Below are 144179 nucleotides of genomic sequence, written 5' to 3'. Positions count from 1 at the left end.
TCCACATACCATAGTTGGATTAAGTTCCTAACCTCTTATTCCCTCATAAATGGAATTAAATCTCAAAACAGGGATCCTTTCAGACACACTTAACTAATATCAGAGCCCACATCTTCCTCTTTTTTGTTTTTAGGTTACATGTGCTCCCCTGAAGCCATGACAGAGAATGAAGAGTGTGATCATCCTGACAGTCCTTATTAAAAGCAGTTAGTCCTCTGGAATTCAAGCTGGAGATTACCTACCTCCTGTTATGGGCTGATTTGAAAATGAGCCCATATTTACCCAATTTTGTTCAGATACCTCACCCCATGTGAAATTCCCCCCCCAACAAACACACATTTAAGCCCACTCACATAGAAGCTAACACCTCCACCCCCACCTAATTGCCCCCTGACCATAATATCCTTGCTCTATGGGACTAATGCAAGATTGTTTTTCTGAGAATGCTTGGTTCTCTGTACTTTCAGCCCTGGCTGGAAAAGAAAGCTTTTATCTTCACTTTCAAAGGACCCAGAGAATTATTTGGAAATTTGGGAATAGGACCTTAACATTCCCAGCATATGCCTAGCTTTGTACCTAAAGCTAAGGAGTCTTTTGTCAGCTGGTAAAAGAGAAGGAAAGTGACTTTAGACAACCAACAGTATCTATTATATGATTATTCTAGAAAATTTAAGTTGATTGCACAATGTCACAAGGCTATTAGTTGACAGATCCCTGACTGCAACCAAATCTTTTGACTCAGCACTCAGGGCTTTTTCACTACTGAGTGGACTGTAAGTCCACAGTTGATTTTGTTTTGGGTTGTTTGTTTAGCAGCATAAACACACTAGAATAGAGTTTCAGAGTAAAAATGGAGAAGGGGACGGGGATGGATTGAGGGAGTAGACACACTAAAATCTCTAACATGTTAAGTATCATTTGTCTCTTAAGACCTTTGAACTTTTTCAGCCCCATCCTAAATGTCTGTGCAGAACTGAAAATACTGTTGGATTTCAGTTCTCCTGTTATAAAAATGAACAATTAAGCCACGTAATTTCAATAGCTTCTTGGCCTTACCAGTATCCCAACTAAACTAGTGATGTATTGTCACTTTATACAATCAACAAATTCATATTCCTAATCCATAGAACTCCATGGGATTTACTCATGCGTTTTATTTATTTATGTATTCATACTAAGGTTAAACCCAGAGGTACTCCACCACTGAGTCACATATTCATAGTCCTTTTTTTTAAATTTTTCCCTTTGAGATAGAGACTTGTGGAGTTGCTTAGATTCTAAGTTACTGAGGCTGGTCTGGAACTTGCAATCCTCCTGCCTCAATCTCCTGAGTCGTTGGTATTCCAGACATGCAACACTGTGCTTGGTCCTCCAGGGAGTTTAATATTTATGAAAAAATGCATTGCAGCATCAGTATAAGCAAATTATTAAAGAACTTATCTTTCAAATATCACAGCATCATTAGAACTTGCAATCTAGACAGACACATGGATATAAAGAGAGAATAGACACCCCCTCCTGGCTAATTTCACACCATATTGTGACCCCTTGTTTTGGGATTGACTTTATCTATGTGAAGGAGATAGTCTAGAAAAGTGGACAGATCACTTTTCTGTAACACTCAGACTGGTCCCAGTGTTACTTCTGCCTCTAACTTGGCCAGTGGCCTTGACAAGACACATAATCACTCATGATTTCTGTTTTTTTTTTCTTGTAGGAAAAAAAGCATTAACTGTATCTTCCTTGTTAAACTGTGGTGAAGATAATATATGAGTTTTTTTGTGTAATAAATGCACATGGCTATCATTTATTAAGTGGTAAGTATGGCTTTTAATAATGCATTATATTTCTTACATCTGTATTTGCTCTGTCCTCCAGCAGCTTAGTTTTACTTATTAATCACATCTAATGAATATCTCTAACAAATTGGAGAACAACAACAACAACAAAAAGAACAATTTATTTCCATATTGTTTTTATCCCATAAATTTCTGGCTGCACAATAATTAATACCTAATATATACTAAATTAATAAATAAAATTATTGCTTTCTGTGAACCCCAAATACTAAAACCTTAAAAATCTATGGGTCTCACTGAATATGGTGGCACACACCTATAATCCCAGCAGTTCCTGAGGCTGAGGCAGAAGGATCACTAGTTCAAAGCCTGTCTCAGAAAAGGTGAGGCACTGAACAACTCAGAGACACCCTGTCTCTAAATAATATACAAAATACTTCTGGAGTATGGCTCAGTAGTCAAGTGCCCCTGAGTTCAATCCCCAGTACCAAAAAAACAAAAAAAGAAAAGAAAGAAAAAAAAATCTATGGGTCTTAAAATCATGGATTCTGAATTAATGAATCAGTGTAACCTAATAAATAAAAATCCCTAAAAAAAACTCTTGCTTTCTATTAATGCTTAAATATAAAGTAATAATTATTCAAATTATTATTTCAAGGACTTATTCAATCTGTAATGACCCTAGGCTTCTTGATGTAAGAGTTGAAGCAGTCAGCCAATGTAAACCTTCATTAAAGTTTTAGTAGAAAGTGATAGGTTAAGCCAAGAAATGTTACATTCTTTGGTGTGAAAATAAGAGGTAATACATTAATGTGGATAAGACTTTTGCCTTTTATGCTAGGAGAATAAAGCATATTTTTATTGAATTTACTGCTTATAATCCACTGATGTTTACATCAGCTCAACTTCCCTCCCCAAACAGAACTTTGTTTCAAGGGCTCAGAGATTTGTGTCTCCAGTTCAATTTTCTCTAAGGAAGATACACGAAGTACACATTTGCATGAGGCTGTCACACTAGACTAAGGGAAAGAAACTGAAGGCCATCTGAGCGGGAACAATGGGCTTCATTTACTGCTTTGTTCTGGTAGGCTATCGGTGGTATTCAATCACCAAAGAACACAATCTAATTTTCTATTCCAGTCCTGAGGGCACACTTGGTATTAAATGAAAATAGTAAACTGCATATAGAAAGCATTCAATAAACCGTGGGTAATGTCTCATCTAATCTTTGGATGAGTCCTATCAAGGTAGGCATTATTATTCTTGTTGTGCAGATAACGAAATGAAGACTCGTACACGTTAACTGAATTTGGCATCAAACAGACCTGGATTAGAGTCACAGCTTCACTGCTTTTCAACACTTTATCCTTGGTTAAGCTGCTCTTTCCACTGCACACAATATGTCCATCCTTCCCTCCAAGAGTGAGTGTCAGTGAAATTCATATTTAATGGGCCTTCTATATCTGTGATCTGATCTTTATTCTCTGACTGTGCAGGCTGCATGCTGATCAGTTCTTCCCTGTCTTGCTGTGAGGCCCCTCTTGCTCTCACTTTCTTAGAACCAGGGAATTTAGTGCATTGTTTTGCTTAGGCATGGCTAAAACTCATGAGCCAGGGAAGCGTTCCAACTTTTCATAAATGATTTGTCCTTTTGATAAAACTTCAACTGATATTTCAGAAAAAATTAAAGGGGATCTAGAAGTACAGGGCACCTTGGGTAGATCAAAGCCCAATATCACAGAAAATTTTCCTCAGTCTTTTCAGATCATTGCCCTAAATAATGAATCTGAAGTTTCCTGATGTCTTTTCTGCCATGAAGTTTAAATTAGATGTGGCATCCCTTGGGTACCAATCAAAAGAGTTCTAATGACAGTGTAAAAATATTGAAAGAAGCTAAACAAGATTCTTTTACTTAAATATACATAACTATACATATATACTCACTTCACTTCATTGAAATGAAAAGGAAAAGAGCTAACTTCAATGCTAATATCATTCTCTCACTGTTTGACTTTATATATAAATGCCAATAATTCTGAGGTTTTGTAAGATGGATATTTATAATTACTGTGGATTTCATTAGCTAAAAAAGCCAGCATTAGAAGGTAAAAATTAGATTTTAATGAACAATTCTTTGGAAGGATGTCATGAATTGGTATCTGGAGGATATAATCATGACTTAAAAGTCAAGTAGATTAAATGAGTCTAGGAAGAGATGAGATAGAATAAAGATTAAAATAACTACAATGACAGGCCTCTTTTGAACCCACTCTTTCCACCCCCTGGGGGAAAATGGGGTGGGAAAAAAAAGAATTAAGAAAGAATAATAAATGTGTGCTTTAAAAATGTAATTTGTCTTTTAATGCCTTGCAGTTGATGGGGTAAATTTGGTTTGACAATTTTTACAATTGTGATTTAACATGGTAAATTAAAGGCTTTGGCAGCACATAAATAGATTTGCAGTGATTGGTGATGAAATTCAATGGCCTTCCATGGGTTATTGTCCAAACTCTGCCTTGTCAGACTTCATGAATCCAGCACCATCTCAGGAGAGGTTAATGGCCAGGATAAATTGAGGATATGGGTTTCCAATGCAGCTTGAGAAGAGATCTGCTGCTGCTGATAGAAATGATAACATGTAATATTGCTATCTTAGGTAAATGAATGAAGCAGTTTTCCATGCCCTGCTCTGTGCTAAACAACCTATATACATAAAACATATTTACTTGAAGAGATGAATTAGTCAGGAGCCTGAAGAGTCAGCACTAAGGAGAACCTCACCTCAGTACTGGTTTATTTCTGTTAGGCAACTGCACATTGTGTCCAAACAGCTTTATGCTAGTTCATCTTGAGACTGCATGAATATATTTAAGATAGCAATAAATATTTTTAAAGTAAGGAAAATAATAACTTCCATCAACTTAGTGGTAATCATTGAGCATGACTATTTGATTTCAAAAGCTACCATTTGTAAGTTTGAAATCATTTTAATAACTAAACAGTATTGTGCTTGCTATAGATCACAAAGACCTTGTGTTCCTCCTGTAGAGAAGCAAGAATTATAATTCAATCTAGGTAGTAGTCTAGTAATTTTCCACTCACACTCATGGTCATCCATAATCTCTTCCCCTTCTACTAAAATTTATCTTCCTTTCTAGAGTCTGAAATATCTCTATCTCCTACGACTTTTATATTATAAATGAAACAAGGAAAGAGCATTTTATGGTTCTCTCTTTGATTGTTCACAATTCTGTTATGGGGGCACCAAGAGTAAATCATTCCAAAAACCTATCTTTCTGAGTTGTTTGAAATATTTGGGCCCTTCTGGAAACTTGATGTTTGTTTGGTGTTACTGTTTTTATGAGAGTAAAAGTTTTTGTGTATGAGTGTGTGTGAGTGTGTGTGAGCACACACATGCATGTATGCACACAGAGTTAGGGATTTCATATAGTTAACAATAGGGAATATCAGAGAACACATTAATAGACACTCATAGCCATCAGATATCTTTCCATCTTCTTCTTTCTCTGTCCTCTACAAACCCTAATTACAGAATAACTAAACTATCCTTTAAATTTCCTTCTTTCCTTCTATCTGCTAAAGTGTTCTCTCTCCCACCACAACGTTTCTGCTTCTAATGATCCTTAGTGCCTTCATCTCTGTTGAAATCTGAAATATTTTTAGAATTAAGCTTAAATGCCATCACATTTGTGAAGACATCCATTAACATGCTAATTAACACTCCCCCTCCAAGACCAGAAACCTTAGAGACATTCTATGGAGCTCCATCACATGTTGTGAAGTTTCTGTGGTCACGCATTTTCTCTTGAAAAACAAAGCTCTTGACTTAGATATCTTTACCTTTATCACTGCTTGTTTAAGACAAGCATCTTGAACATATTCAATAAATGCTATTAAATGATTTGTGCCTTACAATAACATTTAAGTCTTACACAGAATTTTCATGAGACCTCATTTTAAAAGTGATTCCCAAAAAAATTTTAAAAAGAAACAAAAAAGATTTCTATAAATAAGAGGAATTATTACTTGAATCTGTTTACCCTAGGGTTAAATGCAAACACTTTCTAGCCAGGTTACAGGGTTCAAATCTCAGTTCTGCTGCTAACTCTGAGATCTATGGGAATGGTATTTCATTTCCCTTTTCCTCAATTTCTTTCTCTTTAAAGAGGATTTGATTAAATAATAGTCATTATCAGTACCTATCTTCTAGGGTAATTAAGAGGCTTAAATATGTTTATATGCAAACAAATTTGATACCCAGGTAGCAAATGGTGGATGTTATGTAAGTTAACAGATGTATTGAACTTTGCTAGACATATGAAAGATTTCAAACTGGCATCCACAGGCTGAACATGTTCTGTAGGGATGCTGTGTCCCAACCTCACACTCGGCGTGCACAACACTTTTCAATCTGTTGTAAACATTTAAAGGGAATATTTTTCATTTTTAGAGTTTTAGATTCTCTGAGGAAAAAAAAGTAATTAAAGGAGTGGTTAACACCAAGACTTCTGTGTTGTAAAGGGGTTAAAAAATAGTTGAAAGCTAGTAACACCTGCCACACTTAGACAGGATATGTGTCCTCCAGAATTCTAGAATCCACAGTTGCTTGCTGTCTCCCTGATCAAAGCCTCAATGCCATATGCCATTCCTCACATCATACCTCATCTAAAACACTCATCTGAGCTATCTCCCCCACACATCTAAGCACTGGATTTAGAAGACTCTGAAATTAAAAAGAAAATAATTCATGAATATATGACTGATGACTTACCCACAGGAAAATAATACTACCTGAATATTAATGATAACTACTACAAATGACTCAGATCTTGGCCACTCCTACCAGCCAGCACTTACTGAGTATGCATTAATTACCAGGCACCATAGTAGATGCATTAATTATCTCTACTATTAATGAGAAACTTGCAATGTAAATATTATCAATGTATTTATTTTACAAGTGAAGAAACAAAGACTCAGTGAAATAAAACTACTTGCCCAAGGTCAGAGATGATGTCAGCAACAAACTCCAGTACTATCAGGGTCCAAACCCAAGGCTTTCCCACTATATTGAACTTGTCAATCTTTCTGGCTTGCTTCTCTCACACAATACCTATCCACATACTAAGGGAAACTGAAAGACGACAGTTTTAACTGTATTTTACATACCACAGCCAGATTCCTAAAATAGAAAATGACAAAGGTAAATAAATGCTTGATTTAGACGTGTACTGTCTTTTCAAAGCTCAAGTGTTGAAGGCTTGATCACCAATGCAGCAACGTATTGACTAGGGGCTTCTGGAAACTGATTAGGTCATGAGGCTTCTAACCTCATCTGTGGATTAATCCACTTGCTGGATTACTAATTGGAATGCACTATTGGGAGGTGATAAAAGGTGTAGGAGTTGGAATCTAGTTGGAGGAAATAGGTCATCAGGGACATGCCGTGGAAGGCTGTTTCTTGTGCCTAACCCCTCACCCATAAAGGCAGTAGCTTTCCTTTCCATGTTCTTCAGCCATGATGTCTTCCCTCATCTTGGGGCCAGAGCAATGAAGCTGGCCAATCAAGGAGTGGCACCTCTGAAACCATGAGCCAAGGTAAACCTTTCCTCCATGAAGTGTTATTGTCAGGTAGTTTCATCACAGTGACAAAAAGATGACAAAGGCAATAAGCATACAGCTCAGATGAATGCAGTCATTGTTCCACTATTAGAAATATTATGAGACAATAATTCAGAAGAAAAATCTTGCCACTATCAGTACTAGAGGCACTCAGTGGAATCTTCTGAAGTGAGACAAAAGCCTTTATAGATATAATTTTCCAATTACTGATGTTCAGCTCTATTTCAGAAAATATGAAAAACTTACATTTTGAAAGCATAACAACTCCTTTCTAATGAGGCAGAGAATGAGTGGATTTCCATTAACATTACAAAAACAAGGGAAAACTCACTATATATATTCAGGGAATTAAGTATCTGTTATTCATTCTCATTAGGAGATACAGCACAGCTTCATTATTTTACTAAGAATAATTTTGCAGTTGCTTATTAATTTTTGTTTATCATTTTTTGAGCTCCTTAGATCTAAAACTAGTCTTGTTTTGCTGAATCATTTATAACAGTACTGGAAATTATATTTTCTGCTATCTGTTAGAAAGGGAGGATCCATTTTGCAAATCCTAATTATCTTTTCTGATTTTCAAAGAAGCATTCAATCTCATACTTCAGTTTCAGAATAAATTAATTTGGATTCCCTAAAATTCAGTCTTTTCTCTCTCTTTCTCTGGGAAAAAAATAAGAAAGCAAGTCATACATGACTATATGAATTGTCATGCCACTTCTCAAATTATGTTTTACCAAGTAGTAATATTCTAAGAGGCAATATTAAAAATGTAGAATTGACATAATGCTTAGGTGAAAAAATTTGAAATATTGAAGAGAAATCTCTTTAAGACCAAATCTTACAAGATCCTCAACTAAACCTAAAGAGGTTATGAGCTCTAAAATGCTCATGGAAATCCCACCACAGTATTGCTATAGAGGTTTACTGAAATTATTTATAAGAAAATGAGCTTTGTCACAGAAAAAGGGCCAAAACATATCTCAAAAAATTTTGTATTTGTTCTGATTTCCACCACTGCTAAGCTCCAAGTAAGCATAAAAGTGGAAAGAGAGTGGTATTAATTCTAGTAAATAAACATGTAGGGGAAGGATTTCTTGATCACTATTGAAATTACACTGAGCTGCCATTTTAAGAAAAATAAACACATAACCAAGATCTGGGCTCTATTGGATTTCACCTTAACCTTATTCAGATTTACTGACTCCTTCTACAGTAACTGAAGATATCATAGAAACATGGCTTCCTTTACTATAGTGTGAGATTAGTAATTACTCTAAGTAAAGAATAATCAAGCTCAACTATTTTAATAGTGAACTGGGACTATGCTGTTTTATACCTGTATGTACAAAACAATTTATCACTTATATAGCACCAGCTCCCTTGAATATGTCAACACATCGATCCGGCTTTCCTTCTCCTACAAGTTCTCAATCTTCTTTACATGAGCAAAGAGCCACTTTCTAAAGGAAGCAAACACCCTAATATATTCATGCTATTATTGTTCCTGGAAAAGATCCAGGGCCTCAATAAGGCAGTGATTGGAAATGCACAAAGTATTTTAATATCCTAATTATTTTGATTTAACTTCCTGTAATAGTTTAAATTGATACTGAATTTATTTAGAACCCATTAGAGGGTTTTTTTCCCTACCAGATCATAAACACAGACTGAACTTGATCTCAGACAAAATTAATTATTCATATTTCAAATTGCTGATACACTTTTCCAAAGACCTGCCACCTCCTTCTACATTCAGGCTTTTATTTTAATTTCCTCTCCAGTTTAGGAAAGTAATTACCAGCAATGTATATGTCATTCTGGAGAGCACTGAGGCTTTCTACCCACTGATCTGAACACAAAACAGAACCACAGAGCTATAGGGAGAGAGGCTGGTAGGTATTATCCACTCGGTGGCAGGATCATAGCTGCACAGTGAAAAGGATGAGAAGTCACAAGAACAATCTGTCCTGTGGTAACAACAGGAGATCCACAGATCCACATGTTACCTGGTCTCAGGCTCTCCAGATAACTCCAGGCTGTGTCTTCAGAGAACACATGTGCTTCTATGGAAATTAACCCTCACCTTTCAGTCACTTTGATGAGTTCAAATGCTTGTTTTCAAAAACGGTGCATTTTTAACTCAATGGGAACATTGGGTGTTCCAACTTGCTAGTAACCCACTGAGGCAAAATAAGAACTTCTGGGTTCTTAGGTTCTCCGACATGAGTAGGCATAGACAGTCACCTCTACAGTGAATCAACAACCATCGCATGGCACACATGGTACCACACATTTGTGTACATTAATCCACTGGAAGTCACAGACACTCCTGTGAAGCAAGTTCTACTCCTGTCTTCATTTTACAAAATAAAAAAATGAATTGAAAAATTAAAAAGGTAAAGAAACTCTCCCCAAACCCAACAGTAGTAAATAATACCAAGACATGTGTTTACCTCTTAATGTTAATTGTCCAGTGTAATTAGCCACCATCAGGATGCCTCTGACCCAGTGGCACAGATGCATTTAGTTATTCATCCAACACATACAGCAAGGTACCTTTTCACAGACCCTGGTGTGGGCTACTGGCTGTAAAATACCATGATGGTTAAGATATGGGCCTCAGGTTTAAGCTCCTAATGTAGGAAGGCACTTAACAAATGTGTATATTTTTATATAATAAAAGTGACAATTTTGCCATTTTTTTAAATTCAAATAGGAAACACCTAAGGAATTTAATAGGAAAAAAAAATATCAAGGTGTGCCCCTAGAAGGACCCCATGGAATGTAGAAAACATGAGGCCCCATGTGTTTCTGTCACTAACCTTACTATTACCTTGTCAAAATCTTTGCCTCTCATTTCAGATTCCCCATCTTTGAAGAGGAGGATAGACTATAACATCAAAAACAAAAATAAGGGCTGGGGTTGTAACTTGTAGAGTGCTCACCTTGCATGTGGAGGGCACTGGGTTTGATCCTCAGCACCACCTAAAAATAAAGTGAAGGTGTTTTGTCCATCTACAACTAAAAAAAATAAAAATAAAATGTACCAATGACACATAATATTTAATGATATCATTAATTATTAAAATAATATCATCTTTAATTTCTAGTTGTCTCTAATCTTGGTCCTCTGAACAGTATAAGAATTACTTTTCAGTAAAACTGATCTGTTGGTTTTGTTTCTTGTTGAAGAGCATTTTCATAGGAAGACTCTTTCCCTCGTTTCCCCCTTCAAGACAAGTTCTTCTTAGACTCAAAAGTGCTGCGTACATAACAAGTGTAATGAGAAGTATCAAGAGGGAAACACCCAGAGTCTTAATAAACTCCTTCTCAATGTAGAAATTTTAAATCTTTATCTGTGTTCCTTATTTGCTTATTGACATAAGTGAGTTTCATTTTTATTTATTCACTTATTTATTTATTGGGGGAGCATATCAGGGATTAAATTGAGGGGCACTGAACCACTGAGTCACATTCTAAGACCTACTTTGTGTTTTATTTAGAGACTGGGTCTCATTGAGTTACTTAGCCCCTCAAAATTGCTGAGGCTGGCTTTGAACTCGCGATCCTCCTGCCTCAGCCTCCTGAGCAGTTGGGACTACAGGCACGCACCACTGTACCTGGCTGATTTTTTATTTTTGACAGCTCCTCTTTTGAAATTTTTTTCCATAAATGGCTTTCTAATTCAGTTTTGGTAAGTGTTGTTACCCAGAGCCTAGGACAGAAGAAAGGATTCAATAGGAGAATGATTCAAGAGGCTTATTTTTCTTCTGTTTTAGTCGTAGTGACAGATGAAGAGGAGGTCCATAATAATCCTACCCCAATATAGGATGTAATTGATTTATCTGCTTCTGTGTCAGTGGATGCCAAACACCTGCTGAACTCTGTGGCAGCATATCACCTGCATGTCAGTGGTGTGTCTCAATAGATGAGATCTGGCATGAAGTACCAGCTTCCTATTCCATGGGACACTGTCATTCCCCCATATGTCCACCAGTGATGGGCCCTTCTCTGTCATCCTCATCTACCCAAATAGCAAATGATCCATGGTCCACTGATAGGCCTTCTATTTTGGACCTCCTTTGGTGAAAGTTTGGCTTTTTAATTAAAATTATTACAACAATTATCTTCTGGCTTCCAATATATCATAGCTGTGTGAGTTTGGACTAGTTATTCAAAACTTACCAAAATATAGCCCACTATGAGAATTGGCACAGAACAGTTCTTGACACATAAGAAGTAAGCAAGAAACATCAACAAGGCTAACACTCTGTAATACTCAGAGTCTTAATAAATTCATTCTGTATGTAGAAATTTAAAATTTTTGTCTGCATTCCTTGTTTGCTTATTCACATAAATGCATTCTATTTTTTACAGCTTCTCTTTTGGAATTGTTCTTATACATGGCTTTCTAATTCAGTTTTGGAGATAAGAATGCAGAGTGATTTATTCTTGCCATTTTCATCACACCTATCAAGATGCATTTATACAATGAGTGCTCATTAATATTTGTCATGTAAATAAATAAACAAATGGATGAGCTACTTGTCTTTTGGAGAATGGCCTCTTAACTGCATGTCCTCTGAATATCTCACTTGTTTGTTCTCCTGTTCCCCATAAGAGTCTGATATTTGTATCATCTTGCAGCCTGCAGACAGCTCCTTTTCTTTTTGTATTCTGCTTCATGCACTAGGCAGTCAGCATTCTACTCTCCACACCAATAAGAAAGGGCAAAACCCACCATGCAATGCTGAAGGCAGATAAGACTCCGTGATACACAGGACAACTAGGAGTCTGGACAGCTAGTTGATTGACAAGAGAACACAATAAAACTTCAAAAGCAGTTTGAGATCATGTATGCAAAAATGTACTCCCCAAACATTTAAGACATCCTTTCTAGAGGGAACAAACTAACATCTCTTTGGATGCAGACTTTATCCCTGTTATATGAGAGGAATGTCATGGGAGGTCCTGTCTGAAGAGTGCAAGCAGAAAGTACCAGGCTCTTATCAGTAAATGTCATTTTGGGTAAACAACTTCTTGGTGCACCTGTTTCCTTCATGCAAAGGGGAAGAAACCAGATATCCTCCTAGATTTATCTCCAATATACAGTTTTGTTAATAAAGACCGTGTAATACATAGAATAATACATAGCATAATTAAACATACAGTCATGAAGAAGAAATAGTAGTTAAAAATACAAGCATTTTGAAGTCTGATTCAGTAAAATAAAATCCCCTTTTAATGAAATAGCCTCATAGAATTTAGCCACGAATCAACATTTTCAAAGATAACCATTTGATTTGGGATCAGAATGTGGACATAGAGGAGCAGAAATTCAGTCCCTCAGAGCACATGTCAGAGATGTGTTGGACATGAACACAAAGCTCAGGTAGACATCACAGGATTTTTCTTTAAAGAATTTGACTTAAAGCACATGATGCTATTAAAGTACACACTTTGTTTATTTCAATATTTTTAAGGAGTTTGACCAAGTGAAAGAAACTCTGTGTCCTTATAGGTTATGAAAATAGGCTGATTGTTTTTCCTGTTTTCTGTTGAAGGAGATGTGAATTGAAAGTATGGGGATCTGAATTTAATAAATTCCTTTAGTCAAAGTCTGGAAACTTAAAATCTTTCTTAAGAAATTGTGTTAGAAACAATCTAAAAATTCCTTATCACTGTGTCTCACCCACAGTCCAGTTGGGCCAGGAAGGGGAGTAGGTTGCAGACAGACCAAAGAAAGTACCTGGAGATAGCATGGGAGACATAGGATTTATTGAGGAAAGTTCACAGGAGATTTATTGAGAAAAGTAACATCAATGATCCAAGATGGACTGACAGCACCTCTGTCCCTCACAGTGCTTTGTCAAGCAGGGTCTCCTGTCCCTCATGATGTTAAGTCCAGTGGTGGCTAGCTGTATGATTCACATATCCTTCCCACAGTGCCCTCAGTTCTGTGGGAACATCCCCACTCACACAGGTTTTGTGTTTTAGGCTGCAGAAGCAGTGACATCATCAGCATCAGCTTACTTAGCTGTCATGAGCCACATCCCAAGAGGCAACTATCATAGTGTGCATGCAAGAAAACAGCTTTCTACATGTAATGTTAACTTGCCCTGGCTACCAATGTGCATAGCACAGAGACAGTGCCCTTGAGGATAATATGTATCTGAACTTTCTGGCCCTTAATTTGGGTAGGATTTTTTGGGAACCCAAAAGAGACATTTAGGGACATGACATTTTCCTGTCCCTCTTTTCTTTAGGGGCCATAAACACTGCTACATACACACACACACACACACACAGGTACACACACACACACACACACACACACACACACACACACACACCATATCCAGTGTCAATGCCTGTCCTGGAAGAGCAGATATAGAGGAGAGGGGAGGAGAAGAGAAGGAGGTAGAGGAAGCTGTGTGCCATTTGTAACTATTTTCCAACAACCTACAAATGTTCCAAGTTACTTGGCAGTGTGCTGCACATAAAATTAAATCTGAAGTGTTAATTTGGCATAATTTTTTATTCATAACATCAATTCTCAACATTAATCTTGACGTGTTCAATTATTTTTTTAAGATTTCCAACTGGAACTGAAAAATTACTTGACAAAGTAGTGTTTGGTGAGAAGTGTGACAGAGTCCCTGCTTCTGGCTAAAGGGGAGCAGTGTTCCCTCCCCCCGCCCAGGGTACATGAGAGATGTTTTCTGCTGGGCCTGAAGGCCAGTTCTTATCCCTGTGCCATTGGCCCTAGAGAGTTGATAAATAGTACTTATTTCCTACTCGTGACCTAGCTGGTAAGCTCATAAATCACATAAAACTCCCTGAAATCTATTTGAGCTTCCTCTTGATAAACCATCGGGTAAGACACTTGCCAGAGGTCAGGGGATCAGCTAAGAAATCTGGGCTCCACTCCTAACCCATTAGCCACTCAGTTACCTACTCTTTGAGGTTCACAGTCATTTTAATCATCAAAACAGGCCAGAGGCATGTTCATCAATGAAGGAGGTGTGTGTGTGTGTGTGTGTGTGTGTGTGTGTGTGTGTGTGTGTGTGTATACATAAGCCTGTAGCTATGATCAGAAACCAGGTTTGTTTGTTCTTGTAGCAGGGATAGAGTAAGGAAGGTAGAGAAGACTGGCCAGGTAACATAACTCTGAAAACCAGAGAGCCTAAAGATAATGAAACCAACATGTGTCCAAAGGTTGCATCCTCCTCCCACAAAATTCACCTTTAGTATATTTACATATCTGTTTGCTCTGTATATTATTAATTAAAATGTCTACTTATATCTCTTTGTTGTCAACAAAGTAGTCACCTTAAGCCTTGTCTTAAAAAGGATCAGCTGTGAAATTATAGAATTTATGTTCTGCTAATATATTTTGTAATGTACACAAAAACAGAATTATTAAAAGTTTTTTTTAATATGTATGGCATTTGAAATCGTGTATTTGTCATCACTATTTGTATAACACAGTTTGCAAAACTAAGATTCACCGTTAAGTGAGTTAAATCAAACCAAGTCCTTGCTGAGAATGTTCTTCCTGTTTTATATTCTTCTCAGACAAAACCAAGCACTGTTGGGTGGTGTTGCAAGTTTCAGACTTGTGAGGGAAACGACTTCAATATATAGGAGACCCATAGAGTACTTTTGTTAACAAAAAACTAGCAGCTTTTTGACTGGAAAGGAATAGCCAACACTGAATAATGTTATCAGTTAATTGTTTTAGGCTACTGCAGGAACTGAACTTCACCAAAGACCTTTTCCCTGAAGAATGAGAGAGACCAAAAGTTTTCAAGAATATTGCAAACAGATCTTGGAACAAAATAAGGTTGTGAAGGACTTTCTAATAAATCATGCGCTAATAAATTTATTTAATTAATTGTAAGACATATCGCTTTGGCCTGCTGATACAGAACTTTCTCAGGATTAAAGGTATGGCAAAAAGGATGAAGCCTGACCTTATACTTGGTTATCCGATGCATGTATATATAGAGGACTGTGTCTCTCATGGTCTGAGGGTGCTCCTCCACTCTGGTGATTCACTCTGCTAATTGTACTGTGCTGGAAGGGGGATCAAAGTCCTAAGCTCAAAATACATACCCCATAGCCACATTCCAATTCCCACCTCCTCCAACCACACCCTACCACTTCAATTAATCCCAGCGGGGATTAATTCGCTGATTGGGTTAAGACTCTTACAACCCAATCATTTCTCCTCTGAACCTTCTTACATTGTCCCACACGTGAACTTTTGGGGACACCTCACATCCAAAACATAACAATCTCTAACGTCTTTTATTTTGTAATTGAATTTTGTTTTGCTTTGGTTTTTAAAATCATCTTTATGGCTTTAAAATTTATTGAGAGATACAATAGTTCAAAGTATATAAAACATAAACTACACAATAAAATTCACCCATTCAAGCACAAGAGCAGTCGATTAGGCACTTGTGAAACCAGTCAAGATTCAGAAAGTTTCCATCATTTCATCTTCCACCAGTCACATCCGTCTCCAAATTCCAGGCAGTCATGGTCTGTTTCTCTTTTGTCTCCAGTGACTAGTTTTATCTTTTAAAAATTTTCTGCCAATGGAATTATATACTAGGTATCCTTTAATGTCTGGTTTCTTACACTCAACATAATATTTTTGATATTCATCCATGGTATTATTAATATTCTGAGGTAGTGCTAAGTAGACATCTCTTGAATTAATGCATTATCTTTTGCTTTTTGATTCACCTACTGGTGGACATTTATTTGTTTCCCTTTTGGGGATTATATTGAACCACATTTATATACAAGTTTTTGAGAAGAAGTTGGATTTTTATTTTCTTTTGTGAAAAAAACTAAAAATGGAATTCTTGAATTACGTGATAATATGTATGTTAATTCCCCAAGAAACTAACAAGATGTTGTGCCATTTTACATTCTAACCATGCTTTAGAAAAAGGCCTGTTCTTCTTTTTTGCCAGCACCTGGAATTTGTCAGTTTCTTAAATTTGACCATTCTATGAACAGATGACTGTTTCACCGTGATTTAAATTTGCATTTTTTTGAGGATTAATACGCATTTTTGCCATGTGTTTGCTATCCTCCCCTGTGTCTTCTGTTAGAGAATATGTTTTAAATCATTTTTCATTTAATTATTGTCTGAAGGTCGAGAGTTCTTTATATACTTTGGATATGAGTCCTTAACCAGTTTAGGAGTCCTAAATTCTCCAGCTATAATTGTGGATTTTCTATTTGTCAGTTTGCTTTTCTGACATTTTGCTTCATTTATCAGAAGCTCTGTAATTAGACATATAAACCTTTAGGAGTTTCACCTTCCAGATCAATTGAACTCTTTATCATTAAAAAAAAAATGTGTCCTTGATCCCTGGAAATATTGCTTTTTCTAAAGTCCACTTCATTTGTATTAATAAAGCTGCCCTGGTTTTCATGGTATATATATCCTTTTACACATTTTGTCTTTATTTCCATGTGTATTTATATTTTAAGTGGTTAGGTATAGACAGCATGTAGATATTGTCCTCTTATGTAGTCTGAAAAATCTAGGCTTTACATTGGGATGTCTCCATAATTTAAGTTCAAATTTTAAAAATAGGAATAAATTTAAATCTACAGCCTGTTATTCCTTTCCTATCATGCTGTGTAAGCTCTCCCTGCCTTTTCTTGTCTCTTGTTGGATCAACTTGCTCCACTTCATTTTTATCTTATCTATTAGTCAGTGGTTGCTTTAGGGTTCATAATAGGTATCCAAAGGACAAAATCATGTAAGGCTTACACAATTCTTTCATTTTATTCTTTGTGTTATTCTTATCATACTTTTTATCTACATATCTTTTAAACCCCAGCAAAATTTTTATTTTTGCATTGAGCAGTTTATTTTCTTTTAAAGAAAAGACACTTAAAACTGAAAAACCAGTGTTTTTCATATTTTCCATTGATAGTTGTCTTCACTTACTCATGTTAATCCAAGTGTTACTCTCCTGTCACTTCCTTCCTCTTGAAGAGCTTTAAAAATATTCCCTATAGTAAAAATCTGCTGGCACAACTTTTTTCTCAGTGTTTGTTGTCTGAAAAAACTTCCATTTCACCTTAATTTTTGAAGGTATTTTTTTTCCTGGGCATAAAATTCTAGATTGTCAAAATTTCCGCTCCCCCCCACCTCCATGCACGTAAAAGTGTTTGCTCTATCATCTTCTGGCTTGCATAGTTGATGATAAGACTTCTTTTAAGTAATATTTTCCTTGTTCCTCTGCACCTGATATATTCTTCTTTCCTGTGGTAATTCTTACCTTTGTTCCTCAGCATTTGATGTGCCTTTAATCTCTTAGTGCTTCTACAACATTTTTCCTTTGCCACTGGTTCCCATGCATTTGATTATGATGTGCCTTTGTGTGGCTTTCTATTAAGTCTGTGTTCACAGTTTTCATGACACTTAGAAAAAACATGGTCATTATTTCTTCAAATGTTTTTCCTGCCTCTCCCCACCCTGCTTTTTCTGGGATAAATTATATGTGTATTAGACCAAGCCATTTTGTTCTAGAAGTCCCTGAGTCAATGATATGCTTCCATTAGTCAGTCTCTCTCTCTCTCTCTCTCTCTCTCTCTCTCTCTCTCTCAAGTCACAGTAAATGTTCTACAGTGATTTCAAATCTTCTGTTCATTTTATACAGGATTTATATAATCAGATGTTATATATCTTTATTTTACTGTATTGGTTCTTTTATCTGTCTTTCCTTTTTCTTTGAAAATGTTTACATCCCTAAAAGCTGCATTAACATCCTCCCATGCTGGTTTTGTTATCTGTGTCATTTCTGGTTCTGGTTTGAATGGTTGATCTTTTTCTTGGTTGAAGAATACAGTTGCTTGCCAGCCTCTTGCCCTGTCTGACCAAAGCTTAATATTGTGAACATTACATTGTTGAGTATCTAGATTTCTGCTGTCTTTCTTTAAAGACCGCTGGGCTTTGTTCTGTCAGGCAGGTCAGTTACCAGTGGATCAGTGTGATCTTCTTGTTTTGTGTTTTAAAGCTTTTTGTAGGTGAGTCTAAAGGCAGAGTAACCTTCACTCTGGGAGAGTTGGGGCTCACATCTGAAGTGTGCAATTTCTGGAGAGTTTACTAATTGCTCTAGAAAGTCCTAGAGGACACTCCCTGTGCCTGGCTAAAACTTGCACCTCTCTGTAAGCTTTATGTCTAGTTCAGCTTTCTGCTTTGTGGTCTGTATTTTGTTCACCCTTATGGACAGACTTGTAGAGCTTTCTTCTACATTTCTTTCTCTTTTCTGGAGTTCTGACCCACATTTCCTGATGTCTCTGTCTCCTTGAACTTGGTCTCTGTCTCCTTCATTCAGCAAGATCACCGGGCTCTGTTTGTTTTTCCCTTCCCTCTATCCATGGTTCAAAGTGTCCCTGAGAAGAGGCCTAGAAATTACAGTACTTACCTCATTTATTTCCCTTCTCTCAGGCATCATATTTCAGCACTTCCTAGTGTTCAGGGGCTGAATATAGTCATTTAATATATTTTACTCAGTTTTATAGTTATTAATAATGGTTCCTTATACTTCATTATTGTCAAGAGTAGAAGGAAGTCCCATATCTCCCATCTGTATTTTAAATTTTGATAAAGTATACTATGGCTCAGTATGTTCCTAAGAAAGCTTGAATTTTCAACTTTCTGAATCTCATGTGAAGCACTGGATTTTGCATTTATGCAATGCCAAATACCTAATAAGCCATTGTCATTTTCTTTCACAAATCTATGGAGAAGTTTTATTGTTAAGGGATGAAGAGGACAGGTAAGTTAATCCTTGCATGACGTCTGAGTGACCTCCTGCAAAATTCAATTGTTTTATTAACAGCTTATATTTCAATACCTGCAATGGTGGATAGCTCAGTTCTTTCCAAGGATTCTCATCTTATGATAAGACAGCCCTGTTACATAGTACTTTCTTTAAATTAAACTAAATTTTTTTCTTCTTGTGACTGGAATCATTGAGAATTTATTTATTTTGAATAATGTACATCCTATTTACTTCAAAATCAGATTTGAAGCAGTTTATATGCACAGCGGTCACTTTTATGCACAGCATAAAGCTCTCAAGTCCCCTAGGTGTATACCCTCATTCAAATTAAGCATCTCTGGTCTCTCAATTATTTCTTGTATAATGTAACTTGATATGTTCTAGACATTTCTGCTGCTCTTTTTTTTTTATCTATACCTTGTGGAATTTTATAATGTTTTCATTTATTTAAGTATTATGCATATTACTTATTGTCCACAAATGTTCCTCTAGCATTTGTTGTAGAGAGAGAGATAACTCCCTATAATAATTTAAAAGAATGTGCAAAATCTATAACAAGAGGTAAACAAATAAAAACCACAATGAAACTTCATCTCATATTCATTAGGTTGATTTCCATCAAAAATACAGGAAATGAGTGTCCATGAGGATGTGGAAAAATTATGATCATAATTCTACACTTGAATGCTGTTGGTGGGAATGCAAAGTGGTGCAGCTTTTGTGGAAAACAATATGGAGGTTTCTCAAAAGAAATTAAAAAGAGAATCATGTGATCCAAGAATCTTACTTTTGTTTCTATACACAAAAGAATTGAAAACAAGATCTCAAAAAGATATCTATATACCCATTTCACATTTTGAAACCCTAGTCCTCAATGTGTTATTATTTGTATATTATATTTGTATATTATAGGGTCTTTAGGAGATAATTAGGTTTTGATGAGGTCATATGTTCGGACTCCCGTGATGGAATTAATGTTCTTATATGAAAACAATGGAGTTATCCCACCACCACTTCTCTCTCTTCTCTTCTCTTCTCTTCTCTTCTCTTCTCTTCTCTTCTCTCTCTCTCTCTCTCTCTCTCTCTCTCTCTCTCTCTCTCTCTTTCTCTGCATGTGAGAATATCCAAGGAAAAAGGCATCACCAATTGAGCATTGCCGGGACATAGCAATACTGGTACCCTGATCTTGGATTCCAGCATCCTAAACTGTGAGAAAATTTTTTCAGCCACTTGATCCTTGTGTTTTGTTATAGCTGCACAAGCTCACTAATATATCCATATTGGTTGTAGCATAATTACTAATGGTAAGACATAAATGCAATCTAAATGTATGTGAATGGAGAAATAAAATATGATCTATGGATACAATGGAATATTATTCAGCTTTGCTTTTAAGTGAAACCTCAAGAAATAATTGCTAAGTGAAATAAGCCAATCACTAAAATATAAATACTGTCTGATTGCACTTATATGAGGTATCTAAAGTCATCAAACTCTTAGAGTAGAACAGTGATTTTCAGGACTGACAGGAGAGGGATAAGGGAAGTTGTTCAATGAGTATAGTGTTTTGGTTTTGCAAGATAAAAAAATTCTTGAAACTTACTGTACAGTGCTGTGCATATGGATAACAATACTATACTTCACACTTCCATTTAAGTTGTATATTTTCTCACAATTTAAAAATACAATGGACATATTAATAAAGACAATTGAAATAGTAAGCAAATCTTAGGTCTTATCTAAGAATTATGAGGAAGTTTTCATTCTGTTGATATCATTGTTGTACTTTCCTACCAACAAATATGTCTTAAATCTAATTTTTCCCAGAGCTCTGCAGAGTGGGAGGGGTGGAGGAGATAGTGAGGACCATAACAGGGCTCTAGAAATGATAGTATAATTTAGCCATCAGACTGAGGCAGCTGGATATGCAGAACCAAAATCATAAACTCTTCTTTTGCCACAAGAGTGGCCATGGATTTAGACATTTTTTACATTGGTTCAAAATTAACACCTTGACTTAAACTTGGAAGCTGACCAAGAGCCAGTATAAATTAAAAAGTTAATGTACTGGACTTGAGGACAGCCAACTGGCTCTAGAAGAAGCCGCACATGAGATTCAGCAAAAGAATGCTTCCATGTTATTCCCAAAGTGAGCCATACCTTGGGAGGCTGATGTTGCTGTCCCAAGCCAAAATGTCACCGAGAATGACCAAATATGATCTCCATGCATCTGTAGTCATATGGGAGGATGCTGTTCATCATACTCATACAAAGTCCTTTCTTCCTCACCTAAGAGTGTCTGCATTTCATTTTGGGAAATTATCAAACCTGGAGTATCTGTTTGGCGTGGTAACAACCCACACTTATACTTGTCTTGACCCTGTCATTCAGATAATTTTTTCCTCCAGGCTACAGAGATGGATTTATGGATTTAAGAATCTGAGCCCAGCTTAATAGACTAACATTTTCTGTAATTACTAAGAAACATACACTGCTGCCACCAGTTACTGAGCTGAAAGAAGATGAGGTTCTGGAAACCCTTCTAAACAATCAATAGAGTCAGTTTCCAGTTGACACATTTTTGAACCCCTAAATATGGATGTGCTGACACATTCTCTTTGTGTCTAAATTGGTTTGAATTGGTACTTTTTAACTTACTTCAGAAAAACATATCAAATAAAGTTATAACAAGTTAAATAATTTCATACATCACACCCCTTAGGCTATAAGTTTATATCTCATGTCCTCACCTGGTTTGTAAATTTCCTGAGGGTGTATTATTGTTTTTTTCTCATGTAAATGAAATTCTGAGTGTGTGTTTTTTAAAAGATAAGTATTAAGTTTTTCTCTTGTATAAAAACCAACACCCAACCCAAAACACACTCAGACACACCATTCTTTAGACATCTCTGTAGCTCTTATGTACTCTCTCTCTCTCTCTCTCTCTCTCTCTCTCTCTCTCTCTTTCTCTCTCTCTCTCTCTCTCTCTCTTTGGTCATTTAGTTCTTTTTTATTATTTTTTTCTATTAGTTGTTCATGATAATACAATGATCTTGACATATCATACATTTGAATCTAATGGGGTATAATTTCTCGTATGTACTCTCTTTCTGCCAAAAACCATCTCTGTCCTAAACATTGTCTTCTATATCATGGATCCAGGAAGTCTTAGCATGATATTATAGTTAGATCTAGAATGTCCCTCAAAAGCTCATGTGTTAAAAGCCTGATTCATAATGTAGCAAGGTTCAGAGATGGGGTTTTAGGCAATGATTAGGGAAATGACTTCATCAGTGGATCAACCCATTAGCTGGATTAACCCACTGACAGTAGAATATACTACTGATTGATAACTATAAGCAGTGGGGTGGGTATATAGGAAGTAGGTCACTGGGTTGCTGGGGGCATGGTCTTAAGGACTCTATTGGTCCTGTCCCTTTCCTCCCTCTCCCCCAGCCCTCTCTCACTCCCTTTCTCCTTCCTGGCTACCATGCAGATTTTCTTTGTCATGACCTTCCATTACGATGTTGCCTGCTGCCTTGGACCCAGCCAGCTATAGACTGCATTCTCTGAAAGCATGAGTCAAATTAAATCTTTCCTAACCCAAGTTGTTCTTGTCAGGTATTTTGGCTACTGAGATGAAAAATAGACTAATAAATATGAATATGCCAAGTCTAACATTCTTTAAATTTTGTGGATTTTTCCATTAAGTGCTTTAAAAGTTTAAGATTAGCATAATTTGTTTTCTTGCACATATGGGAATAAGTACGAATTGATATGCTGGTATTTTAAGGTCCAAAGGAAAGAAGGCCATGAGCCAGTCTATTGTTCAGCCCGCACATGAGTTTTCCTAGGTTGTTCTCACGTATTCTATGCAGAGCAAATGACGTGACAATTGTCTTAGATAATAAATTTACTAAAGCAACATGACTGGGGGTGGGAGTGGGAGTAGGAACATGCCTGGTCTTATCTGAGTCCAGTGCTGTCAGAGTGTCTAATGGCAACCTCGGGTTTGAATCACCACTGATTAGCTGTATGGTATTGAGTATATTATGCCATCTCCCTGTAACTTGGCTTACTCTTATGTAAAATACAATTATAACTGTTGTCATTGGGTAATTGTGTGGATGAAGTAATCCAATACATATTAAGCATTTGAAATTCCATGCAGAGTAAATTCTAAGAAATACCAGCTTTATACTATGGAGAAACAGAAGGGTAAGTAAAGACTCTTTTCATAGGGAAAGAAAATCTCCCTAAATAATAGATAGATAAAATAAACAAAACAACAACCAAATTATGCTCAGTTCTTCCAAAATATTCTACCCTCTTCTCTCTCTCTCTCTCTCACAGGCTATAGAAAAGCAAAGAAATTATGAAAAAAATGAGCAAGAAAAGTATCTCTATAACCTCTTCATACATCTTACCTCGCTGCTAAGAACTCCAAAGTTGATGCTCCAGATAGGGAACATCTTTTCATGTCTACTCGGACATACCATGCTTATTTTTCTCTGCCGATAAAAGACTGGAAAAGTCATTATTGGTAAAAACCATACCATTTTTCTCATTGCTCTGGTAACAAAATTGTGTGTACCAGAAGCTTAAGAAAATCACCTACTCTTTCCTTTCAATTTAAGTGTCAGTGACTGGAGGGCAGATAGAAAAAAAAGGGCAGTCCATTGGGAGAGAATTGCTCCTCTATCAGTGTCACGTCCATGTTTGCCAACATAGTAGGAAAGAGCCTGTGCCAGCTTGGACCCTTACCTGGCTCAGTCTTGGGAACTGATGGGTACTTCATTGAAGTGGATCTTGGCTCATGCTCTGAGAACTCCCCACAAAAAAATCAATCTTTGCCCTTTCCCAAGTTGATACCGTCAGCAGGCCTGCCTCTTTTCTTTGGCCCTCAAACTTGACCTTTCTTCTTTTGCTGTCTCACTATTTATTTTCAGAGCCAGCAAATGCATTTCCATTTCTCCACTGTACCATTTTTTCCAGAGAAACCATTTAAATAATTAAGATAGAAGGTAAGGTTTCTTTAGGAGAGAACACAGTAGCGTTCAAACTTTAGTTAAAAACGAACCACTTATTCTATAAAACATGACAAAATGTCTGCCAAGTATTCCGGAAAACATATCATATCCTAACATAAGAAAAACATTGTTAGGGACACATGATGCATGGGTTTGGACTTGGAGTATCACCCCCAAAGCTCATGTGCTGAAGGGTTGTCCCTCCAATACAGCAATGATCAGAGGAGGAGCTTGATTGGATCTTGAGAATTCTGACCTCATTAGTGGATTAATCCATTGAGATATGCATAACTGAATGTATCATTGGGAGGTGGTTTAAATTCTAAGAGGTGGAACCCTAGTTGGAGGGAATGGGTCACTGAGGGTATACCTATGAGGTCATGTCCCCAGCCTCCCTCCACCCCCACTTCTTTCCCTCTCTTTCTTTCTCTCTCTTTTATGTATGGCTGCCATAAGCTCAGAATCTTTCCTCCACCACATCCTTCTGCCATGATGTCCCCGCCTTGACGCAACCCTAAAAACAGTGGTGTCTACTAAGCATGGTCTGAAATCTCTGAAACTGTGATCCAAAATAAACCTGTTCTTCTCTAGGTTAATTTTATCAGGTAATTTGTCACAGTGATGGAGAGCTGACTACCACACAGGAGGTATCCAGTTCAAATCCCAACTCTGCTCGTGGCTCGTCATGGAGACTTGCAAGATGGAACGAGTTTCCTTCAGCTTCAAACTTCTGGTTTATAAAATAAGAATTTATTAGGACCAACGGAGATGAGTGTTTTGCTGACCAAAGTGTTAGCATGTGAAAGACCTTTGATTTTCCAGGAAAGTGATTATTTTCTTTTCCTCCTCACCCCACCTATTTTCTCATTAGTAAAACAGACATTAATTTACCTGAGAATAAATTTAATTCTCTTCACATCTTGCATTTCATCCTAGGATTCTCTTAAACTCCTAAATGAATTATTTTAAAATTTGCACACATCATTTCACATGTCTTGCCATAAAGTTCAATGGGTTTTTAAAAATGTGTAATGTTATATATCTACAACTACAGAATAGCTTCACTGCCCTATTCAACCTTCCTTCTCCTTCCTCAGAAGTCTTTGCAGCCAGTTTTTCATGAAAATAAAATCAGCTACTAGAAATATTTTTTTGTGCAGATTCTAAATCATAATTAAAGTACTGAAGAGTGTGCTTGTTTAACATATAATAAAACTATATGAAGCTTTGTAAAAATTGAAAAAAAAACTGTCTTCTAAATGGCAGTGTGATCTCATGGACCCTCTAGGAATTAGATGATTCTAATTGACTTGAGTTTGAGTCTTTGATTGACACTAGCTGCATAGCAGACAGACTGTAAAATACACACAATAGTTCATACATCTGACACAGTGCTCTCATATAATTTCCTTCCCTTGAACGCTATCGAGATCTGTGACTTGCTTCTCACCAACCGAAGATTACAAAGTGATGGTTTGTCATGATTACTTAACATTTTATGTGTCTCTATCTTGCTAACACTGGTCTTAGAGACTTTCTTTGCAAACTTGATAAAGTAAGTGACCATATTGTCAAACCCACATGGCAAGGAAATGCAGCCAAGTCAACAGGGACTTCAGGCCTGTGGGAGCTGAGGATAGCCTCTAGCTAACTGCCAGTAAGAAGCCAAGGTCCTTAGTTCTACAATTGAAGAAAGGAAGTTCTGCTAACAATCTGAATTTAGGGGTGGATCCTTCCCCAGTTCTCAACCTAACCCTGGCCATTACTTTGATTACAGCCTGGAGAGAGATTAAGCAGAGAATCCAATTAACCATATCCAGATTCCTGACCGATGGAAACTGTAAATACACTTTTCATTATAATCAGTCCTTGTACTTTATTGGTTCACTCATTAATTAATGAGTTAAATAAAATATTTGGCACTTGTTAATTTGATGTTGTATTCATATGGATTTTCCAATGAAACAGAGCCAATAGGACATGTATAGAAGACTTATTATATGGAATTGGCTTACACAATTACGGAGACTGGAGTGAGTATTCAAAATCTGCAGTCTGGGCCAGTAGCTGGAAACCTAAGAGACCCAGTGGTGTAATTCCTGTCTGGCGGCAGTCTGCTGAGAATTTCATCTTGCTTTTTTTTTTTCCTGAGAATTCTATTTTTCTTCTATTTAGACTTCAACTGATTGGATTGATCCTGACTACATTATGGAGAAGCATTCACTTACTCCAAGTTCACTGATCCAGCATCAATTTCATCTAACCATTTTCTTCCTCAAGTTGACACATAAAATTCAGCATGATAGATGTTTATATGAGACTCAGGAATTTTAAGTAAATTGTCTCTTAACTAGAGGTATAAGAAGTGCTAGCAGCCATGAAGTATTATAAGTTCAAAGGACTTTGCTGAAATATAAGAGTCAGGTGCAACCTGTGGAAAACTTGGAGAACATACAAAGAAGAGGCGCTAGTGAGTGCAGAGGCTAGGTTTAGAAGTTTCTCTTCATAGAGAAAAAAAGAAACAAGGAAGAGGCCAGTATGGATGGCACAGTGAGGACACAGGAGGGAGGAGAGAGAGTTCAGGTCAAAGCAGTAATGAGGAGTTAGATTACAGACCATGGAAAGGGGATCAGAATTTAACTTGAGCAAAATGACAAACTATTCCATGGAACAGACATAACATGAATTAACTTTGCAATGTTTCTTCATTGCTGTTCCTTCAATTAAAATAGACCTAAAGAGTAAAAATATAGGCTTGATTTCAGACATGTTTCAGATGCTGTCTGAACTGATATTCAAAGCACTTAAGTGAATTGTCCATCATTATAAAACTCACAAGCAGAGGAGTCAGATGTAATTCTGTTTCCCCTGACCCACATGCTGATATTCAGGTAGCTCTGCCCCTTCCATGATCTATAAGCATCTCTAGGTCTTTATTTGGTGATTTATAGACATGATTACTAGGACCATAATTTTTAATTCTCAGCAAGACCAATCAAATTAGTCAATAAAGGAAAAGATCCGAGTCTTTTCTATTTTGTGAGCTCCAGACTAGTATTTGTATGCATGGAGAAAGCTACTTCTACCTTCTACTCATGCTCTTTTGCTTAAAAATGTCAGCTTGTTCATTCTCCCAGATTTCAATCTCCTCAGTAATATAAAGAAACATGTTTTTTTTTTTTTTCTTTCTGTTCCTCCAGTCAGAAGAGTTCAGAAATATTTCCCTGGATGATGCCATTACAATATTCAATAGCAGCTCCCTGGAGAGATAGGATAATTCAAAATCTTAAATAAGATATTCAATTTGAGATTAGTTAAGTGGTTATTTGGCTGAAAGGGATTTGACAAATAAGAAACACTTTTATATCTTCAGGTAAAGAAAATATTCAGTTGGATTTAATTAGCAGTGGGGTTTTTCTGGCACCTCTCCATTAAGAACTTTCAAGCATTGGAAGGATAATTAAAATTTCTGCAGGTTAATAATCACAATAAAGTTTCATTTTAAGAAATGAAGATTCAAAACTGAAGTGCAAAAATTTCAGTGTGCGATTCCCGAGTGTATTTCCTCAGGGATCATGTTTAATATACAGACTGTAGTCATGCATTTTATTAACAGTTGTGGTCTTGATCAATTTGCTTTAAAATCACACAGCTTTCAAGTCTAGTAATTTTAGGCTTCAAAGAACATACATCATGAATAAATGTTGGCAATTACTTTCTTCAAAACTCCCAAATAAGCACATTATACTCTGGCACAGACAAGACTCACAGGTAAAGAGAGTCCTTGTCTTTGAATATTTTATAGGAACAATTATCTTCGTTGTATTTGTGGGAGATGGTGGCTCAGCACCAAGGAGAGCAGTGACCCCAAAATCAAAATGATGAGGAGATATGCCAGTCTTCCAGTGGGGTAAGAGCCTGGTAATTAATTTTTTTTCCCTATAAAATTCCATTCTATATATTTTGAATGTGGTAATTTCTGATTCTCCTTCACCTTTGTCTTTTTTATTCTAGTTTTTACTCCTGGTGTGGAAGCAGGCTTTAAGCATGATGAATCAAAATTCTGTTGAGATAGGGTAGATACTAAGAAGAAAGAGTCTTGTTTATTTTTGAGATATTCCATCCATGATGAATGTGAGGGTTCAATACAAAAGATTTATACTGGGAAAATGTATGTGAGATAAGGTCTTTCCTTAGGGGAAGAATGATAGAAAGAGGGAGAGAAACTAAAGGAAAAGTGAACCCAAGTGACCAGGTGAACAGCTCATGGCAGTGAAACAGAAAACAGAAAAACATTTCCGTCTGTCCTCTGGACATGATGAGGATTCCTAGATGTTTCCTGAGATGTATCATGCCTTTCCACACTTACAGAGCATAAGTTAATGTTTATTTCTAAGAATTTCCAAAAGAGTGCCTTACATTGTATACACACACACAAACACACACACACACACACACACACACACATGTGTATGTATGTATATACATACATACATATATGATTTTAGAATTTTATGTATGTGTGTGTTTAGAATGTTATGTGGCAGTTATTAAATCATCGGTACTCTAAAACTGGCCGTGGTGGAAGTATTTACATCAAAGCATTAATATCTCCACTCATCCACCAAAACCTACCCACATGGAGGGCCATTTGTTAACGCTTTGCAGTGCACCATTTTTCCACTCCCTGCCCACCTCCACACCATGTGGTTGTCCTTATTCCCCATCCAACTCTGTCACCCAGACAGCATGATTCCCCAACCACAGCTATTACCACACCATGCACACCCTTCCTGATCTCTCAAAGCATTGACTGAAATTTGATTCTGATTGTCTACATTAGTATTACTTCTTGGGCCCCTTACAACTCTTAACTGTCTCCTTGGTCTGTTTCTTTCCCTGAAATACAGCCATTTATCAAGACTCTGAACAAAACCTTCATTCTTTCTCCTTTGGACATTCATTCATTGTCTGGTTTACATTATTGCCCAATTCTTGTTTTCCAGACTCACAGTTAAGTTCTTGGTTAGTCTTTCAACAGCCTGGTAAGTGCTGACCATGACATCACAAGCTCAATCTTTCCTGAAACAAACAAAATGTCTTTTCATCTCTCACCAGCATATCTTCAGACTTCTTCATTATGGCCATGATAGTATTATCTGCCAATCTAATCACATCAGATGATCACAAATAATTTATACATAATAAAATTTGAAAAATTCTTAACATCTGATTTGTTGTCTTGCTATAATCTACCTTCATAGTGTATTTCATGTATTATCTCTAACATCCTTTCTGTCACCATACAACTTTAGGTAAAGTCTAGCCGTTTGGTCTTCTTGACCATGGCACTAGATTTATAATTTGTTTTCCTGCCCCAAATACCTTCTGGAATTGGATACATATGTAAAGTAGAACATTCTTAAAATATTCTGAGGCTAAGTCATCTGTGTTGGTTTTAATTCAGGTTCTTAATTTTTTTGCTATCTTTCCCTTCAATAGGTGGAGCGCAATAACTGACCTCTGCCCCTTGAATATAGATTGAACTTAGGGACCCACTTTTAAGTAAATAGGCTGAAGCAGAAGTGACAGTGTGTGGCTTCAGAAACTAAGTCATTAAAAGTACCAAACTCCCTTCTTAATCATTTTCTCTTGGAATGCTCTTGGAGAAGCTGGCCTCTAATGACCTGAAGAAATTTAAGCAACCTATAGAGACCCATGTGATGAGAAGCTAAGGATTCCTGTGAAAGTCATGATATTGAGCTATCCTGATACCTTCTCATATGGCTATATTCAGAGCCAACATCTTGACTGCAGCCTCACGAGGACTGCCGAGTTGGGACTGCCTTGCTGATTCACTCTTTAATTCTTATCTCTTAGAGAGTGTATAAGTAAATGTTTCTTTTAGGCTGCAAAATTCGGGGGCAATGTTTCATACAGCAATAGATATTAATGCACCACTCATCCTAGACCCTACTCTAAAGTAAACTTCAGAAATAATAAAGAAAAAGATAGTAATGTTTTTATGGTGATTACAGAGACTTTTTTCTGCAAACTCATTTCAAACTATCTTCCTTAAGAAAATGAAGATATGAGTGATTCTTTTATGTACAGCAGAAGGATACACACACACACACACACACACACACACACACACACATCTTTAGAATGCCAGCAGAGATAAAAAAAATAGGCTTCACATCATCTGGTATTCTATTAATGAGACACTGGAATAATGACTGGGGTTGGTCAGGAGTATTACTGTCTTTTTCTTCTGTTGAGTTGTTGATTTGGTGCCTGTTCTTTTTTTTTTTAATACTTTAAATGTAACTTTTTTTTGAATTTTTAATATTTATTTATTTTTTTAGTTTTCAGCAGACACAACATCTTTGTTTGTATGTGGTGTTGAGGATCAAACCCGGGCCACACGCATGCCAGGCGAGCGCGCTACCACTTGAGCCACATCCCCAGCCCCTTGGTGCCTGTTCTTTCAGAGTTGCTGCTTTCAAAAGTGCACTGTTGAAATGACCACTGCCCTGACTCCTATGTGGTCATGATGCTTTGTTTTATTACTCTCAACTTCCCTCATATTTAAAAAAAAGAAACTATATTTTATGGATCACTTGTCAACAAAATTTTCTCTTTAATAATTTTCTTCCTTTTTTCTTTGTTTTTGTTTTTAGGTTTTAAATCTTTATTCTCCACCTCTTTTTCCTCTTTGTTCTTAAGTGCTATTCTATACACTTTTGCTCTGAGATGAATATTTTAATCCATTTTTGGTTGCTATAACAAAATAAGTAAGACCAGGTAACATATAAAGAAAAAAAGGTTTATTAAACTTATGATTCTGGAGGCTGGGAAGCCCAAGAGCATGGTGCCAACATCTGATGGGGACTTCTTTCTTTATAATAACATGGTAAAGCCATAACAAGGCGTTGCTTTAATGACCTCATTCAAACTATTTACTTTCCAAAGGCCCCAGTTCCAAATTCCATTAATGTATGCATTTTGGGATAAAGTTTCCAACAAATTAACTTTGAGGGAACATATTCAAACTATAGCAATGTACTTATGCAAAAACTGTTATGATTTTTAATTTTAGTGAACAAATGATAGTATTTCTGTACTGTGTATTATTAGCTGCTGTAACAAAGGAAGAATTTTGGTTTCTGCCTGGAGTTCTTGGGTTGATGATGGGGCATCTCTAGGACTGTTACACACTGTTCATTGAAACCATGTGAATTTTTCCACATAATATATTAGGGACTATTCTTATTTAACACTTGCATGGGAACAGAATCATCAGGTATAAGTGAACCTTAGGGACATTACATGTTCATGGTGTTCTAGACCATGAATTTTATGGTTGTTATTGTCCCCATGTTCTTGGATTGTTTTCTATTCATTCCACGCATTCTTGGCAGTGTTCTGCATAAATAAAAGACAGCATCACAGAGAAAATAACTAAGACTAGCAATTTGTATGGGAAAGAGGATTTGATCTGGTTACATGTGGTTTCTCTGCTATCTATTTGCTATGTGTCCTTGAAAAAACAGCAAAATCTTCTTCAAAGGAGGTGATTGGCCAAGTTGATGGTTGAAGAGGATGCATGATACTTCATACTCAGTGCTCAAGATCTACTTAGTGGATTATTTCTAATTTTCCTTCAAGCTCTAGAATTCCAGGATTCAAGTCAAGCAATTTTCCCAGGGTTGACTCTTAAGAGAGATTTGCCCTGAGCTCTGAAAATGTATAGTCATGCCGAAATACTTTCTGCCTCCTCTTCCCAGGAGAGCATGGCAGTTCCACTCTGAAATTATGCAGAGTGCGCCACTGTAATATGCTCAATAAGCCACCTTGGCATTGCTTTTGCTTTGTTCCTAGAAACTGCCAACTGCATATGCTACCAGGGAACTCACATCCACATATGCACAGAACAAACAAACCTGCTGGTTTCAAGAAAATTTTGTTTGCCAAGGAGTTTAAGGTGGGTTGGTTACATGTTACCCCACTGTATTACTTGTCCCCTAAAACTACACAGAGCTAGGAGCCAAGTCGGTGTTGGAAAGAGGGAAAGTATGAAGAATGTGGAGGGAAAGAAAATACAGACAAAATCTAATTGAACCTTATAATAAATTGGCAGTTACTATATTTATGTGGCTGCTTCTTTATGTCAAAGAAGCTCTGAGAACAGCAGATAATTGATCCCCAGAGGGTTTAGAGAAAATGGAGTCCATGGTGTCCAGAACATCCTTTAGGCAAGGATGAAGGGGCTGTTAGGAGTCCCCAGGTCCCTCTTTCAATCTGGGAGAAGTTGAGATGCTTTCAAAGGTATGTCTAATGTACCTGAGATCAGCTCTTAAATCTCATTTACTGAATCTCAGCTATTCTCTTGTCTTTACCACAAGACTCAAATGTGAGCACTTGTCTCAGTTTTTGCTGAGACTCCAAATCTCCATTATATTCTGATGTGAACCACTTGAACCCTGATGCCATGATTTGTTTGCACCATTCCCTGTCCTGGAGAATCAGCCAGCCCTTCACTACCTATCCACCCCAGGTTACTCTGCCAGGTCTTATTACAGGGACCCATTATTGTGGACTTGCAGGGATCAGCAAAAATTGGGCCATCATCCTGACTTCTGGCATAATCACTGATTACAATCTTGAGCTAACTTGCCTTTGGCTTGGGGTCTAGCACAATCTAAATTTTCTACCCCTCTTTGGATACTGGATTAAATTCAAGAAACAGCCTCTTAGCAGGGTTCATCCTGCCTTACCACCTTCTCAGTCTGCTATCTTATCCCTTCCCACTTAAGTTCAGGGTGCTTCCTGACTCAGTAGAACACCCCAAACTAGCTTCTCCTATTTGTAATGATAGAATGAGTTCTTGTGAGTTAAAAAACAAACAAGCAAGAGAAATGTACTTCTTCTAATGTACTTATTTATAATAGAGCCACAAGGCCTCATTCTGAGCTTTTACAAGAAAATTTCTACTTTATGAGAAGTGCAGAAGGAAGATCTTGCCCCACAATGAGGTCACTGAAGAGAAGCCTCATGCATGAAAATGGGAATTACATGTAGGGTTCTTATCTGTAACAGTTCAAGCAATGTCTAAATATATATGGAGTTATATACATACATGTCTGTATGTATATGATATGTATATATTATATATATTTCATATGTATATATTGTATGGGTATTCATATATAGATAGGTAGGTAGATAGATAGCTTATATAAGCTGTATAAGCTGCTAGGTCTCAGATTATTTAGTGTCACTATTTGGAAAACACTCCATCTCCACTTATTTACTGAAGTTAGCAAATATCAGTCCTTTCCTTTGAGGGAGCTTAGATGCTCCACCTATCAAGTATATCATGTTAAATAAGGTCAAACAGAGTAAGTCTTTATTTGTGTATCTCAACAGCAAGGGCGGAGATGGGATTTGCTATATGCTTTCAGAAGAATGATACTGTTTTCCTTGTGTAAACTCTGAAAACTACATATGGAATAAAACTGCATGAACATGCAATTCTCTTGTTTTGAATCATCTCTTATTTGTGGCTGACCCATAGGTGGACTGGTAGAATGGAAAGAGAAGTGGGTACATCCATAAGTTGAAATTCTGATATTGCTACTTTACTTGTTATGAGATCTTAGATGAGTGAATTAATTTTTCCAGACTGATGTTTCCACATTAGTAAATGAACATAATCACCTTAAAACATTTGCATACTTTAAATCTTTTATTCCCTTATTTCTGATAACATATTACAAGTACCATATGACACCAACTTTAACTTTCCTTCCTTATAGCTGATTGCCCCAACTTATATAAAACCCTTCACATCCTCCTATCCCACAGTCCCTACCTTCATTGGGTAATGTTTGCATAAATTTGGGAGACAAAAATGAAGAAATATATGTGGCACATTTGTAAATGCATTTAGGGATTATAAATGATACCCTCAATTGATCCAATAGCTTTCTGATTTGTCTGCCATATTAAAAATAAAAAAATACTACGTTCCCTTTTGTATTTATTGGAAGTAATGTCTGAATATTTATATGGGGTAATTCTATCTCATGCTAATTATTTTTTGTGCTTACTAGTTTAACACACACACACACACACACACACACACACACACACACACAGAGAGTGAGTGAAAGAGAGAGATTTTTATCAACTTATGCCAACCCTCCTTGTCTGGATGCCCAGAGGTTTTGATTCCGAAATTCCCCAGGGACATCTATTAAATCTAAAACAGAAGAGAAGCTCTAAATAGCAAGAAGGAAGAATCGAATCGTTTCTGGGCATTCTTTCAGACAGAAACTTGGCCATGCATGTCACTAAGGACAACTGTGTCTGCCTTTGAGCTGCCTAAAATGTAGCACACTGAAGACTTTGAAAAACAGTCCACAGCTCTCTCATTTAATCCATCACACAACTGAGCTTTTATAGGAAACAAATCCTTTGGGGTTTCTGAGCTTTGTGAGTGTGATCACTAGTGAGTCTTTTCAGTTCTCTGAGCTTTACCTTCATCAAATGTAAAAGAAGGAAAACTTTCCTTTCTAGGAAACTTGTGTGGATTAAAAAAGATAATGAGTGAACAATGTCACATAAATGTTAAAAATAATTGTAGCTGCTTTCCTATGTCCATTATCCTGAATGTTTTCCATCCAGGACTTCCTGTTCTTCACTACACTTTTGGTTTATTTATATATTTTAGGTTCATGTAACTTTTAACTCTTAGCTTGGGAATTTCAATCTTAGTAGCCTTTGGCCCTTCAGACCTGGTGGTCATAGAGGCTCACCTGTTTGGACCTGGACTTTGCACTGTAAAGTCTGGTTGACTTACCTATTGATGGTGAGAATTGCTTCCTGGCTGTGGCCAGTGAGAACTTCCTATCCTTGGTTCTTCGGCATGCACTTGGCTACACCAGTCCCAGCCATTTGTCAAGTGTGTGTGTGTGTGTGTGTGTGTGTGTGTGTGTGAGGTAGTGCTTGTTAGTGTCACTACTAAATCAGATTGTCTTCCTTCTTGTGGCTGAAAGGTGGTAAGGGAAGCAATGAGCTCCTGGAGAGGCAGGTAACAAGATGGTACAGTAGTTCAAAGGGAGAGTGTTGTCCTCCAGCAGCTTCCACCCATCTCTCCTGGGAAGGACTTTTCTGCCTACATGTCCCCTCCCCACCTCAGTCTGCTGCACACCATGAATACTAAAGAAACACAAAATCCTCCAAGAGTTAACACACAGTCTATGAAATAGGTCTACAACCTTTAATAGCACATCTTTTGTTTGTTTATGGTACATAAATAACTACTGATACTTCCTTAATTGTTTAAATCCAAGTTTGTGTATGTGCATATATTTAAATCATGCAAAAATATGCAAATATACATATTTATTTTTATGCTGAAAATTTGTATTAATCACATACATGTATGTATCTCTGTGTGGGTATGTACGTGTGTATGATTCATATACACATGGGTAGCATAATTACAGTTTAAAAATGTTAAAACATTTGAAAATTCATATATTAAATTGTAGGCACCATAAAAGCAAAATAATATTTTCATCTCAATATGAATTTAAATTGATAAAAATGAGAAAAAAATATATTTTTATCTAAGAAATTATTCTTACTTTATTAAAAGAATCTATATACTGTTGGCAGTAATGAATTTTTCTATACACTTCATATTTATTTATAAATAATTACACAATTCTAATAGAAAATAAAACTTTATGCTTACTTCACAATATATTTCTTGTAAATTTTATTTAGCATTTTTATTTAGCATTTTGAGCATGCAATAAATGTATGTTCATTTTAGAAAATCTTAGAAAGTATGCCCAAAAATGATGAAAAAAATTAAAATATTCAGTTTTATAAGTTAGAAATAACCACTGTTGTTAATATTTAGTCTTTCTGTTTGTACATGTCCATACATATATATTTTACTTTCAGTATTTGGGATGGAACCCAGAACCTTGCACATGATAGACAAGTGCTCTATTACAGAGCTATTCCTCAGTCCTATATTTCTGTAAAAAGTTATCATACCATGTAAGGCTTTAAATTCTATTATTAACATCAATTTTTATCCTATGTCATTAAATATTTCTTAGAAAAAGTACTTTAAGAGAAAGTTTCTGTTATGAGTACATGTATATACATGTATATATACATAAATGTGTGTGTGTCTGTATTTCCTACTAACTACTAAGCTTATGCATACTATTCATTGAATTCTTATGCATCCACCAGCTGTTATTAATACTTACATATGCATGATTTTATAAATACACATATATATGCATATATTGAAATGTTAGTATGGTCATGTAGCATTTTTATTCTCATCTAGAAGCTTATACTTTAAAAATTTCACAACCTTCTTTTGTTTTTCTTTTCTTCTTCCTTTTCTGACTTTTTTTTCACTACTGGGAATTGAATCCAGAGCTACCGTACCATTGAGGTATATCCTCATCCCTTATCATTTTTTACTTTGAGACAGGGTCTTACTAAGTTACTGAGACTGTACCCCAGCTTCTTATCCTCCTATCTCAGCCTCCTGAGTCCTGGAGATTACAGGTTTGTGTAACCATGCCTGACTGTCTACTTCTTGTTGAATACCTTACAAATTTCTTTTCCACACCATCTTCTGTAAAGAGGCATTCTGGCCACACTTTGACATTCCATGGAGCCACAGTGAAGTTCCCAAATAGGAGTTGCTGGGGAGGTGGGAACTGTGCACTGCTTCCAGGTCTATAGAGGTGAATAGGGAGGCTGGCCACACACCAAAGACCTCAGGCAGAGGCGATGAGGAATATAATGGAGATTGATGGCGTGATTTTCTTTTCCTTTCCCACTGCTGTGAAGACGTTTTTTCTTCTACAGTATATCCAAATTACTTTTCAACTACACTCTGCATTAGTTTGTTCTGCTATGAAGTATTTTTTGAATATGTAAATTTGTTCCAATATAACTGATGTATTAGGGGAGAGTTTGAAGATAATACAAGGGTTGTATGAGCTTGTGTATAACTGCATGAATGAGAAATACCATGGTTGGATATGAGGTGTCCCTCAAAATCTTACCTGTGAGACAGCGCAAGAAGGTTTAGAGGTAGGATGTTTGGATTATGAGAGCCTTAACCCAATCAGTGAATTATTCCCCTGATAGGGATTAACTGAGTAGTGTCTTTAGGCTGGAGGTAGGGTGTGGCTGGAGGAGGTGGGTCCCTGGGGGCAGGCCTTCAGGATAATTATCTGGTGAGCTGAGTGTAGTCCCTCTCTTTCTCCTTTCTGATCATCATTTTCTTAGCCAATTTCCTCTTCCAAATCCTTCTGTCATGACATTCACACTCATAATTCAAGCTCTGAGGAATACAATCACCATCTATGGATTGAGACCTCTGAAACCATTAGCCCTTAAATAAACATTTCCTCCTCTAATTGTTCTTGTCAGGTCTTTTGGTCACAGCAGTGTAAAAGCTGACCAAAACACCAGCTATGTAAAAATACACAGAACACACACACACACACCCTACAACTTTGACCAGCAGCCCTGTCCTCCCTGAGTGTTACTCCACACTGATCACATTTAGTGTTATAAACTTCTGTGTAATTACAGGTAACTTTCTTTGCTTCATTTCACAATAACTCATAAGCTGGAAGCATTTGAATGACCATTCTTTCAAGCAAACTGCATGCCTTCTTCAAGATAAGTGTTTTGTTCATGTGTACTTGTTAACAATTTAATGTGTGTAAAAGGGATACCATTTTAATTAGGCTTGTACCTCTTTTCAGTGTGTCCCTGGACACATTATCCTGAGATGTGAAAGAGGTTTTATGTTCCTAGGCTTTGTGGTGTTTTACTTGTGCCATTTTTGCATAGTGAGGGGATCTTTCAGAATACCATGTCACATCATATCACAGAACAACTGATTATATATACCACCCTCTGGGAAAAAACCTCTGCATGTGCAATGTGAGAGAATTTTCCCTGAATCTCAGGAGCATTTGTGAGTTTTGTTTAGATTCAAAATCGTTTTTTTCTGGGTCAGGTGGTTTTGAGGCTGACTTGAAACACTTTGGAACTGTTCACATGTCTTCAAATTGCTGGTTCTTGTTCTGTGTTAAGATCAGGGACAGGTTGGTCCTTAACATCAAGACATTTGAGCTTCTGAGGTCCAAATCTTTCACTCCCATCCTGGGCCTCAATCACTCTGTTGCCTATACTGTTTTATTTTCACATTATAATAATGTGAAATTATCTAATGAGTGTTGTTTATGACATACCAAATTACCTCATTCTTGTTAGAATGTGCTTCCCGAAGGCAGATATTTTAACTGCCTTGATAGTAGTTGTGTCATCTCCACCTCTAGCAGTATACGCCACATACAGATCAATAATTATCTTTATTCTGTAAACCACAGATTCTTGTCCATGTATTTAACACTAAAATGTATAATAGCCATTTCCTTGCAGGTGTTCATCTGGAATTATTTTGGGATTTCCCCCACCATGCAAACATCAGCCCAAAAATGCATTTTCAAAATCCTATTAGCTCCTCAGGAAGTAGGTAAACAAATTATATAACAATCTAGAAATCGAACTTGGACCTTTGATTTTTTATTCCACTTTCTAGCTAATTCCCCCCCCCCTTTTTTTCTAAAGTGTAATTATTTCACTTAAATTACTGTCTAAGAATAGCTCGTCGAATCCTACAGCTTGCATGGTAACAGAGAGGAAGGGCAGGAGGTGTTGGTTCTTGACAAACAGCAATTGGACATGTAATTAGAGGTGCAAGCTGGGTTAGGTTTGACCCACGATGCCACCTCCGAGATCGTGTCTAAATAAAATGGACTTGCTCACAACACTAAGCTGAAAATCAAGGGTTGAGTTTCATCAAACATTTATCTAGTGCCCCTTAATGGCAATGTCCACAGCTGAATGCTGAAGGAATGGAATAAATCAAATGAAATAAAATAAAAATGATCCTCTTTAAAATTAGCAAAGACTTCAGAAAAAAAAGGAGTAACATGCCACACATAAACATAATGCTAAATTCTAACAATGTGGGAAAAAAATCATAGAGCACGAAGCTCTCCCTGTGTAAAGACTCCCTTTGGGCTGGGGGAGATTTGCGGATTCCACACAGGCTGAATTTGAAGGGAGTCTGTGCCAGTCACCTGCCCGTATTCGCACAGGTCGACTTCCCACCCACACTTGCTCTGGCTATTTCAGTAAATGACATTTCCCAGGTTTCATTGACTGTCGGCTTTTGGCCAGGTGTGGGCAGTGAAGAGGATTGGCCAGGAAGAACCAGAGCAAAGACAAACTGCCTTTGCCCTCTCCTCCCCTTGGCCAACCATCACTGCCCTGCCCCCTGGTCCTGTCAGATGCATCTGCTGTGACTTTGGCTTCCATGTGTCAGTACTGGCTCCAAGGCTCTCATCATGCCTGGTATTTCCAGACCAGGGAAATTAGAGATGTCCTCATTAGGCTAATCTCAGCATAGCCTTCTCTGCTCCTAACTGGCATCTCAGCTCTTCCATTATTCAAGTAACAAATTCCCTGTATTAAATCCCCTTTGTGTGAAATACCTAGGCAGGCTTTCTGTTCTTGTGGCTAACCTCTGACTGACATAGGAGATAATCTGCTTCTGATGGGGCACAGATTGGCCTGAAGAGCAATGCAGGGTGAGAGGCATCAGTCTGTGGAAAAGGAAAAAACTAAAGGCAGCCATAAAATTAAAAAAAAGGAAATTCCCATGCATACTGAGACTGCACTGAAGACACCACAACCTTCTGACTCCAGTACTATTGGGGGAGTGCTGAGGAAGGTTTTGTGCCTGCACAAATGTTTTGACCTAAGGAACAGATGGTCCCCAAAGAGTGACAGATCCAGTCAACTTCTTTGTTTTCCACTAACTTTGAATCATTTATTTGGAACTCTTGGGAATGACTCACCCACTCAAAACACCACAATAGTAAGGGGTCTTCTTCCTCCAAATTATACACATGGAGGCAGTGAATCTTCTGTGTTAAAGTGGTTTGCTCAAGGTCACACAGCTGGTAGAGACAGAAGGGAACTATTCCAGGTCCTAGAACTATTCTAGGTTTCTTTCTACCATCTGAGCCTCTAGCGCATCTTCCAAGTCTCAGTTAATTACATGTAGTTTGGTCCTTCAGTAACTACAAGGTTGCGAATAAATCTGAATGGGTTTGCTCCCTGTTAATTTGTAACTTTGAATTGATAACAACTATAATGTTATTCCTTTCAATGTAACCAGGGTGGAAGGATGCTGAAATGGAATAATGCAATGTAATGAAGTGACAGGTATTGTACACTCAACTAAAATATAGGTACAATTTAGATTGGAAAATATATTCTACTTTGTTAGTTTAAAAAAAATATAAAAAACCTTGAGCCTGTGGTGTTAACGATATTGTTTTGTAATTAGCCATTATGAAATCTTGTAAATGCATAACTTTTTGACTAAATACAGAGTTTTGGGATAAAAATAAACATCTCCAGGCAAAGACTTTAGAGACATTATCTGTTTAATAAATATGAATGTTAAAGCAAGAAACAAGAGCAATTATACATTACACTACATAGTATTTAACAAAAAAAATACATCAAAAAAAGTCATTTTGAAATTAGAAGTAGTTCCAATACAATAAGAAAACTTTCTTTTTTTTTTTTAATTTGCTTCCTATAAAAAAAAAGTTGGCAAATGAGGGATTTCAATGCTCAGTTGGAATCCTGGAAAACACAGAACAGCTGCCAAGCACCACATTGCTCTCAAAGTTGCTGTTTGGAACTTCAGATAAAAAGCAAAGCCAACCTCTGCATTTTGGATAGTGGATCCAATTAGGAATAAGGCAAGAGAGAAAATGTTGGTTGGGTAGTTCAGGGTAGAACATGCACAGTTTGCCTTCTGGGGTTTTAGAAAATGTTGCAGTTTTGTATTTTTAGCTTGCCCTGAATCTTACCTTCCACACACATCCCTCTCCACACTCCTCTGGCCTTATGCCCACCAAACTCCTCATTGTGTTTGCACCTGGTATTAGTGAGTAGGTAGGCACTTGGGTCCCTCCCATTTGTAGGCTGACATCATTGCCTTGTCTTTGGGCTTGAGCTGGAATGGGCTGTTCTGGTGGTTCTCCAACTTGAGCATGCATCATGATCACCTGGATGGCTTGTTGGACTGATTGGTGGGACTATTCCATCCAGAGAGAGAGAGCAACACTATTCATCCCCTAGAGTTTCTGACTCAGTAGCTCCGGGGTATAGACCCAGAATTAGCATTTCTAACAAGTTACAGGTTATGCTGATACTACTAGCCTGAGTACCACACTTTGAGAACCAGGAGCCACAGTCATAGGAACAATGAGGTCCCCTCTGAGCAGTACCTTGCCTCAGTAATCACCTACAGGTGGGAGGGAGCTTTGAGGAGAGGCACATGAGGACACTGGAGATGCTGAATCTATATCTGACCACCTTTGGTCACTCTCCAAAATGCCAAGCATCTCATGTCTGCCTCTATTTTAAATTAGGGCCCCTTCTTCCCTATGACTTTTCACTCATTTATTTCACCGACAAATAATTTTCAGAATACTACTCTAGGCAAGGCACTGTGCTAGATTAAGAGTATATACCCCTTTTAACAATTTTCTAATTAAAATGAATTGAACTGCAACTCTGAGAACTCCCTGTGCTGGTGTGAGTGAGCCTCATTTGGTTTCTAAACACTTGGGTTTTCCAGATGAAATTTGGGAGGCTCCAACTGAAGAGAATCATTGAGGATGTTTTCTATGAGATAGGAAGCCTGGCAGATTGGGAATCAATCAAGTTTTACTAAAAGGTGGCTGCCCCCAGGCACAGCCCATTGCCCAGATTCACATGCGGCCTCCTCAACCATGACACCTTTTACATGGTTAACTTCTGGCAGCAGCTTGCTACTCTCGCCCTACCTAAGCTACATTAGGGCAGGAGTCATTGGGATCTTTAGGATATCCTCATCATCACCAGGACCCTGTTATACCCTGTTGGTGGCTTGGGGACTCAGCCAAGAAGGACAGTAGGTTCTCTGGATGGTTTATCATAATGATTTCTCCCACCTTTCAAATGGGCTTTGTCCAGTTCAAGTACTGAGGGGGCTCCAGTAGTGGATGGACTTTTGTTCCCTTCTCTGGTCCTTCTTTCATGATCACCCTGGGAAAACTGGGGATATCTAAACGCTTTCAGGATTTAAGGACTGTGAGGATTTCTTTTGCTTTGTTGGAGGCCTTACTCCTCCCGTGTATACTGAGTTATTTTTCCTTTACTGATACCGTGATGCTCAAAAGATTAGAGACCACACGTGAAATCACCAGGATCACCCTAAGTAATCAAAATCTCATCCTAATGTAAGATAAGACCTAATTTTCTCAGACTTTTTGACATTCTTAAACATTAAGTCCATTAACCTGCTTCTCCTTCTGGTTAAATCAGTGTTTATTTCACAAGTGTTTTTATTCTGTTGTGAGAAAGGAAGTATGTGGTAACAGCAACTATCACAGGAAGACATACCCTGTAATACAGTCACATGTTCAAAACATTTCTCACAAGAAGCTTCCAGAATCTGAATGCACGAGATGTTTGTTAATGTGCAAGAACACCACTACTCAGTTGTGCACTTTCTTTTCCAAAGAATATGGCCAGGTTTGACTGCTTTGCATATATCAACTCTTTCACATTACATGTTTCCAGGTGGGAAAAGGCAAGGATATTGGGAAAAGGCAGGTTCTAGAGGAAGAGACAAAGGGTACATGAAACTGAAACCTGCTGGGCAGGATGCAGCCGGAGCAGTGGGCACAGAAGCTGGCATGCTTGGGAGTGTAAAAAACAAACAGAGATCTGAGACTTGCAAGTGGTGGGGTCAGGGTTTGCAGAGCCTAGGCCAGTATTTAGGAGACATCAGGGGTGATGTCCAAAATCTAGCAACGTGTTTGTGAAGAAAAAGTTGGAACAGTTGAAGGATAACTTGGGGATTGAAAGGAAGGGATTCAAAGACATGGACGGATCATGGGTACACAGGGATGGCAAATAAATGGGAAGGCAAGACAGAGGATAACTACTAGAAAAAAATTCCACCTTCTACTTCAGTTGGGATGGGAGTAGGGAAAGCTGCAAGGAGAAAAGCTGAACAAGAAACAAAGGTCCGTTTCTGACGTGCTTTGCTTCCCTGCCTCTCTTTTTGTCCTAGTGTACCTGCACGCATGATCTTCAACTTGCATCTTTGTCCCTGTGGCCACAGAGAATTGAGAGAAAGCAGCTTTGTGGCCTCTGCTGACCAACAAAGCTACCACTGCTAACTTAGAAGGGGGAAACGACAGTAAGGACAGTGGGACAGAAAAATGGCTCAGGGTTTCCCTGTGCATGTCTTTGTGTCTTATGAAAAGGCCCGGGATGGCTAATCCACCCCTCGGCCAGGAGTGCTAAAATAGCTGTTAAATCTAGAGCCAAGAATATTTCCAAAAATACATGCAGATTTCCTTGGCCTATATATGTTATGAATTTTCTACAAACAAGACCGATCAGAAAAAAAAGAAGAAAGGGGGAGGGGAGTGTTTTCCATTAAAATAGAGCACCTGTACACTGCCCCTCCAAACATGTCCTCAAGGTATTGTCCACATGCACAGGCTTAAAGCTAAAAACCCTTGTTGTCTGTGTCAGAAGAATTAAAAGTCCTGGTGCAATGAGTGTTTGTTTTTGTTTGTTTGGATTTTGACTGTTTTTATTTTTATTTTTTGTTTTGATTTGTTTTTGTTTTTGTTTTTTTGTTTTTGTTTTTTTACTGGCGTCCTCCATTAAAACATTTACATAGGTAGGGATTTCTTTTGTGCTTTAATTCTCAGCAACTATGGAAATACTTCCTGGCAAAAATAGGAAACAGAACAACAGAGGAAAGAAAAGAAACATAAAGTTAGTGGTCATGAAGGATGATGCACTGGACAAGAGCGAAATTCTTTCCTGATCAGCAGGTCGCCTGTAGCCTTTGGGGTTTTTCCTTAAATTGTAAATTGTGCCCCAGCAGATCCCCGCTTTGGCATTGAAGGTGGAGTGGCATGTCTTGCTCTTTGCAATCAGAGAGATGAGTCACCAGGTTGAGTAGAAGGGGAGGGAGGGGAGGGTAAATCTACTCTCCTAAGAGAAAACGTGTAACACTTACTCATTTAATGACACTGGAAATGGAAAAGTGTCAGAGAATTTGCAATGTGGTGTGACATGTTCCTGGAGAAGGAGGAATTGCTACTTTAATAAAGTAAGCAGCCACTGTGCCATATACCCTGTGGAAATGATACTGAGAAGCAAATGACCCCAAAAATGCAGCATCTTAGATGCTTTGTAAGTAAACAGACAGGGTGGGGGGGTATGAATTTATTAGCATATGTCCCCCGTAAAAGAAAATGCATGGTGAAAACCGGATACCAGATGTGGCTGCAGGTGTTATTACCACCTACAACAGGAGCCAGTCATTGTATTTGAATTCCCCCTGAATGTCTCCACAGACCTGTCCCTTATCCATGTAAAAGAGAGGGTTCTGTTTCTGTTTACATGCTCATTTTTCCCCTAAAATAAAAGATTTAAAATCTTATGTAAAAGCCTTCTAGACAGTTTGGCGTTATGACATTAGAGTGAAGTGCCAACACTTATGTAATAATTTATTCTTCCAGGTCAGTAATGCAGGATCTAGATGTGAACATTTACAGCTTCAACTCCTGAGGCCAACAGACAAGAGGAACCCAGGAAAGAAATGGATCAGCAATGGTGGCTCCATGGATTTGTCTAACTTCCTGGAAACTTTCTTCTGCAATAAATAGTAGGACTCAGCAACTGAGCTTCAGACATGCTATACCTAGCTGCTTATCTCCCATGCTTACTTCACAGGTTGAGAGAGGTTACTGAAATGTGAAGTCCATTTTAAGGTATCTGATATGAGACAGTTGGGAAAAAAAAGGCATTTGTTGATTTTCTCTGTAATAATCTAATCCTGTAACTGGGCTCTCTTAGGATCCTCTCTCCCAAACTTTGTGTCTCTTGTCCTCAAGTTCTCAGGAACCAGTTTCTAGATAATTGCTACATAAAAAAATCTCTGGATGGTCACACTTGTCACTCTTATTATGTTCCTTCTTTGGTGGTACTCTTTGCCCTCCACAGGGTTGTCTATAGTTGGGCTGCCATGTTTTGCTCTGGTCCACTACACCTCGACCCCAACCCCTTGCCAGCCCTCAAGTCCACCGTCCCCAACCTCTGAGACCTCTCCTTCTTATATATTGCTCATAAACATTTGAAGCCCAGTGTTTTAGGGAGGGTTTTTGCAAAGGGGGAATTAATTAATGAGAGAGGGGAAAAAACTAAATAGAAGCAAGAAAGAGGCATCTTAGCTGTTTCTCTCAGGGAGTGTTAGAACAGAAGGAAGTGGTTATGTGAAGCCAGAAAGCAGTTAGAGGGAGAGTCAGACATTGGTTACAGAGGCTGAACAACTGATGACTACTGGGAATCATTTACCTACGAGCTGTGATTCTACCTTCTCATCTCTTAGCTGGCCAGGTCTTCTTAGTTCAGTCTGAGGGATATTGGGCCTGTTTTCAGTGTGACTGACTGGACTGATCATCTCTTGTTCTTTTTCATTATGCATCTGGGCATAAACATTAATCCCCAGGATCTTCCTAAAACATTAACAGAAACCATCACTGCTGTGCAAGGGAGAAGCACAACACTGCCATGTGTGCTTCGGAACCTGTCAGAAAGAGGGAGGGGGAAGAGGTAGGGGAGACCTGGATGGAGGGACACGCACCTTTTAAACTTGTAGATGACGAACACGGCCAGCCCCACAAACACCACCGAGAGCAGCATCAACATGGCGGATCCACTGTGGGTTGGAGTAAGGTCCACCAGTGGGGCTGTGGGAGGAAACAAGGAATCATCATAAGCAGAGACTCAGGCAGGTAAGACTCCATGAGAGACTCACACAGTTCACACACAGGCTTGGTGAGTGCCAGAAAGCCACATGGGAGGAACATACAAAGTACAAATCATACAGCTTATACATGTATGCACCTGAGCCTGTTCTAGCCCCCAGATGCTCCAATTGGCCTGACCAAGTACTGGAGCAATGAAGAGCAAAGACCCTGGAGCCAGACTGTAAGGATTCCAGCCATGCTCCACGACCTGCTAGCTGTAGAATCTTGGGCAAGTTACTCCATCTTAATGTGTTTCTGTGGTTAGAGGAGATGAATGGTCTATTCCTCTGTGGTCACAAAGATTAAATGAGTTAATGTACCTTATTATTAAGAACTCTATAAGGTTTGCTTTTATTTCTACAGCTGCTACTATTATTATTAATTAATACATGTCCTCCTTGAGTTAATGTTGGGATAATATCCTGATAAACTCATGGATAATACCATTGAAAATACAAGTCAAAATACATCTCGTAACTTGAACCTACCAAACATCACAACTTAGCTCAGCCTACCTTAAACTTGCACAAAACACTTACATTATCTTATGGTAGGGAAAAAAAATTATCTAACACAGATTCATCCCTGAGAGAAACAGCTAAGATGCCTCTTTCTTGCTTCTATTTAGTTTATTCCCCTTTCTCATTAATTAATTCCCCCTTTGCAAAACCCTACCTAAAACACTGGGCTTCAAATGTTTATGAGCAATATACAAGAAGGAGAGGTCTCAGAGCCTGGGGATGGTGGACTGGAGGGCTGGCAAGAGTTTGGGGAATAAGGTGTAGTGGACCAGATCAAAACATTCAACTATAGACCACCCTGTGGAGGGCAAGTCTGTGTTAGATGATTTTATATAACTTACTAAATACTGTACTGAAAGTTAAAAACTGAACACTGGTATGGGTAAAGCTCTTAAGTCCAACCATTTTAAGTCAGGGACCATCCATATTTATAATAATATAATGCTAATTGTTATTAAATTTTCCAATATTCTATATGCAAGCTTTTCCCACTAAGCAAAGCAGATAACCAGTAAAACCACCAATAGGAATATTTTTTTGTGAATTACCCAATCTCTTTTGCTCCTATTCTAGCAGTTGTAAGGACCAGAACTGGAAAGTGATGGTGCATGTTATATTTTTTGTGCACAACAAGGTGTGGAAAGCTAAGTGAATATTTTTCAAGGGCAGTCACTCTGATGCTGGGGAAGGTGTGACATGCAGAGGGCTCCATGACTTCATGAAGTCCTGACAACAAGCCCCTGTCCTTCAAATGCAGTGATTTCTCCTCCCAAAAATATAGCTTCTGCGAACACTAGTCTTCTCAAGTTTTCCCTGAAAGGGCACGCACACATGCAGTGTTGGAAAGCATCTCTCCTGACCTCCAAATCTTCTTCCACCTCAGGGTGAAACCTGTTGTACTTGTAATGACTTTGTTTACAATAAATTTCAACCCTCTCAAGAACTGACATTCTGCAAATCTGGCACAGCTCCAGCCTGAGCAACAATCCACATGAACCTCGTGGAAGCCAGCATGTTGACCTTTACCTTCCATCAATTTAAGCAGAATCTGATGCCCAGAAATGCAGGTGACCTTTAAGCACCATTTTCGGTGGCTTGTTTCTGTTGAGAGCCGAGAGGTCAACATTCTGGTCATCAAGGTAAAAACGTTCAAGAATAAGTGACTGCAATATTAATGGTCTCAGTAGAGACCCTCGGCTGCTTCTGTACTGTCTGGTTTTTATAAGATTACATCACTGTCACTCAGTGGCCACCACTAGAAAGTATAATTCATGTCACCACCCAGTTCAGTGTAAAACGAAAGCCAAGCCTTCTTCTTTCTCTTAGTGAGTTTAGTAGTATTGGCTCACTGAATATAAGGAAGCTCCCTGCTCTTTTCTCTTCCTCTAAGTCAAGCAGCACTTAATTAAGCTGTGAAATAGCTGTGTTGGCGTGTGTGAGAAGATGGGTGCAGCCCTATTCGTGTGGAACACCCAAGGAAAATTCGCTTTCCATGTGAAATAAGAAAATAAAGCCTCAGTGCCATCAGCCAAGTCCAGGAACACTTCAGAATTAGCACTACGGTTGGTGGGATATCATCAGGCAGGAGAATACCTTCCATTTATCATGGACAAAATCTCCATTGATTTTCACTAATGAAATGGGGACAATGATCCTTATTGTGTAGATAAGAACAGAGAAGTTCTCCTTGGTTCCTGTCACTCCAAAGACTTGGAACTAATAAACAGAAGCACACATACTTGAATCCAAGTCATCACAGATACACATACACACACATGCTATATACTCAGGCTGCTGGGAGATAATTAGAAATTTAAAAAGATATTTATGAATATGGGCATTGGGACTAAAACTATATAGTACAGGAAGAAATAACAAGTGACAAGCTAAAATTTTGTTTTAAAAGGAACAGTTAGAATCCTAGATCATACACTTTTAAACGTAGATGGCATGTATACATATGCATTAATGTTTGTGGGTGTGTGCATGTGTGTGTGTGTGTGGCTGTGTGTATGTAGAGAGAGAGAATAGAGAAATTAATCCTAATGTACTCATTGTTTAAGTCTCAGCAGCCATCAACTGACAGCCAATCTTATTTTCTCTTCACCACCATCTAATCTCCACAGTCTCAACCACTGGATTATTTTGAAGCAGCTTCTATCATACAATTTCATCATCTGCAAATCTAAAAGATAAAATCTCTCTCCTCTCTCTTCATTATCAGGAAACCATCATCATATTGAAAACTAGATATTTGCAAGGTAATCTTCTAAGGCAAACCCTTCATCTGTCAGGTAATAAATCAAGGTCTAGAGGTGGTTAGAGTCAAGAGTATTTAAACTTCCTAGCCTGGAAGTGAGCTCTGTCAGCATAGCTTCTTGGTGCCACCAAGAAGAAGACACAGTTTACTTGAAGGGGTGGCATCTAAAATAAATGAAAAACTAAGAGGAAATTCCTTGGCTAGGTCCTCACTAACACATATGAAAGCAAACTTACATATGCAATAATGCACATGCACGCGCGGGCACACACACACACTAGAACTTTACCGCCCATCTTTGCCTTCCTCCTCCCATCTCTCTTCCCATCACAAGGTTAAATCTTTTAATCCTAAACCATTCACACTCAAATTGTGGTTCTTAAGGAAACAGTGTTAACACTGTTAGCAATTAGCACATTTGTGTGGGAAAAGCAGCTTTTGACCCCCCTCCCAATTTCCAAAACTCATGCTATCCCCTCTCTCTCTCCTCACTTAGTCAATTCTCAGAGGCAGCAAGTGGGACACAGCAGACAGCAGTGGAGAGGGATTGAGTGCCACTGCCCTCTGTGTTTCGTGGGTGACTTCTGCTTGTTGATGTGTGCCTGGATATAAACGGTTTTTTACTGCTCCACACAACAGCGGCTGCATATCTTAGTTTGCCCAATACTTAGGTGCGTTTCTGTGTGTTTTGCTGAGGAATGGAAAGTGGTGATAAATGGGTTTTGGCTTGTTGTGTGGAATTAGCATAGATTAATCCCTCCTCAATTGCAGCCTAAACAAAGTAGATGTGCAGGAGGAAAAGTGCTGAGCAGTTTTTTTCCCCCATTATAAGCGCACAGAGCAAAACACAGATACAAGTACTGCTCCAAGTGACTCAACATTTCTAAGCCCCAAAGCTGGCACACACCATTTGAAAAATCCTATGAGGATCTTAGCAATGCTTTGAATGATTATATTCTATTTATAAGGATCTGAGCTGATTATCCTAATAGGGATGCTCACATTAATAAACACATCTTCTTGTAAAAAAATTATTGACATATATAGTCACAGTTGCACATCTGAGAGTAAATTTGAAACTCCCTATTTGGGGTTAAGTAACTGATAGAGTCCCATTTGGGAATCAGATCCTGGTTTTGCTACTTCAGGCTAAGGGACTTCAAATTACACTCAGTTTCCTCATTTGCAGAATAGAGATAAAAATCATGTTTGGTGTAGTAAGTTGTAAGAATAAAATGAGATGGGATTTACAAAGCACTGTTACAGCTTCTGGCACACAGTACATGCCTAATATTTTTACCCTGTCATTATTACTGTCATGTGTCTGAAAGTGTATTCTGTAGAAAAATAGTGCTAGAGAGTTCCATGGTGAACTAGTTTTGGAAAATAGCAAACCCCCTTCTGAAGATTTATGATGCACATTAAGACATCAGAGGTTTGCATGCCTGCAGGAAAGGAACTCCTTTACCTTTCCTATAGTTTTCCACCAATTCATCAGACCAGTTTCCCACAAAGTGCTTGCCTCACCCTGAGAACCACTGTCCCTTGTACTGCAGCTTTGCCCCTTTCCTTACTTGATTTTCAAGTTCTGAAATCAAGGACATGGTAGCATAACCCAGTGAATCCAGGCAAAAATCCATGGTGGCTACCTTGTGTTCCCTCTTCTTCTATTAAAGGCATCATCTTGGAGAACTTCTACCTGCACTATGATTCTGAAACTCTCAGCTACTACTATATATTTCTAACCCAAGAACTGGTGCTGTCAAGAAGTCAAAAGACTTCTTGGTTTTCTTTTACCCTCTCCCACCTCCCAAAGCACACCCAAGTCCAACTTGTAGAATGGCAATATGAAAATCCATGTGATCTGGAACTTTTGGGGGGAAATTAAGGTGGTGTTGTAATACCACAGAGAAAGCTTTCCTAGAGTGTAAAATGGGCATAAAAACTCATGCTCACTTGGCCAGTGGACTTCTCTCCAGTTCAAATTCAAGCCCAACTGTGATGGTCTTAATGACTGCTGTACCATATTGGGATAAAGCTGTGGGACCACTAGACAGAATAGATGGGAATTGCCAGGGAAGTTGGCTAAGTAAGTAACTGGGAGTCTGGTTGACTGAGGCAGCTTAGGTTCCTCTGAACTTTGCCAAAACCCAGTTCAGCATCAATGGTCATATTGTAGGAAAACAAAATTTAAGCTAACCAGTCACAAATTACCATCCAATCTTTAATCAAGGGCTTCTGACTGGAATAATCCAATAAGGCTACTCCTCCACTTCATCCAGTCACATTATTTTCTTTGTCTTGCTTCAACATTCCACCCATGAAGGCCATTCCCAAGTGCCCCTTGGGGGATCCCCAAACTTTTGTCTATCTAACTCTACCTCTTCAGTATTTGAAGAGTGCTTCAGTTTGTCTTTTAATAGTTTCAATGATTTGTGAAGTATTGTATGGAAATTAAACTGGGGATTAGTCTTCAGAAGTATCCTGTCAGAGAGAGCTGAGGTCACTTGACTGAGTAAAGACAATCATGAGTCATGAGAACCTCCAAGAACAAACCTCATCATAATGAATAGACAGGTCTTTGGTTTTTTTACGGTTGAAAGACAATGAGTAACCAGAAGGATGAAAGTTATATTCCACTTATGTGTGAAGTGTCAAAATGTATTCTATTGTCATGTATAATGAATTAGAACAAAAAAAAAACACCCCCCCCACACACACACAGGCACGCGTGCATGTGCATATACACAAAGAGATTCAATGAGAAACCCTTGTTACTCTATAAATTGTTTTTCAAAATGTAGTTTATGAATTTCTTAATCAGAATTACCTGGACTGTGGGAAATCAGATCCTTATGCTGCAATGGAGAAAAAAAATTTGAATGATAGGACTTGGATATGATTTGAGTGTGTCCCACAGGGTTATAAGTGTTAAATTTAATCCCCATTGTGAGTTATTAAGGCAGTAGAAATTTAAAATGACTATGGTGGTTAGAGGTGGGGCTTTTCATTAGTGATCAGAAGTAGGTGATCACTAGAATAAAGCTCCCATGAGTGAGTACTAATGGCTTTATAAGGAGAGAGGGAGACCAAAGAATACAGACATATACATATGCTCCATGTCCACTTTCATTCTCTACCAGCAAGAAGGCTATAATCAGATGTGAGTCTTGAACCTCCAAAACTGTGAGCTTAATAAACTTCTTGACTTTATAAAGTCACCCAGTCTCAAGTATTTCATTACAGTTATGCAAAATTGACTAATATGATCTCTGAGACTAAGTCTCCAAAATCTATATTTACATATGAGTGTGTGTATATACATATATGTGTGCGTGTGTGTGCATTTGCATATATATACATAAATGACTATTATGTACAATCAGTTGAGACTTATCACTCATAAAATTATCTAGCCCATATCTTTAGGGCATACCTGACTTTCATATTTTCTAGGTCATGAAAACCAAACCAAACCAAACCAAAAGTATCTCTTTGTTGCTATTAGTAGCTGAATATGACTATGGCTCTCAGAGTTTTCTAAAAATTACCTATAAACATTTCAAGTCTCCCCTTAGTGAATTGTCAGCCTCATGGGCACTGACTACATTGCTGGCTCAATTTTCTAACACTCTGTGTCCAGGCCTTGTACAATGAGTTTGAAGCTTCTCCCACCAAGAGGTAAAATCTGTTTCTTTCACCCCTTGAGTCTGGGTTACCATGACAACATGCATTTGACAATGGAATGTAACAGCAGTGATGGTGTGCTCATCATGTGTTTGAAGACCTGTGTCCTGTTCTCTGTCCCTCTTGGAACACTGCCATGGTGCGCAAACCCAGAACAGTCTCCTAAAGGATGAGAGGCCACGTGGAGGACAGTTTAGTCATCCCAACCAACGCCAATCTAGAGCAGTCACTATGCAGCTACTCTTTCCCACGTGGGACAGCCCAGCCAAGATCAAGGAGGTCATTAAATGGTAGCAGGAAGAACACAGACAAGACCAGAAGAATCGCCCAGCTGATCCACAGACTCAGAAGCAACAATAAAAGCTTATTTTTAAGATGCTGACCTTTTAGGTGGTTTGTTACAAAGCCACGCCTACTTCCTCTCCTTAAAATTCTCTTTCAACTAGTTAAAATCCAACTGGCAAGTCTCACCACTGGGTTCCACATTATCCAATACTTGGTAAGAAATTGGTAAGGCAGGTTAAAAATAAACCCATCTTAAAGAGAACACTTTAAGAATAAAGGAGTATTAGAGCTTGTACTGACAAATAGGTATTATCCAGGACAGTCCGATCACTTTAGGTATAAGAAACTTGGTTAATATCTGAAGACTAGCTGGACCTAGGTTCTGGATTCTTCTCTTTACGTGTTTTCTCATTTTTTTCCCCCAGACCAGCGCTTCCTAGTTGCCTCCTCATGGCTGGTCAACTCAGGCCAGTTACCCTGATCAGTTCTTTTATGAGCTCAGGTAATTGAAAAAAATGAAAAAAAAAAAAAAAAGACGATGATGACAAAAGAATCTATTAGAAGCTGAGGAATAGCTCCATTGCTTATCTTTGATAGATTTATGAAAACATCACATTCATTTCATCACGCTGGGATAAGGGATCTATTTAGATCTCTGAGCACCTGTGATTATTCATCTTAACAGCATAATGATTTCATAATTGTCAAAAGCCACGTTTGCATATATCTGTGAAACAACTGAATTATTTGAAGAAGAAAACAATTAATTTTAGGAAAAACAAAATGAAGAACAAATACTATCACTATTCAGTTACTCACAAGAGACCTTTAAATGATCACTGTGTAGATAATAAGGCAACCAGAGACTAAATAGAGAAATGTATTGGCTGTGGAAGTTTCACTAGTACTAATTCCATTCCTAAGTGGAAAATGTTATGGGAACAATTTATTTCACTTTACATTTCAGAGCTCCACAACAACCATTTGACAGTAGCATCTGTAATGCTGTGACTTAGATGACATTGTAGGGTTCAAAGCTTCTTGACAAATGCCAGTTCTATCCTCACACAGGAAGTGTCTTTCTCAATAGGAAGCCGGAGGGCAGAATTCATGAGTTGGACAACCTAGGTTGAAATTTGGAGCTGCTAATGCTCCACCCTTACTTATCACATGTCCAGTGGCATCGACTGAAGCCTGGAAATATTAATTCTCTAATATCTCTGTGATAATATCTTTTTATTACACCCACAAAAGAAATTAAACCAGTCAGCAAAACCATGGAAGCCAAGATGACACAAGATAACAGTTTTATTACAAAACCCACACATACCCTTGACAAAGGACAGTTATCCTAAATGTAACTGCTTAAAAAAGGCAACTGATAGGCAGTATGAGTGACATTACTGTGCAATTTTTAATATATATTTTATTTAACCTGAGATTTGAGGCTCTTCCTTTGAGAAATATTAACCTTTGTTTCTTTTTTTTTTTTTAATCACGTGTGTCCAAAATTCCAGGAGAACAATGACCTGTCTGGAAAGCTAAGGGTAGGACAGCATCCTTATTTTGAAGTATGTGTAGGGATCCAGTGAGATGTGGATTTATCATTCATTTTCTGCTCCTATTAGCATATGAATATTATCTAGATAATATCATTTGTTCAACTCTCATAAAACTCACGGCTATTCAATTATATCTGCCACTAAGATTCTCACTCATACTTTAATCATTTTTCAACAGCTTCACGGCCACAGCGCTTGGCTGGCCTTTGCCATTCCTCTAGATTATAGATAGAGCACATCCCAGATTTGGAGGCACATTTCATTTTGCTCCCCGTCATCTACCTTTCTGCCAATTACACTGTCTCCAACTATGCCAGGAAATTCAATTTCAATGTATATTAATAATTTTCTCTCATAGTTAATATCACAGCCCCTTCTTATTTCTCTGTTTGAGTGGATTACTAGTTATAAATCAGATTCATTGATGGAGATGGTGCCAACACCTTCCCTTGTTTTGAAGATGGATTTTCATTTGTAGAATGCTTTCCAACAGTGGTTATTGAGGCTGGTGAAAGTGATGGCTGTATAAGCATGATTTGGGAAACTTGCTAAAAAAATGCAGATTCCTGGATATCATCCCTTGAGAACTCCTGGGATGCTTCACTGAATGCAGTGAGGTCTGAAAATTCTCTTTTTTCAAAGTTTCATAAGTTTACTGAAATGTGCTTGGGTTTGAGAATAAATGATTTACAACAGATATCTCCTACCATAGGTTAGAAATAGCTTTTCCAACAATAGAACTGGTTTTCACTCATTCTAATTGGGTAGAAGGAATGTGTCAGCCCTTTTCTTACTAGTCATTCTGCACTGGAGTATCACCACTCAGATTTTAGTTCATTTGCCCAATAAACAACTTTTGAGAAATGCCTATAATCCCTGAAAAGTTATTGTTTACAGTTTAGTGTGGATTAATCTAGTTAGACTTTTGCCTACTCAAATAAAATGTCAGTGTGACCCCTTTCTTGCTGTCTCTTTATCTCATGCAGAACCATTATCTGTTCTATGGTAGAAGAATCAACACATTTTTATGCCACTTCCCAATGTCCCTGACCCCAGTCAAATATAAAGACTAAATTTATTCATGAACATGACTGCCCACAAAAACAAAGATTGTGGTTTGATGGAGCTTGAAAGATTTGTACCAGCAAATTAGGGCTTTAATTTACCACCTGTCAGCAGATTCTCCTCACCTAAAAATCTGGTAGGTGGTGGTAAATTTGAACTCAAAGTTGAATGTATTTTCAGGTCCTGATATTCTCACATGAGTTTTCAAGCTCTGATTTCTAGCTTCCTGATGGGGTGTTTCACTTATGTGCTTTATGACATCAAACCCAACATAAACCACCAAACTTATCTTCTTTGAAAACCAAGAAAGAGGCTTCTCCTGCTAGATCCTCATTGCCATCAAATAAATTACCATCTCTTGACATATGGGGTTGAAAACATCTATGTTATAAAGAGAAAGGATTGTGGACCATTACTCAAACATTATTTTTTTAAAAATTCTTTCTTGTACTTCTTTTTCTTTTCCCCACATTTATCATGTTTTACTATCTCCAACCTACACTAATGAGATTCCTCACTAGTACACATGGATGAGGGTCAATAAAGTTTATGATACACTGGCATATTTGTGTTCCTTGAATTTTTGCACCCTTCCCCTTTGTCATAATTTACTTACAATAAACACACCAACTATGAATATTTGACAGCTCATGTTTAGATGCCCTGAACCACATAAAACAGTTCATAATTGGATGCATAAACCAGTTGTTGCTGCAACTTTGTTCAAATAGCCTCTCAACCCGGCAGGCTTATTGCCTCTCCTTTGGGTGAACTTCCATTCAACCTAAAGTCTCATCCTTACCCAACCTTCTGCAACTAATATATTTTTTTATTCTTTGTAGTTACAATTAGTGAATGTTCATGTACTAGCACCTGTGCTTCAAGTCTAGCCAGTATAGAGTGAATGAGAGTCCTAATTCATTTCATGACCTCTGAGAAACCACAGGTTTAAAGTAATAATTGCAAAACTAGGGCTAGAGTCATGTGAGGAATAAGATCATACATCTCAAGTTACCAGAAGCAATGAAACAACTTTTGGGATTTCATGAATATTTTCTTAATGGATGGGATTTTTTCTTCCACAAGTACTTATAGAAACCAAATGGTTTGAATCAGAGTTTTCCAGAATCACTGGAAAACATTCCCCTTAAAATGACTTCACTGCACTTAAGATATATTATTCAAGTTGAGTTGCATGCCTGTGACCCCAGTGGCTCAGGAGTCTGAGACAGGAAGATTCTGAGTTCAATTTTGGCCTCAGCAATGTAGCAAGGTCCTAAGCAATTCATTGAGAACTTATCTCTAAATAAAATTTTAAAAAAGGGATGGGGATGTGGCTTGGTGGTTGAGTGCCCCTGAGATAAATCACCCGTACCAAAATAAATAAATAAATAAATAAATGCCATACTTTTATATATGTGTGTATATATACACACACATATATATGTAATATATGTATATATACACATATGTGTAATTCAGAAGGGCAAGGAAAATGCATAAGTGAGAGAGAGAGGGAAGGCAAGGGAAATGTCACAAAAAATGTTGGTTTGGTAAGGTGAGGTTGGTTCCATAACAGGTATGTGACCTGGAGCCCCATCATGATGTAACATTGATTTCTGATATTGGAAACTCTCCTGTATGGGAGCAGAACATAGAATAAGGGTTAATAAGTTGTACTTGATTCACTCTCTTTCAGCAACAGCCTCTTGGTGGTCCTTCTTTGAGTCCTTCTCAGACCTATTTTTCTAGGACACAAAAATCTAGAGAGCATGAATCTAATTTTCCTTCAACCTGCCCATTCCCAATGCTTGCCACATATAATTAATGCCATATGGAAAAATGAGGTGGATTTCCCCTGGATGCTTATTGGATAAATATATGCAAGTCTCCACAAACCAGTTGTTTTGTGACAGGGAATATGATTCCCAACTGAATAAGTTGGATCTAAAGACTAACTGAGAGAATGAGATTTTGACTACATTGCTAAAGTTATACATTCATTACACATCTAATTGCTACCAAAGTAATATGTACTTGCTATGTACAAGTTCTCTGCTAGGTACAATGATGAAGACAATATAAAGATACAATGAACCACACCCACAGGATTTAAATAAGAATGATGAAAATCATGGTAACAATTGGTCATGACCATTATCATCAGAAAGATATAGATTTAAAAGTACATGTGAGTTCAGACCAGGGGAAGATATTATTTAGGTAAAGCTCTCTGGAAAGTTTCTATGTGAATATTGACATTGAGCTGAGCCTTAAAATACAAATAGAATAAGGGGATGAAGAAAGATGAAGAAGTTGGGAAAAATATTCCAATCAGGGATAGCATAAGCAAAGATACACTTTGGTCAAAACACTGGTGCTTCCAGTCCAATTCCCACATGATGGTTTTTACTCCCTTTCCAACTCTCTGGATTATTCTGTAATGTCCCAGACTTTGTCTGCTAAACATGGTCACTGGCAGCCACAAAGTCAGAAATGCCTAAGGGAGCCACTGAGGTCATGTTCCTCAAACTTATTGATAACATGTTTCTCATCTCTTTCCTATTCGCATGCAATTTCAAATCTCTCCTGCAAAGAGAATTTCTTAAACATTTTTCTGACATGTAGGAGGAAACCAGCAAAACCAATCTTGGATGATTCTCAGGTATCTGCAAATGCTTATCTTGTATTCTCATGAAAGAAAACAGGGAACGGAATTTAAAAACCAAAATAAGGCTAGTGAATTCCCGAAAGGAGACATTTCTTTTTCCCTTGGAGACAACCCAAATTATGAATTGCCGTCTCAATGGCAACAGACTCTGGCTTGAACATTTTTAAAACACGACTGCTGAACATCTGCTAAGCAATTAATGGAATGCAGCAGCATGTTATAATGGTCCCTGGGAAGGTATTAGCGATCCTGCTTATGAGACATGAAATGTTGCAAACAGTGGTCCTTTTCTTAAAAAAAAACAAAACAAAAAAAAAAACCATTTTCCCTCCCTACAAGGGAGATGAAACGGAAAAGAAGGTGAAGTGAAGTGAGAATTCTTCCTCACTCTTCCTCCTTTTCTTCAGACTTCCTCCTGCTTCTCTTCTAGGCACCCAAAAATGAATATGTTCATTTCAAATTAAAAGAAATTGTGGCAAAACCAGGTGCTGTGGTGCATGCCTGTAATCTCAGTGGCTTGGGAGGCTGAGTGAGAGAGGAGGATTGTGAGTTCAAAGCCAGCCTCAGAAATGGTGAAGCACTAAGCAACTCAGTGAGACCCTGCTCTAAATAAAATACAAAATAGGGCTGAGATGTGGCTCAGTGGCCGAGTGCCCCTGGCTTCAATCCCTGGTACCAAAGAAAAAGAAAATAAAGAAAGAGAGAAATTATGGCAATTATCTCATCCCACAAATCCTTCATTCAAAGTGTCAGTCTTTTCATGTGTGAAAGGAGAACTCTCTCTATTGTCTTTGGTAGATAGAGTCTAACACCTGTTTAAATATTTTTTGTATTGTTTTTCTAAATCAGATAGCTAGTTCTAACTTAGAATCAATCTCAAACAAAAAGCTGAATCCTCTTAAATTTGGCTTCCTTGTTTCAATTGTTGAAAAGTGCTAATCTTGACACAAGTCTTGGCCAAACCAGTCTCAGTTAATTACCAAATTCTTAAATTCCTATTTTTCAACTTGGTCCCAGCTCTAACCCAATTCTTCTTGCATGAACATTTTTTAAAATAGCATTTAATATTTCAAATCCCCCCCAATAATCTGAGCAATATTTGGCACATAATAAAAAAATAATAAGTCAAATGAAAATCAAACAGAAATAATAAACTATGGGAGAGAACTATGAGAGAAAGAAGAATGACGAAATGTTGGCGTACCTCCAGAGTTGAAGAATTGGAAACATGAGGCTAGCTGTCTATCCAGCTTGACTTAGGATGCTCCCCCTTTCAATAGATAATTCTGATAAAAGGAGGGTTTTCTGATAAATCACACCAGTGCAGAGCACAACATACAGCCTGAGAATGTTATTCAGAAGCTGAGTATGCTATAAAGCGAATTTTAGACCACAAAGGATGGACTAGATAGTGATCCCTTAAAATGGAGTTCAGTATGGAATATCAGGTTCAGTTGCTCTTCAACCTCTAAATTCATAGGGAGTAAGTAGCTCCAGTGGCCACAGGAGAGGATTATGAGATCTAGTCTGCTTTCTGAAAAGAATAGAAAATTTAATTAAATAAGTTTCACACCTCTTTTCAAAGGTCTGGTCTTTCCCTTTGACAGGGTCACTAGCCAGAGTCCTGGGACACAGAAACTGACCTGCTGTTAGGTGAGCTGCATGGACCAGAACTTGGACCTCAGGCTTCAATTCAAAGTGCACTGAGTTTTGGTTGAGTTTATGGATCAGTACTTCTGATATCTGAAAGAAGAAGTGTTATAGTTAGTGCTACCAAAACTGTTATCACTGACCATGAATAAAAATGCTGAGAAATATTACTATTCTTATTGAGGTATCCCAACATTATACCTGTAAATTGTATAAGCAAGTTTTAAATGATTTTGAGTTATATTCTGGAGTATGTAGATAGAACTATTTTTAAGAATGACCAGACTTTACATCCTGATTGCTAAAAAACAAAATATTAGCAAATAAGATCATTTCTACTTTTAAAACTTACCCTGTGTTACCTTAGAGAAGTCACTCTTAGTTTTCTCAGAAAGCATTTGTTATGCATAAGGACTTAAAGGAAGTAGATAAAAACTTCTTTTTTGTTATAATTATTTTTTATGTTATGCTGGGGGTCAATCCTAATGTCTCACATGTGCTAGGCAACCACTCTACCACTAAGCCACAACCCCAATATACACATTCTGGTAAGATTCATGAGATTTCATTTGCCTTTCCTTTCCTCCCCCAAACTGTACCCCATGGCTCTCCCAGACAAGGTACTTTGAGGGTACTACTGAATGGTACATAAAATTCTTATGAAATAATAAATTGTATAGTTGAAACAATGTGTATTCACAAACACAAAATGTAACCAACAGGGGCAGTGATCTTATTTGCTCCTAGGGCTGGCACATGAACTGGACAGAAACGTAGAATTCTGGACCATGGAATATTGAACCTGACCATGGGGTGCCAAACTTAGTTTTGGTAAATATTACAATGCAAAGTTTACAGATATGGTAAAATTGTATTCATTTGTTTAGAGTAGACTTTTACCCAGTTTTGCTTATACTTTTGAAGAATTTATGCAAAGCTATGAGGGATAATCACGCTCCTATTTTTTTTATCTGGTATCCTTATCTATTTTTAATAATCTGTTTTAATCATAAAGTTCATATTTTATTTGATACACTATTTAAATGTTAATTGATGTTTTCTGAGAATCATTATGCTGGTAAAATTCTTCATTTCCCCTTTTTTTTTCAATTTATCAAGCTTCATTTTCTCCACAGAGTTGCCAAAATGACACTTTTGATCTCTTTAATAATTAAACAGGGCCTGATGGCTTAGTTTGGCAGCAGAGACCCTTAAAGAATGCCCTGGTTGGCAATAGAACTAAATTGCCCTGAAGATGAACTTCTCTGCTGAATAACAGGAGCCTGGGATAATTCTCCATGCACTATGGATGGACACCTGGGATCTTGAGTAATACCAGTACATCAAATGCTCTCATTTGGCAAACCACAGAGAAAAATTAGACTTTTAAAACTATGTTGAAAACAACTTTTTCCTCTCTATTAAGATACTCCTTTTCTTGAGTACTGACAATCTTCCAGAATGGTTCCAGTTTATAGGAGGAATGGATTTCTAATCAATAATCTATCAAATGGATTACCTATATGTCCTGTAAGTTCCTTTCCTACCTTATTCTTTTCTCTTTTTAAACATTATTGGGATATTATTTTTATTATATTTTTATGTGATGCTAGGGATCGAACTCAGTACCTCACATGAGCTATGAAAGCACTCTACCACTAAGCCGCAACCCCAGTCCTCCTATCTTATTCTTATCATCCAATTGATAGGGTCTTGATAGGAATCTGACAATGGTTCTTTAATAAAGGTTTGTCTGTGAGATACAAACATGCACATATAATAATGTTTAATATACATATATATATATGAACATATGTAATTACATAAAAATTATTTTAACTCAATATGAAAGACTTGTCATAAGCAAGTTAAAAGTTTACCTTTTTATGTAGAAATTATCACAAACAAAAGAGAACAATGTACTTGTAAGAGAAAGACTTTCCTCTTTCAACCAGGTGAAGCTATACTCATTTCTTATCCCTGTAAATGTTTTTCCTCAAGAGAGAAAAATAAATAAGCAAAGGATAAAATAGATTTTATCAGAACTGCATGCTTCTCATTTATAATCTTCAGGAAACTCCGTTCTGAAAATGATTAACTTCCTAGATGTGTTTGGTTCCTAGCATTGCTTCATTGGTTTGTTCTGTATCATTTACAAAACTAAGCAGGCTGTGCAAAAATCATCAGGTAGCAGAAAGTATATTTCATGTATTTAACTTGCATCAAAGGACATTCAATAAAGAACACATACTCTGTGGGAAAGAAATTGTGCATAAGAAACAAAACTAAGTTAAATTTACATTCCATACAAGAATAACCTCAATTAGAACCATGTACTTTTCTACTCAAATAAATTACTGTGAGACTGTTGACAGATTTTGACAACATTTTAAATATTTACTATGTTACTTGGAGAAATGCATATCTTTGATTGTTTGCATCAGATCATGAGCTGGTTGCATATATTTTTAAGAATATTATATGTGCATTGAGCACTTTATTTTGATAAAATTGCTTCTTTCTGGCTGTTATTCCTAATACTACATGTCTGGTGTCTATGTGGAGTGGAACACAGAGATTACTGGACAGACCTAAGTTTACCCAGTTCATATTTGAAGAATTGAGACTAGACTTCAGCTTTGTTTGACCCGTAATCTAGAGAATTTTCATTTAAAAAAAAAGTCTGTGAACAAGTTGACAAAGACAGCCAGAGATATGTAGAGAAAGTTCTGGCTAAGTGGGCTTAGGAGATAGAAAAAAAGAAAGGTTCCTTTTATTAATTTTACTGTCATCTCTGATTCATCCATGAAGCACACAAGTTAAAATACCATTCCCAAAGTCAGCTGACTAATATGGACCACAGGAATAGGCAATTTCTAATCTCAGGACTGTCACATTATTTTCACAAGTCTGCACCTTTTGTAATATTTGGGAGCATCTGGGCTTTGAGAAGAGTACAATAAATGCAATACACAGAGAGGCACAGCAAGACCTAAATGAGCAGATCAAAAACACTGGCCTGATAAAGATCCAAGTGAAACAATATGTGATATCTGGGAGACTGAACCTGCCAAAACAGGTAGAATTTACTTCTATTTCTTTTTCTGTCCTGTAAAGTTGTGTTCCTATAATGCACCAATAAAAATACATGGAAAACAAAACACAAATTCTTAGCAAGTACATCCCAATAATTAAAACCAAAGTATGAGCTTGATTAAAGGTTTTCGTGTTCATAGCCTTAAAAATGCATTTTTTTTAGCCAATTTCATTTATCCTCTGTAATGACATCTTCCTGATGCTGCTGTCCTACACAGTACACCTCCTACTGTACTGTAGCTAAACAATCATGGTCAAAGAAACACAAATCATTCCCAGTGTCTACTTATTAGGTAGACTATGCACATTATTCAAAGGTAGCCCACACTTCAGTTAAATTACCACATTAGAGGACAGTGGAGATTCAATACAAATAGGATAAAAGCTAGGGGGACATGCTAGAGGAAAAATACCAACTTTCTTCTTGCCTTCTTCATAAAAGATAATGATCAAGTACATCAGTGGGAATCAACTAGGGTGGGCTGAAGGAAGCATGGTAACTTCTCAGAGGCTTGAAACAATAAAGGCATACTTCTTGCTGACACGTGGTAACCACTGTGGATAGATATTTCTTAATGATCACACAGGGAACCAGGCTAGTGGAGCAGCCATTTTAAACATTTCTATTTGCTATACCTCGGGAGGAGAAAACAGTTCTCAAGGCTTATGGGCACTTGAACTTGTCAGACTGGAAGTGACACATATCACGTATCACTTATTCATTAGCCTGAATAAGTACTGTGGCTCTGCCCAATCAGAAGAGATACACAGGTATGATCCTACACTGCAACACAGGCAGTGGGCTGGAAACATTTAGTCAACACCTGTGATGATTACTACACAAATCTAAACTACTTTTAATTAAATTCATTAGGGATAATCAGTCTCAGATTATCAGAACAAAAATGTCAATCATTGAAATATGAAAAAATAGAAGTTTAAGAACAATAGAGCAATTGGCACATTTATAGAACGTGTAGCACAAAGAAGTGGCATCAGGTGAAGATATAGGTTTAAAAATGGGTTTGGAAAATTTATCTATGATAAGGCTAACCTTGGCCAAAATATAACGATTAGCCATGATGTTGGTATGAGAAGCACAAATCCTAATGAACATAAAAAAGCACTGTGGCAAGATAATTGAGATGGAGCCTGGCCTGAGATGACCCCAGAGCTGACCCACTTGGTCAATCCTAATGCTGTCACATTTTAAGATACCTTCAAATAGCATTTGAGGAATCTTTCTCTTATATTCAATGGAGGAAGATTTTCCCCAACTTACACAACACAGTGTCAGGATTAAATCACAGGGAGGCAATGCAGCCAAAAGCTACCTAAGAGTTAACACAGTTCACACAATTCAATCCTTTCTTATCAGAAAAGATTCAGCTTGATGAAAATGCTGAAGGAGTTTCCTGGATGATGTACAAGAAGAAACAAATCAAACCCCTAATAATTCTTTCTGCATCACCAGTTTTAAACTTCTTCCCCCCAAAAGGTCCGTTTCTTACCTACTCTACTTTTAGTTATAGTTTCCTATTTCAGTGACCTTCCTTGTGAACTCCAGAGTACCTTTGTAATCCAAATCTTTGCATTAAAATTCAGAACAAAGAAAGTAGACCAGGTGGATATAGAATACAACCTGGAAGTATTAACTACATTTCATAGTGAATCTTTAGTTTTCTAAAATGCTGCCAATAGTCTATTCTATGTTTATATCTGCCTCTGCTTTCTCCCTTTGATTTTGTATTCTGCCATCTGTCAAATGTGAAATTTAATACAAACAGACAAGGAAATTCATTGTGATTGACATTTTACATGGACTTTTTTTTGTTCCTTTTGAACATTCTCATAGCCTTTAAGGATTCTGAAAGACAACACTGAACAACATCATCGCCCCAGAACAGCATCACAAAAATTCTCCCTGAGCATTGTGACCTTCCCTCCTCCCATCAGGAGAGAAGGGTGCAGACTCATCACCCCTGAGGACTTGAGGAAAGCAGGAAAATGCGGTGCCTGGAAGGCTGAGCCTGATCCATGCTTGAGCATTTGGCCTCAGCACAGCAGGATGCACTACCCCTAGAGAGGCCACGAAGGGAAAGAGAGCCTTTTCTGAGTTGCTGGAGAGCTGAAAGAAAGACTGACTGGAAGCCTCCTGGAAGAAGGTCGCTTGATTAACTCAGCCCATGTGATCCTGATAACAGTGTCAAGTACTATCACAGGGAAGAGTTTTCAATTTATTTCACAGAAAAGAGAGCTCGATCCAAGCCAGCATCTCTGATCCCCTGGTAAAGCTCAAACAGGAAGCTCAGGGAAGAGAGTCCAGGGCTTTTGCTGGGTCTTTACCTCCCACTCTTCAGGGCCCGCTGGCCAGGATCCTTGTTCTTCCCTGCTGGGCTTCTGCACACTTAGGTTTACAAGAAGGAGGCCAAAGCATGAGGAGAGGGAATGAGGTCAGCCCTTCCAAAGTTTCCTCTAAGATTTAGAGTAATCTTCAAGGGAGAGGTTCATTTCTGTTGTTTGGATTTTCTGTGCATTTTTTTTAAAATTTGTGTGTATTTCATGGAATTTAAAGTCAGTTGTGTTTGCCTGCCCAGTGGACCTCCTCCCTCCCCCTTCATCTTTCTGTGAGGGACCGAGTGCCCTGCTCTCAGCCCATTTGTTTCAGGAAGGGCTGCCCTAACCCCATGAGGCGGAGAGCACATAAAACACTCGGGTAGTCACAGAAAGCACTCTGTTCAAGCCTTCAGGGATTGGTTAAGAGATCCCACTTCACCCAGGCTGGAGTGGTGAGAACTGCAAACCTGGGGCTGTGGCTGGTGCTGTCTGTGGGATGGAGTTGACAAAATGGCCACATGGCAGCTGGTGCTGTGGCCATCCTTGCTTTCTATGTTCAGGCTTCATTCCAAAACACCCATGTGATGGCAAGGAAAACACACACACACAGAGAGAGAGACAGACAGAGAGAGACAGACAGACAGACAGAGAGACAGAGGGAAGCAATTTGTAGACACTTCTGCACTTCTGAACAGCTCTGAATTCATCCATGCCGGGAATGAATCTCTGGACTTCTAAATTAAGTGAGTTCATAAGCTCACTTGCTTTCCCTGGGAAGTTATTTAAGAGACTAAGTCAGAACAGAGGCTCGAAAGATCCACCTAGATTGAAAATTACAGGTTTCCAGTGGGCAGCCCATTTCACAGGCCCTCCAAAAGTGTCTTGTTTCAAAAGTTGATTTACTGTACTTTTCTCTCAGGGTAATAATGTTATGCACAACCAAGACACCATTTTCTCAGGGGCTCTGTGTGGTCACCATGTTTACTTTGGTTTGAGTCCTGGAAGAGACTGCAGCCAACCTTCTTAATCAGAGTTACAATCTCTAGCTTGGTATCCTATTTTCTTTTAAAATGATATAAGTAAGACTTCTGTTCTAAATCTGCATATTTACATGGGCTCACATCAATAATATACATTCTTGCCTTTTCGTATTGTCCTTGTTTTTGTCTCCATTTTGTGAAATCCCATTCACTAATTTTTTTTCTTGCTTACTCTCCACACCCTCTCTTCCAACATACGTCCCTGACTATATGGTCCATTTAATGAGATTTGGCTTTTTTTTTTTTTTTAGCCCAGAGGGGGCACTCAATCACTGAGCCATGTCCTCTGTCCTATTTTGTATTTTATTTAGAGACAGGGACTCACTGAGTTGCTTAGCATCTCATTGTTGCTGAGGCTGGCTTTGAACTCATGATTCTCTTGCCTCAGCCTCCCAAATCCCTGGGATTACAGGCATGTGCCACCATGCCTGGTTAATAAGCCTTAACTTTGAATTTGTATTTTCATATCTCTTCCTATTATGAAATAAGCATAAATATAGCTATTATCAACTTGCCACTTATGGAATATCTTCTATCAAACCAAGTTCCCCAACTATATTATTTATTTTATCTTCTCAAACACCCTATGGAATTGCTGTGACTTTGGCTACATCATTTAACTTTTCTGTTCCTTATTTTCCTCCACTATGAAATAGACACATGGATATCAGAGCTGAAACTAGAAGCCTGGTTTGCATTTCTCTAAACTTGTGATCGCCTACCAAAATGGCTGATGCCCCCCCCATGGGTGCTGGGTGCTATGTTGCACAGTCTTTCTTCAAATGAGTCAGCTGCCTTAAGATCTCTGATAAAATGGGTTTTCAATGACTCATTCAGGCTGCTTGAGTACCTTCCCTCAGCAACCTGTGTGCCTCTGTGAAGGAAGCACCCAGAAGAGACAGAGAAGAGAGGGAAAGAAGTTAAAACAAATCTGCAGTCAAAGCAAGATACATCCTGCATAAACATGTTTAACAAATAGATCCTTCTTTCCATGTTTCCCCTAAAGGAATCATTGAGAAAATATTACACTAAAAAAAGTGGGGGCAGAATGAAACATAGAAATTCATGGATGACTTCATGCCTGGGAAAATATCTGGCTCTATCTCTGGACTCTCTCCCATACTTAAAATAATTATACTCTGAATTTCATAGAAAATTCCTAAAATTTCCAGAAAAGGAACAGTTACAAATGTCCATATCTTGGATAAGGATTAACTTCCCCCTCAGGTTCTCAGCATTCTGTGGTAAGAACTAATTCATTTTTTTCTCCTATTACATTACAGTTCAGATAATAATTTGTAGAATATAATGGGAAGCTGAGCATGGCAGAGGGCAAGTTCAGATGCAAATCCAACAGGTTACCTGCCGCCTGCTCTCCAATTGCATCTGGCTAGGAAATGGGTTCATCCGGGACTTCTGGGACAGCTATGTTCTTTATGATTTACATACAGAGAAAATTAGAGAGGCAATTTTTCTGATGGGTGAGAAAGTAGCAGCTGAAAGAAGAATATATGCTCAGAGGTGGACTGAGCTTTAATTTGGGGTTTTTGTTAGTAAGGGTATTGTAGTTCATAGGCCAACCTGGAAGACTAGAGATCATGGGACTGGATTATGGGTTTATTCAAAGTAAATTAAAAAGCTCCAAGTTCTTGAGGAGCCAAATCCAATACTTATTTAGTGGTTGAGAGGAATCCCTTTTAAATCTATGTTCCTAGAAGAATTGAGAAACCCAAATCCTTTGGTTTTTACGAGAACAACAGACCAAGACTAATCATTTTAGTTGAATGGATAAAGGAGAAAAATATCTTCCTCAATACAGAAGGAGAAGAGCCTTTTGAAGTTAAAAGGATGAGAAAGAAAAAAAAATGACCAAAGAGGGCAGGACACACACACACACACACACACACACACACACACACACACACAAACACACTCTCCAGAACTGATTGAAATCAAGAGAAGGTGAACTTTCACATAGCCAGAAGAGGAGCTCTAGAGCAGATATCACATAATCGTTGTGAATACAAATCAGATCATCTTAGCACAGTGATAATAAAAGGATCAATATTTGAATCAAAGTTGTAGCTTTTATAACAGGTGTCATTGGACTCCCACAACACTCAAAATGAAAGAAGTCAAGTAAGTTCTAAGTGGGCTTCTTGTCCATGTGTCAATCAGCTACTTGATTTTTTTTCTCATAATGTCTTGGGCATGTTTTCATGCCTATGCACGTAGATTTCTCTAACTAATCATAAATGCTGCCAAGTATTTTGCAGTATGAGCAATTCGATCCTCTATGTGTTGATTTGGTGAAACTACAGTTAGGGCCACCAGCGTGTGACTGAGAAATGGAACCAGAAAGTGGAAGATTCCCCAAAAGAGGTGGTGCCCCCAGACCCTGCTCCCTAGAACCCCTCAGAGCTGCTGTGATGGTTGAACTAGCAGTGGGGTGACCCAGACTGCAAACAGAAGCTGAAAATGTTTGCTAGGGGACTTACCTGCTCCAGATCCTCCAGTGACCTTTTGTTTTCTCCTGTTGAATCCTGGTAAGGCAAGACGAAGAGCTCGGCAGTGATGGGTAAACCAGGCAGTACTGCCACCAGGATATGCTGGCTTGGAATTCCTGTGGCCTGAGAAAGAGAGGCTCAGGTGAGGTCCTGCAGAAAATGGTGAAAAGGAACCAGGTATTCAGCTGGGGTGTGGGTTCAGGCAGAAGATACAGGGAAGTGTGTGGGGGACATTAAGGCAGAGGCCTGGGTGCTCCTGGCAGGAAGGCACAGGAGAGGCACCCCTGATCACAAGTGCAGACTCCAGAGAGATCCACAGAGGTTTTTTTTTTTTTTTCCAGCTCCGCCACTGTGAGACTCACCCATCACTTATCTTCTCACTGCCTATATTTCCTCAAATAGAAAACAGGGACCCTCACTAACTTCTTTATCTGCCCCCCCCCCCCGGCCATCATCCATGCTAACCCAGCTTTTTCCTTTGTCACCCAAGTGGAGATACTCTTCAAATCCACCAGTCATATTCTAATTATCAACCCAACTAGGACAGCCCTCAGGGGCTCCTGTTCACTTCTGTCCAGTACCAGAAGCTGATGGCCAGTCCTGCTCCATGAAGCACTCTGAGCTCTTCACTTGCTGTGCTAATGCTTCTCTTAAAAATTAGAAATATTACTCAATTTCCTCTTTGCCTTTTTCTAGCTTTCCCTTGAACTTATATCCCAGGGTGTCCCCCAATCCCTCTCTCTAGACAGTTCTAGAATCAATATTTATAATCCCATCTTTTCTCTTCATGGTCAGTCAGAACACACTGCTTGGCTCTTCACTAGGACTTTCAACAAATCTGTCAAAAAAAGAACTTGCCATTCCACCCCCTGCCATTTTCATTCTATCTTTGAGGTGACAGGAAGTAGGCCCTTCCCAGATTACCTAGCCTGAAGCCTTACACTCACCTCCTGTATTATGCCCTCCTCACTCTGTTACATGCAATCATCCTATGAGACCCTGACAAGTCCTCTTCCACACTAATGATCCTACTGGTTCCTTCTCACTTAAACATCCACCACTGAAATCCCAATTCAGTCTTTATGTGCACCCCATCAAGTTTTACCTGTGTTTCTCTGTGTGCCTGCCACCTCCCTCGGGATGTCTTTTCTCTGTCTTTGCAGATAGAACTCTGCTTACCTTTCATGAGTCATTTACAAATCCACACACTTCAGTACATTGTTCCCTAGTTTCTCAAGTAGGTGACTGTCTTGGAGCTACATTTTTGAAGCAGTCACAAATTTTTTATACATTTGATTCCTTATCGTGTGCCTGAAATTTTGCTAAGTAACCTATAGATATTGTTTTATGCAAAATAAATAAATAAATAATAAAGCAAGCAAGTATAGTTCCACCTCACTTGGATGGTAAAAAATCACATCACAGGTTGGTGCCTCAGGATGCTCACTCTGAGTTTAGTGTTCAGGGAACTTAGTAAGAAGAGCTTGAGAATAACACCTATGGGGTAGGGAAAGTTAGCAGGCATGGACAGGGGAGGAACTGAGCAGCCATGTAGGTCCAGTCTCAAAGGACCTGTGGGGAGAAAGGCTGGCCTTCAGAGTTTTTGTTGGTTGGGCTGAGATGGCCAGGACTTTGTGTGTATAACCATACCTGTCTACCACTCGACTGGAGCTACCCTGTGAGATGACATGATCCAGGACAAGGCAGGTAAAGCCTCTGACCACAGCTCCCTAGCAGCCAAGACAAGTCTCTCCTGAACCAGGATCTAGGTATGTGTCCTTATCTCCACCCCAGGAAAGATGGGTGCTGAGGCAGGTGAAATAGTGGCTCAAGGCCATTTAGGAAGAGGCTATGAGGCTTATAAAGCTGCATTTCACGGTGAAGCCTGTGATGGTAACCTGAACTCTAGGCCTCCTTTCTCCTGACAAACACACATACCAGCTCCCATTACAGCTGAGCACATGCTGTTTAATGCCTCTATTAGATTGTAAACTCAGAGATTAAATTAAATCATCCTCATTATAACAAAAATGCTTCCTGAATGAAATTTAATTAAAGATTTCATCATGATATGTCAATAGCAAAAGCCAATTTGATGAGGAATGGACCACTAATTTTATACCGAATTCTGTCACATAAATGAATAGGAAGAAAACTGCCAATAAACCGATTCTAAGTTGTACATTTTATAGGGATTGTTAGGGCACACTTGGCAATGTGTCCCTTAAGACTTAGGAAAGTAGCCAAATGTAATTGCTGATCTCAAAGACACGGTTCCAGGGGAACACAGGCTGGATCAGCTGCCTACTGGGATGGAGTAACTGGAAAATTTTGGGTACTAAAAGATATTACCATCCCCCCCACCACCCTGTCCTAAAGGATGCTGAGCAACACATTTATTCTTGTTTAGCTGATTATAATATGCAGCAGCCTTAGGAATACTGATGAGCAGTGGTTTCTGGCCTACTGGACAGCTGGTGGGAAGGAGGCGGCCCAGGGCATCTGACCTCTAGATAATGTGAAGAGAAATCATCCCAGAAGGCTAATCACTGCTGAGCTGGTGCCTGAGCTGGTGCCCACAATCACCTGGTGGGTTTGGATTGTTGCCTGGGATACTTAGGTGCCTAAGGGATCCCATGTCTCTAGAAGGTTGCAGAGTTAACCAGGTGGGCTGTGGGTGGGTTCATGAAAAGTTGTAAGTCATCTCGCTTGAATAGCAGAAGAAAGAAACCAATTGTCACTCCAGGGAAAGATGGCTCCAAAGACAGAAAGTCCTTAGTCTAGTAGCTGCCCTTCCTGGTAGCCATAGTGTTGAAGCTTTAATAATGGCATGCCTGGTGAAGCCATGGAGACAGAGCTGGACTGCAATTACCAGGAGACACATGAAGATCCCCCTTCTCTACCGCAATATGGCTTCCATCCCTGTTTCTCCTTGAAGAAAGACAATAGACAGCAGTACTGTGGAACAGTAGGAAACCACAAAATGGAGATTTTAGCCTTGAAGGTCTGAGCCTGAATTTGTAGTGGCATGACCTTGGGCAAGTTCCTTGATGTCTCTTATACCTGTAAAAGGAGTACAAGCTTTATAGGCTTATCCTTGGTATTTAACATTAAACAGTATGAAGCACGAACGGAAGGGTCTAGAATATTTTAAGTGCTAAACAAATGTCAATAAAGGTGATGGTGTGAGGACTGGAATGCTGAGAGGCTGATATGGGATCTCTTTTCTGACCAGGGTTCTCTGAAGGTCTTACTACAACACCATTTTCCATCAGTGATAATATGTGTTGGGAGTAGGATATACAGAAACTTAAACTGGTTTTCTGTGTGGGTTTAGAACCTCAGGAAAAGACAGCTCGTGCCTAATGTCCTGGGTCTGTGCACCTAGTCCAAGCAGCCACGGAGCTGCTATCCCACTGTGCTTACTCCTGCAAGTGGAGTAGGTCGGGGAAGATGGTACCCCCACAAAGGGTGTCTTACCCACTCTTCAGAAACATCTACTCAGGGAGGGATAAAGTGTACACCCTTGGATGCTCCTAGAAACCTCAGGAGATCATGTTGCATTACAAAACCTTAAACACTGGACTCAGGCCCTTCATTTCAATTCTGAAGCTTTGTCACCTATTGTCTGTGAGAGTTTATGAAAGTCTTCTAAATTCTCTGAACCTCAGTTGCCTCATCTATGAAAATAAAATAGTAATAGCTTCCTCTTGATACTGGTACAGGAGGGAAATGTCTTATTTAAGAGAAGCAGCACATATGACCCACCATCAGGTATGAGTCCTCACTGCACACAGTGGTGGGGCTGGCACCCAGCCTGCTCTTAGTAATTACACCTGCCCACGAGGACACTCTGGCGCATGCCCCTCCATCATTATGCACAGTGGCTCATCTTACACTAAAGGCCTCATCCATCGTGAACTCTCTCTAAGCAGAATCAACTCTGAGAGGGACAAGCACCTCATGACCCTCACGGTTGCTCTTTACCCTGGTGCCTGCCACAGGGCTGCATGTGGGGGCTCAGCACCAGTGACACCACACCTCACAACTAGCTTCCTGTGGCTCCATCTCTTTCCTGTCCCTTCTTAGGTGTTCTTCCATAAAGTTCTCCAAGAACAGAGAGAAAATGGGTCAAAATGAGAGAAGAACTCTTGGCACTCATTTCTACCAGGGACTTTTTGATGACTCTGCTGGTGTCCCTCCTCCACTCAGGAATGTCCAGGTTGTAGTCATCCAGGTTTGGAGAAAAGGACAAGCGAAGAGAACGGAATTCCTCTGGGGATACAACAGCAGGTGGATTACTGGAAGTCAGGTAGTTTAGTAAAGCAGCATAAACTTTGTATTTGATGCAAAGCCCTCATGGAGGGTCCTCTCTCCTTTCACACTCACCAGAGAAAGAAAATTTTCTATCCCTGTCCCTGGTATTTCATTAGTTTCTTACTTTATAAACCAAATTCTAGGACTCTGGCTCACTCCTAGCTCTATAGACACTGACTATTATCCCCAATTCCAGACTTGGCCTTCATGGATACTAACTGACCTTTGAGCTCGGAATACATGATATACTTATGACCCCAGGGTCTTTCCCTGTCCTCTTTCTCCACCTGGAATTCCCATTCACCCCACTGTCTTTCCACAAAGCTTTCAAGCTCTAGTTTAAGTTTTCCTGACTGACCATTCTACCAAACCCCAAACATTTTAATTTTTTAATGAAACTACTATGTTTTTCACATACTTTTATCATTTGATTGTATAATAATAGTAATATAATTATATACTTTTATTTATTATAGTTACTTTATCTTTTGTCTGCAAAGAAGTTTCATTGAAAGGAATGTTAAGCTCCTTATGTTGAGGACTGTGTTCATTTTTTGTGTAACCCCTGAATTAGGCCTGGGTTCATCTGCATCCTCCAGGAAATGGGTTGGGGATTAAACAAGCAAAGATTTTATGAACAGAATCATCTTTGGGAGAAAACAAGGAGGGACCCAGGGGAGGCATGGTGAGCCATCAGCTCACAGGCCTGCAGAGCTGTTAGATAGAGGAAGAAGGCTGGTGACTGCCCTGCAGCATGCAGAAGGCTCAGCAAGATGACTGGGAGATGTTGAACCAAAGCTGACCTGCAAAGGAGTCCCCTGTGTCCCAGGAATGGGCCAGCCTCAGTACCTCTGGAACCCCCATCACTGGCTGGGACCCAGCCCTAGAAGAAGAAACCAGGCCCAGGACAGTGAGGAATTCCAGAGCACAGCATCCAGGGTTTGTCAGTTTTGCTTCCCAGAGTTGGAAGTTTCTAGGGTGCATCTTTATGGCTTCTATACCTTAACACAGGGCAGTGTTTGCCAAAGGACACACCCAGGTAAGCTCTCCCCTACAACCTGTGAGTGACTCCACAGTGAAGTTTAGATTCTTACCAAGCCTTCCTGTTCTCCCACACCCTGGTGTAGACTTACTCTCCTACCCCAGCTCACCTCTGCCTCTCCACATTACAGCATGTAGCTCTTCTCATTATTCAGTCTGCTAGCAGACTTTCTGACCAACTGACCTCAGGAAGCCTCCTGTTCACCAGCCCCAAGTACCCTCCATCTCTGGATCCTGTTTGTCTTCTTTATACCTAATATTATCTAATTTGTCTTCACTACATGTCTCCCTAACTGGAATGTAAAATGATTAAGAACAGGGACTATGTTCCTGGCTGTGAGAGAGTGCTAGAACATAGTAGGTTTTCAATTATTATCTCTGGGACATTTAATTAGTAAATGTTTATTGAATAAATAAATGGTTAAATTATAGCGAAGGCTCTCTGTTATTTCTATGTTTACTTCTTCAGTACACAGTACTTATTTTAAGCATGTCCGTGGGTTTCAGTTGGGGCTAAGCGATTTCACTGGTATCAATTATAAATTCAGGAAACATAAAATCCCCCTTGTGCACTTCCTAATGATGCTCATGGGTTATCCAACACATGCTTTGAAGATGCTTACATTATAAAATGTGAATTTATGGCAGTAACCTGATTCCAAAGACATATTTTTCAAAGCTTCACTATTTTATGAGTCACTGGTCACCTAGGTGAATATCACTGATTCAGTTCTGATGGAGAATAACAAAATGCATGTTAATTAGCAGCATGGTAAACCGTGGCACTGAAGATGCACCAACTGAGTCGTAACTTTGCAGCTCTGATGGTATAGATTTATGTTACTCTCACTTTCTCTGCACCTCTCACCAAGCTCTAGAGAGTTATCTACAGGGGACAGTGTTCACCTTAGTGAAAGGACATGGATGACACAGCTGCCTCCATGATGATGGCTGGAAAAGTGGTGATGGTGTGGCGGAATTTATTCAATAAACAGGGGCTGCCTGTGGGAGGACATCAGGCAAACACCAGAAATATAGCTCTTTTGCAGGTGCTGAAAGAGCATTTGCATTTTTTATTTAAAGGCAAACCCATCCCCTGGAGAAAATGAATGGAAATAATGCAAACTAGATTTTCTTTCTTCCATTGTATTAGGAATTCCATTCTATTCCTTCCTCAGCCAAATTTTGTTTTATTGTGTATGTGCAGTGCTGGGGATTGAACCCAGGGCCTCCTGTATGCTATGCATATTGGCCAAGCATCTGCTACTGGGCTGCACCTCCAGCCCCTCCATTCACTTCTCTGTGGAATTCCTTCTTCCTCTGACCATAATGGTATCCTCTGCCCTTTGACTAAGCTTTAGACAGGTGTCTGACAGGAGGCCCCTGACCTCCCTTTCCTTGAGCATTTACTCTAAATAACTTGCAGCTGTAATCTCTTTCTCTGCCCCACTGAGATGCTCAAGATTCTAATCTGCTACAACTCAGGAAAGGGTTCATTATCATCAAGAAATAAAGGTTTCCCTGTCTCCTTGGCCATGAGGGAGGATGGGAAACTAACTTCCCCCAAAGGGTCATTCATTTGAGCAGAGCACTAATCACACTGAAAACTCCATGTACTCCTCAATATCCTCCAGTACTTTCTTATTAGCTAATCCCAGCATGTTGGGTCTTCTGCCTTTTGTTTCAGTGGAGTTCAATCCTGCCTGTTTAATTCTGTCTGGTGTGATTCTCCCTTAATAAGTCACACTTGTCACTAAAAATTCCAAATCCTGTGTAGACATCTTGGATAACTCGTTTGATTGAGGATGAGTTAAGGATGGTTGGTGGCTCAGGAATTTGGTTAAAGAAGGAGGAGACCACTTCCTCTGCTGAAATCTTTAATGAAGAGAGAGAGAATGCATTTTATGTAAAGTGAGTCACCCTCAGATGATTCCTTTGAGGAGACTGCAGAAAGAGGAAGAAGGAACAGCAGCGGGGTGGAAGGTGCATAGAAACTTGCCCTCTGGGTTCAGAATCCTTACTCTGTTTATTCATTACACTTATCTCATGTTTGCTTACCTGTAAAACAGAGATAATTACAGATTTTTTTCTTGTCGGTTCAAAGGATTCAATAAAACAGACCATATACATCAAGTGCTTAGAACAGATACAGGTGGTAAGTGCTTCATCAGTGTTAGTTATTATCACCTTCACCATGACCACTTCTGGTGAAATGACTTTAAACCAGTACTCATCCAAATTTGGGTCTCAAGTTCCTATCTGTAAAATGACACCTGTTAAGAAAAGGCCAAAACCCTTCCAGATTTAAGGTTTTCTTTGTGATTCTAATGAGGAAGCTGTCCATACACTTAACCAAGAGGACATCTGTCAGGCTAATGGCTGAGTGCCATTAGTGCAGCCTGTGACATCCAGAAGGGGCAGAGAGAGGAAAAAGAGCATCCGATGGAAAAGAAACTGAAGTTAGTCAATCAGGGTGATTTCAGACCATGGGCCCTGGGACTAGGTGGTCTGGGTTGGAGGTCCAACTCTACCTCTTACTAACTGGGGCAAGTTACTTACCTCCAGGAGAAAATGACTAATAATATCACCTTCCTGGTAGCAGGCTTGATACAAAGAAGATTAAATGCATTAAATGCATTACTGGGACCAAGAAAAGAGGTGGGGGAGGAAAGAGAAGCACACAGCCACTCAATGGCCACCTGGAGGAGAAGCTGTACTCACTGATGGGGCCTAGTTAGGAAATTCTCAGCCCTTGTTTACTTCCTGCTACTATCTGGACTGATCAAGTCTCTTCAGGAGGAAGGGAGAGAAGAAAAATCATAAAATCTAATTCCTGGCCGGCCATGCATGGAATAGTGTCCTTGGCCCTTGGTTCCTTGACATACTTAAAGTGGCCTACAAATGATTTTCAGGTTTTGAACATCAAACTGGCAAGAGGAGAAATGAAAAAAAAATCCGACTCTCCACAGAAAGAAGAAGTCCCAAATTATCTCACTAGCATCAATTAATTTACAGAACTTGGGTCCTTGCTGCCCTTTCTCGTCCTGTCTTTCTCCTTCCCACCTTCTTGTTCTCTCTTTTGGCACAGCATATATTTTCCTCACCTAAATTTAAATCCTCTTTTCCAACTATTCTGTGATACATATGTACCCCTTCCATATTAATATTAAATGTTTGCCTTTTTAACCCTCTCCTGATAACACCTTGTTCATATCCACCTGAACAGCTTTCTATGCAGAAAAAAAAAACTTACCAAAATGGTATCAATCTGGATGTATTGTTTTTATATCCCATTTCCAAGCAATGATCACAGTTTTCCATTTCAGCACATTTTCATTCCATCTGATGCTTTGACCACATTCAATTTCCCAGCTTGATCACAAAATTGTTCCATACATCAGATTGTTCAATAGCCAGTCTACTGCTACAAGTGATATCCACTTATGACCCTTCCTTTGTTTTGCTTTTAGTCGAGTAGAGGGTTTTTTGTTTGTTTGGGTTTTTTTGTATTTTTTTTAAATGCTGACTTTTGAAAGAGATTTTTAAAAGTAATTTGATAATGGAAGATTTCTCTTAAAGTTGAACTTTCAAAAAATGCCGCGGCATTAGCTCTTTTCTTTTAGAACTGGTTTTAGCTTTTCAAATGCTACCAGCATCTCAATTGAAATGAACCGGCTTTACTCATAATGAAACCCAGCCTCTTCCACTTAAGGTGAGTGAGCCAACAGTCTAAGTGCTTCAGACCAACTTCAAGAACATAGAACAGGGATGAAGATGTGGTTCAAGCAGTAACGTGCTCGCCTGGCATGCACAGGGCACTAGGTTCTGTCCTCAGCACCATATAAAAATAAAATAAAGATGTTGTGTCCACTAAAAACTGGAAAATAAACTCTCCCTCCCTCTCTCTCTCTCTCTCTCTCTCTCTCTCTCTCTCTCTCTCTCTCTCTCCTCTCTCTCTTTCTTAAAAAAAGAAAGAAAGAAAAGAAACAAACACAGAACAAACTCCTTCTTGGTCCTGTGGCCACAATTTTGTTGGTGAATCAAATTTCCCTAAAGGAGGAGACCAGAATCATCTCAGCTCTTTCTCAATTGTCCAGGTGAAAGTCTAAGCCAGAAGGATTTCCAGTGCTATGGTACCAGACATCCTCATCTGAGCATGGGGGCAGGGACAGATCAGCAAAGACAGGCACTCACCATATACTGCAATGGTCTTTGTGTCCTGCAGGATGGCATTTCCGGCAGAGACCTGCACTGTAATGGTGTTCATTCCTTCTGAAGTAAATTTGAATGATATGCTTCCCTCCAAGGTGATCAAGGGCTATAATAAATAGGAAACAGAGCAAGCAGAAAGCTGCTTAGTTAAAGTTGAAATAGCCGTGAACCAGCTGGTCAGTAACTCTGCAGGGGCTCTTCTTGGTACACTAACATGGAACTTTCTATGCATCCCCATCACCTGAAATGCAGGCCAGAGGGGAGGCTGCCTATTGCAACAATGGCCCCACGTGATTCTATCCATTTTGGGAGGATTGGACACCTCTCTCCTGGTATCATCCTGACTCTGGCCTGGAAAATCAACAGGTCTTTCTTGTTGATGGGTTACATGTCTCTCTTTTTTCACAATCTATTTTGATCAAGCACATGTTTTAATCCAAGCACACTTTCAAATCAAACAAGAAAGGGGATCTCTTATTAATCTAAACTTAATAGCAGCCACAGAAAATCTATACTTTGCCAAACATTCATCTCTAGGGTCTACCATTATATGAAATTCCAATGGAACACAGCAACCGTGGACACTTAAATTGGACAATAGATAGGGATGGGAGGTGTGGCGGCTCCTGGTGAGAATCACCATCAACAGTTTCCTGGAAGTAGCTTCCGTGAAAATAAGTAATTATTGGATTGTGGTTTCAGGACTCAAGAAAGAAGAAAAACAAGTATTGGAGAAGTGCTGTAAAATAAGCAGATGCTAAGTTTCTAGAAGAAAAAATTATTAATCTGCTGACCTCCCATGACTCACTCCTCACAAATATTTCTTTCCCATCTTAATTAGTTCTAAAATCAAAATTCATTTAATTCCATGTATGGTAAAGGGCAGACTAAAGTCCAGCATAAGAATTATTTTTAATAGGCTTGGTTGAGAATTTTGTTTTATATTAAAATTAAGAAAAAAAATAGGAGGCAGAGAAGCAAGTTGTTTAGGGCTTTCACAGTCTATACCAGCTTTCAGGCAAATAGCATTGATTTCTCCTTTCCCACTGGGGTCAGTGGGCCCAATGGGCTACATTTGCATGCATAGCTTCAGAAGAAATCAAGGAGCTTCTTTTGTACTCTGTTGTGTCAGCAGTGGGGGCAAGAGCTTCCATCCCTATAAGGCTTGCAGCAGGTCTAGGTGCAAGAGAGCTCTCCTCCCTGCATGTGCACAGCTATGTTAAAGCCAAAATTCAGTTATCAAAATCACGTTTTTACTAAAATGAGGTGTATAGCATTGGAAGAGCAAAGCCACAGAGGGAATGTAACTCTTGGAAGATGATACAGTGTCCCTGTCCAGGGAGGTTCATCTGAGTGCCCTTTTGGGAAGGGATGCTTTGGGCCTTAATCCCACTATTTTACTGACATTTGGAAGTATTTAATCTTCCGAGAATGGAATGAGTTCAAAACTGACAAAGACCATGCAGCCTGGAGGGCAGGAAGGAAAATGAATAAAGGGAGCAGAAGGCCTGGGATTTTGCGTCTCTATGAAGCACCTAGAAGAGATTGGAGGAAGCTACTTCTGCTGTAGCAGCCTCACTCTTCTCACCTGAAAAAGTAAGGACTAAGAGTAAATGAAGGTTAAGGTCTCTACTGGTTTTAAAATTATTGCTGACTTTTGAGTACCAGGATATTTATGGAAAACATAAAAAATGAAGCTGACCTAAAGAAAGGATCATGTCTGATTTAGGATGCGAGATCATTTTGTGTGTGTGTGTGTGTGTGTGTGTACATGCATTTATGTGGCAGTGGGGAGGGGGTTGTAATGGATATGGGTTGCCTCTTTGTAATGAGATACTTAACATAGACCGCCTGCTGGCCCTGAAGCTAGGGCTCCCCCTGAACTCTTGCATTCATAAGCCATATTCCCTTCCATTTGGCTTCAGCCAGCATAAGCTGAGCCTCAGTCACTAGCCCTGTACAGAAGGCAGACTCACCTCTGTGTTGTTTCCATACACCACACATAAGTGAGGGTGAACACTTGGCTGGGCCACAGCACTGCAGTTGCATTGACCTCCTTGTTCTTTGTGGTGACAAAGGGAAGAGATAGGTGCACATGCTCCAAGGGACCTAAAACACAAGAAAAAGAGGGGCCATGGAGAGGGAAGAGCTTCAGCTGTTCTGCCTTCCCTGCTCTGAGATAACACATATTTACTCAGAAGCCTCGCAAACATCACAGCCACCTTCCCTAAGGGAAGTGCCTGGTGCTCTCACCACTTTGGAGAACAGAAATATATTGCAAACAAAGTAATTTTGTCATTTTGTATTTACAGATCTAACTTCCAGGTCTATAACCTGAGTTATAGATGTGTGAAAGTTAAAAAAAAAATTTACAAGTAGTTTATGAAGTCCTTAAATGAACAGACAAGATTTCACAGGGAGATGCAAGGTCTTTCCAAGAGATTATAGCCTTGGTGATAAACCAGAATCATGGGGACCTGCCGAGAATCATATTGGGGTGAGAAGTATGCAAATCCCCAAATCATTCCACAAGTAATTTTTCTTTATTATTTTTGCATTTCAAAGGTGTGTATAGGTGTGCCTGTGTGTGTGAGCATGTGAATGGGAATCTGCCTGGTAAGCATGGAACACACTATATTTGGGGCTGAGTTAGGCTTGCCCAGGAAAGAGGCACACAGAAAGGGCTCTGTGCCAGTGTGCTCCGGGCTTTGGAACATGCCCCTTGGTCTTGCCATCATTGATTGTGCAGATCTTGCCAATGCCACTCACACTTTTCCCCCAGCAGGCATACCTTTGCCTTCTGCAGGGCCTGTGCTTATACACCTTTCTCACGGCCCTGTCAGCCTTCAGGTTTCGGTTCCAGCATCACCTCCTCTGTGATGCTCTCCCTGTCATTGTGTCAATGACAAATAGGACACCTTGTTAGTGAGTCATAGTCATTAATTCAATCAATAATTCTTAAGCACTTGTCATGGTTTAGATATTGGGCATCCCCCAAAAGCTGATGTCTGAGACAATGCAAGAATTGTTCAGATGCAGAATGGTAGAATTGGGAGATACAATCTGATCAGTGAATTAATCCACTGATATTGATTAACTGGACGGTAACTCTGAGCAGGTAGGGTATGCTTGAAGGAGGTCGGTCATTGGGGTGTGCCATTAGGGTTTATATTTTGTCCCTGGGGAGTCAAGATCTCTCTGCATCCTTGTTGCCAGATCCTGAACTACTTTCCTCTGTCATGATGTTCTGTCTCATCTTGGGCCAGAGCTATAGAGTCAGCCATCTATGGACTGAGACCTCTGAAACTATGAGCCCCAAATAAACTTCCTCTCTTCAACATTGTTTTTGTCAGGTCCTTTGGTCACAGTGATGAAAAAGCTAACTAAACAGTACTGTTAGGTATTGAGTATAATCTTAGGTCCCAGAGATATTTAGCACTTAATAAGCTTAGGTAATTTTAAGGGAAAAAGTTATTGAAAACATAAAGCAGGGCTAATTTTGATGGAGTGGTTAAAGAAGCCTTCTCAGAAGAAATGATGTTTGAACAGTGGCCTGGATAGAGTGAAAGATTATACCAAGTGTCTGTTTGTGATGCTCCAGTATAAAGACCTTGAGGAGAAGATGCGCTTTCCATGTCAGCTGACCAGCAAGGATGCAAGAACACCTAAGTGGAAAAATGGAGGAAAACGTGTAGCCGAGCAGGTCCATCAGGGTTCAAGGACACACAGCACATTGGCCTTGTAGGCTCTGAAGTACATATATATGGGCTTGTATAAGTTTATCCTTGCATGTATATACATTATACCTCCATAAAAGTGTGACATTTTTCAGATTTGCCTGGCCTCTTGTCTTTACCTACTTTTCATGGGTATAAAATACCTGGGGTTTTGCTGTCCAGAACCCTAACCATTAAGCATCTCTGTTCTGCACAGAGGGTGAAGTCTTCCCTAAAGGAGCCACAGAGTAAAATTCCACCCTATGGAAGTCCCCAGTTGATGGTTCTGCTCAAAGAGCTAAACAAATTGGTAGATGCTGCTCTACATATAGGTGCCTGCGATGCACAAAAGGGACAGCAGGTGGCGCTGAATCACTCCATATGAATATTCCTGGCAAGTTGGTTGAGAGAATTAGGAATTACTTGGGTGAATTGGGTTTCCCTATCCTTTTTTTCTATTGCCTTCCCATGCTGCAGGAAACAGCTGATGTCTGTGAGACTGAACATTTTGTGTGTGTGTGTGTGTGTATACACGCACACTGACTGCTGTGATCTCCCTTTAGCATTTATGTCCTGAAGACTTCTGAATAGTTAATTAAATATTGCAAATATGTAATATTCTTATGTATCTGAAGTGATTTTCAAAAAGACACTAGAAGAAGTAAAGGGGATTTGAACTATAAGGAAGATATTCCAAAATCAGACTTTCTCAAACTTCAGCATATATAAGAAGCATACTACTGTGTTCAAAGCACACTATGATACTACATTTCCAATTGTCTTAATTTAGAAGGTTAGGGATAGAACCCAGAAAAAGAAAATTACTATTTAATTTTGAGCAACTGGTTCATTCAACCACACTTAAAAAAAAAAAAAAAAAAAAAAAAAAAAAAAAAAAACCTGTTCTGATTTGGCAGTCAATATAATGATGGCATGATAGTTGCAAAGCCACATGTTTTTTTCAAGCCATATGGATGACTTTACCCTAAAGGTGGGGCCAGAGAGATATCTTCAAATTGCTCCTATGTAAGGGAGCAGTTAAGGAAATGGTTTGAGGAAGAACTAGAACATCTACCTCATCTTCTTTCACCTCCCATCCTGCAAGTTTGCAAAGTCTTCAATGTTTGTTTTTTTTTTTTTTTGCAAGATGGTTGTGATAGGGCAGCTTTCTGAGCAAAAATCTGCATGCCCTCTAAAATCTCTGCCCCATCCAGCTGAAGGCAATGGTGGCCGCAGCATGTGTCTCATTAGTTTGCAAAACAGCAGAGCACAGTGAATACTATCCCCAAGGAATTTCCAACTGTCAGCCTTCAACAAATTACCCAGGTGCTCTGTGAGAGCAGAGCAGCTGGCCCATTCCTGCATGCATTAAAGCAGGAACAAGGGCTCCATTTGTTTCTGATGACCCTTGCAAACCCATATTGAAAAACCTCTGATTTGGAATAAAATCACCTTTCTGCACTGGAGAGTGGCGAGAATGTGTATGTAAGACAAGAAATTGGTTTATTGGTTTTCTGGAGTTGACCGATGGGGGAGTCAGTGGGACAGGGGCAGAGAGGAGGTTAGCAAGCTTTGTGGCTAGTTCTGTAGCTAAGAATCCATGAAGTCCAAATGCACATGCTACTTTAAGATGATGGAAAACCAAATGTTGTTAATTGACAGGGTACTGCTTGATAGATCTTTTGAGAATAAGATGTGCTTCCATTTGATAGAGAAGAAAATCTAGGTTCAGTGAGACAGAGTAATATGACTAGCATTTGGACTTAAACAGCACATCAGAAACTCTGACCAGTACTTTTAAAAACCTTTCTCTCACAAAGCCAACTCTGTCCCCCACCTGAACTTAGGCACTAAAAATCACTTACTACACCTCCCAGGCATTAGAAGTTTGGGAGTGTGACTCAGTGCTACTCTTATTGTGACTTCCTTTTATTGTAAAACAGAGCCAAAATCAGAGAGCTTCTCCAGTCTTTGTTTTCTCTACCTGAAAGGAAGGGCATAAGTCATTTATTATGGTACAGATGTGAAAACAGACAAAATGAGTTTAAGGGCATAGTAAAGCACCCCAGAGACTTTAGAAGAGGTGCTGAGCTAACGTGTCAGAACCTGTGGACCCTGCTGAGGTGTGGGTATTAGGTTAATGTGAGCTACAAACAGCTTTAAATGTGATCCTGCATTAACACAATCTGTATATAAGAGTGAATTCTCATCCCCAAGGCCAAGCTCAGAAAGGGGTTCCATTAGTATGAGGAGGTGGGCTTACCCAACAACTTCACCCAAGAGGAGTCTGAGAGATTAAAGTCAGAACACAAACATTCAATCACAAATCATCTTCTGCTATTTTACCTGATCAACCAGGTTGATGGAATGAAAAAAAATGCAGAGGAACAAAGAAACTCATTTCTTTTAGAAGCCTTGGGCTTTGGCAGGCCTTAATCTTGAGCCAGGGAGGACTCAATGGGAGGCCCTGAGAAGCAGAGATCAGAGCCACTCCTGAATTCTAGGTCCAGAGTTGTACATGACTGGAGTGAGGTGCATGCATAATAAATACATGAGAAGTGGACTGCAGCTCCATTTCCCAAGGAGGGTCACTGTCTAGTAGAAATCCACCCTCACAGAACAAGTTGTAGGAAATGATAAGCTACTAGAAAGGCCACCATTCTCAGCAAATGGACTGTCATTTGTGTCACAAGTCATTTTTTTTGTTACCAATAATTAACATTTTTGTGGTGTACCTTCAGAGATTTTTAGATTATTCTCATGATCATCCCTTTATTGCCCTCAACACTGATGGACAGGAGGTATTGTGTCTTGGCTATATGAGATGGAGGGGATCCTGTGCAATGCATCTTAAACCTGCATAGTTGTGTAGCAAGGAAGCTACTTCTAACCTAAACACTCATGTGTCTTCAGGATGTCTGCCAAGTTATGGAGGGAGAGAATACCTGCTGATGGAGATAATTCCTGCAGCCCCATCCACTCTTCACACTGACCCTAACTTTAGTGATCAAGAACTGGAATTCCTGAAACTGGCAGGCCTGAGTCTGGGGCCTGGCTCTGTTAGGTAGTACATCAGCTACCTCAAACAATTCACTTTTAGCTCTGTCATCCTTTGCAAAGCAGGGTTTCTCACTGCTTCTACCTCATAGGATTGTTTTGAGAAGTGTGGTAATACACATAAAGAGCTTATAGTGCAAAGCCTACCTGGCATACAGAGGAAGAACTTAATAAAGTGTAGCCAAAGTGTGGGAGACAGTTAGCAAAGTGGGAACCCTGTCTAACTCTGTTTAGACCCAAATTAGGGAGTGTGTGCTTCCTCAGAGAACCCCAGCCATGAGTGTACAATAGGCAAAGATGGAGAAGAAGTAATACATTTGGAGTCTTCAGCAACCACACTGTCTCTTGAGCATCCCTAAATAGTCCTGTTTTTTCACACAGATTTTATATTATTCTTATCATTTAAAGACAGAGACCTAGATGTCACTTTCATTACTCTTATTTTGTTCCCTGGACAAGGTGCAGGGGAGAGGTATAGAGTATTGACAGGCCTTAATACTCTTTCTCTGGGGACTTGAAATTTGTACTAAGCCTTAATGTAAGGAAATTACTTTAATGTAAACAATTTTTCTAAGAACCAAAATGAGTCTGAGAACTGTGGGGGACAACTTCATGCATACGATATTTATGACACACAATATACCCAACATATTTTAGTTGTTATCTCAATACATCCAGCCGTGCCTTCTGATTCCTCAATGGGGAAAAGCTACAGCATGTCTTGGAACTCTTTCCTAGGGTAGCTTTCTTAACACTCAACACTCTTTCCCTCCATATCACCTTCTCTGGAATACCAAACCATCCTTAGAAAGTAGACCAGAAATCACATTAAAAAGAAAAAAAAAGGAGTGAAAATGTTAAAAGGATGATTTTTAGCAAGACATAACTTGGAAAACAGAAATAAGTGGCTAGGAGAGCAATTCCTTTGCCTGTGCTAGCTTGATTGAACTGTGCATTTCTTTGTTTCTGACCATTTGTAACCAAAGAGCTGGTGGTGGGGGGCAACTCATGCCATGTTTCAACTGAGAAAAGTTCTGAGTTTCAACTGAGTTCTGAAAATTGTCCAGATTCAGGCCCACACGCAGGTGCTATATCTCTGGGGTATCTGGAAGAAATAATCTCACTGCAGTTACAATTTCAAGCAATTCAGATTCCAAGATGGCACAGATTCCCCTCGTGGATTTTCTTCTTACTTTATCTCTACTTTGCCCTCTGACTCATTTCCTTTCCCCCCTCTGCTAAAATGTAACTCCTGTGTTTCTTCTGGATAAGAAATGTGGGATCACATTTTAAAAGGACATAAATTTAAGCTATGTCATAAGCCAACAACAGTAATAACATACAAGTTACATGTAAGTACAGGACGGCGCTGTCAGACCCCAGACTGTTGTCCACCTGCACGGTCACTCGGAAAATGCCCACATTCTGATATACATGTTTGATCCAATCTTCCATGGAGCTGAGATTGACGTAAGACACTGCAATGCCATCACCAAAGTCCACTTGGATGAGTGTCCGCTGGACATCACCCTGCAAAAGAGCTCAGAGTCAGCAGGAAGGGAGTCAGAGCTTGGCTGCACTTTCTAGGGGCCTGGGGCTTTGTTTTGGTCCTGACTCCTCCAACAGCTGGGAACATCTGTCTGTTTTGTTAGAATCCCTCCTGACACTCCCTGGAAGACAGAAATTTGCTAAGATGGATACTCTCCAAACATGTAGGGCACCAACTACCAGAAATTTCAAGGTTTGGAGATTAACAGTGTTTGATTATCAGGTTCAATTTGATATTCAATTACTCAAGAAGGCTTTGTTAACAGTCTTATCATCCAAATCAATAAAAGTTGCAGCCAGGTGGCTTCAAAAATTCAGCCTACCTGTTGTGGTCACCAGGTACCTCCTGCTTCTCCTGAATCATCCTCTTTGTTTCTGGTTCCCTAACAATTTTGGAGGAAGGGTAGAGGACACCTAGCCTGACATCAGATAGGACACTGAATTTTCTTAAAATTCAGTATTTTGTATTAAGAAAATGGTCTCATTTTAGTCTTCACAGAATCTGAGTCTGGATAAAAGAACAGGGACAGTTCAAATGCCTTGACAGATGAAGATTATGAAGTCTACAAAGGTTTCATCATTCACTCAGGTTAACACAGCTAGTAACTGGTGGACCAGGATTCTGACCTGGTCCTCTGGATTTTGGTTCATCCATTTCAACATACCACTGTGAGTAAAGTTGAAGCCCCTGAAGCTTGAATTTCAGTGTGTTATTAACAAGCTAGATGACTTCACACATGGGGTCTATCATTCAGCCTTCTTTGGTCTCAGTTACCAAATCTATGAAATGGACACAATACTACTACACCATCTTAACTCAAAAGATTTTTAAAAACATGTAGATAATTAGTAATCCATAAAGTGTTACACAAAAATCAATGACTATAAAAACAACACAGCTGTAAAAGACCTACAATACTTCTGCAAAGATGGACTAGGATTATATGACTCTAAATCTCCCATGAGCAGACAGAAGGTAAAGTCTCTAATCCAAAACCTCAGACCTCTTTAGTTTCTCAAGAAGCAAAGTTGCTTAGACCAAATTGGCAAAACAACAAGAACTAAAATCTTCTTTCACACAGTCCATCTTTATCAAACCATGTTTCATTCTTTTTGATAGTCTTTCCCATTTTCAGATAAAAAGAAAAAGAAAAAAATACCTTTAAACTAGAAATGTCTTTCTGATTAAGTAAGGTTTATATGGTATCACATTTTTTGAAAAGGCCAAATTTAAAAGCTGATGGTTAAAGGATTATTTCACACCAAAGGAAAAGCAGTTCAAATCCTATGAATCTGTGTGACCTACTCTTCTGATCTATGCCTAACCGAGCACTGTTGAGGGGCACACAGCAGCTAACGCTCATTGAGAACCTAGTACAGCTCTCAGGAAACACACAGGCCAAAGTCCTCCCCTGGAGTGGAAAAAGAAACTCGACTCAAAAGTACGAAGCAAACATCCACAAGCTCAAGCATTGTGCAATTACTTGAATTCCCTTCACTAATAAATATAAATGTCAACTAATCTTGCTAACTTGTCCTTTGCTTGGGCAACCAGAGTGGACTAATGAATCCATCTTTCTGCTTCTGGTGAGTTTCCATTTCCAGGTCTTCCGGGTTTTTGACAAAGTGGTTGGGAAGCCAACCCTAGGTGTGTGCTGAGGGGAAAAGACCACTTTTTGAAATGAGGGTCCGGGGTAAATATCAGGGGTAGGTGGGGTTCTCCAGGGCATTCAACAAGCAGTGGAGTGGGAGAGGGAGAGAGACAGGCTTTGTGGGGACAAAAAAGGCGTCAGACAGGGGCCATCGCTTACAAGAGGACGGAGGGGAGATTTCCACCTACAGCTAACTCTGCTTCATTCTCCCTTGAGAGAGAGACAAACAGAGAGTGAAGGAGAGATAAGCCACCCACAGAACCGGCAAGACTAAAATGTCAGCCAACATCATTTCAGTCTACATTGGTGTGAATTTCCTGTTAGGTATTCACTATTTTCCTTTAGTTGTCCTTGACTTAGACCTCTTGTCAATTACATAAACCCCTCCAAGTTCTATCTGTCTGGATTTCATGTGGTCCTTTGGCTTGATAATATTCTGACATCTTGATTTATGATAAAGTTCTCTATGCATACAGTTGGTGAAAGAAGGGAGTTACTCAATGTTTACATGAATGCACGATAAGCATCTCTAATGGAAAATGTTTTAAATATTTTAAAATGTTGAGGCCCAAACACTATCTAAGACCACAGCAGAATCAGGTTCTTAGAAGATCCATTTACCTATCTAGATGTATGTACATATATCTAGATAGACATATATCTAACCTTAATATACATATATATCTCCTAAACACACACACACACAGTCTGCAGGGAGGTAAATATTAACCAAATCGACAATACAAACATGGCCTGAGATTTCATGAGCTTCCACATCATTAGTGAGATAAATGCATTTTAAATAATCACACCAGAAAGAAAAAGGCATGAAGGAGTGTCCTGGGGCATGGTGAGTTCATACAGTAAGGAGAGCTGCAAAGCTCATAAACTGGGAACTTCAGGGAAGTCTTCCCAGAGAAAATGATAACTGAGCTGAGAAAACCTGAAGGAAGAAAATAAATTAACCAAATGAAAAAACTGAGTGAGAGAGTGGGAGGTGAGGGAGGCGATGAGAAAGAGAGACGGAAGAAGAGTGGAAGGCTCTGTGGCAAGGGGAGATGGTACAGTGGAAACAGGTAAAGGAGACTGAAGAAGAAAGAGTTGACAAGAGCATCTTGTAAAATGAGGCTGGCGAGGAGACACAGGCCTTTTGGGACTTGAGGGTCTAGTTTCTGAATTTGACCTTTCTTCTAAGAGCAATGGACAGCCATTGAAGTGTGCCAAGCAGAAGTTTGGGGTAAGATGCATGGTGATAAATGATCTCTCCACTACCATGTGGAGGATGAAATGAAGGGGGTCATGTATGCTGGGAAGCTAATGAGCAGGCAATTTGGGGTAGATAATGGCAGACTGAAAACAAAAGCTGCCTCATGAAGTTACATGCATCTCTCTGAAAACTAACTCACAAATAGTTTATTGGTGACATAATCAATTATTCCGAGCATTTAACAGCAGTATCTCTTATAGATATTTTTTTGAATGTTGATGCCCAACTACTCCCAAGAACCATGATTCATGATTTCTGGGGAGGATGCTCAGTCTTGTTGCAGATCTAGAAGTTCCCCCACTACATGGGGCTGTACTCAGGGTTGAGGCCCTCTGGTTCAGACTGTTGAATGGCAGGCCTTCTTGTGATTGGATTCATCCAAAGATGAATATAGTATAACACAAAATGATGCTATTCTTATTAGATTTTAATGTGATGATAAAGTTTCTTCAGGATGCTCTAGGATTTGAAGTGCTAAAGGTGCATTAATAAAGCCGGGAATGGAAGGACTAAACTCCCTGTTGGTGGAATACAGCACAATCACTCACAGAAGTTCTGGGATATGTGCAGTCAAGATTAGCTGCCTTCTCTAGGAAAATGAGTCGCTGTCTGATACCATACTTATTTGCAAACTCCTAAAGGCTGGAATGTATTCTGTTAATGTCTGGATTCAGATAATTATTTTTAATGCAGTTTGATTGTTGTGCATTTAAAATGTGTTTATCAAAATGGTAATTTTTAACATATTATCCATTTAGTCGTTAAGATACCTGGGAGATTGAAAGGACAGATGCAATTTCTCTTTGATATAGTAGGAAACTGGGGCAGAGACATGTTAAATAAGATTCCTAGAGTCACACAGCTATTAAGAATTTTATAGAGGCGTTTTAGACTGTCCATTTAGCACAGTTTTCTCTGAGTTTCTTCAGGTGAGAGTTCCTAATAATACCTTTCAGGGTGAGAGAAAGATGATAAGATGAGGCTTCACTTTCTTCTCTTGTTTGACTCAATTCGCAGCTTTGACCATTTTCTCCTTGGTCAACATTTTGACTTAGACACTTCTAACTCAAGAAGGGTTGGCCCCAGTGAAGCAGTATCATGCTCAAGCCATAGAGAAGATAGAGAATATGAGAAACACTCTGTTTCCATAATCCATGGTTGGGGAAACTTTATGTATAATTGAGAGTTACTTGAATTTAATGAATGAAAGCCATTGTTTCTGCACCTGAACTGAGGCCAGCAAACCCCTGGACTATCACAGAAATTCTTTACTTCCAAAGCCCTTTAGTCACCTGCGCTAATATAGACGCAGAACTGAGAAGACTGGCTCAAATAAGTGCCTGGCAAAAGCAGAAAAGCCACAAGAAATCCAGATGGGGATTCTCCAAGGGCATCACTGACTTCTGCAATAGAAAAACAAATGTATCAATCAGCCACAATGAAGCCCAGATTAACCGAAGCAGTGAAAGGTGTGTGAGTCTATCAGATTCTGTGACATAGACTCAGAGAAAAAAATAAATGGCATAGTAAGTCCGCACCAAGGCCTCAGTCCAGAAGCAAGACACAGAGATACAAGGAAGTGTCAGAGACACACTGCATGAAACCAAGCTCATTGTCAGAGTATGACAGTAGGCTTAATTCAGGTTTCGGTAACATTTTGTCTCCGAAGGAGCTTAAAGATCATCTGACAAAAACCGCATTGTAGAGACCGAGTTCGTACATACCATTTCATTAAAAATAAACAAAAAATGTCACAGTGTATATACCATAAGTCTAAGTGGGTGGGTATGAGAACAAAGAAGGGTGTTAACCAATGTAACCATACTGATTACTCTGGCCTGGGTGGTGTAAAGGAAGGGGCCCGAATACAACAGGAGCTCTGAAAGACAGGGGAGAAAAGTGGGGAAATGGTGATCCCATTAGATTTAAAAGGGGGATAGAAGCATTGCAAATCACAATATTTTATCTCCACTGTTACCATAAGTATTGAAATATTGATTAAATATATGGGACCTAAGCAGAATGTGACACCAATATTATATTTGATGATGAAACATAGTCAACTTTAGTTTGGGTATCTGTTGTTATTTAAGTATTCTTGTGACCACAAATTAGGACCAAAATAAGATGGTCGAATGAGACAGCCATCATTACCGTAGGTATGTATATGACTGCATGAATGATGTGACTCTACTTAGTGTACCACCAGACAAGTCAACAATTGGGCTCCATTGTGTACAATGAATTGAAGAGCATTCTGCTGTCATGGATAACTAATTAGAACAAATAAAAAAAATTTTAAAAAGAAAAAAAAAAGAGACCAAAATAAAAAATCCTTATGCTGCACTGAGCATCCTAAACAGAAATCATAGACCTCAGCCCTTTATCCTATGGCAATCTTTAGGCAGGGAGCAAGTCACTCAGCATTACCTAGCATACTACTCCAGGTAGGCAGACCCAGGTTAGCAAGATCTTGATAAGTGGGAAAGGAGAAAACTATGGAGCAAAGTGTCCTGTGTAAGGTCCTTGCTTAGCATCTGGCTGGCCATCTTAAGTGACAGCCACCATTTTAAGAAACATTTCACTTTCCAACCCAAGGTTGTTTCTGAGAAAGGCTCATAACTCCCTCGTAACAATCCTGAAACTTCACACACTTACACACACACACACACACACACACACACACATGCACGCACACACACACACACACACACACACACACAGCATCAGGACCCACCTGGCTCTCTAATCCCTGAGACCACCCCATAAAAGTCCAAATCCCCAAGCCTGTTTTGCCTCTCTCCATCTATGGAGAGATGTGCCTTTATTTGTTGGCTCTGACAAATAAAATCCTATGTGTATCTCTGCCTGGTCTCCATCTTTCATTTCTCGTTTTCCTGTCTCCCCGTTCCTCACTTTCCTTTTACCCTGGACTTCAAATAAGATGTTTAATCAGCCAGTGGAAGGAGCACTGGATAGAAGTTTTATCTACACTGCACTTATTCAATAGGATTGAACTCATGTGACTCACACACAAAGTTGGGGTGCAAACTAGATTACTCTAGAACATACCTTGGTGGTCACTAAGAAGCAGAGAAAGGTTTCTTGAAAGTTTATTGTGCAAGAAATAATAGAAATTGCTTTCTGTGTATTATCTTATTTAATCTTCAACCCTGAAAGACTCAGGCCTGTTTGAATTTTCCTAGAATCATTAGACTGGTCCTTTTTAACTCTAAGTCTCACACTCCTACTAATTCACAGGACACTCATCCTGCTCCGCTGTGCTCATGTCTAGTTGGGTGCTAGAGTGAGCATTCATTCATACATGAAATCAGAGGGCTGACTGTTCTGGTTTGAAATCGCCCTCCAAAGGTCAAGAGCTGGAAACTTCATGTTCATTGTAAGAGTGCTGAGAGGTGGGGCCTTCCTGATAAAAATATGAATGTGGGCCCCTTCTCTCTCATTAGTACACATGTTCTCTTGCCAACCTACCTACCACCATGGGATGATGCATGAGACGACCCTTGCCAGATGTAAGTACCTTGACTATGAACTTCCCGGCTTCCAGACCTGTAACAAGTTAATCTCTGTTCTTTATAAATTACTCATCTCAGTCTGTTAGACCAGTACAAAACAGAGTAAGACACTAATTAAATTTCTTTAGGGGCATGAAAATGTGTAAAAAATTCTTCTGAAAATACTGATGTAAGAGGTTCCCAGTGAAATGTGCCAGGCTCTATAAAATACCATGGAAGCTACAAAATTCTGATTATGAGGACCCCTGGTGGTGTGAGTGTTTGAACAATGAATGAGAGACTGTAATTGGGAAGTAACTGTTATAACTGCCATTTGGGCCTTCCCAGGGGAGATTTTATAATGGTGATCTATCTGGGAACTTCCTATGCAGAACAAACCACTCTATGACAAAAGGCAGTTACAACTGTACTATCTTTTGTCTCCAAGCAAGTTCCTGGGCCTCTTGTCTTCCTTTCAAGAGGTGCTGCCAATGCTGAAAGCTGAGGCTGCCCCACCAGAACAGCTGGAAGAGAGTCTCCCCAGCACCTCTGGTTTGAATCATGCCCTATGGGCTTTTCTTTAGTTTCAAACCTGAGCTCTGAACCACATGAAGAGGTGCAGAACAGAGGCAGCCTCCTCCCCTTGCCTGTTCAGAGATGGTTTTCTAAAGCACAGGTGTCTCCCCAGGTACACAGGTCTCCTGGGCCTCTCGGCAAGCAAAGACAACATGAACTTGTATGGTCTGACCCGGAGGAGAAATGGCCATCACATTGAAGAGAGTGGTAGGTAATGTTTCGAGGCATAAGTTAGGCCTGATAAGGCCAGGGATACCAGAGAGACCACAGTATTGACCAACACATCATTGGACTTGACTTGTGATAATTTCACCTTTTATTAATCAGATGGCAACTAGCTCGGTTTTTAAGCCTTTCTCTGAGGACTCTGATCCTTGGGATTTGCCAACTAAACTTTCAGGTATTTCTAGATGTAACACTCAGATCAAGAATTTCCAATAGGAACCTCAAAAATGATTTGCTCCTTCACTTTCAAATGGATATAACACCATATATTTGAAGGAACTACAGACTTTCAAATTTTGTTTTTATGTCTTCTGTACTTGGTGCCTGGCTTAGGGTAGAACAGCGCACATAGAAGAGGCACACTTGGCTTGTGTAAGTAGAGAGATGACTATAAATTGGGGCCTCTCTACTCCATGTAGGTATTTTTAAATGACTAAGAATTTTCTCTATATTACCACTACATGGTGGCTTAAGGAATTACCTCAGTAGACTTTGGCAGAAAAACTATGGAGTTACCAAGGGACATAAATCTTATAAATGTTTCTGAGTGACTTTTAAAATCACTCATAAAGTAAAACATTCAACTATGTAATAAGAACAGAATTACATTTTTTAAATGAGTAGTAGGAAGATTCCTTTAGGAATCAACCTGGGCAACGAGATTTTCCTAGTAGTAAAAGATGTAATAGAAATATGTAAGCTTTATGAAAAGAAACGGAGAGAGAAGTCATGGTGTATTCATTGGAGAAATGTCAAAAAATGATGAAAAAGAAATTTAAAATTGCACACAATTTTGCCACCTAGAAAGCAGATTGTCAACAGATTGGTGAATATTATCTTAATCAAGGAGAATTCCTGAACACATACACATAACCAAGATTACCATAACAGCTGTGGAATCGCTATTTGAAGATTTTGCTGTAGACATTTTCACATACCTTTCAGTTTTTATGCCTGTCATCACTTGGTGGACTTCACCAAGTGACACAACCCCTTCTATGAAATGGATGCACCATTTCTTAACCTTAAAGTTGCTTCATCCCCTTTCCAAATTATTAGGCTGTTGTGGAATCAAAGTGAGTTTACAGAGATCTAGCAGGGTGCTATATGTGGAAGAGGTGCCTTGCAGAGGTCAGCTAGAACAGATAGTTGCATGTCCTTTGCAATACTTTAAATATTTGGATCTTAATTTCTTTGCCTGTAAAATAAAGATGGGCAGACCCGAGGATCCTTATTGCTATTTCTAGTTCAGATAGGCAGTGACTTTTATAATTCCATTATTCTTATCATTGGTGGTATTGAACACTCACACACACATATCCTAATACATCTTTGGGCTGATGGGATCATCTCAACTCTGGTGAACATGCAGCACTTACTCAAGTGCTGCTGTGACATGGTAGAAATTTTCCATTGCACATCAGTTATGGATTAGGTTGAACACTGAGCTCTGAGGCTGAGGCATAGAATAATGAATGGTAAACTGCAAAGCCTGAGCTAGAGGAAGTTATCCACAGTCAAGGATTAGCAGGTGTGGTGAAGCCCTTACTGGAGGGTCGTTGCCACCCTGTTAATGATGTGGAACGTTAGAGCCTCAATCAAGCAGGCTAGGAGGGTAAAATTCCAAACTGAAGACTATTTCAGGACTCTAAGCCCTAGGATGTTCATTGAGCTGAAACCCTCAGTAATCAGCCAGTTATCTCCCTTTGCTGGTCAAGGTGGAGCAAAACTCTTTGCAAACATCTCTCCTTTGAGACCCTAAGGAACAACAATACCCCAACTTATGTGTACTGCTTTTGAGAGGAGAGAACAATGGAGCCCAATCAATGCAACTTGAACTTTAGACACTAGGCCTCTGGCTGAAGACAATCCTAACTGCCTGCCCCATTTCCTTCTTTCCTTTGTAATCTCAGGCAACACGGGAAGAGAAATGAAGTGGCTCAATTGCCTCATTAGAGTCAAAGAGAGTAAAGCTGAATGGAGTAAGCAATAATACACGAGAAAGTCTCAAATCTCATGGCTCATTGATTTCAGCTTTTGCTCCTTTGTGTAGAAGGAGAAAACAACTGAGGCTTGTATGTCAGAACTGAGCTGATATCTGCCCCAACTTAACACTGTCTGCCAACCCTTTTGTGCCACTTCTAAAGGCTCTAAATAGTCTTTCTTCTAGATAAAAAAGTAGGCCAATTTCTGTCATGAATTCAAACAAAGGAGCATCTCACAGCCCGTTTTATTAAGGCCATCTTCTCTACTATATGATGGTGGCCAGTACCCTGCAATATTTATGAAGTGTTATTACACTGTGGGCACGTCCATGCCCCATCAGTCTTTCAATGTATGTGAAAGTGAAATTATGGCTCATTGGAATCCATCTAATGAGGACACAGCCCTCAGGTTTCACTTAAATCTCACTGAAATGTAACCATGAATTTTCCTTTTTAAGTTTCAGTGTTTGTATGTAAATGGAAGTATTAAAACAACAAGATACCATTCAAAGTTTTAATTTTAGTCTCTTGCCTCAGATTTAATTTTAAATCTTAAAGTATGCACAAAATGGCATCTCTTTATTCTTACAGCGGTATAAAACAGATGTGATTTATTTTCTGTAACATGCAGGCACTACTCCCAAATTAGTTGTGTTGAGTTCTGGAAATGGATTTGGTCCTTCACCAAACACCCTGTGCCTGCAGGATCTTGCTCTGGATTTCTCTGTGCAGTTATCATGTTGAAAGTCTGCAGGCTCATCAGGTGCTTGTTAGTGCTCCAGAGACCATCCACCTTGAGTCAGTCTCCAAATGCTGAAATGCCACCTCTCATTGCATGATTAGGTCTCAGTGCAAAAATATCTTTGATCAACTTGGCATAGTTTTCAACTCAGGCATAGTTGAAAAGGTTTGGCTTCTTAGACACAACCTCATAGATTCTTCCACTTCCTTCTTGGTTGGTTCTTGGATCAACTGTTCTTTGTTCTTACAGAGACAACAATGAACAAATACAATGTATGTGTGTGTGCATGTGAGTATTCTCCTCAGTTGTGCTACAATGAGTTTGAGATGGAAGCAATACCACTCCTTTGCCTTTCTGATCCTAATGAAGCTCCCCCCTCCTTTAGCATACATATGGAGAGAACTCTAAAAGCAGAAGGGATGGATACTGACAATGGAATTTTTCATCAACCGCAACAGTTATGTTGACCTCTGAGTAATACTTTAGGTAAGGCAGACTGTGGGATGTTAGAGAAACTGTATTAGGAAGTCACTTATGTCACCTAAATTTTGAGAGTGACTTCATATGCTATTTGCAGAAGGGATTTAATTTTATACACAGGTAAAATCTGCAGTACTCTAGCTTAGGTACTTACTCTCATATGTGAAATTGCAAGCTAGCCTGGGTCACCTTATCTTTGAGTTTCTATTGTCAATAAGAGAAAGTTCTCTGCTTTGCTCTGATTTTGGCAATGTTATCAAGTTTTATCAAGGTCATCTTCTCTACCATTTCTCCCTCTCCCCCTCCTTCTTCTTCTTTCTCTCTCCCCCTCTCTCTCTCTCTCAACTGGGGAGTGAATGCAGGACTCACTCATATTAGGCAAGTGTTCTACATCTGAACAACATCCAAAGCTCTTTTCACTTTTGAGATGGAGTCTTGCTAAATTTCCCAGGCTGATCTTGAACTTGTGATCCTTCTGCCTCAGCTTCCTGAGAAGCAAGAATTACAGGCATGGGCTACTGGGCTTCGCTTCATGTATTCCTGTGTTGCGATTAGGACATGCACAATTAGAGGATAAAGGAAGAGACTTAGATTTCAGATGGAGATTTTAACCTGTTTTGTAAGGTATTCAAACTTCAACAGTCTTTTTCTTCCAAGTTTGGGCTTTGTCTCTGTTCTTCCTGGATAAGCTTATTCAAATCCACACATATTTATTGTGTTATTTTTTCTCTATAAATGTGCTCTATCAATATGCAACTAGAAGTGACATGATTCTTACCTAAATGATATTCATAGTTTGAGAATGTCAAAAATATTATTATAATGTGATGCAAATTTGTTTTTTTGTTCTGTACTTTTTAGTCATTTATGCTTCATATGGATGGATTTTTACATAGTGTTTGATACAGCAGAGGTCCTAGTTAACTCAAAAACATGTATTCCCACTTACACCTAAAGTAAGTCTACTTGTGAATGGAAAGTACATTACATAAAATTGGTGCTTAGAAAAATATATATTAAAAAACAAATAAATAGATATACATCTAACTATTGCTTCCTGAGCCTTATGGTGCTTCAGGTAATAGGCAGAGGAGATGGAAACTATGTGAAAGGGTTTGAATGTAAGTAATTGAGAACAAAAAGAGGGCTTCATCAGCCCATACATCCTCCAAGCCCAAGAGGGACCACAAGACTATAGGAGAAAGTTGAACAATGAAACAGAGACACAGGCTTCAGTGCACAAGTAAAAACAAATATCCTTCTAGGGAAGGGGAGTCTTTCGTCCACTTCTGCATTAATCACAACCATGATGTCACATCATAAGGTAGCAGGGACCTCTGGATCCCTTTGGCACCAGAAAGACTTGCTATTTTTCAGGTATCAGAGGAATGACATTAAATATTCCTATTTTATAACACTTGGCACTAGATACTGGGCATGAGTGAGACACTATTTCCAAAGCAAATTAGGTGCATCAAGTTCAAGTGAGAAGTGAATGCTCAGAAATGTCTGAGGAGGATTTAGAAACAACATGTGCTGCCAGTTGTGGGGAATTTTTAAATCGTTTTAGTTTGGGATTTAATTTTTATTAAACAATTACATTTTAATTCATACCTAGGCCACAGGAGAAATTTGATTTACTATACATGAATTCTAAACTCCTTAGGTACTGCATTCACAGCTTATGATTTTCAATATTCTTTAGAATAAATTCAACAATTTCAGATATAAGTAGGTATTCATGAAATGTATAGTTTTTCAAAGAGGGAGAAACCCAAGAGAGGATTTAGTATCTCTCTTTGCTGAAATGTTTTTCAACAAACTGGTCTGAAAGTATAAATCATCTCATAAAATAAGGAAAATATTAGTAGATTTGTCAACTACTGTCTGACAATGAGCACCTGTAGGCCAAACTGGCTTGGGCAGAGATGATGTTGGTTTTCCTTTCTACTTCTTTATCTTTGTTACTATCTGCCCCCAGCCAAGGGTTTCTACAGAGGCATAGAAACTACAGAAAGTTCTTGCTCAGAAAATGTTTCTTTCTATCATAGAGAAACTATAGAAAGATGCTACAAGCTTTAACTTTGACTCCTGAGTCTACTACTTAGTACGTGTATGATCTCAGCTAATTTACTTTGCTTTTTTATGCCTCAGCTACATCATCTATAAATGGCAAATATGACACCACCTATTTACATAGAGCACTGTGAGATCTAAATGAGATAATCCAAGTGATGCACTTGCAAACTAGAACTGATACTGCTCAATAAATGTACATCCAAATTGTCATTAATTGTGCCAAAGTTCAGTGCTCCCTGGATACACAGAGACCTTTACTCTCCCTTGTTCATTACATTTATCACACATGCCTATGTGCATAATCAAGAGAGCAACAGAAAAACTGAGGTTGTTTCTGCAAGAGTCTGTGAAGAATAAGCACAGAATCCCATATTCAAATGTGTGGTCTCCAGGGCCTCCTGATGGGAGTCAGTTGTCTTGGCTTCCATGTCTGCACAGGAGATAAGAGCATTCAGGGGCCATGTCTGACAGCAGAAGGCAGCAGACTTTATCCCTTCCAATGTAGCTTCACCCACTCAAGTGGAATGAATTGACTTAATATGTTTTTTTCCCTTCCTGAGAGCAGAAGGCATGAATTCACACATCTTAGTACCAGGTCACCCAGTCTGTTCCCATTTTCCCATGTCAGGTAGCCCAATGTGAAATGCCTGATAATTATTGTTATTTGGAAAGCCAGATAGAATTGAGACAAGGCCATGCCCCTCAAGTATGTTCTCATTTGTTCAAAGGTCTGAGCTGACCAGGAGCCAAAGGTCTTACTTCAGAGAGTGCTCTACTATGTTCTAAGAAATGGAGCAACAGAGTAAACATCTACTACTTCAAAAGAGATACCTTTTGGCGAATCATATTCAGGTTCCATGTGTCTCTGGGTAATATATAATGCAGGTAAACAGAGTAGAGGGTTGGTCTAGGAAATGAATTCTTCCCTAAGAATCCAACAGAGATTTTTTTTCCCCCACAAAGATCTAAAGACAAAGTACTATATTTTGTTTGATTTTATATAGTATTTGTTAATGTGCTCTAAAGCATAGATTCTTTATGCCCAGCGGGTTGTTTCCTTTAAAAAAAAATCTTTGTCAAACTCAAGGTCATGAAGATACTCTTGTTTTATTTTAGAAAGTTTGGTATTACCTTCCAAATTAGAATGACAGTCCAGTGAGAATTATTTCTCATATTATGGGAAGACATAGGATAGTCAATGGCCTCAATATCCCATGTAGATATTCAATGTTGCAGCACCATTATTGAAAAGACTATGATTTGTTTATTGATATTTATGTATTTGTTACTGAATATATATATATATATATATATATATATATATATATATATATATATTCTTTATAAGTACACATACTCATATATATTCATTTCATTAGATAATACATAAACATATATTTTTATATACCTCTGTTTCTTGACTCTGTTCCATTTCTAGACTCTAAGAACATTCTTAGTCACTATTTCTTCAGAGGTGATGCTTGCTCCTAATGTCCCTCTTTGCTAGGCCTATAATTCCATCTGTGTTAGACCTACCTATCATTTCATCATTTTCTACCATTTTTTTTAGATGTATATGGACACAATACTTTATTTTATTTATTTATGTCTTGCTGAGCATCAAACCCAGTGCCTCATACAGGCTAAGCAAGTGCTCTACTACTCATTTCCTTTATTTATAATATTATTATTATTATTATTAATATTATTATTCCTTTTTAGCCAACACTTTCTGTCTGGTCTTATTTAGGAATCTGAAATCCAAGCTTACTATATAGTATAATATATCAATTGACAAAGTTCTTCAAGAGAAATATAAGATAAAATATTGTACTAATCCCATGGAATCCCTCATCTCTCGTGAAGAGAACTTAGCTTCCCAGTCTTCTTGATTTGGTTTGCTGCAAGCTAATCTGTCATAGCCTCAGGCAGAAGTCCCCACAGAATTTATTTATGTGAAATACAAGTGATTCCAATTGATCTAAATTAACTTGTATTATTCTAGTCCCAATACATGATTTTGGGGAAATCTCAGTCTTTAGAATATTGGTCTTGAAAGGCACTCATTGAGGAGTATTAGGAAAAAAGTATTCAATTAAAGCACTGGTTTTTAAGTATCCCTTGGACCAGAAGGAAAAGCATCATCTAAGCCACGGTTTCAAACTCAATATTCATTTATCCCAGAGGAACAAAAATACAAATAATTTTGATGTAACCTGACACAGCAATCCTAATTACTTCACCTTTTTCTTTCAAGTCATGCCCCAGAGCCTATGATTTTGTTCTCTCCTTATTTGTCCTCTCCCCAAAACACTGACATTGTTTTTGTTTGTTTTTCTCCAAGCACAAGGCATAACCCTTGATCTTGCTCCAAAAAGGAATTCTTAGGCTCCATGCCAACTCTCCAAATAAAAATCTTTGGGCATGTGACCAAAACACAGCATTTGAACCTGCTCTCCAGGGGAGTCCATGCATGTCAAAGACCTGAAGCCAAGAACTGTCAGAAGAGGAAACTGGAAGGCAATGGTATATATTTAATATTGACTTTTAAAATCCCTTTTTATTTGCTTGGCCCAGTACAGTGCTGGGCACATTTTAGCTTCCTCCAAAATATGGTTGAAGGTAGGACTGCCTGGTGTAATAATTGAAATAATGTAATGAAAGTACTTATCCTTGGGAGGCCTTCTTCTTCATTTACAAGATGACAAAAGCCCTGTGTGCATTCTAAACCTCATAGGAGAAACTTCATTTTATCTGCCATCTATGTAGTCAGAAATTTCAGACAACCATAGTTTGGCAAAAAATAATTGATGCTCACAATGATATCCCTCAGGTTCTACCAAAATACAAGCTCCCAACTGTCAAAGATATTAGACTTGGTGATGTTTCGATTTGCCTTTGTGATGTATGTTTGACCAGCCTGTTTCCTTTGGAAAAAAAAAAACAAAACAAAAAGCCAAGAAGTGAGGCTGAGAGGGCAAAAGCATTAGCATCTTTTAGGTTGGTGAGTATATGTGTGGGTTAAATTACTCTAAATACTGTTAATGTATCCTGAGAATATATTTTGCTGAAAGTGCCAATAAAGCAAAGTTAAAAGACCAAAAAACAACTGCATCAAAAATGAGAAGGTTAAAAAGGATACTCAAAGGAAACTATGCTTTGTTAGAACAAAATCACCAGCTCTAGAAGGTTAGAGGAAGACAGGAATCAGGCTACCTCTTCCAGCTTCACCATGAGATGACATTGTGCCCCTGTTCTGCAGTCAGCTTTTCATCTGCAGTGATGATCCGGAGCCCATGAGGGGCCTTCCCTGGACACTTCTGTGGTTTGGCCATGTACTGTTCTCAGACGCCATCAGTGCAGTTATTGGAAACCACCTTTCTATACCTAAAAGGAGAAAAGCTCAAGTTGTCATCTAGCTCTTGACAAAGTAGATCACTCCCACGATTTTACTACAGTGAGCTGCTTGGCCCTGAGGGTCATCAGGGCCATCAACCACCTACCTTCCCTGTTACTCTGAGCATTAGGGCTGATTCATATCTAGCATTCAACAGAGATAAATAAAGAGAAATAATTGGAGCAACAAATTGTTACCTATTATTTGCATCTTAATTGACTTCTTTGATTCATCAAATCAACTGATGAATCACTTCTTCATTTCGGAACTGTAGGAAATACACACAGTGGAAGACATTGTCCCTACACTAAGTCAAAAATCAGGATGAAGAGACATAAATCAATAATTAAGGAGATCATTTAAAGAACATATAATTAAGGACCAAAATGAATAATACAGTCCTGGGCATTTGTTCTAAGATCCCCGTTGATGCCTGAACTATGAATAGTAACAAATCTGATAAATACAAGCTTTTCCCTATACACATATGTCTATTAGAAAGTGTGATTTACAAATTAGATACAATAATAGATTAAGAACAATAACAATAAAAGAGAACAATTTCAATAATAGACTATAATAACATTGGTGTGAATGTGGTCTCTCTGTGTCTCCCTTTCTCTCTCGCAATATCTTACTGAACTCCCAGTATCTTCCTCTGATGATGGGAGGTGAACAATGGCTACATGATGAGACGCTGTTAACTGAAGAACAAAGGCATTGTGATGTAGAGTTAGGCATGGTTCACCTCACTGCTCAGAATGACACACAGTTGAAAACTAATAAAACATGTATTTCTGGAATTTTCCTTTTAACATTTTTTGGCTGCAGTTGACCATGGGTACCTGAAACTGTGGAATGTGAAGCTATGGATAATGGGGGACTACTGCATAGATGGCAAGGGAACTTACAGTTCAGAGAAAGGATGCTACAATAATGGCACAGTACAGAAAAAGCTGGCTAAATTTGGTAATTTCTAATCATTTCTTGAGAAAGTATACTGATTGAACTATTGAAACCTTACACCAAGGAAGCTTCAGTTTTTGCATTCTGAGTAAATCCTTCAAACTTTTGCTTATTCTCATTTTAGCTCTAATAAAAGAATAAATGAATTATCTTACAAATATGTCCCTTTCAATTTATTAGAAATTTATCAGCTTCACGGTAAATTAGAAACTGTATATTCAGGATGACCAACCTTTAAGAACTTTGAGGTTCAGTATTACCAATTCATCTTTTTTTTTCTCCCCTAAGGGGCTCAGCAATCCCTGTAGTTATATTTGATCTCTCAAATTCACTTTTCCAGAGTTAGTGGTAGAACATAAATTGGAAGAAATCAAAATATACTAGACCAGAGGTTGGCAAACTTTTAAGGGGCCAGCTAATAAGCCTTTTGCTTTGTAAGCTATGTCTTTGCACTACTACTCAGCTTGGTGACTATACCATGAAAAGTTCACATAGTACATGAAAGAATGGGTAAAACTAGGTTCCAGGAAAACTTGACAACACTGGCAATAGATTGGATCTATCTGAGCTGCAGGCAGTTTTCCAATTCATTTACATCTAGCCAATGTCCTTCCCTCTGTTCCTGAATCTCAGGATTGACAAGCTAAAAGCAGGGTCAAAAAATCAATGAGAAACTTTCAAAAGCACTTTGGACATTATGGATCAGCACAAAGGTCAACCATTAATACTTAACTCATGTCATGGGGTAGGTGCAAGTATTCCATGAATTAATGTACCCAGATTGCTGAAAACTGCCCTATCATTTAGCAAGTACTTGTGAAATGTTTTTAACTATTTTCAGTTAGTATTGTTATTTCTTTTCTCTGTTCACAAGCTTCATGGTTTCCAAATGCCCTCCAGATAAGTGCGAATCCTGTAATTCTTCACAGAAGCCCTCTACAAGATGATTTTATTCTACTTTTTCTGAAGTTTCTCCCCAGCCAGCTCACTCTGCTCCATCCAAAACTCTTTCTAATCTTCTTGAAACCACTTCTTTTCTTCTGCTCCTTCTGCTTCTGTGCCCTCTTGCGTGGCCAATTTGGATTACTTGTCCCTATAACACATCCTTTCTGCACTGCCTCTTTACAGTAGTAAGATTGACCCACCTCTACACTCTTAAAGAGGTCTTCATGATTCATGTAATAGAAATTCTTTGAATTGCATGATTTCACAGGATTCCTGAGAAATGAATGAACTTTAAAGCTCCTTGAGGGTCTCCTTGTGCTCAAATAAGCAGAGCTGAGAATCTAGAAATCCTCACTGGTGTAACTGTATCAGTTTACGTGTTGACATGCCAGCATAGCATCAGTTATTACTACTGCCCCACACACTCCAAGCCCCTCACTCACCAAATGAGCAGTGCTGATCTCTATCCTAGGAGTCCTTGCTTCTCCTCATAATCCATCAACTAAGGAGTTAACACCTAGCTGACTGGGCAGCCTCCAAACTCCAGCTTCGGTACTTAGACCATTCTGCTGGATCACTGTCATGCCTGAGCAATTTGAACATCAGCCTAGAAAAGAAATTCCTTTTTATGTTTTTATGGGTGTAAACTGATTATGAGAGAAAGTAAGGGCAGGTGGGAGAGGAAAAAGGGGAAAAAAAACTTCCATGGTGCATACATTGGAGAATGATAACATTTTGGTAACAGCAATGGTAGCAAGAAAATGACCAGCAAAAGCCTCCGGAATAATCATGGCATCTCAGGGAGTTTAACTGTGCATTAGAAACTGCCTGCTGGTTCAGAGGTGTGGCAGTGTGCAAACTAAAGGCAGGTTATGGTTTTTAATTGCATAGTATCAAGCACACCTGTGGCTCCATCTTGGCGAGCAGCACTAGAAGCACTGGCCCACCACTGCTACTGGAATCATGAAGTGCAGAGTATTTCTTTTGTTTGTCACCCCTTCTGACCAATCATGACCTCAGGTTCTCCCAAATCCTGCAGCAACAGGAGCTCTGCTTCAACCCAAAGCACGAATCTATCCTCCTGGGATTCTGCCACAGAGAAGGCTGTTGGTGATTTTTTTTTTAAATGCTCATCAAAAACCATTCTGAAACCATTTTATTTCTTGGATGAAAATGGCATCACATTAGCCCTACCAGACCTGTCCCTGAAATTTAGAAGAAAATTGTGCAGAAATACAGAGTTAATTTATTCAAGTAAGCACACACCTGCTTTTTGCATTACAGAATGGTTCCATTTCCATCCCAGCAGCTGTCCCTGGGTCTGAGTTACATAAATGAATAATGCATTTAATATGTTATTAAATGGGGCTGCTACTTCCGTAATAACAAGGCAACTTGTGATTATGTTGGACCTGAGCTCTGGATATTACTGAGATGCATTTAGTTGGTAAAGCATTCTTCAATCTGCCAAGAAGAAAAGTGCTTTGTAATGGCAAGGGAGTCTTTGTACAATTACTGAAAAGGAAATATTCTGAAAATGTGCCTTTGATATTACCTACAGCTCATCAGTGGAGACTGCCTTATTACTCCAACACCCCCAGTTTCAGCCATTCTCCTCCTTCCTATCTTGAAATGACTCTGTCACCTCTTCCTTTTTACCCATACTTTCTTTCATTTTGCTTATGTGCTGCCTGGACAATTTTTTAAAAAAAGATGAAGGCCATATTTTCTTCTTTGTGAGGTTAAACCTGGAAAGAAGCATTGTGAGTCTTCATACTGCAGATTTTTCTATTCAGCCTTTTTTATTTTCCCCTCTTGGGAATTTGGGGTGGTGTGGTCAGACTACATGTATTTATGACTATTCACTTATTAAGGTAAGAGCATTGTGTAAGCTCAGCAGATCTCAAATCTAATAATAACTGCATATTTATGGAGTACAATGTAATCAATATAGACATTGTAGAAAGATTCAATCAAGGTAACAAACATATACATCAAGTTATTTTTTGTGGTGCGAACATTAAAAATCTCTCTCTTTGAAAAATCTTAAATGCACGATATGTTGTTATTAACTGTGGTCCCATGCAGATCACTAAAACTCATTTCTCCAGTCTAACTACAATGTGTATGCTTTAAAGGACATCTCCCTTTTCACTATCATCTACCCACTATGGTAAACACCTTTCTCTTCTGATTCTATGACAGCAATTTTTTAAGATTCCACATGTAAGTGAGATCATGTGGTGTTTGTCTTCCTGTGCCTGGATTATTTCACTTGGCAGCATGTCCGCTAGTTCCATCCATGTTGTTGGAAATGACTGAGGGTCATTGTGTTTAAAGACTTCTTAGTAGTCCACTGTGTATTCCTCATTTCCCTTATTCATTCATCTTCTAATGGACACCTATTTGCCTTCTATATTTTGACCACTGGAGTAACGTTGCAATTAATATGAGAGTACACCTATCTCTTTGACATTCCATAAGATGCAGAAATCTCACTTCTATCTGACCCTTTGAATCACTTGAGAGCATTTTATACATGTATGATGCCTAGGTCCTTCCCCTAGGAATTTGAATTTAATTGGGAACTTTGGACATCAGTTTGTTTTTGTTTTCACTTTAAGTCCCCTGAAGGTGATTCTAGCTAGCAGCCAGGATTAAATGCCACTACCCAGGAGGTTAAAACTAGTGTTGTGGAACCAAACTGTCAATTGTTTTTCATTCTATGTGGGATGCTCTTGCCTCCTCTTACACTTTGACTCATGCTTTGAAAAATAAGCCGAGAAATCAGGCTTTGATGTAAAGATGCATCTTCCTTTTTTTCATAGGAATTAGAACATGTAGTGACCGAGGTAAACTGGAACTCTAGTTCTTGCTGACCCATATGGATATTATTGCCACTGAGCGATGGTTTCCCATATTACTACTCACAATGAGAAAAATATAAAATAGTTTCATTTTGTGGATTGGACTATGTGCTTTGGTTTCAAGGGAAAACTCTGCTTTGTTCTAAGGATACTGGACTTAATGAAGTAGGAAATAGAGCAAGCCTTAGGGACACAGAAGGGGGTTGGGTCTGGGTACAGTGTGTGGCTAAGACTTAAAATATTTCTAGACCCACTACTCTTAACAATGAGGAAAGAGCAACATGTTACGTTCATATGTGTAAGTTGAAAGAGCTATATACCTACAGACCTCTGACAGCAGTAGTAGGGCTTAACAATGAAATAGAGATAGGTTTTTCCATCACTTTACTCAGAGAAACTGCCCCCAGGAAAGCAGTGGTGGAGGAGTCCAGGTCTCCTCATCTTCAGTGAAAAGGGACTGTGCCAGACATCCAAGCTGACAGGCCTTACTGGTGGCTGGCTATATGTATCCGTTGTGTGTAGGTATATGCAGCTCAAAGACGCTTTAAGTGGAATCCAGGTGATAAGGAATGCTCAGGGATAGCAATGTGCCCATGAATCAACAATCATCCTATGCAAAATCCCTAATAGCAATATTTAGAAAGTCCTTGGCTGACTAGGGAGGTCTTCCAAGTTCTTTATCTGAAGGCAAAACCACTCTCTAAACTTTTCCTTTAAACCAAGTAGGCAGACCTAGGGATAAGGGCCTGGAATAAGACAGAAGACCAAGTGAATGGAATAAAGTGGCTCTTGCATTAAGCAAGATGAAAGCACAAGTTATTTAATTTGAATAGTAAATGGAATGGGATTTCCTTTTGAACACAAGCTTGATAAAATGGGGCATGTGGCCACACTTGACTAAATGACTTAATATAAAGAATCATGAGAACTGGCTCATAGGATCCACAATCTGAGTCAATTCATTGTCAAACCGAATTATAGAAACATGTTTCCTTTTTTAGAACACCTGCAATCCAAGGAATCCTACTATTGAATCATTTCAGTTGATCAAGGAAATTTTAGAGTTTGAAGGCTTCTCAGAGATCATCTAATCCCCTTGTTTTGCACATCAGGAAAAGGAGATAGCTTAGAGAATTGCACAAGGTCAGACAGAAAATGATTAGGAGTCCAGGGACTCTGGGCTAATTTGCTGTTCTTGTGCCGCTTTGCCAGAGCACCTGGGTGAGAAACACTAATGCCAATTCTATCCATGTGGGTAGGAACAACCATAAGAGGAAGTGGGTGTCCATGACTGTAATACACATCTTCTTCATTTCTCAATCCCTATGACTTCCCATGAAAAGATGGGAAACTTTAGCTAAGAAGCATACTCTGAGGAGTCAACTTCATATCAACAAGCAATTATTGTGTGTTCGCATTGAGACTGCAGAGTTCTTGGCTAGAAAACAGCTACACAGTCCCCTGCAGCGATCAGTCTGTTAATAATGCAACTGATTTCCTTTCTGTGGACTTTAAACACATGCACCAATTTTAGGGCCAATTATTCTCCTTGATGCACACTGAAAAATTTCATTGAACAGAGATCAGACAGAACATCAAAATCCCCACAGGGCACCTGGAATAGAGTCACATGGGAAGAGATCACAGCTCACGATGTCCCTGGAAATAGCAAATTCAAGGGAATGGTACATTAGATAGGGGTTCAGTGTTTCTATGGCTGAGGTAGAGAGGAATATGTTTTTAAAAGCCTGTTCTAAAACATTCAAAATGTATGTTAATAGTATGGAAATTGTTATTTGTCATAGAATTTAAGTCTGTATTTATTTTTCTTGGACTCACTAAATATTTTATATAGCGACAGAAATTAAACTATCATTTTAAAATTGTGCTTCATGAGGAAATATCCCCATCATATATTGATAAACTAACCCTGAGAAATAGTAAGAGTTGTCTTTGAACATTCTTCCATGAGGAATTAATGGCTCCTATAAAGAAATTCCACAGACAGAAATTTCTACATGCACTTCAAAAAAAAAATACATCTAGAAATAACTGCAACTTAATAGCAAGAAGAAATCTGTCCCTTGAGAAGATTATTTTGTTTTCTTAAAGCAAACCAACCCAGTGCCACTTTATTTGATATTTACAGAATCTTTTACTACTGGCATGAAACAAGCAATGTTCTAGTTAATTTAGCAACTTAAATTTGCAGTGTTTTCCTTGGTTCCAACACACTATAAACAAAATTTAACCATATGTAGGTATAACTCAGTGAGGCTGTGCTTGTGTATGTGCAAACTGAGATAATTATAGATACTGGTGGAGAAAAAAAAGAGAATGGATTTGAGGTTATTTCAGCATTTACATGCAACAGAATATGAAATTAACATGGTTGTCATTTTGTTTGAGCAAAAGAAACATGTTTAGCAGTCAGGTAAATGAGTTTTCTGGTAAAAATGGCATGGAAGATAGACATGTGTTTGGTGTACCACAGTTCCATCACTTTCTAATTATGTGACTTTAAGCGCCTATGGGGGTACTTCTTTTTGTTTTATAGACAGCATAGCAGAGGTTTAGATGAAAAATGTCCCAGATATCAGCATTGCAGTGACAACCAGGCATCAAATACATATCTGGGCTACAGATTCACAATAAAAGAAAGTTCCCTACCCCTCTTTTTTTTCCTCTACTCTAGAGAAACCCTTAGATGATAGCAATTGATGGTATTTATATTTTGTAATACATGTGCCCAGCATTCTGCTACATGCTTTCTATATGGTGTCACAGTTATTCACACTTGAAGGCAAATAGCAAAATGTAATAGGTTAAGAAACTAAGGCTCAAAGAAAGTAAATCATTCACGAAAGATAACAGTCAATGGTAGCTTTGGATGGAAAACCCTCCATCATTTCATTCAAAAATCTCTCTCTTTTACACCATATGAAATATCCTTAATTATATTTTACTTTCCGTCCAAGCAGGCAAACCCCTTACTTTTCATCTGGATGTGAAATGGCTTATGGATGTTTTAAGGGGCCAGAGGTGAACCAGGCAGGTAGCTGACAGTGGAAGACAGCAGGGCATTAATGACTCACTGCTCCAGCCCTGGACATTAGAAACCCTGATACCAGTGGACCAGGAATCAGGATGGCGGCCCCCTGGAGGAACATTCTGTGCTTACTCACTTCTATTTTAAACCATCTTTTCTAAGTTTTAGCCAAAAACTGAAACAGAAATTGTCCAAACATTCATCTCTATACAGTGAAGCTGATAGACATTTTGGCATCTCCTCAAAAACTGCCTTTCTAGCCAGGTGTGGTGGTGCACTCCTGATATCCCAGCAGCCTGGGATGCTGAGGCAGGAGGATCCATTGTTCAAAGGCAGTCTCAACAAAAGCAAGGTGTTAAGCAATTCAGTGAGACCCTGTCTCTAACTAAAATACAAAATAACCTATTACATTTTGCAATTTGGGATGTGGCTCAGTGGCTCAGAACCCCTGAGTTCAATCACTGGTACCCCTTGCCCCTGGCAAAACAAAAAACAAACAAACAAACAAAAAACAGCCTTTCTGTTGGCATATAAATAACATATGCAGGGATTTCTCCACCTTGGTGAAACCTGAGAACACTGCTCTCTACACAAAGTAGTAAGCTGATTCTGAAATCAACCCTAACCATTTATACAATGAGTCATTCAAAACTAAATAAAAAGTAGGAAGGTCTTCCTGCTTGCTTCCAACTAAGCTCTCAGAATGGTGGTGCTGGGAGGTCTGCTTACTGCCCTGGACTGACAAGAGCGACCTTTGGTTTAATAGACCCACTCAGTTCACGTTTTGACTACATTTCTGCTCCAGAAGCTATTTGGGAAGGGACAGCCCAGGAGTAACCTGCAGGCAGGCACTAACTGCAGGCCAAGCCACAGCTGGAATTCTTCTGCACTTCATCCCAGTCCTGAGGTTATTCTACACTGAATGAGCACAAGCTTCTCAAGGACAGGTTAAAACAGTCATTGGAGAGACTCAGGGGGCACAGTGGCTCCTTACTTCCATAGCTTCCAAGCACTGGTGTCAGAGCCTTGAGAAGATTACCAGTGTGGCCCTGTCGCCAGTCATCTCTTGTTCTTTGTGCCAGAAATGACCCTGTTTACCTGATTCATCTAGGAAAAGCTTACTTGAGCTTCCCCTCATCTTACCCTTACTGAATCCACTAGCATTTGCCTCTAAAGAGGGAGGGAGTTAATTCAAATTCCTACCTTGTGGGACTCACAGGCAACAGGTGGGCAGGAGGCTCCTGTTTAAAACCTTGTGAGGGAACTATTTGGCACTGCCTGATACTCAGGTCCAGTTGGCTGAGTGGAATTTTCTTTATAATCTAGCAGAAACACCTCCATTGCCAAGAGATTTAATTAGCTTTGTGTGTTTTTAATAACAAGTAATATGGTATTGGAATGTTAATTGTAGCCTTGTTTATAGTGGCAAAAAAAAAAAAAAACCAACCCAAATGTTCATGAAAGGAAACAATTAAATAATTCTATAATACTTAATACCATGGAATAAAAAGAAATGAGATGGAAAGTAGCCTTCTATATTCTGACTTGGAAAGATGTTTAAAATATGTTTTTAACTTAAAAAGGAAAACAGAATATCTATCACATAAAAACAGCAAATCACACAAAAACAGCCTTCCAAATTAATTTTATATACTTTCTCTTGGCACAGTTATTCACTGGCAAATGCTAAAAAAAGTGTTTGGAAGCATGAATACCAAATAAATAATTGTGGGAATGGGGCTAGGATTGGGTAATGATTCAAGTAGACTTTTTAACATCTAAAACATATCTATACAATTCTTTTGTAATTAAATATTTTTAATAGAAAGATAGCAGCATTGTAGTGACTACAATGTTACATGTTGAATCTGTGCTTATTAAAGAGTGCTGAATCAACACACAGCCAAGGGACATCTAAGGTGATATGCTGTGCTGACATTAGGAAAGACAGAGAGTAATTTTTCAGTTTCACCTACATTTTTCCACTTGACAATTCTAGAGCTGGCTACAAACACTGCACATGGGAATTTGATGTTGTGAGGTCTTATAAGATGACTCTGGCCCTTGTCCCAACTGAAGGTCTTCCAGTTTCCCATGTAAAATAAGTGACTCATGCGATATACTGATCAGTGAGTTTATTACTGACACCTCTCCCTCCGAATGTCCCCTATAGGACCCTAATGCAGTGGTTACTCCTTCACCTATGAGCACCATTCTTAGAAGTGCAGGTCATACCTACTGGTGCCTAGAACTTATCACATGTTTTTTTTTTCACATAAGCTCTTAGGCTGATGCTGATGCTTTTGTGCAAAATGTTTGAATGGAATGTACAAACCCAGTGGATAGCAACCTAATAAAAATCACCTGGGGTCAGAAGCTATTAATGCTCATTGATAAGAACATAATTCTGAGGGTGCGGGTTGTACTGTAGGAGACTGTGTTCTGATTTTGACTATTGAACATAAACAATTGCATTGATACACATTTATGTAACCCGGACACTTATCACCAAATCAACTGAAACTGTAATTTTTCAAGGGCACAGGCAATTAATGCTTCTGAATAGGAAATTGTAACTTAATCATTTGATGTTTCATTTTATATAAGTCAGTATATTCAGAACTTATTTTATTTATTTATTTTTTTATTGGTTGTTCAAAACCCTACAAAGCTCTTGACATATCATATTTCATACATTAGCATACATTAGCTTCAAGTGAGTTATGAACTCCCTTTTTTACCCCAAGTACAGATTGCAGAATCACATGGGTTTCACATCCACATTTTTACATAATACCATACTAGTAACTGTTGTATTCTGCTACCTTTCCTATCCTCTACTATCCCCCCTCCCCTCCCCTCCCATCTTCTCTCTCTACCCCATCTACTGTAATTCATTTCTCACCTTGTTAATTTTCCCATTCCATTTACAACCTCTTATATGTAATTTAGTATAACAATGAGGGTCTCCCTCCGTTTCCATGCAATTCCCCTTTTCTCTCCCTTTCCCTCCCACCTCATGTCTCTGTTCAATGTTAATCTTTTCTTCCTGCTCTTCCTCCCTGCTCTATTCTTAGTTTCTCTCATTATATCAAAGAAGACATTTGGTATTTGTTTTTTAGGGATTGGCTAGCTTCACTAGGCATAATCTGCTCTAGTGCCATCCATTTCCCTGCAAATTCCAAGATTTTGTCATTTTTTAGTGCTGCGTAATACTCCATGGTGTATAGATGCCACATTTTTTTAATCCATTCATCCATTGAAGGGCATCTGGGTTGGATCCACAGTCTAGCTATTGTAAATTGTGCTGCTATGAACATCGATGTGGCAGTATCCCTGTAATACGCTCTTTTAAGGTCATCAGGGAATAGTCCGAGAAGGGCAATAGCTGGGTCAAATGGTGGTTCCATTCCCAGCTTTCCCAGGAATCTCCATACTGCTTTCCAAATTGGCCGCACCAATTTGCAGTCCCATCAGCAATGTACAAGTGTACCCTTTTCCCCACATCCTCGCCAGCACTTGTTGTTGTTTGACTTCCTAATGGCTGCCAATCTTACTGGAGTGAGATGGTATCTTGGGGTGGTTTTGATTTGCATTTCTCTGACTGCTAGAGATGGTGAGCATTTTTTCATGTACTTGTTGATTGATTGTATGTCCTCCTCTGAGAAGTGTCTGTTCAGGTCCTTGGCCATTTGTTGATTGGGTTATTTGTTATCTCATTGTCTAATTTTTTGAGTTCTTTGTATATTCTGCATATTAGGGCTCTATCTGACGTGTGAGGAGTAAATATTTGTTCCCATGATGTTGGCTCCCTATTTACTTCTCTTATTGTTTCTCTTGCTGTGAAAAAACTTTTTAGTTTAAGTAAGTCCCATTTGTTGATTCTTGCTATTAACTCTTGTGCTATGGGATTTCCTGAGGTAAAGGAAAGGTAGTCCCTCAATTGCAGCCCCCTGGGGCACACTGGACCGGATCTGAGCCAATCACCGTCATTCCAAGATGGCTCCATGACTTGGCTTGTGGTCAGTTGTGATCAGTGAGATGGATTCAAGACAAAGCGACCTAAGAAGAAGGCCCCCTCTGCCTCACCTCCCTGCCTCAAATGCTTTTGTGGGATGGTGCGATCCCAGGAGTGTGGCAGAGGCTTGTGACTGTAAAGCAACAGGCCTAGGACAGCTAGCTGCATGCTAAGGTTGGCGGAGTGGGGAGCTAGATGCCATCCTGGACTGGCGACCTCTAGACTTCCAGTCAGGAGAGATGCATTCTCTGGCCATCTACCAGCATCCCCGTCCCGGGTATTCACAGCCTTCATCACCACAGTAACCCCAGCCAAAGCCCAGCAGGAACCCCAAGTGCTTCGTCATCTTCTCAACAGTGTCCAAGTGGAAACGAGCAAGGTCCCCACTATATAGATGACCAAACTGAGGCACTGTGCAGGTTAAACAACTCCCCCTGGACAGTTCTTCAGTAGGTGACAGAGCTAGTCCTGACCCCAGCAGTGTGGTACCAGCCAGACTCTGAACCATTGGGCTAATATGTCGTCTAACCCTGGTCATGAAGAGTTCAGCTTGCACACACAGAGGGGCAGTGCACAGGAGTGCCAGGGGCCCTCCATGCAGACCCAGCCCAGAACCCCATCTGTGTATGTGGCACTTTAAGTACAGTGTGTCAGCCCTTGGTGGTGTTTGCCCCCTGCCTGTGTCACCATTGTATCCACAGGGATTTCACAGGAAACCAGGAGTGGCGTGCCCAGAATAAACATAGAAAGAAATCAGGAGCCTTCTGCAAGTTGGGCCCCAGGGGCAAGGCAACCCAGGAGCCACAAGGACCTCCTGCCGAATCTCGGGGTGCAGTCTGGAAGACGGGGGGAGAAGCAGAACTCCCCACTGGGGGCAGACCCAGAGCCAGTCCCAGAGGCCAGACCCAGAGCCCCAGAGGGAGCCCGCAAAGGCCGACCTTGTTCTAAGTGTGTCCGCTGAAGAGTGATGGCAGTGTGCACTCTTCATGGGTCTGGAGGGACAAGGGGAGGCCTCAAGGATGCAGACCCTTGTGGAGGAATCAGTTTTGCGTCTGAAACTCTTACTGAGGGTTTGCTGGGCTGAGGGGTTGCCCAGCCAGGCTCTCTAGGTGGGTGGTTTTCCTGTGTTCTGCGAAGTCCTTCGGCAAGCATTCTACAGAGAAGTCTAGTCCACCAACTCAACGCTGGGCAATGCTGGGAGCCATCAGTCAAGTAGGTATGACAAATTCCTTGCCAGCTTACTCCGATGCTGTCTAGTGGAAAAACTTCTGAAAGGTGACCTTGCTCAAGGACCAGGGCAGGATCCGTGTTTAGGGTGTTCCCCCTTTAGAATAGGGCGGTTTAGCATAATAGGAGATTAGGGTGTTTCCCCTTTAGAATAGGGCGTATCCTGCTGCTGAGTTCCTCTTGAGTGCTTAGGGTCAGACAGTATATTTTGGGAGACAGAAACCCGAGTGTGGATTTGGGCAGAGAACGTGGATTTCCCCAGAACGTGTTTGTAGACGGCCGGTGTGAGTTCGGGAATAAAGAATTGCTGTTTGAATCTACAAGCTGTGTGGAGACTCGTGATTTGTGCCCAGCCAGAGACTGCGGCAGGGCAAAATGATTTTTCTTATCACAACCTAGCCTGAGTACTGGGCAGAGATGAAAAAGGACAGGCAGACCCTGAAGAGAAGCCTGCTCCTCCCTCAGGTGGGTGCAGGGCCCAGAGGGTGGGCACAGTGGTGAGTCCAGAGTCCTGCCACACACAGCCCGGGGTGAGGGGAGGCAGCCTTCAGCAAGCCAGGCCTAGAACTGGAATGTCCATTCCATTCCGAGGCTAAAATCCCTTCTGGAAGCTTCTGTCCCTTGGGCTTGTTCCCACTTACTCAGCCAGCAGGGCAGCAGCTGTAGGACTGGACCCTGGCAGGAACCAGGCACCACTGCATGGGCAGGCAGTGAAGGGCTGAGTTTCTTGCAGTCAGACAATGGGTGTCAATCATTCGTAGGATGTGATTGACAGCAAATCCTGAAAACAGCCTGGGAGTTCGACCAACTTCACCTGCAGATTCTGCATATATATATACAGATACACATATCTGGGCAGAATCCTCCGTGTGTATATACACAGAGGGAGAGAGACGAGAGGGATTTGCAGATGGAGAGATGCAGAGACAGGGCCTGTTAAGACTTGCTGGTTTCCACCAGGAGCTCGAGTGCTGGGGCTGGGGTTGGGGTGCTCAGACGGCAGAGGACTCGGGAAACTTGCAGAGCAGAAAATGTCCTTCTGCTTCCTGCCCTCTCATCATGTAGAAGAGGGACCGAGTGTACAGAATGTGCTCTAAATAGGACAGGCCCTGGGCAGAGCATGAGGGACACAGAGGGCCTTCGGAGTGCCACTGTCCACTGAAGCCTGTCCCCAGGAGGAGATGGCTCCTGAGGGCCTCTCTGGAAGAAGCTGTCTTCTCGTCCTGTGTACCTCCTGCTTGTTACCGTTGCTGTCCCTTCCTCAGAACCCCCACTCCTCTGACAGGTGCGCCAGAGTGTCACACGAACCACAGCCACTCCTCATTGTGATGATGTCACTCTCCCGCCCTCTCCCTCTTTGGCCCAGGATCTTGATCACAGTGTCTCTCCGATTACTCTCTTCTGGGTCCCCAGGCCCCGTGCCTACAAGGCCAAGGACACCCCACATTTCTGATCACAGCCCCCCCTCCAGAAAAGGCTCCCCCAGGCCTCCCTCTGTGGTTGCCACCCACCCTTCCTTGAGAACCGTGACTCCTGGTGGCACCCTGAAGCCAACAATCCAGGACCTCAGCACCTCCAGCCCACGGGCCCCAGTGCTGCCACAGGCTTCGTGAGACCCCCACTGTGTTCACTTCCTGCTTTTCCCTGCAGGGACTCGGGGGTCTGTCAGTGTGTCCCTGCCCTGGTTGCTTCCCCACCAGGGGTCTTGCGACCCTGGTTACCCAGCACCTCACCTTCTCTGGGCCTGCCCCTGTGCAGCTGGACTCCTTGGGGAAACCCCACAACCATGCTGATTGGTGTCATGCACAACCAGAGCCTCTGCGGCCCTTGGCCACACCTGCACTTCCCAGCCATTCCCCCGCCTGCTGCCTGTCTCCCCTCCTCTCTCCCGGCTGGTGGCCTTCTTTCTCCTGTCTGTGGAACATGAGTGACTGGAGGGCCACCTTCTGCCTTGGTTGGCAGCTTGGATCTCTGCTGGGTCACTTCCCTCCACAAACAAACATGACACCAATTCTCCATCTGATCGACTCTGTTAGGTGAGACGGTGACGGTGACAGTGGCGAAGAGCTCAGGTTCTTTGGGTCTTTATCTGTTGCAGATGAATACCAAAGTAAATCTGGGTGAAATCATAGAATGTCCTAGATTTTCTTTAAAATACATCTGGGGGTTAGGTGGAAGACAGGGACCCACAGGAGTCTGTTTATTCTCTTTCCTTTTGTGTAGGTTGACAAAGTCCCATGTTATAAAAGTGCTGTCCCCTTCTCTAATCTCTTCTGAAGAGAAATTTCAGCTCTCTGCTGGAAATCTTATACTCCAGAGGGAATTCCAAAGTGGGATTCTTCCGGGCCCAAGTCTTCCTTTCCAGCAAACCTTCCACCAGCCCCTGGCCCCAAGTGAGCCGCACCACCTGGCTTGGGTGACACAGTGGCCTCCTTCCTTGCCCTTCCACTGTCACCTCTGCCCTGTAGCAGTTCTCCAGCAGGGACCCAGCACATTCTGTGGTGGATTTGAGGTCTCCTCGATGCTCCACGCAACTCCCGCCCCCCAGGTTCCCAGGATGTTGGGGATGAAACTCTTGCTCCTCGCCAGCCCACCTCACCCTGGCTTGCTCCTGTCGGGCCCCTGTCCTCTGGTCCCACTTTTCATCTTGAATGTTCTCCCAACCTTACCTGGCTCAGCCTCTGTACTGGTCAGGTCTCCTCTCCCCAGTCAACCTGGACACCCTGAATTTGTTTCTTGGAGCCACACAGACTGGGGGCTCTAAACAGCAAGATGTGTTTCGTCCCCGTCCTGGAGGCTGGAGTCTGTATTCAGGGCATTGGCTGGTGGGTCCTTCTGAGCCTGCGAGGGAGGGTCTGTTCCTGGCTTCTTGTGTGGCTTGTAAATGGCATCTCCCTGATCACACCTGTTTTGCCTGTGTGGGCTGGTGGCCAAATTTCCCCTCTTGTAAGAACCCCAGGTGGACTGGACTGGGGGCCCTGCTGACCAGGGGGTTGGACTTCGACATATGAATGGGGCAGGGGGGCACAGTGCGGCCCACAACATGGCCCCCAGCAGCCTCTTACATTCCCTCCCTTGCTATTCTTGGAAGCATTCTTTCATACTTCTGATCTTTTTTCTGGATATGCTTGGGGTGTGTCTGTCCCATGTGAATGTAATTGGGAGAAAGTGAGTCCTCTCTCCATCTTCCCAGCCTGAGCACCTGGCTGCTCTGGGAGGGAAAGAGTGAATTCAGCTCTCACCTGTGTGTCTTGGTGTCCCACTTTCCCTCTAGTGGCCACAGTGCCCCCTAACTTCTTCAGGTGAGCATAGGCCCAGTTGCCTGTGACTCTGGAGAGAACCACTGGTGACAGGAGAGGCCTGAGTCCATTCCCAGAAAGCCTTGGAGGTCACAGAGGGACCACAGATATTCTTTTTCTTTGTAATCACCTCATTATTTGTCAGGTCTCATCCCCCTACCAGAAATGACAAGATGGAAGAGTTATCCTCTGTGTTTATAAGCCAAAATGCCAGGGGCAGGTAAATACCATCAGAGAGAGCTACCAGTGCCTGGCAGCTGCTGTATAATTGGACTGAGATGAAGGAGGTTTGGGTCGGGAGCCCAAGGCTTTCTACCGCACCAAGCTCTTTGTGGAAGGAAGGGGCTCCTTCTGTGGCCAAAGGAATGGGGATCTCAGGGGTCCCTGAGCAGCCAGGGGCCTCAACAGGACCTAAGGAACTACTATCATTATCATGGTCATCTTCATTGTCAGCATTACCATCATTACTACCATTACTATCACCATATTACCATCATCAATATCACCACCATCATCATCATCACCACCATCATCACAATCATCATTATCACCACCATCATCACCACCATCACTACCATCACTACCATCACCACCATGATCATTATCATCACCATGATCACTATCATCACTATCATCATTATCACCACCACCATAACCATCATCATCACTATCACCATCATCATCACCACCATCACTACCATCACCACCATCACCACCATCATCACCATCATCACTATCACCACCACCATCACCATCATCATCACTATCACCATCATCATCACCACCATCACTACCATCACTACCATCACCACCATCACCACCATCATTACCATCATCATTATCACCACCACCATCACCACCATCACAACCATAACCACCATCACCACCATGATCACTATCACCACCATCATCATCATCACCATTACCACTATCACCATCATCAATATGAACATAAGCAGTGTCATCACCATCACCACCATCATCACCATCATCACCACCATTACAATCATCACCATCACTATCATCAATATGAACATGATGAGCATCATCAATCTCATCAATATGAACATGATTGTCATCATTACCATCATCATCATCATCACCATCATCAGCACTACCAGCATCATCACCATCATTAGCATCATCAGTATGAACATGATCACCATCATCGTCATTACTATCATCACTACCAACATATTACCACCATCGATATCAATGTCACCAACATCATTGCCATCATCACCGTTGCCATCTTCATCGCATGCTATTATTTTGTACAGAACATTTTATAGAAATAGCTCTCTCAAGGCAAAACACTTCCTTTTGTCAAAGAGGCAGTATACCACACAAGATATGAAAATATGGGTACGAACAGGACAAATGACCCCCATCACATATGTAGCAAGCAACCATGAACTGGAGCTACCACCTTAGGCAGTTGCCAGGTGGCTGGGTGGCTCTGCCCACCACAACTGTCTTCACTCATGCACTATTGCAGCTGGGAGTGGTCTCCCTGGGCTGGGCTACAGAGCTTAGGGTCAGCAGGGATGCCTCTCTTCTAGGTGTCACAGAGGAATGTGCTCAGGCTGGGTCCTGGCTGAAGGGGCAGCAGCTGCTCTCATGATGATGACAAAATTGCAAAAAATAAGTGGGAACAGACAAATTTTTTTGAGGATGGACTTAGAGCTCGCACAGTGTCAATGACCAAAAGGAGTCATGTGGGCAAGCCCAGAGCCAAAAACCAGGCCACCAGCACCCTGCAGTAGAGCTCATCCTCACGGGCTCTGAGGACCCTGGTTGCTGTGGTGTGAGGCACCCTCTTTCCTGCTTCCTGTGGTGAAGGTCCTCTGCCATCTCTGCCTGAAACACTGGAGGCAACAGGTGTGGTGAAGAGCTGAGGCCATGCTGGGAGCAATGGGTGTAGGGGCCCAAGGCAGCTGCCCTGAGTAGCCCATCTACAGAGGGTTCAGATTCTGTTTCTGACAGATTCCAGCTTGGTGATGTTGGACAAGTCCTCACACCTCTTTGGGCCTTTGCACTCAAGTGTGTAAAATGAGGTCAGGCCCTGGAGGCCAGGATAGGATGAAGGAGTGTGAGCCCGAGGCCCAGGGCCTGACCAGGGTGGGGCTCAGGAGGCGTGGCTGCTCCTGCTGCTGCTGCTCACTACTCAAGTCCCACCGGGAGGCAGGACTTGGGTGGAAGAGTCAGGAGGCCTGACTCCTACTGATCTGTGTGGCCAGGGAAGGTCGAGTAAAGAGTGGGAAAATGAGGAAAAGAAGGACATGCCCCGTGAGAGGATGGAAAGCCAAAGCAGGGGGACCCTGGAGGGCCCCCAGGTGTTTCCACATTTACAGTACGAGTGGCTCTGGGGCCACCATCAGCAGGGAACAGGGAGGCCAGGCGACACTGGTGGAGTCCACACAGGCAGGGATTCTTGCATGTCTGACTTTGGAAGGCAGAGTGGCAGCAGGTTGGCCACAGGGCTCTGGGTGTCTTTGGACTGTCACATCCAGACATTGTCCTCAGAGGAAGGACTGACTCTTCTGCATCTTCTTAAGAGCCAGGAAATTTTCCCAGCCTGGGTCCAGTGCCCTCTCCTAACCAATCTCTGCCAGTTAGCAGAGCATGATCTTGGGTTTGATCCAATCAGAGCATGTCCTGGAGCTGGGGACAGGGTGACCTGGAACAAAATTGGGGGCATGTTGTGTGAGCAACCCATAGTACCTGCTAAACCCTGGAATGGGAAAGAACTTCCTGCCTGGGCAGCATCTGCAGCTGTTCTACAAGGCCACTTTGGGTAGAAAACTGTGTGGTGTCCCCAGAGAGGGGCCAGCTGGGGCCTCCCTTCCCATGGGGACTGCAGGTCTGTCCAAACAGGAACTGAAATAGATACAGCCTTTGTTTACAGGGATCTCAGGGGCCCAGCATTTGGCTCATGAAAGCAGGGCTGCAGGGCCAAGTCTGGGTGACTAGTCCAGGCCACAGGACAGGCCGTTCCAGCCAGACCCTTTCATTCACAGCATGGGCACTGGCAGCTGCACAGTGGCCTGCTGGCCAAAGGTTTATGTGTCACCATGGTTTAAAGAACCACACTCATTGCCAGAAAGTGGGCTGGGGGCCCGTCTTCAGGATGGCAGTGTCCACACCTCGAGCTTCCCTGTGGGATCTTCCAGAAGCTTCTACAGGAAAGCACTAGAATTGTACCCTGCCTCACAGCAGCACACCAGAGCAAGGACTGTGGAGATCTTCTCTTTCTTCTTGCTTGATGTGACTCAGGGTCCTCAGAGGGTGATGATGACCCCTGTGCTGCCCACTGTGGGCAGGGTAGGGTTCCCCTGCTCTCTGAGAGACTTTCCAGGGTTGGGGAGAGGAAGAGCTCCTCTGTAAGAAAGCAGCTCTCAGGCCCTCATCTGGGAGCTGTGGACCCTCTGTGCAGATGGGCTGCCTGTTCCAGTCCCCTGAGTGTTTGGCTGACACCAGTGGGCTCTATGTCCCTCTGTGAATCAGTGACCTAGCATGTCCTGCAGAGGTCTGGATCCAGCCCCAGCCCTGAAGATGCTGGGGTCCCCACCACTCTACAGGCAATGATCCATGGCACAACCCTTTGGAGGTGTTTCTCTGGCTTTCCACGCCACTTCCACAGTCCTTGGTGAGGGTGGCCACTGGTGCCTGGAATCAGAAAGAAATCCCCAGAGCTCAGGCCAGGTGTTCTGGCTCTGCAGCAGAGCCTCCCAGGTCCCCAGAGACTGCAGGGCCTGGCACTCCAGACCTGCTTTTTAAAAGCACCATTGAGATCAACTTTGCAAACCACCTCGAGCTGGTTCACCCACAGTAAGCGGGCACCTCAGGGCAGGCGTCTTTTGACTTGGTACCTGCTATTTAGGTGGAGTGGGAAGTCCTTGCCCTTTGGGATCCCAATTTGAAGTAGAACTCCTGACTAAGAGGCCTGCAGGACCCCATGACCTTTAGTCACCAAGAAATATCGGGACAGAAAGAATAGATCCCGTCAACTCTGTCCCCTAGGCCGCAACCCATGCTTATGGGAAAGGTGCCGTGTTTTGTTCTTTGAAAAAAATTTGAGGCATTGGAACAAATATCACAATATCACATATGCACACACATGCTTACTCTTGCTCTCTCTCTCTCTCTCTCTCTCTCTCTCTCTCTCTCTCTCTCTCTCTCTCATCCCCACATACTCACACAGGCATGGGCAAGACAAGGTTCATACACCCAGATCACATCATGCTTATGTCACTGGGAAAGTGGGGAGAACATCTCCCTCTCATAAGACAGATCGCCCAGACCTGAAGAGCCCCTCCCTCCACTCTGTGGCATTCGTGTCCCTTCTCCTTTTGCTCTGGCTGTCCTGGGCCCCAGCCCCTGCATTCCTATGGCCAACTTGCTGCAAGTCAGGCACGGGGAGAGACTCAGAACATTCGTACTTAGTTTGGCGTTCAGGTGAGTCCCCAAATGAACCACCCTCATCCAGTAGATTGCACCCTAGAACTGGCTTCATGATGATAGCATTATTCATTCCACAATGAGTAATTGAACGTTATTTTTTGTCTTGACCCAGAAGGGCCTTCTGGTCAGATAAGTGGTATTTTACATTTGAAGCAGTCATTGTTGCAATTACAGAGATGGTTGTCAACAGAAAGGTGATATTCTAGGGAAGGTGTCAGAGGCTCCTGGACACACTGTTGCAGAATTCACCCTGTGAGACAAAATGTGTCACCAGTCTCTTCTCCTCTTGGAAGTCAATCCATATCTGCTTCTGGTGGCAACTGCCAGTTGGGTTGGAGTTCCTCAGAGGGCTGGCTTCCATGATTTTTAAGACTGACTTGGTTGCTGTCTTGTGACTTGATGATTTTTCCTTTATTTTTTTATTTGGTGCTGTGGATGTTACCCAGGGCCTGGAGCATGCTAAGCACATGCAGTTCTACTGAGCTACAACCCTAGTCCTGTTCTGTAATTTTTAAACCTTTGGTTTGAATTTTGAAGTGATACAAATTGCAGTCACAAAATCACATAAGCAAAAATCATAGCTTAATTTTTCTACAATTAAACTTAGTTTTTATCCTAAACCCCATTTCTGTCTGATGGCAGAAAAACTAGTCTAACCTGATCATCTCAGACCACTTCATGATCTAGCAGCCCTTTTGTTCTTAAGATCAGCTCAAATTAGGTTTCTCCTCTCCTCCATTGACGGCATCTCATTTTAGTGGCTGCTGGGAGGCGGTTGGCTTAGTTGGTATATCATATTATAAGGGTGACCCAATTCTTCCCTGTCTACTTCAACTCTAGCCCTCGCCATGGGGCCTTGCTTTGGTTGATGGATTTTTACAAATGTGAGGCCACTCCAGGCTCGCAGGGCACTTGCATGATTAGATTTGCTTTTCTTTCCCTCTGCTCTGGCCAAGAGCTGGGCACACCCAGGGCAGCCTGGCTTGCCCCAGTTGTGAGGGAGGCCATCCTAGAGTGGCCAGCAGTCCCAGATGTGTGGGTGAGCTACCCACAGCAGCTAGGGGCACTCTGAACAGCCCCCTGGAGGCTCAGGAGCTGAATGAATGTCTGGTTTTGTTGTGCAGCACTTCAGGGGCTATAAATAAATGATCCACACCAGGTCGTACTGCCTCGGGAAAGTGCCTGTCTTTTCAGCACAGGGAGTTATGGAAATGCAAATTCTTCTCATAGTTGATTATTGCTCTTTATTCCTAGTGGGAGCTCTGGCCGGAGCCATCCCTCCCCGGACTGACTGACTGGCCACAGCTCCATAGATCACTGTGCTATCTGAATCTCTGCCCTCATCCTGGCACCTCTGAGCTGATAGCGCTCTCCTTCCACCAATGTCCACCCCTTCTCAGGGCATCAGGATGAGGCTGCCTGCTGGAACCTCCCAGGACTGTGAGAGACTGGGGGATGTCAACCAGCCCTGTCTTTTCCTGGCCCCCAGGAAAGAATCTCCAATCCATTACCCGAGTCCACAGAGGTGTGGACTCTATCTGTATAGTAGGCTGGCCTCCCGGGCCCCCAGACAGGAAGCAGACCCAACTCTCAGTGCTTAGAGATTTGAAACCCAGCTTGGTGATCTGTCGTTGGTTGCCCCATGTCCCCATAAAAAAAGCTCGAAGTCTCCTTCTTAAGCTTGTCTGGTGTCCCCTTCTCCCAGGACGTCAGAGCCTTCTAAGGGAATCTCGAGCACCTAAGTGCCCATTTCCTCCAGGGGAGCTTAAGGGTCATTTCCCTTCTTTTCTGGGGGTGAAGGATCTGGCTTTCAGCTCTCCCCTTCCCAACATGGAGCTGATAGCACACACTTCTGCCTGGGTCCCTATAGAGCTTTCTGGATCCAGTTCTGAATGTACACTTTCATGCTAATTCTCTTGGATGAGATTCAGAATTGATATAAATTTGAAAGGCCAAGAACCTGACCCTCCCCACCACCACACTGCTGGGTTCCTTGTATTTTTCTGGTTAAGTTTCCACAATAACGCAGGGAGATGGCAGTGAGAAACTTCAGTTAGGCCACCCAAATTTATTCTACCATGAGTTATGGTGAGGTTGAATCTCTTTTTGATTTGAGGTGACTGGCCAAACAGAGTTGGGACAAAGTGTGAGGAGCTGGAGAGGTGACCACAGAACAGCTCGCTGGTGGAGAGCCAGCTGGGAGAGTTGTCCCCATGTCAGGCTGACGCTGTCCATGAGCCTCTGCACAGGGCACTTGGCCTCTCAAAGCCTCAATTTCTTCATCTTTAAGCCAGGGGTTTGGGTCAGATGATATTTTCGGTCCATTCCAGCTTTGATGTTCTGTGATCCTAGGATTTATGCCAAGAACAATTGAGGCCAGAGCCAGATTTCTGATCTTGCTGAATTGACCACTTTTCCATCAAATTGACAGTTCTCCTTGCAGTTTCTTAATCTGATTGTTTCTGTAATTGTTGAGCATTAAGTTGACAATGGATAGCAGAGGACAGCTGGATCCCCATGCAAACGTCAGAGTGTAAGAGGAAAAAGATCATGAGCTTTGAAGCTAAATCAACCTGGGGATCATGTTAGAAGGTGTTCACCCAAAAAATAACCTATCATTGCCTCCCAGTGGCTTCAACCATAGGACATGTATTGCTTGCTCAACAAGAAGTCTGGAAGCAGGTGGACTAAGATCGGTTTGGCAGTCAGTGATGTCATTCTGGACCTGGGCATATCCCAAGCTTCTATTTTGCATCTTTAGCTTTATCTTTGTCACCTCCTGGATCTAAGGAGGCTGCCACAGGCCACATACCTTAGCCAACACCATGTATCCACAGGCAGGAAAGAGAGGTAGATTCAGAAAGAATGCCCTTGAGCCCTCTCCCTTTTTTATACCCAAAGCCCCTCCTCCCATAGTTTTCTCTTCCATCTCATTGGCCAGAATGAGTTACATGTTTTCCTATACCAGCCACTAGCAAAGGAAAACAGGATTCTTGTGACCAGCAGAGACCAATCATAATTCATCCTGGAGGGAGGGGGACAGTCAGATTTCTAGGTTCCATTAGCCAGAAAGAGGTGGCTGCAAGTTGGCAGGCAACTCTCAGGGTCTGTAACTCTGATTTTTAATATGGTCACCAGCTACTTGTGTCTGGAATCCCAAGCAAATCACTCAGCTTCTCTGAGCCCCATTTCAGCCCTTGAAAAATAGAATAATCAGGCTGCTCCACAGTGTTGTTGGGAGGACAAAGTCAGTGTTTTGAACACACCATGACATACCATGAGCTCAAGAAATGGTAGTGCTTGTCCTTCTCCTCATTATCTTGGACGACAGTAGGAGAGGGCAGCCTCACTGAGTCATCTACTCCCAGTTTTCAATTTCAATAAACTCTCTTTCCATGACGAGATGCGTGTGAGCGTTGCCAAAGTCAACATACTTGGCTCCAGTGTTTACTGCTGCAACACCTGCTGCTCTGACAGGCTCTGTGCTGTTTTGTACATATTGGTTTTGGACAGTGACTGCTGCGATTTTGTCTTCAGATTTCTTATGGGGGAGATTTAGCATCTGGCAACATGGCTTCTAACTGTGAGGAGTCTCCTAACAAGCATTGTGGTGGGTCATGTGCTGGAATCAGGCTTCAGCGAGGGGAGAGAGAGAGGGCATCTGTTTGGGAAACGAGCTCCTTCCACCTGCAGGCGAAGGTGGCCGGCTTGGCCCTCCTGACCGCTTGTTGAACGACCACCTCGAACTTGCAAACATTACGCAGAGCTCTGGGGTCTGCTGTTCTCACTCCTGCAGCCGATTCACCAGCTCTCTCTAAACAGACCCCCACATTCGCCTCTTCCCAGGTCTCCTCCAGGGCAGCCCCTGTTGGAGCCTCAGATAGCTGCCTCTGCTCGCAGGTCCAGTTCTGCTGCCTGGTGTCACTCAGACATGGAGCCATTTCCATCCTGATGCTGTGTCCTTGAGGAATTCTGAAAAGGAACTTTTCTTTTCTTTTTTTTAAGTAGCATTTTATTGTTTGTTTGTTTGGTTGTTCAGAGTCAAGGTCTCACTGTGTTGCCCAGGTTGGTCTCCAACTCCTGGTGATCCTCCTGCCTCAGCCTCCTGAGGTGGGACCTGGGACTGTGGATGTGTGCCACCGTGCAAACTGCCTGAAGTTTTGAACAAGTGGCTCTGTTACGGTTGGGATGTGAGATGCCCCCCAAAAAGCTCCCATATGACACAATGCAAGATGTTTTAGGGGAGAGTGATTGGGTTGTGAGAGTCTTAACCCAATCCATGGGATGAACTGAGTGGTAACAGAAGGCTGTGGGGTGTGGCTGGAGGAGGTGGGCATTGTGTGTGGCTTGGGGAATATATTTGTATCTAGTAAGTGGAGATTTCTCTCGACTTTCTGATCACCATGTGAGCTGCTTCCCTCTGCCATACTCTTCTGCCACAATGTCCTGACTCACCTTGAGCCCTGAGGAATGGAGTCTGCTGTCTATGGATTGAGACCTCTGAAACTATGAGCCCCTAGATAAACTTTTCCTCCTCTACAATTGTTCTGGTTTGGTCCTTAGTCAATGCTACAAAAAAGCTGACTTAAATAGGCCTGTGATTTTGCCTTGCAGTGGGCCCGCAGATTCTGCCCACCCTCTCTGTCATCCCCCGCACTCCAGCCCCTTTGGCCTCTGAACACCAGAATCGTCCTCTTTCTTCCTAGGCTCAGGAGCTCCCCAGACCTTCAGTGGACCCTGTTGTCTCAGTCTGTGGTGGTCACAGAGCTTGACCCTGCCCAGCACCCCCAGAGCCCAGGCAAACCCCATTCTCCCCATGTCTCCCGGGACCTGTCCTCTGTCAGACCACCTCCTTCATTCCTGGAGTCTGCCTTCCATGCTGTGAAGGCCACATGACAGCAGCGTCACCTTGTCTGATGAACACCGGGAACCCACACCTGGGGTCACACCCAGCGCAGCAGAGTGTGTGCTCAAGAAATGTGCATTAAGTGAGGGAATGAGTGGGGGTGGGGGAGCAGCTCTCCTAATCCAGACTTAGACCCTGGCTTTGACCTGGAAGTCGTTGAAGGAGATAAAAAGTGCTGCTCACAGAAAGATTTGAGACAAGGGTCATCAGAGAGAAAATGAGCATGCACAGCTGTTCCTTCCATGCACGGGCCTGGCCTGCAGAGATGCGGTTCACTGGGTATTCTGAGTGGCCGGTGAGCAGCTCAAATGCTTCAACAAACTTAAGAAGTGAGGCAAAGGGCAAGGCCCAGGCAGACTCCCCAGGCAGCATGAGGTGGCCTTCTCCCTCCTGATGGTACCAGGAAGCCTCAGGGGTGCACACTTCTCCCCATCACTCCCCAAGGTCTCCTGCCTCTGTCTGAGACCTAGGGGCTCCAAGTTGAGAAGGGGCAACTGGGGTCCAGCTGCTCGGGGGCCATGGAGTACCTGTGAGCTCCAGGTGAGCTCCAGTGCCCATCTCAGCGTCTGGTCTGAAGTGTATTTTAGGTTTGATGACCCAAATATATATATATATAGATAGATAGATAGATATAGAAATAGATATAGATATAGATATAGATATAGATATCTGGCTGACATGAGGAGGCTTGGATCTGAGGCCAGTCGCTCCCCTTCCACTGCTGTTGTGGAAGGAATGAGGCGATGCCGTGAGGCGAGGTGAAGAGGATGTGGACCTGCCACATGGTAACGTGACTATCAGGGAACAGAGGCTTCTTGGGCAGTTGTCTTGGTTCTGAGCAGCAGGACACATCGCTTGGCTCAGACAGAAAAAAATCAACAAAGGGTAGCAGGGGTCCTCAGGCTCATGGAGAGGTCTGGGAAACAGGTCAAGGCTGATCTTCCAGTGTCAAAGTCACACCAAACATGGAGCTCTAGGCTCCGTCACAAGCAGGGCTCTACCCACCATGGTGCCTCCCTGCAGAAGAAGGGGACCAACCAGCCAGGTGCTACAGCCCAAGCCACTACTGTTACCAGAACTGCGGTACATTTGCCTCCACCAGTGCTAGCACAGTGGGCTTCCCAGCAGGCTGGTTCCTGTGCGTTGGCCTCTCCCAGACTCCCTCTGTGGTCATATCTGGTGGGTGGAGCCCGAGTCCAGCTGCAAGGGGAGCTGGAAATGTGAACTGCTGCCTGAGAAGTAAAGATTCATATGGTGGGGATTTTCCTTAGGAAGAGGGGAGCCACCAATAATAGGATAAATGTATGCTGTGGGAACAAAAGGACCAACATAAACAAACGCAGAAAAGGAGCCCCCAGAAAGCACTCTTCACCTCTGCTAAGGGCTTCACTTCTCTGCACAAGGCCCATTTGAAATCAGTCTTTGCACAGGGGCTCATGTGGTGCCACATGGGGACAGCTTTCCAAGATTGAGTGACAGGTCACTGGGCAGTAAAATCTAGATACCAGATATTGGTGGTTTCTAATGACCCCTATATTGAGCTGTGATCAAAGGACAAATGGTGGAATTTCTCTGACAGGTTATCAAGCCAATGACTGCTGCCCAAGGAAAATGATAGGAAGTAAAGCTCATTATCATAATTTGCATCAGGCCCAGGGCTGAACCATGCACACTGAATCTTTTACCTCTAAATGCTAAGAGTTACCCTGTAAGGTAGGTTTATCCCAGCTTGACACAAGAACTTTGATTTCAGAGAGGCTGAATCACCACAGTCAGTGGAAAAGGTTCCCACCCAACAGCCTGGCCCAGATTCCCTCTCTCACAATACACTGTTCTGCGGCACTGTGTGATTGTGAATTGTGTGTCTCAGTCCTACAAGTGCTACAGAGCAATGGCCACAGAGGGTCCCAGGCACCACTCACAAGGCCGACTAGAGACGACCAGTTTTGTAGTTATCCTCCAAAGGGTAGAGCTTCTCCTGGGCAGCTCACCTGAGTTGCTGCCCCAGAGGGCCCTCCCTGTGCTCCTAGGAGTGGGGTGGGCAGGAGGTACTCCTTGTACCCAGACTGTCTGAGCAGGAAGATGAAGTCCCTGGTGTCTCTGCAAACTACAGAAATTTTGAGGACAAGAACTCCTTCAAGACCTAAATAGGGACAGACAACAGGTCTTCCTACCCTACCTGACCACAGGAGGCTCACAGCACCAAGAGAAGGGTCCAAGACCCTTGATCATGGATGGGCTGGTCCCTAGAGAGAGGGCACAGCTGCCTCACAGGCTCTGAGGAAAGCGAGGCAGCACCCAAAGACATTCTAGCTCAGCTCAAACCCCAGCCAGCCTGGTGGACTTGGGCAGCTCAGCAGCAGCCAGTGTGAGGCACTGTGCCTTCTTTCTTGGCCTTCTCATGCACATTCTGACTTGTTAGCAGAGCAAGCAAAACACCAGAACCTCAAAAGACACCTAAAAGACTCAGGAGGGGGGCCAAACAGAGCCCAGAGGAGGGTACAATTAGAATGTAGACATGCAAACTGGGGTGCTGCCTGAGGACCCGGACCATGGCCACACTGGGTTTTGAGATGCCTCGTGTGGGATTTGGAGAGAATCCCAGGTGGCTCTGGGGCCCAAGTTTCCCGGTCTCCTGGACTGTCCTTCATCTGGCCTGTCCCCCACCCAGGACAGAAGCCATTTCCCATCCACTGTCATGGAACCCTCTCCTCCCTGCTTGCCTCTCTGCCCTGCTTCTCTTCGCCCTTCTCTGGGTGTCTTTTAGCTGCCTTTTCTTTATGAACCTGCAGGGACGACGGAGAAGAGTGTGGCGCTCCTGTGCACTGCCAGGAGCACTCCACCAGTCTTGGCAATCAAAAATGTTTCTAGGCACTGTCACATGTCCCCTGCGGGAGGGGGAGACCTGACCTCCACCTTTCCACATGGAGAATCACTGATTAGATACTCCTTGGTGCCTGGTTGTAGACAATAGGCATTGTGCTCCTTTAGGTATCAATACATAGATGTGGTTCATATTTTTCAGATTTAAATCCATGCCAAAAGAGCCCCCTATGAAGGAGGGAGTTGTTTCAACTGCAGATGGAACTGTCAGGGGCAAGAGAGAAAGAGCAGGAATGGTATTTTCTTATTCAAAGAGTCCTTTAAAAGGCCACACTGAACCCCGGGGACCATGGAGTGGCAGGTGCTCGGGAGGCTCACAGGCTTAGCCATCCTCCCTCTGAGCCTGGGCCATGGGGTTTGCCCCCCACGCCCTGCCCTTCCTCCCAGGGCTGCCAGCTCTTCGTGTGGCCTCTGAGTGTGTGCTCAATGACGCTTCAGCAGCAGGAAAGGCACATCTCAGAGGTAGGTGGAAGGGTGTGACCCCAGCTTTGGAAAAATAACATCACTGTACACACACCCATGCACGGAGACAGACACACCTAAATGTCACTCCCATTACTGGCAGAGGAAGCTGGGATTTCAGGTGACTCTTCATTCATTTATCTTATATGTTTTATACATTTTCTCATTTTTCTATCTTGAGCAAGAAACAAAAGTCATTCAAAAAGTAGGAAAGTAGACACTTAGAAAGTACGCTGATGTCCAAATTGCCAGAAACCGCACTGGATCTCGCGGGCAACCCCGGAAATCTGGGGAGGGCTCTCCTGGGGCTGAGCATCAGGAGAGGGCACCGGGCACAACAAGGAGTTCCAGGAATGCGCAGGCTGTCGCCCTCCTCTGCCAGCTCTCGGGAGCGTGGAGATGGGGTGATGGGGTGGTGGGGCAGCTGGGAGTGAACCCCGAGTGTCTCTCCGCCCTTGCACCTCCGTCTGGACCGGAACCATGCGGCCTCCCGCATCTGGGGCGGTGCGCCGCGGGAGCCAGGGACAGGCGACAGGTCCGCCTGAGGGGGCCTTTCCGGACTGGTGCCCAATGGCTAAAGGCGACCCGGTCGGAATGACCACGAGCCCTTGACCACACCTTTAGGACACGTGGGCAGGCCAGGGTTGCGTGTGGCTTCTCAGGGGGAAGGTCGGCGAGATGTCGCTTGGGCGTTTCCGGGAGCCTTTAGTGGCCCTGGTTCTCGGGAACTGGACTTAAAACAAAAGAGCCAAAGGCAACGCGACCCGCGCCGCGGGGCCCGGTAGCTGGCGGTGTCCTCGCAGTCCTTTTTGCAGATGGCACGTGAGGCTGGGCCCCGGCTTGCCAGGGGCCAGCTTGTGGCACGCGGGGGAGGCCGCGTCTTGCGCGGGTTGGGACAGGGCCCCGTGTAGGGCCGCCGCGCTCCCCGCCCTCTCCGCGGTTCTCTCACCCGCCAGCAGCGCGACAGCAGCGGCCGCGGGCCCGCGTCGCGCCCGCCATCTGCTGGTGGAAGCGTGAATGACACTTCTTCGCGCTTCCTGCTCCCGCGGGGGAGTCGACATGGTATCCTTGAAAACACCAACGCAGGGGACCCTGGAAGAGGACGCGGTGGAAGGGCGGGCTTAGCTTAGCGGGACAGGCTGAGGAGTGCGAGAGGCTGACTGTGACCCAGAGACCCATCGGTCCGAGAGCGGGACAGACACTTGTCTCATGTTGCCTGTGAGCCCATGCTGAGAGCGTGGGGACCCACACAGAGCAACAAGACGTGGACCCAGTTCCTCCTGGAACTGGAGGTGAAGGCAGGGACAGCTTGACAAACAAGCAACGCCATCAGAAGCCCAGGGGGGCGGCAGATGGGGGTGGCAGATGGGTGGCTTCCTCTAGGAGGTGAGACTGGGAAAGTCAGCAGCGGGCGTTTCCACTGGGCACCTGGCAGGGTCCGCCCACTGCAGGTGCTTGTGGGGCGACCAAGGCCGTGTATTCTTCCCTGGAGCTGCCTCACCAAAGTGCCACAGATTAGGTGGCTTAAAACGACAGAAATTTATTCTTCCATGGTTCTAAGTGTGCACAGGGCCCTGCTTTCCAAGGCTCCAGGGGAGGATCTGCTCCATTCCTTTCTCCTAGGGGGCCACCTGTCACTCCAGCGTGTCTTCCTCACAGTGCCATTCTGTAGCATGTCCTTGTCTCTTCTCTGTTTATAAGGACAACAGTCATGTTGGAGTAGACCCTACTCTAATGATATATGACTTTAACTTGATCATATCTGCAAAGATGGTTTCTGAAGAAGGTCACAGGTGCTGGGGGCAGGACTGCACACAGCTTCTGTAGAATCTCAACTCCACACAAAGCAGGCCTGCTCTGGGTGGGCAAGCAAAGTCCAGAGTGGGAATTGAGGGCTCTGCTCTCAAGGCAGAGGGAACACTAAAGGGTCTCCATGATCTCAAGTAACCAGAGTGGCCCCAGGCAAGCGCCAGTCTGGTGCAGAGACTTACAGCAAGGAGGACTGGGGGCATTTCTACTTCCCCAGGGTAGGACTGGGGAGTGGAGACTGCTCAAGGTTTCAGATCAACCAATATACTGTAGGCAATGTTGTTTTTATTATTCTAAACATTTATTTAAAAAACCACCCTTTATTACTTTTTCTAGTTTGAAGAGTAAGGCATGTCCACTGGGGCTAGGGGAGCCCAAGGAGTGCAAAGAAGGGTTAAAATTCCCTGGGGTCCCGGCTTCCAGAGATGTGTGCATGGGAAAGATGCGTCTATATGCACAATGACGGCAGTGTTCACACTGAAAACAGTGCCACGTGCCCAGCCTTTCTGCAGCTATGGTTTCCGTGTCACTTTGTAAATTCACTTTCTGAAGGGTGATTCATCCTTCAAAGCGAGTCTGGCAGTAGGACCTCCATAGGCCACAGGTGCTTTGCTTGTGTGGTTCGAAGAGGAGCAAAGTCCAGATTGCCTGGAGGAGCCCAGGTGAGCTCGGGGAAGGATGTCCTGTAGTGTGACTGCAGGAGACATACCCACAGTGAGTAGCTGGGCCCATGGCCAAGGAATAGAGCTTACAGTGTCCTGAAGACAGGAATGGAGAAGAGACCCCATTGTCCTGCAGACCAAAAGCAGGGCTAAATTGGATGTGGAGGAGTTGGGCTGGGAGGAGCAGAACCAGGTTCATGATTGACCCATAATAAGCAAACTGCCTTCGGGGTAGTGGTCAGGGCAGGGGACAGGGGCCCCCAGGAGCTTAAAGCAGCCAGATACCATGGGTGTGTGTATACAGCTTCTTTTGAACAAAACAGAATTCTCTAGCACAACTGCTAAATATCAATAGCATTAAATGGCAAAGTATCTAGTCTCATAGGATAAGATTTCAAAAAATAAAGGCATGAGACAAAGGTGTTCATTGGACAGGCTGAATCTCTTGGGTGTCTTTTCTCCTGGGTTAAGTAAGAAGGTTCCTTTTCCCTGACCCTGGAGAGCTGAAGGATGTCTGCTCGGTCACCGCTGGAACTCCCTTTAGAGAGTTAGACCAGTGGCAGCAGAATCCTGATTTCCCCCTACTGCACCCCCACCAGAGGGAATGCCCTTCTTTCCTTTGGCCCCTCTGATGACAGAGAAAAAAGAAAGACAATGAAATCCCTGTGCTAACTGGTAAATTCAAGACTCTTTATCTTCAATCATAAGTGACTCCACCTTTCCCAACCTCCCACTCCAGCTATGCCCAGCTAGCTAGGAATAACCCACAAATTTTAACCCCCAAATTTAAACCATGCTTTCTTAGGACAAATGTGAGGCATTGCAAACAGCCCTGTTTGAGGTCAGATGCTTACTCCAGGAGAGTTTTCAGTTTTGAGTCCAGGCCAATTGCAAGCCAGCATCTAAGCAAAACCTTAGATATGTGTTGGTGCACAAGATATTTTGCGTTGAATTGATCTCAAATGCCAAGTCAGGATTTCAGGTACCTTCTGAAATAAGAAGGCTACAATGGGGGAGATTTCAGCAGTATTTATTTTTATTTATAATTTACACTGTGTCAGCTTCTAAAAAGATCAGAGGCAGCTTCCATTGAAAGATATGTGCACAATAAGGTTGCTAAAACAGGAAGAGAAAATGGAAAACTTATGCAGGAGGAGAAGGCGGAGAAGGTGGGAAAACAAGCGTGATTCAAGAAGAAGTTAGGTTCTGAGCTTTTGGATGGCCAAAGCAAAGATGGAAATGGGCCTTGCAGACCTTTCAAAGTCTCAGTAAGGAAAATAAAGTTGCAAAGCAGTGGATTAGTTTTGCAAGGAAATTAAGGGGTCCCTGGCCCTGTTTTCATTCACCTGGTGACTCCTAGAATGGTCTCTGAGGAAGGTAAAAGGGAAGGTCCAGCTCTCCCCACCTGTGGCTAGGGCAGCAGGGAGCAGTGGGACTGGAGAGATCCTGGGCTGCCTTAGACAAGGGCCCAGCCCAGCCCTCACTACAAAGGCCTCTGCTTCTCTTGCTCCCTCATCCCATAGAAAATCCCCAAGGCCAGGGCCCCCAGCCCCACAGGTGTCCCTACCCCTAGGCCTGAGAAGAGGCCAGTGTGATCCAGGGGAGCAGGGGACACTAGGACTGTAGGCCGGGTGTGCATATACGCATGCAGCAAAGGACCAGGCCTGGCTGAGGGAGGAGAATGGGCTGAGCCCTCGGTCAGGCCAGCTCTGCCCCTGCCATTTTGTCCCACGGGCCTCTACAGAGTCTAAGGATTCCATATGTGCACCTGTCTTCTAGACTATGAAACTAGTTGTCAAGGAAGGTGGCTAAGCATATTTTATGAATCAACTGGTTAGCTTGATTTATGATAGTTCCAAGTAACAGTAAACATTCTGTATCTGGGCCTCCACTGGTATTCTTGCCCCTGTCTGGCCAACGTAGGACTCTCAAGCTGAAACTGTTTCTTGTCTTATCAGCTGACTTGGTAAATGGGATACGGAGGGCTTTGTAGGTCAGACGTGGATTTTAATCTGAGTGATGACATTTATTAGATGGTGATCTTGCATCTGGTATTTCACCTGGTTTGAGTCTCAGCTATGAACTTGTAAGAAGTCCTTTGATCTCGGATTCCTCCTCTACACAACAAGGATAATGATAGTGTATCCATTCTGAGAGGCTCATTAAATGAGTCAATACATGTGAAACGTTTAGAACAGCCCCCGACTATAGCAGATGCTGTTATTAATAGGATCGGTTCCTCTTCCTCATAGTGGGGGTTGTCTAATTACCTCCTGGGGGTTCTCCAGAGCACAGGACGAGACTCTTTGCTGCATATGCCTGTGCTCAGTAGCCAGTCCCTCAAGGGACTGTGTGTCCTGGCCCCCTTTCCCTGGAACCTGAAGTGACCCCCATACCTCTAGTACTTTTATGGGCAGCATGTGACCTGGCTCTCACCATTTCATGGAAGGATCCCACATAGAGGCTGCACCCAGGGTCACCAGGCTGCTCTAGCCAACATGTCCCCATGTGGTGACCACACAGGGATCCTGCCTGGTTACAGCTATGATATAACAGTTTTAATTTTCTTTTTCAAAAAGGAAAATTATTGGGGGTCCTGGGGGTTCTGGGGGTCCTGTGGAAGCTCAGCCCACAACCCACACCCTTTGTGCTCCAGGCTGTTCAGCCAGTCTCTCTCTGGTCATCTGACTGGGCTCTTCGCCCCCTGCTGGCCACCCACGGTGGCACCTCACTCCTTCCTGTCCTCCACAGTCAAAGCCGTCTTCTCCCTTCCCTGTCACTAGAAGGAGAGTTCTTTCAGGGGGCCTGTTTAATTGTTGCCAGGCCCACACCTAGAACCAACCAGGCACTTAATAAGCATGCCTTAGATTAATTAACTAATTACTTGAACATATCCGTGTCATTTGTCACAAGCTCAGAAAACGGAATGAACTTCATAGTCCCATTGCTTATAGGCAAAACCACAGCCTCTTGTTGCCAATCCAGGCCTTTTGTAATTTTGGCCCTAACCCATCTTTCTGTATTTCCCTCTTGTACCCCCATCCCGTGACCCAGTCCCAAGCTGGCTTAGTCAGCTCTGTTCAGCCTCACGCCCTCTCAACTTGTCTCCCAAGGCCCCTTCCTCTCCTGCCCCAGAGGAGGCCTGCAGGGAAGGACTCTCATCAGCCATGTCAGAGTCTTGCAGCTGAAGTTGCATGTGACCTTGCCTGAGTGTCCACAGCTTCTGGGCTGAGACCTGCTGGACACCTGTATGCTCGCCTTATCCCCACACCACCCAGAACAGGTCTGTGGGTTCTCCTCTTGTTGTGGGCTCCTTTGTCCTGCCCCGTCCCCTGACACTCCACAGGGGCAGGCAGTACCCTCCACTGGCTGCCTGGATGAAGGTGAAGGTGAAGGTCCTGCCACACTCAGAGGTGGCCAGGTGGGAGATAGTCTGCTGAGGTGGGACAGTGACACCCTGGATGTCTTTCCAGCCCTGTGAACACAGTGGCTTGGAGATGTAGAATCAGGACAAGGTCGGGTGCAGGAAGCTGCAGAAGCCTGAGATGGTTGCTTGTGGTGGCAAGTGAACCATCAGCAACGGTGAGTCCCTGGGACCCATTTTTATCACAGGCACCATCCTATCATTAGAGGAAGGAACAGAATAGGGCAGTGGTTCTCAGACTGTGGTTCCTGGACCAGCATCACCCAGGGTGCTGGGCAGCACTTGGGGCCACCCAGACATGCCAGAGTACAAGGCTCTAAAGAACAGACAGTGTGAAGAGGGCAAGCCAAGTCCTGCTCCGTAAGGAGAAAGGTGGCTGGCCGGCCTTGGCACATTGTAAGAACAGGCAGCAGAGCATCCCAGGGAACTGAAGAACCTGGGTTCCGACTCTATCCAAGACAGGCTGAATCAGACCCCACAGCTGGGGCCAGGGGTCTGTGTTTTAACTGTTTCCCTGGATGATTTGGATTCAGGCTATGATTTGAGAACCATGGTCTAGACAGGGTGATGTGGTGCCCCTCCTTTCCTGACTTAAGTGGACTAATGGGCCCTGTTTACCCCAGCAGGGAGGCATCCCAGCCCTCCCCTCTGACCCCAGTGGTCCCTCAGAGTTCAGATATGTACATATGGAGGTAGGGACTGTCCCCAAGAAGGCCCAGCTCACCAGCAGGTGCAGCCTTGGAAGCCCAGGTCTGGGGGCTGGGTGAGAGGTGGCTGTGACCTGGAGACCCAAGCACCAGCTTGGGAGGAAGCTGCCCCGAGGGGCGGGCAGGAATGAGCTGGGGTGAGCGTCTGCTCTCTGTCTGCTGCCTCACGCTGTCAGCCGCACAAACATGGGAAGGGCTGGCAGGGCGTCCTGTCGAGTGCTGTGTGCTGCAGACCACCACACATCTTCATTCAGTGTCCCTGCCAGTGGTGACACAAGAGTCCTTGTGCCCTTTTGAAATGAAGGCAGTGGGCATGGCGTCGTTTGCCTGTCATCTCGGCTGTCAGTGGTTTGCTTCTGAGAGGCCTCCAGCTGGGGGCTGAGTTATGATAGAGGGGGCCTGCAGGTGGTGGTCTGGCGACTGAGCCGCTGGAGGGCAAGGGACTCTGGTGTCCCTTTCACTCCCCAGTGGCCCCTGGAAGCCCCTTCGAGCAGACTGCCTGGTTATGTGGGCACTGCGTGAGCGTGAAGAACCTTTCCAGTGTGAACGGTGGCGGATTTGTTATGAAGGAGTTTTAGCCACACAGAAAACTTTTATTGGTGTGTCACAGACTGTTAATAACCGGGATGGACCTAGACAGGGTTTGAAAATGGCTTCTTCAGGAAGGTTTCAGGAATATTTTCTGGAGCACTCAGGGCTAAGGTTTCCTGGGCCTCTGGCTGAGCCTGGACGTGCTTCTGCCTCCCTCTGGCCTGCTGCCCCTGGCCAGTGCTGGATCCCACACTGAAGAGTGGTCGCCAGGCTCCCAGCCTGGGGCCTGGGCTGGCACAGCTCCTGGGCGCTGAACACTTACTCTGAGTGGGCAATTTAGAAGTTTGAAGCCACAGGGAATAAAGTCACTGCTTGGTCAGCATGGCCTGGGGCCCAGAAGACTCAGCCTGCTGCGTGTTTGAGAGAGAGGGTTTTATTTTGGTGCTTACAGTCCAGGCACAGAGGGTGGGTGGCAAACTGATACCAGAAGGGATGATATTAACCTGGCAGCCGAACTTGTCTAATAACTGCCACTGCCTCCCAGCAGACACAACCCCGGAAACCAGAGGACAGGGGGCTTTGTCATGCTACATAATTAATATGTGATGGCACTCCTCTCAGAATGATTTAGTGAGTAGTGAAAAAGTAAGACATAATGCTTGGACTTACATTAAGGGCACAAATTGGGGAGATTGGGTGGAATTATTGGTCTTTCCAGGCCATATTAGATTCAAGCAAAGTGGATGGCTGGTTGGTTTGTCCAATTTGTTCAACAAACAACTTTGTGACCAGATGCCCTGGCCCACGGTATTCCTGGGAGCCCTTCCTGATCCCAGGTGCTCTCAGAGTAGAACTTCAACGTGGCTTTCTGGAGACAAAATAAAACCCTCCACCTCAGAGAAGAAGAGGCAGGCTGAGTTCAAGACGGTTTTGCCAATGCTAAAGTGAGAGGAGAGGTTTCAGAAACGAGGTGAGAAGTTTGTGTGTATTTCCAGGTCTCTGCACTCAGGGAGGACCCCAAGATCAGGCGCTGGGTGGGACTGGCCCCTCTCGGTGCTGGGGCTCTTCACCTCAAGTGCTTCTTCCTGTCCAGTAGGCCAGGGTTAGAGAATGCATTAGGATTTTGCCAGATGGCTTTTAATTTTTAACCTATTTGGTCACAGGACTAAGAGTTGGAATTGTCCTCCACAGGACTCAGAAATGATTTCTTTGCCAGTTTTATGTGATTTTCATTTTTTTTTTTTTTGAGTTTTGGTGGCTGGTGTAAATGGGGCTAGCCTGGGTGAGAAGGCAGATGTGTTCCACCAGGACATGGCTGTACCCTGATTCAGCCACTTGGCCATTTGGGTCCTCTCCTGGTGAGGCATCTCCTCCTTCTCCTCCCTGCTCTTTCCTTCTCTCCCAGCCCCTGGCCCTTTTCTTCATCTCCCTTTCCCTCCACCCCTCCCCATGCTTGACAGGAGCTCGTGGTAGGCTTGGTCTTATCTGAAGAAACAATCTGAGGGTGAATGTCTGCCTCTGGCAGGGGTGTGGGCATTTTGCTTAGGTCTCCCTGGACCCTGTGCTTTTGATCCCAAACCTCACTTCCAGCTCCTTCAGTTACATTTGGAAGTTTACAGCTAACTTGCTCCTGTATGGAATGTGAATTCCACCTCCTGCTCGGAGACGTTAAACTTCACCAATCCATCATCTTCACCAGCCAGGACATCATTGTATGTGAGAGACACGGGCAACTGGGACTCAAGTTGATGGCTGGTGGGAGCCACATCTTGACCTCCAACTTGGGAAGAACCAGGATCACCTACTTGCATTGTCTTGCGCTGACGATGCCGTAAAAAACAGTGTCTCTCAGAAACAGTTGGCAGACTTTATGATGGGCACAGATATTTTACCAAAATTATTTGTAATAAAACTCTATGAAAAGGGAATCTGAGCTGGCCCACAAGAAAACTTAGAGCAGAGGGTTTCCTCCTTTCTTTTGATGAGAGGTCTCACTAGAACTTTCTTAGCTTTATAACCTCTGTCTCATTTGCAGGAAGGTCCCTGAGCAGCTGTGGCCACCATGTATGAAGAAAAATGAAAGGGTTCAGGTGGTGGCTGCCTTGATGGACCCATTGGTCACCCTCCCCTGGCTGTCTAACATCTGGTCTCTGCTTGGGGCAGAAAATGGAGAAACTCGACCCCTACCACAGGGACAGCTGGAGAAGACAACCAGTAGCAACAAAATAAACCCATTCCCATCACCTGCCTCTTCAAGGTGGGGCACGATTCCAGAAGGACTATTGAATGGAGCTTTCTTATACCAACTGTTTGGTCAACTTGTTCTTTTCAAGCAGGGCATGGATGCTGAGAGTACAGCCCAGAGCCTCATGTTTCAGACATCCTCCCAAATGTGTCCCACAGAGTGTCACTGTCAGGTTAAAACCTGGAAAACCACCCTGAGCCTGGGATATCAGGGGAAGACTGACTTTTTAATTGTTTTCAGATGAGCAGGTAATAGGTGTTATGAATATACCAAGTTTTCCCACTCTGCCTGATGGGGCTTCTCAGGAGAGTCCAGTGACGATGGACTTTATGTCTTTAAGTACATTTACGCACTCACTTTCCTGTTATTATTATTATTTTACTATTGCTTCATTTTTTAAAGTAAGTGTTCATGCCTCATAAAATGGTAATGAGGAAAAGGATCTGATCCAGCTTATGTAAGAAATGTAAATTAAGGTCCTAAATCACTCCACTAATACTAAAACTGTACCTACTTCCTGATAACTGTGATTCTAATTTTCTCCAAAACTGAGTTATCTGTCATCAGACAAAATTTGCTAAAAAGATGCTTGCTTTCCTTCTCTCTGCACTCATGAAATCACAGCCTTTGACAATGAATCCTGATAACACCAAGAGAGGCCCCAGTACTTGCTCTATCATTCAGTGACTCTTGGCAGAAAATAAAAACACCTACATGAAAAATTCTAAACATCAAAAAAGGCTATAAAATATGCATCTGACTGTGGCAGGAAATTCAACTATTTGAGGAAAACTTTTGTACTTTTCCTATACTTAACTATTTGTTTTAAAGAAGATACGTGAAATGAGATGAAAATAAACAACGTTCTCCATAAACCAGACCTATGGAAGATTAAATATTGCCTGAAGTGAAATAGCTAAATTCAGTGGATTTAAATTACTTTTGTCCCAATGGGCCCTCCTCCCGATGCTGATTTCTTCGGTCTTTCCCTTAGGTAGCAATGATTAATTTGCAAGCTCAGCCCCATACCGTCCATGGGACTAAAGTATGGCAGGTGAGATAATTGAAATGATTAGTTGTACTGGGGATTGAACCCAGGGGTGCTCTCTGAGCTACAGCCCTTTTTATTTCAAGACAGGGTCTTATCGGGTTGCCAGATTGGCCTGGCATTTGGGAACCTCCTGCCTCAGCCTCCCCAGTAGCTCAGATGAGAGCATGGCAAGTTTCTTTCCACTGTCAATGTCAAGTTGGAATGAGGATGGAGGAGGGTCACCCACTGCCCCATCTTGGCTTTGCTGTAGGACATCTGCTTACTGTCCCTATCACTGGAATCCATCCTTGTTTCTTCTAGTGGCAGGCTGCTGAGATACTTCCCAGTCCCTATTTTCCATTCTCAGGTTGTTCAAAAATCACATTTTCTTGGCTCAAACAACAACAACAACAACAACAACAACAAAAAACAAAACCAGCCAGTGGGGAGGATACATAACTTACCAGGATGCACATTTCTCTTGAAAGAATCGAGTGTTGAAAGTCACCTCTGCCCGCCATGTTTTCTCCTATGACTTCCTCTTGCATCCCTTTGGGCACTGTGATTCTAAGTGTAAAGCTTAACACTCACCCAGTGGAAGCCACATCCTTACCAAAAACCTCCTTAATGTTGGCTGAGACAGGAAATGGAAATGGCCTGTGTTATCCCTTCTTCAAAGCATTTCTAGTGCTCAGCCTCCATGAAATGGATTGCTTATGGGGAGATAATATCTGTTTTATTCCTTTTTAAGTCTGTGAAAAATGTCATCCTGGTTAATAGGGTGATTAAAACTCTTTATGCTCCAGGAAATAAATGTGATTATGTTTGTCATACTCTACCCAAGATAAAGACAGCAAGAAGGCAAACTTGAAATTCCATAACACTTCCTCTCTTCCATATTCAGAACATTCAGAATGCAATACACAGATGGTACTTCACATAAAGAATAACATTATCTGTTAAACATTTTTCCTTTCCATTAACCAATTTAACAATATGCCTCTGGTATAAAAGGAATAGACTAAATCTTCTGATATCTGAGTTCTGACTGAGGAAAGACATCACTTTAGTCATATTGCTTGTTTTCTTTTTGAATTTTCATCTTTGTTACTTTGTTTTTGCTTTTAAAGTGCAATTGGAGCCAATGCTTGGTACCTATTATGGGAAATCTGTCCCAGGTAGCTTTCCCTCAGCAGGTGACTCATGGTCATTTCTACAGGGTCCCTCTGCCATCTGTCAAGGACGACATAAGTCATGTGTAAGGACAGGGTTTTTTTAGCACCACAGGCCAGCATTCCCTCACTCCACCTGCGTGCCTTTCTCAGGCTTCTTCTGTGCCAGGCCCCGTGGGAACGCAGCACACCCACCAAGGCCTGGCTCCTTCCTAGGGCATCTCTGCCATCAGTCCAGTGTACCCAGCCCCCAAAGCAGGTGCTGTCACAAGTTCAGAAGTTCCCCAGAGGAAGTCCCCACCCTCAAGGAGCTCAAAGTCAGGAATTCATTCAACAGAATCACAATTAATGACTCCCCTTTATAACTCCAGCAACTTAAGGATTCTCATTCCTTCTACCCAGGGATGATCTTCCAGAAATCAATAGGTTCTCTCCATCTGGGGAAATGAAAATGGAGATCCTAGCTACAAATGGTTGTAGGTCACCCACCTGCTGAGGGGAGCCTGGACCCAGCCCTCACCTGCTTGGTTTGGCTCCTGCCTCTTCGTTGCATTCAAAGGCTGGAAATCTTCTCTTCAGAGAGAGTTATTTAAAGAGTTACTTAAAAATGAGTGAAAAATTTTTTACTACTCCTCACCCCATACGCTGATAAATTTCACAATCCTTTCCTTTTAGTCTTGGATTTT

At 41.3% G+C, this 144179-nt stretch overlaps 1 pseudogene; it reads right to left on the bottom strand.

Moving 5' to 3' along the window:
• Positions 1-45874: 45874 nt before the first annotated feature.
• Positions 45875-119890, bottom strand: LOC143640199 (VPS10 domain-containing receptor SorCS1-like; annotated as a pseudogene).
• Between the last annotated feature and the right edge of the window lie 24289 nt (positions 119891-144179).

Source organism: Callospermophilus lateralis, unplaced genomic scaffold, assembly GCF_048772815.1.
Source record: "Callospermophilus lateralis isolate mCalLat2 unplaced genomic scaffold, mCalLat2.hap1 Scaffold_1341, whole genome shotgun sequence".
Lineage (NCBI taxonomy): Eukaryota > Metazoa > Chordata > Mammalia > Rodentia > Sciuridae > Callospermophilus > Callospermophilus lateralis.
Note: the sequence above shows the minus strand (reverse complement) of the source record. Positions and strands in the feature narration are given on the sequence as shown.